The sequence below is a fragment of the Nelumbo lutea genome, chromosome 5 (genome assembly GCF_056320005.1).
Source record: "Nelumbo lutea isolate HS-2025 chromosome 5, American lotus-T2T, whole genome shotgun sequence".
Taxonomy (NCBI): Eukaryota; Viridiplantae; Streptophyta; class Magnoliopsida; order Proteales; family Nelumbonaceae; genus Nelumbo; species Nelumbo lutea.
Genome location: NC_142688.1, coordinates 12,897,963 through 13,026,464, shown reverse-complemented (window position 1 = coordinate 13,026,464; position 128,502 = coordinate 12,897,963). Strand labels below are relative to the sequence as shown.

The 128,502-nt window shown below is 37.2% G+C and overlaps 2 protein-coding genes and 1 long non-coding RNA gene across 5 annotated transcripts; 2 read left to right on the top strand and 1 right to left on the bottom strand.

Annotated features, from left to right (window-relative positions):
* The first annotated feature begins 21,860 nt into the window (after nt 1–21,860).
* LOC148850422 (uncharacterized) lies at nt 21,861–105,505 on the top strand. Of its 2 annotated transcripts, none has more exons than XM_088946177.1 (24): nt 21,861–22,270; nt 25,707–25,816; nt 30,782–30,947; nt 31,043–31,143; nt 31,255–31,327; nt 35,276–35,411; nt 43,986–44,146; nt 72,597–72,721; nt 72,807–72,906; nt 84,921–85,017; nt 92,343–92,394; nt 94,483–94,584; nt 94,675–94,821; nt 94,983–95,145; nt 95,256–95,486; nt 95,572–95,726; nt 96,916–97,044; nt 97,162–97,279; nt 97,479–97,674; nt 97,902–98,013; nt 98,103–98,257; nt 100,988–102,449; nt 103,829–104,023; nt 104,590–105,505. In XM_088946177.1, exons 1-24 carry the CDS (start codon nt 22,138–22,140, stop codon nt 105,058–105,060), a joined length of 4,890 nt encoding a protein of 1,629 aa, XP_088802303.1. In that variant the 5' UTR covers nt 21,861–22,137; the 3' UTR covers nt 105,061–105,505. The 2 variants fall into 2 exon arrangements, with proteins under 2 accessions (XP_088802303.1, XP_088802301.1); XM_088946175.1 differs by having other exon boundaries at nt 21,894–22,270; nt 96,916–97,058; nt 97,167–97,279.
* A 6,086-nt stretch (nt 105,506–111,591) lies between these two features.
* LOC148850421 (uncharacterized) lies at nt 111,592–116,527 on the bottom strand. Of its 2 annotated transcripts, none has more exons than XM_088946229.1 (10): nt 116,097–116,527; nt 115,656–115,760; nt 115,423–115,539; nt 114,618–115,157; nt 114,158–114,528; nt 113,965–114,064; nt 113,735–113,794; nt 112,558–112,641; nt 112,263–112,379; nt 111,592–112,135 (listed from the first exon to the last, which is right to left on the bottom strand). In XM_088946229.1, exons 1-10 carry the CDS (start codon nt 116,139–116,141, stop codon nt 111,833–111,835), a joined length of 1,842 nt encoding a protein of 613 aa, XP_088802355.1. In that variant the 5' UTR covers nt 116,142–116,527; the 3' UTR covers nt 111,592–111,832. The 2 variants fall into 2 exon arrangements, with proteins under 2 accessions (XP_088802355.1, XP_088802356.1); XM_088946230.1 differs by having other exon boundaries at nt 115,656–115,739; nt 116,097–116,286.
* A 6,256-nt stretch (nt 116,528–122,783) lies between these two features.
* LOC148850420 (uncharacterized) lies at nt 122,784–123,399 on the top strand. Its single transcript, XR_016098844.1, has 2 exons — nt 122,784–122,815; nt 123,080–123,399. It is a non-coding gene; the product is annotated as an uncharacterized LOC148850420 (long non-coding RNA).
* The last annotated feature ends 5,103 nt before the right edge of the window (nt 123,400–128,502 follow it).

The following is a 128,502-nucleotide window of genomic DNA, read 5'->3' as shown; positions in this document are numbered from 1 at the left end:
TTTCACTAATAAAGTGCCGGCCAACATTTAAAAGCTTCAAGGATACGAATGTTTATTACTTTTGAAACAATTACAAATGCATGTTTCACCATGCATGCATCTGGAACAGTCAAGATATTTTTTGGGGGGTAAGGCAGTCAAGATCGCTCCCTAGGAAAACATTCCAAATTGAAGGTCTAAGATGCATCTGTATTCCTAACACGTTACAGAAAAGAAAAATGCAAACTGCCACGAAACCCATATTTATAAAGCCCGTGCCCGTGTTTTAGAATGAAACCCACCATGAGGTCATTAGCTTACAAAATTGTAATTTTGCTGTATTTATTTGAATGGATAAGGTATGATACCGGAAGAGTCTACAGCTTCGACTCAGGACTCAGGACTCCCTACTCCCTACTTAAAAGTTAAAACTCTAGGGAAACCTCAGATACAAAAAATTCAAATCCACGTGTTCTATTTAAGAAGATTTTCTATCGGGTCGAAGGTTTAGGTTAGCCACATTCTCCACGCATCAGCAAAGGGATAGGTAATAAAAAATAACCCTACTTGGTGAGACCAAGAAATTTATGTAGAAAAAACACCCAATATTAATCGAATTATCAGCCATATCATTTGCAGGAGTCCGGATCTCCTGCCCACGAAAACTCTGCCCACATTTATTTATTGTAGACATGTATGAAGAACATTTCATCTTCTGTATAGTATGTAGAGTGTAAAATCATGAATTTTATATTATTTTTAGGGTCATTTATTAGAACACCCCCTATAATTTTACAAATTTATTTAAATTTATCTTATAATTTGTATTTTACTAAAACACCTCTTATAATTTGCAACCTATTTGCTTAATCAATCTTTCATTAAGAGCTATTTGTTTTGCCATATGAAAATAGCAACATGGTCACCTAAACTAAGTGGAAAATGTTTTAATGGCATGGTCCCATGGTTGTTTATTCCAAAAGTATCCCTAACACTTCTTTTGTATATAAAACAAAATTGACCAAATAGAGAAAAATATAGTGGTAGCCTATGTTTTATTAGGGGAAAAAATGGCATTTTTGTTTTTAGTTTGTTTTGATTAAATTTATTTGAGTGGATGTTAGTGTTAACACTGTCATTTTCAACTTTCATCTAATGGAAAGTTGATTAAGTAAATTAGGGCTGTTCATAAGAATGTCCAACCCGAACCGACCCAACCCGAATCGATCGGGTTTTCATCAGTATCGGTCGGTTTTGGGTTGGGAAAATATATAAACCGATATATCGGGTCGGTTTCGATTTTCTTGTGTGAAAATCAAAACTAACCTGACCCGAACCGAATTAGTCTTCTACTAGTTCGGTGTAGTTCATAGTTTGAGTAGTTTCCTACTTAACTATAACTAAGTCTTCTACTAGAACTAGAAGGCCCATTAGGCAATTACAATTATAATAGGCAGTCTATCATAGTTTTTGACTTTTTATAATCTTTTACACCAAATAGGCAACCCATTAGGCAATTACAATTAGGTGTCCTTTTGTACAGGAGCAAAACCGAAACCGACCCAAATCGACCCAACCCGACTCAAACCGAACAGGTCGGTTTGGCCTATCAGTAGGTCGGTTTTGGTTTCCACCTCAGGTAACCCAACCAAGTCGGGTCAGTTGGGAAAACCCCAATAAACCGACCCACCCCGACCCGTGAACACCCCTAAAGTAAATTGATTACAAATTATAGGGATGTTTTAGAAAAACACAAACTATAAGGTAGGGTTTAGTAAATTCATGAAACTTTAGGGGGTGTTTTAGTAAATGACCCTAAACTTTGAGCCTCATATAAATCAAATTTTCTATTAAATAACAATCTACATTATATTCATAAGACAGAATTGACATTACCTTCCTTATAAAACACTCTTATATGAGCATGCCACTTAGGCCGGAAGGATTGTTTCATAAAATGGTTGTAAAGCCAACAATGTTGTAAGGAATAAGGTATACTATTATAGAAAGTACGAATGTGGGTGTGTAACTTTCACATTCGTCATTCAGTCCATCCCTAATTATGAAGGTTGAAAACATAATTTCAATTAATGCTTTTCACCTCATTTAATCACCTCTCGTTTACTCTTGCATTTAAGGTATTAACTCCCATGCTCTCTTATTAAATCCAATATTTAAGTTAGTTTTCACTAATAAATGCTACTAATTAAACTTATATCCAATACTTTTAACAATATAAACCCATATATTTTAAAACTTAGTGAAAAAACAAAATCATTCTTTATCCAAGTGATGACTAAGAAATTCAACTATCCGAATCAAATTAGCCAATCCATGAAGTCATAGTTAAATAATAAAATGTTTAAATAGAAAATAAATATAGAAAATTACAAAAATGTAAAAAAAAAGACACATTTATGATTTTTTTATTAATCAAATTAAAAAAATAAGTGTAATAAACAAGAATTATTTTTAGTGATGATGAAAATGAAATACATAATCTAAAACTAATCAAAAATTAAATTATTTTCCTATTTGGTAGAGATCAATAGTTCAACTTTTGGTTCAAATATGTCAACCTTTAATGTCATAATTAAATAATAAAAATTAATAAAATATAAAAAAACACAAAAATAAAAAATACATGAATTAAAAAAAATTGGGCACATGTATAATATCATATATTTATCTTATTAAATGAAAAATAAGTGTACATAACAATATTACTTCTACATACATAGAAATAAAAAATATATAGAGAAAAAATGAATACATCTATAACTCCATATTTACACTACTATTAAAAATATGAATAACATTGTAAAATTTTCTTTTGACCAAAATACCCATTTTTTGAATTTAATCCCATCTAATTGTGAGATTTAAAATGTAGCTTAAACTACAATTTTCACATTATTCAATTCCTTCTCTTTAAATATACATTATTTTGATAAATGAACAAATATATATATATAATAAGAAGATAAAACATTACAAAAAGAAGAGTTTAGCCAAGTAGGTAGGCCTATCAATGATACCCAAGACTTTGCAGCCTAATATGGGGTGCTTACGTAATCAGATTCAAATTTTGTAATCTACATCCAATTAATAGTGAAAAATAAATATATAAAAAATAACAAAATACATGAATTTTGGCTCAGGCCGGGCTTTCACTCTGCATTAACAAATTTTTTTAAGGCCCGAACCCATGCCCGAAGTATATAACTCATGCCACTGCTAAAGCGGCTGAATAGAGAGAGAGAAATTATAAAGAAAAAAAATAAAATTTTTTTAAAAAATCCCAAGCCTAGCCCGACACACAATCGAACTTGGTGTTTTGGGCCCAAAATCAGGCCTGCGCCTAATTACATGTCCAAGCCCTCAAGGTACCCGGCCCATTAATAAGTCGTGTGTGTATTTTAAAAACTAAAATGGATAGGATCATTAATGAACTTACCCAAAATAACTTAAGAATGACTCTTATCTCATTGGGGAAAGCAGAGTAAATGGTTTTATCACAACGTAAGAAGAGAAATCATCTGTTACGGTCAAAAGGTCTAAAGAGCTAAATGCAAACCCAAAAGATCATTAACATGCTTTTACCAAAAGATAATGAGAAATGACTTAAGGGCCCCCAACAATGGATTTGGCCCTTGACAAAGCATAATTAATGATGGATAGGATTTATGCAGCCGACACTATATAGTTGGGAGTTGGGACAAGCTTTGAGTTGAATTGAGTTTCGGAGAAATAAGGACAGGTTTTTTGAATTTCACTGTAATTTATAAATATTCAAAATGTAAAAACCCCTACTTTATATGCTAATATCTCAGCCTAATTTTTTTTTTTTTACTTCTTACTTATTACATAACGAAACAAAAGAGATTTTATCTTAGTATGTTTTGCAATCATAAGATTTTCACAATCACACCGCCCCTTCACCACGAATGTTTATTGTCTGAAAGAAAGAAAAGAAAACAGTGATGGTTGATCTATCTTAAATTTGATCACCTGAATTCCTTGTCTAGGAAACAGCCATTAAATAGTAGTACATATAATAGCCACACATGCATTATTGATAACTCTTTATTCAGTACTTGGGCGGTGCTATAGTGAAATCTTGAAGCTGTCAAGCGTGAGAAGTAGGTCGTCAGAATCCAATATAGATACCACTTCATCTTTCTAATTATATAAAACTCATACTTGCCTTGGCCTCACGTCCAAACCACCATTATTCTTCTATTTATTTTTCACTCCACTATATCTTTCACTTCTCTTGCACATGCTCTCCACAGACTCCACTCTATCCTTACTTTTCTTAGACGTGTAAATACAGGCATCACTCAAATTCATGTATTAAAGAAAATGCCAAAGGAATGGTGCGTACCTAAGGTATTTAATTAGTGAGGTTAATTGATGTCACTTTAGGCTTTGTTGGTTTACATTGTAATTTTCTTTGTAGTAGTACAAAGAAAAGAAAATTGTAAATTTTGATGGACTTTTGTGCTAAATTTTACTTTGTCACCAAAATTGTGCTAAAACTTGGATTCAACTCGTTTGCATTTCTATATTCTTAAGTTCACTGTAAAACAAATGAGGCCTTAATTAATAATAATCATATATTTCATCATTATAAAAAAAAATATATATGGATTGGAATATTCGTTTTGAAGTATACGCGTAGGAGATAATAGATCGAGTTTATAGAAGCAGATTCCATATTGGAAACGTGATTGGGGGCCCATAGAGTTCTATTTCCTTAGAAAATTAAATCCTTTTTAACATGGAGGTCACTTGGCCTTGCTTGCCACTTGAGAAGTGAGCAAGAGATGAATGAGTGCTTTGATAAGTATGGTTTTCAATGGCCCATGGTTAATCCAACGGACCAAACTGATCCTACCTTATTAAATAGGGTCACGAGGTCTATATTTTTCGAGTCCCCATCATGACGAAATTATTGTGGAATTAAAATTGTCTCTTTTGAAAATATGAGGTCTATATTTTGGAGCACACAAAAGTTGGAGGCTCTTTTGAAATTTTGTCTCTTTTATTCAATTAAAATTTCTAATAAAACAACCAAATTAAATGCATTTACTTAGAAATGTGCTTGTGTCATCCAGATTAATAACTTACCAACAAAAGATTGATGACATGAAAGGCCTTTCAATTGTAAGGTGCCATTTTATTAATAATAATGTGGACATTTTAGAGTTCAGTCTATCTCAGGATTCATTTATTAATTCCCCAAATATATTTATCTCCACCCGTTATTAATATCATCTCCTCGAATTGAAAAATCTCCCCAACTGTGTGATTGCATTATCAATTCTAGGCTAAAATTATCCTTAATTGATCAATATCAGGTGTGGCTGCAGGCATGAATAGTTCGAACTACAGTTGAGATCGATTAAATCGTTTAAAAATGGGATTTCTTCAATTTGAGGTAAAACTGGAAAGACGGAAATATGAGATCATCATGCAATGTTGGCTCCAGGTATCTTGGGGTCTTTGGAGGGACGATGGACTGGACGTGAAGCCAACATTGGGCATCTTTTCGTAGACCCCCTTTTGATTTGATATGAGCTCCAGCTTTGTAAGCATCAAACGAACTTTTTGTTTTGAGTAGATACATTGAATGAAAGTAATTCGGCATGGAGACAAAGTCAGGACCTATCAAAGAAGGCTTCATGTGTAGCTTTTTCCACAAAGAAAATACTTATTCCACCTTTCTCTAATACATCTATCTATTTATCTATTTACTTATATATAACAAGATACTCCACGTCATCTTTATTTTCTTTTTTCCATTATTCCAATCCTATATTCTTCTTCACTCTCCTTCTTCACCATTTCCAATTTTCCATTTCACTACCCTTTTTCTTCATTCCTCTCCCCCTTCTCTCTCTCTCCCTCTCTCGTTATTTTCCCTCTTTCTTTTTCTTCTCGCCATCCCTTATTTCCTCCAACGATGTTACAACTGCTACAACTCCAACGACATATCCCATCGTCCACAGTCATGCCCTCCACTATCGACCATAGGAGCCCCTGTTCTTCATACCGATTCTTCTTTTCCTATAAATTGAGCTCTTATAATAATAATTATTTTTTCCTTTGCTTTTGAATGATTCCAGAACCGGAGGTACCCTACCTCCTTCCTCTTTGAAACAACCGAAGCTTCAAATCAGAAGGAACCTCGACTCTGAAACGACCAAAGCTTCGAATCAGCACCATTATTCCCCTAATCAAGTTGAGAAAAGCAGATACTGAATGAAACCAGCTCTTGTAGTAGACTGTCTGATTTTCCGTTCTCGCTGGCTACTGGACACAAAAGTTTACCAAATGAATGTTGTTGCCGCTAGCCGCCTGTTATCTGGTCTTCTTAGAGGATTTTCGTGGGTTTCTTTTTTTTTTTCTTTGTTGTCCTTTAGTGCTTAGTCTAACCAATGGAACGACCATTAATAGGGGATAACTCCATTTCCCGTTAGTTTGCCTGTTAAGACATTACTAGTGTCGTGTTAAACATGTATTGATGGGTTCCTGTAAATCCATGGGATTGAGATCGACTTCTATCAGGGCATATCTATGCCCACACCATTCTAATAGTCTTTTGCAACCTTGTATTGGGAATAACTTCCCATAAAATAAAGTATATAAGTACAGTGATATTCTCGATGCAAGGCAATAAAAGCTACCCGGATTGGCTTTGCCCTGACTGAAACAGAACTGCATAGGATCACAGGATGTGATCATAAGAGAATAAGGGGAATTCGGTGTTTCTTATATATTCATGGCATCTTCCATTATTGTTAAATAATCCCTTAGTTATAAAAATTATTAAAATTTTCTGGAAAATATTCTACCAAAATTTATGAAATTATTATTTTAGAAAGAATCCATTATTTAATAAATATTAAATAATTTAATAATCCACCAAAATTATTAAACAATCCATTATTAAATAATTTTTGGTTATTAATAAATGTTTAAAAATTCAATGTTTAGCATAATTTACATTAATCATTATAAATTAATAAATTTTTACAATAATAATTTATTGATAAAAATATATTACTAATAATTATTAAGAAATTTAGGAAAATTAAATTACGAAATTAATCTATCAAAAATTGTTTTATTCATTTAAGTAACAATCCATTATTATTATTTAAATAAATAATTATTAAGTAATTTAGAAAAAAGTTATTAAGTCTATCCATACCAATCTAGGCTACTTGGTTGACTTCGATCGTACTTGGTTTTACATTAATTAATAACAAATGATTTACTTTTAATTAAAAATTATGCGTTTTACCATAATTACATTTACTTTGATTAATAGTAAATAATTTAGGCTTAAAAAGTAAATAATTTACATTGATTTATTGCTATTGTAAATAATAATTTACTATACATTACTACTAATCAATAGCAATTTCAATAATTTTTTGGAAACTATCATAAAATATTGCAATTTATTGTTAGTTAATTAGTTATAGAAAATCATTAGAATTGTAGATTGCCCCACCCCCGAACAGGGCAAGTTTTCTCAAATCTTAAACGGGGACGGGGCAGAGACAGAGTGGGGACAGGGAAAATATTTTTGCCCCAAATTAAGGATGGGGCTTGCATATAATTCCACAAACTCGATGGTAAATTAGTAAAATATCCATAAATTTAATAATGATTTGTAAAATACCTCTAAGTTTTCCTTATATTCTTGTAATTCTAAGATCTCATAGTTTCATTTATAAAATACCCCAAATTGTTATAATCCAATTCCAAAAATACCCCCAAATTCCTAAAATAATTTATATTTTTTAGGTGATTGTCTTAGTGTGGGGAAAATTTGGGGATTCCCATTCCTTTACAGGAAATGGGTGCCTCACCCTGAACCCGCCCTGCCACTTAGATCGGGGTAGGAATGGAATAAAATGTCTTGACTTATGGAGGCGAGGGACAAAAAGGGGTGCCCCATCCTTTACATCATATGGGCCCCCACTAATTAATGTATACATTTCTACATTTTTCTAATATGAATGACCAATTCATGATTTGATTTTGTTTATGATAAGCAATCACTCCTATCCTACATTTAACAAAATAGGGCATAACCATAGGAATATTCATGGATTCACGCAACTAGCGAAATGGATTGGATTTAGGGTTTTAAAGAAATACTAGTGGGGACCTGTGCGATGTACGGGATTTGTTAAGTGAAAACTAAGCAATAGAAACACATAAATATTATACAATTATCTTATATTTTCAATTTTTAATTAATTAATAATTACTTATACTTTGGGTTCACTATGATATGGGAATTATATGATATCTGATTTTTTTTTACCAATCAATTGGCATCATAAATGTTGTAGCCAATCATGTGTTATTTATCAAAATTCATGGGTGGATTTTGATTATCAAAACTCTTTCGATATCATATATTTCTCGCATCATAAATTTTCTCTTATATTTTATATACTACTTTTAATAATTTTTTACAATACAAAAATAGCAATAATTAATTTCAACTAGGGTTGTTTAGTAAAATAATGAAACCCACCAACCCGACCAACTCGGGCCAGTTCTAAAATTTTTTATCGGCTTTGCTTAAACAATTTTCAAACCCGACTAGGTTGGATAAGTTTCACTTTGACTATTTGTATATCAACCAAAATCAAATAGCCCGACCAAAATATATATATATATATATATATGTATAATATTTTTTTAATGCAGGAAAGTGGAAAAGCTCCCATTTTTCTTAGTCTAAAATGTTTTATATCATAAATTTAATTTTAAAATTTATTAGATTAGATAATAGGATCTGATAAAAAATTGGATTAAATTAGATCACCCAACCCCTATATGATTTGATAAGATTTGATATGATATATATGTTATTTATTTATATAAATATATATAATAGATATACATGTTACTTTTTTATTCATTTATAAATATATTAATTATATTGCTTTTTTGTAAATTTTTGTATTATTTATTTTTTTTATAAAACATGTATATATATGACGAAAATAGTTGAAAAGATACTTGTAATTTTTTTCTTTCCTTAAATTGTTATGTTTTATTTTCATTTTAATAATTTATTGTTTTTTAAATCAAATCAGATCATATCCAAAAATCTAACTTCCTCATCATATTCAAATTTAGGATCCATGTGTATCATATCCGGGATCTTCAATTAACAATATTGGATCGAATTCGGATATACCCTGATTCAATTCTGATATGATCTATTTGCATCCCTAGTTTCAAGTGACTAACTCCCCAACCTAACCAAATCAATTTGGTTGGTCAAATAGCCTAAACTGAACCATACCAACCCGTGAACACTCCTAATTTTAGCTAAATTGTAGTTTAATATCTAATAAATAAAAATAGTTTAATCTCCAATAATTATTAAAAATTTATAGCAAAAATACACAATTATTGAAAATATATTGGTAATAAAATAAAATAATTAACAATAAAATACTAAAAATATATATTAAATTAGTTATTAAATAATGTAATCTCAAACAATAGCTTAATCTCTTAAAAATGTAAATCAATAAGTTTTAACAAAAATACAATAAATAAAGTAACTCAGTAAGTACAATAAATTAAACTTAAAAAGTTAAATAATAGTAGTTTAATCTCTACTAATTATTGGAAATTTTCTGTTAAACAACATAACAAAAATATATTTATACATAACTATTTAATGAATATAAATTAAATTTTTAAAATTACTATTAACAAACTTTATTTTTTATGAAAGTTATTTTCTAGAATTATTAATTAATATAAGTGAAAATAGTTATTTACAATATTATTTAGTTAATTAAATAATATCATTATTTAAATTTTAAAATTTAACTATTTATTGAATTTAATAATCCACAACTGAACCAAACCAACTCATTAATACACATAATTTCAACTAAATTTATAGTCTCATCTCTAATAAATAATAATAGTTTAATCTCCAGTAATTATTGAAAATATATTGGTAATGAAAAAATACAATAAGTACTATGAATATATTAACTTAGTCAATAAATAGTATAATCTCAAATAATAATTTAGTCTCTAATAAATGTTAATCAATATGTTATAAAAAATACAATAAATTAAATTTAAAATTTTCAATAATAGTAGTTTAATCTCCAATAATTATTGAAAGTTTTCTGTTAAATAACAAAACAAAATAAATATATACATAATCATTGAAAGTACATTTATCACAAAAAACAATAAATAATTATTGAAATACAATAAATATTAATTTTAGTATATATATATAATTATATAATAAACACAGATTAATATTTTAAAATTATTATTATTAAATATTAATTTTCTTAAAGTTATTTTCTTGAATTATTACTTAATATAAGTGAAATTAGTTACTGACAATATTATGTAAAAATATTAAATTATTATTAATTTCAATATTATGTTATAATTATTTTTTTACTTTTCAGATTTTTTTTAATTTATTACATAATTTCTTTATTTTAAGTTTTTAACTATTTAAAATCTAGTTATGTTAAATATTCTGTTATTTAAATACTTAAGTAATATGTAAAATATTTAAATTTTAAAATATTAATTATTTATTGAATTTAACTATCCATAAAATCATATTTATACTATTATTACATAATTTAATTATTAATTTTTTAATATATTAAATTATTAATATTTTCTACTTTGAAGAAAGTTTTTTTTATTTATTACATAATTTCGTTATTTCAACTATTTAAAATCTAGTTATGATAAATATTTAGTTATTTAAATATTTAAATAATCTCTGAAATATTTAAATTTTTTTGTTATTTGGATTTTATTTATTTAAATCTATTACATATTATTAAATATTTGAATTGATAATTTGGAAAAAAATAATTTAAATTGTTAGTACATAATTTCGTGATATATTTTGTAAAAATATAAAATTATTTTTTGTCTTTTTAATAAATATTTTAAAGTTATATAATTTTGTTAGAAATTTAAATAATTCTTAAATTTTCTAACCCATACTTTCTTTAGATAAATATAGATAAAAAGTATGAGAGAGGATAAATAGTAATTAGAGATAATTTAGGAGAGAAACTCTCTACTAAATTAAAGATAATTTTGGATGTAGATAGGAATTAGAGATAATTTAGAAGATGTATAGGAATTACATATAATTTGGGAGAAAGTAGGGGATAGTGGGGGAGGTAGTTTAGGAGAAATTTTAGGAGAAAAGATTATTTAGGTTATTGGAAAAGTGCATCTCATTGGTTATTTCAAAAGAAACTAAGGGTGCAAGTTGGGTTAACCCAATCCAAGCCCAGCCTTACTCAATCAAAACTTTTGCATAAGTTTGGCTTTATTTTTTGAACTTCATGCTAGGCTGGGCCAAAAAGCTTAGGCCTAACTAAACTTGGAGTAGGCTTAGGTTGAGGCTTTGGTAGTGATTTGGTGCAATCTAAGCCTGCCCAACATTTTATGTTATACATATCTATATATTATCAATCTATTTTACATGGAAGTTGAGTTATAAATATCAAAATGCTCAAGCCCAAGCCTAGCCCAAATAGGGATGGCAATGGAGTGGGTTCAAGAAGTGTTTTGTAAATTCTATACTCTACCTACCTCCCTAAAGCTCCCTAACCATACCCACCCCAAAACCCACAATGGGTTGGATTTTGAGAATCTAAATCCTCCTCAACCCCACATTCAAGTGTAGGGGTGAATTGGGTTAGAACCCCCATTTAGTATACAAATAAGCAACAAAGTTTCCAAATATTTGATTAAGACATAAAAAACACATAAACCATCAATTATCGTTCACATCAAAATCAAAATATTATTAAATTCAACACCTAGTATACAAAGTTTCCTCCTCAAAACCTGTCCTTCAAGCAAAAACGCGCCCCGTTGAGGTGGGTACCTGTCGGGTAGGGTAGAAATTGTTATCCATAAGCTTCAGATGTTGAGCTAAGTTTGAGTTTGGGCTAGGTTGGTAAACTTGAGCTTAACCTTGAGTTGGACCAAGCCTAAGCTCGAGGTTTGAGACTTAGGATTGGGTTGACCCTCAATCCGACCCAACCCACCCAAGTTGCACCCCAAAAAGGAGGAAAGTGACAATCCTAATTGTATTAGTTTATATTTTTTATTACATTGTTTTGACTTTTACTAAATTTTTATTTAGTATTAGTTTTTATTGTTTTAAATGGATTAAAGGATTTTAAATTAATAATAGTTGAATGTAAAACTAATAATTTTATTACTTTTTACTAAAACTTTCTTACTTTTTGTTTTATTAATAATGCTGTATTAGTTAGTTTTAACTAATTAACTTAATTCAATTAAGCTAATGAAGTAAATTAGTTAAGGTACTCAAGTTAATTTAATTTAACTAATATCTCTTTGATCCTAGCATGACCTACCTAAAAAAACAGAAGATCATGAACACACACACACAAAATAAATAAATAAATAAACTGACCTTCTAATGGCACCAAGAAAAATTAACCCCAAGAACTCCTAAATCTTATGTAAAACCTTTTAAAAGAATAAAATGAAACATGTCCTAACTTGTGCTCCAAAGAACATAAGAATAAGATGACAGAATGCAAGAACAAAATGCATATGTAGCATCAGCTATGGCATGTCTTCCCTCCATTGGATTCTGTTAATCAACTGGTGAAAGAGAGCAGGAAAGAGAAAGAGAATGAAAGAGTACAGCAGAGTGAAAAGATGTAATGGGAACCGGAGTATGGAATTGGAGATTAGATAGAGCTGTAAGTCAATTGTAGAAAGCTTTCCTACTGCATTGAATAGGAGATAAATAGAGAGAATAGACTAGAGAGTTTCAAATGTGGAAAGATTTCCTAATATTGGGATAGAGAGGAGAGTGTCTCAAAGGTGGGAAGACTTCCTACTATATAGGGATTGGTTTCCTATTATATTGGGTTTGATTCCTAAAATCATGATATATATTATACGTCTAATCACTTGGGGCCAAAGAGAAGATTGTTAATTAATTAAATAAATAACAATAATTAATTAATTACTATTAATTAAATGAATAAATATGGTATTTATTTTAAATTTCCAGTAATTATTCTATAATTATTTCAAAATAAATATTTTAAAATTTAATAATTATTTGTAGTATTTATTTAAAAATGATTACAAAATAAAATTTAAGTAATTATTTTAAATTTTAGAAATTTGTAGTGATTTTCAGATTTTTTTTGTAAAATTTTATAATTTTTAGCAATTTTCAGAAAATATATTCAACATTCTCTATTAATAAATATGATATTTATTTTAAAATTTATTAAAAGTTTAAAACTACTGAAAATATTAGTGAATGGAAAACATAATTACTTTCAACATAGTAAAAATTTTAATTAAATAAAATAAAATTTTAATTAAATAGTTTATTGTAATTATGGTAAACAAACCTAGCTTAAGAAGTTTGTTTGGGACTAAAGTAATTAAACAAAATTTATATAACAAAAAATAACATAGTAACACAGTAAACAACAGAAAATGGGTCGGATTTGAGACGGATAGAGCAAAGATCCGATCCATTTGAATAATATCTATTACTCATTTTGCATCTACAGACTACAGTAGATGCGTCCAAACTAACACAGGTATGCTAAATGTAATAGCATGCCTATGTAGTAGCAAAATGCCAAAACTGGTGCAACGAGCACAACTCTTCTTCCACTGCTATTGTGATCACCCAACCAAATCAACTAAATGTAACAATAACGTGGAGGTATGTTGGAGAAGAACTAAGTGATTTACAATAGCGGTGAAATGTAACAATAACTGAATGATTAACAAACTGACTCACTTATGGGGGAGGTTTTAACTGGTAGAGGTATGTTGGCAGTGATTTCCAACTAAACTTCATGAGAATCAAAGGGCGATTAAACTTCAAGAGGAGAAGACGGTGGTTTAGAAACACGATGGGGCGGAGCCCCTGTTTCGCTGCCTAGAAGAGAAAAGACGATTCCCCTGTTTTGGCAATAAGGTTTGCTTATTTGTAGAGCACAATGGGATGGACTTTGTAGTGCCACTGGTATAGCTTTTAATCCAATTATGGTTGAACTGCAATAGGAGAAGACTATAGGTTAGAAACACAATGGGAGGGAGCCCATGTTTCATGGCTTAGGAGAAAAACGAAGAAACAACTCTTGCCTTACCTGCAGGATGAGTTCTCTTGATTGAATAGTTGGCTGAACTGGAGAAAAGAGAAGATGACGGTGTTTCACTTGGAAGAGAAAGATTGTGAGATGCATTAGGAGTTCGATTTTGGGTTGAATGAAAATCACAACTTAGAATCGTGATTGATTCTAAATCTATTAACTCAGGAAGCCTTAATTAATATTTCCCTTTATTGATTTGCCACATGGCCCTGTTTTTCTACCCTATCATGTCTCCTCCTCTCACGATTTGGAGTTAGGAAATGTGAAGTTGTGGGTCAAGCATGATGATGTGACTAAAATTAGAGGGATTGGGAGTTCTCTATTGAAATAATAGAGAAAACTCAACCCATGACATCGCACCATTCTACTTCATAAACTAAATTCCATCGGATTAGTTATTTTTAATTCTTATGCAATATAATGCAAAAGCATCATGCGGATAACTTTAACCAAACCATCTATCCAACGCCACCATTGACCAGTGCATCTAGTAGAAAGAATAATGAACCCAAACTTCAAATCTAACACGATTAAATACATTAAAATATAAGCGAAAAAAAATTTCAGCTTGTGGTTGTGTATAAAAATAAATTAGGACTTGATCTTCTCTTCTAGATACACGATCCCGTGCCAGAGCCGCAAAGCGTAGTTATTGCCCAACAACCTGCGCTCCTTCATTTTGAAGAACAAAAACTCAGGTCCACGGGCCACGGCCCAGCATTCAAGGACCGAAATTAGACCCAGTATATATATATCGGGTGTCACCCTTGAAGACTCAGCGGCTTAAGTTCTCAAATATTTGGATTTTGGATGATACTAACGCAAAAGTCTAGAGTTCTATGTGTGGACTCAATCTTGCCACCTGCCCTTTCTTAGACATCAAATCATGGTGATCTTGTGATCCCCTGCCATCAGTCAGAGATGGATTTGCTCTTCAGAGAGCGCATTTCACACTAAAAATACGATACATAAGACTTGAGAGGGGAACCTCATAATCAGAAAGACGATGTCACAAGGCAACTATTGAATGCTAATTTGAACTTTGAACCAGAAAGGGCGGGGCTGAGGTGGGCTAACACTTAACAGGAATAACAACAGTAACTGTCAAGGTATTTATTTCAATCTAGTCCGCCTTTGTAGTCTCTATCCCAATTCCCCCCTTGGTCGACTGGTAGTGGTCAATCAAAAAGCAAAACTGGTTTGCTCAATTGCTCTGCCCGAACCTGACCACCATTCTAGATTTTAATGCGACCCGCTTCCCCCATACCCCAGGGCCCCAGCTACGTCCCTGGTCACAATCAATTGCTTCTTATCTCCTCCTGTGAATAAATATGTTATTATTGTTGGTTTTCTATATATTATTAGGGAATTTTCATATTGGCAAGTTCTAAATCTGGTTGACTTTGTATATTATAATTATACAGGTTGAAGTAAATATATCTGAGATTTCTAAAAGCCATCGGGCTGGACATTTTAAGTCTTGTCTAGACTTATACATGACAAATATACACCTTTTTAATGAAAAACAAAAGCTCTATTTTATTTTTTGATGCATACCAGGATGCTGACGTGGCAAAATGAAATTAATGCAAACATTTGTTTAGTCACTTTCTAAGGTGGAGACGTGGAGTAAGTCCAAAAGCTATTAGTGCTCGACCCAAGAGTTAAAAATATGAAAGCGATACATCCACATGGTATATCAGTTTGTATGGTTTGATGCATAATCTTAAATTATCCTATTTAAAGTTAAAGAGACAACTCCTAAAAAAAGAAGCCTATTTGAAATTTTGAACTCCCAACTCCCTCTATTTTTTGAGTAGGGAGAGGGAGGGTGTGGGTGCACCGTACACATGAGGTACATTGGTCTTATCACGGAATGCCTATAGTTTGGTGGATTTGATCTCATGATCCATATATTTGCTTTTGCTTCTTCAAATATTTGAATGTAATGCTGTTATTTGATATCTGAATGTTGTAACATCTTAACAGTGCCAATTTTACAGTTTTACCTATTTGAACAGTTAAAGACATTTTTAATATATTGTTTTTATAAATAATGATAATTTTATATAGTATAATATAATAATGATATCATCCACCGTATTCATATTTAGATTAATTTGAATTAAATCTGGATATTAAATGCCATCAATAAATTCAACTAAACATTATCAAGACATATGCATTATTAATAAAATCAACTATAAATGACTTTGATATTGTGTTCCATGAATATAATGAATTGAAAATTAACTTCTATTACAGCCAATGATCTTTATGTTGTGTTTGGCTGAAATGCAAATAATTTTGCACTGATGCAAAACTATGGCAGTGCAAATGGTTTGATTGTAAATTCTAATCTATTTTTGTTTTGAATTTTAGTTTATTTTGTTCGATTGTAGTAAAAATTAAGTAAACTAAGACATGAAATAGAATAAAGTAAAATCCAAAACAAAATTAAACAGGAATTTGCATTTTCATGCATTTGTACTAGTGCAAATAAATTCACACTGCAATCAAACACAGCCTTAGTAAAATACAACATTTTAAACCAACTTTACTAAGGCATACAAATGAATTTATGCATATATAAGCATTTAATTTTAAATATAATCGGAATATCAGATTGAGTTTTATTAGATCGGATGGAGTGGATCCATATTCCATCCAACAATAAATGGGTTGAATTTCTGCTAACCCTTAACCACACCAAGTTCGAATTTGGATAAAACGGGTATTGTTTGCTTTAAGATGATATTAGTTTTAACCTTTATCAGGCCACCTTTTATAAGCTTTCTCTTATTAGTACTATAACAACCATAAAATTAAAAAGAAAAAGTAACTAATTGAGCATTAAAATTACATTTTAAATATTCATGAGATTTATAAAAATTAAAGAGAATATAACTAATTAACCATTAAATTAGTATTTTAAGTAGTCATTATATCTTGGTTTCCTTTAAGCATACAATCATATTTCAAATATTCTATCATTCTCTAATGTTCTCAATCCACATATCACATACTATTTAGGCATTGTTTGTTATGTATTAATACCTTGGTTATAGAAATCTGAGTTAGGTCATATTTGGGAGTGCTTAAAAATGAGTGCTTATTTGGGTCATTAAGCATACATTAGTATTTGAAAAATAAATCTGAAATAAAATAAGCACTTAAAAAGGTTGGATGCCAAATATAAATAAGTATTTATTCGAATAAGCACTTATTTTTAACATAAGCACTCCTAAACATGGCCTTATTCATGTATGTCCTCATCTATACTATTATAAAGTGGGTACTTGACTTTGTTTTGGTGTAGGTAATATAAAGTTAAATTCAATTATATAATATCAATTTATATCTTTACCCTTACTTATACAAATACATAACACATGCCCTTATACTAGTCATTTTAACATGTTTATCTGTGTATTTAAGACATATTATATGCTCTTTTGGAGGTATTTGGTTTTCTAATCAATTTTATTTTCTAGGGGCTTTTTGAGGACATTTTCGGAGCCTGGGTGCCCATAAAGGTCTTGAATTTTCTGTTCAAAACAACTGACATGGAATTCTCATTTGTTTGGAGTCTTTGGACTCTACGATTCTGAATGCTTTGCAATCAAATGCTCCCCTGTCTTGGCAATGCCTTCATCTTCTTCTTGCAACCCGAAATCTTCTTCAACGAGATCAGCCCAAAGTTAATACCTTAATTCACCGGTCAGCTCAATCAACTAAAACTTTTGAACAGAATCTGGTCTGGTTTGTTGGAATGCAAACTTGCTTACCAGATATAATAGACTATGCATATGCTGATTTCTACTAATTTGACACAAATGCATTGTGACTACTCCAGGAGAGCCCATAGTCCCAACCCAACATTTTAAAGGGGACTTCACATATAAAGTCATTCCTATGCCTCAATGGAACTCAAGACTTGCTGAATTAGTGATGTGGGTGCAACAACCATTTGGGTAGAGGTGGATATTGGCATTCAAGAAAATCAGCAAAGGTTCTCCATGGTGAGAGAGTGTGACAAACATGTGGATATGGGGCCTAATATGGATAGACTAATAGAAACCTTTGTACTATATACTTGAATTTTCTAGACTTTCACTTTGGGATGGGCCTGGAACTATTTCAGGTTGTGCTTTGGATGAAGTCTTGGCTGTCTGGAGTAACAGTATGGGCTGTTTTTATTTCTGGGAGCTTGTATATCAATCTTCAAAAGAGGCCCAGGCCTGCAATCCTTATCAATGATGTCAGTGAGGCCGGTGACATTACAAGGGGGCAAAGGAACAAAGCAGTCTGCAACCGAACTAGCTTTGGCAATACTGTTGGCTGCTGAGTTGACTACACGGCCACAAAATAGAAGGTTGCTTCTGAAAAGGTCTGAGATAAAGAAATGATGCCCTGAATAATGGGAAAGTGGTGGGCAAGGTCCTTTGGCACAGCCAGGCCCAATTTGATCGCTTCAAAAGATGAGGACAGACACAGCGTAGACGAAGGGAGCTGTATTGATGATGATAGCCAGGCCGAATTTGCATGGGCGCTCCACACAGAACGTGCCCCACAGCCCATCTCAGACGTGTACTGGAAACATCTCCCCATGACGAATATAAGAGATGTTCTCGACGCACACTGATATGTGCATGTAGAGTACCTGTATGGTGCGCTCTATGGGGCACCAATCTGAACTCAGTAAGGCCAGTTATTTTGGAAGAGGGGTCAAACACTCCAATTAGCTATTGACGTTTAAATTAAAGGAGTAGTAATTGTAATTACTCTACCCCACACCCATGCTAACGTGTCATGTACAAGAAGCTTTAAAACAGCACAATAAAAACGAAACCGGATTTTCTGCCCGCAAGAAGAACTCTGCCCACATCTACCCATATAATATCGTAGTCATATATCGATAACATCTCATCCTCCTACATAGTATTATATATGGAAAGATGTTCCCAATGCACAGCAATAATTTGTTGTGGGTAGACATGGGGAGAGTTCTAATGGACAGGAGATCTGGAGTCAATAAAAACAGCCAATCCTTTCTTGATTTATCAAATATCGTAATTTTTAGATAAATTACATATTATCATCCTATATTTTGGGGTTAGTGGTACTTAGCCTTCAAAACTTTCATTAGCAGCAAAGACACCTCTGGCATGAATATGAAAGTTAAGGGGGTTTTTGTTGCAAATGAAAATTGGGGGGTCAACGTGACCCAACACAAAGGGATATCCATATATGTAAAGGGATTGTACTAGAATCTCTGCTATTCTTATATAGGAGTCGTTTTTCGTTATTGATAAGAAAGAAATAATTGTTTTAGACAAGAAACCAAGTTCCATTCGACCTGTTTGCAGTCCATAAAGGTAAGTTGCGTAAAAATAAAACAAGTGTATATATGTATATATATATTTATATATATATATATAATTAAAAGCTGTTATTAGCAAAACGCTCTAACCAGCTGAACTAATGAGCCAACCAAATGGTTAAATGCTGAACACTTAGAACGTGGGATTCATATATGAGACCGGATCTGCTCCTCAGAGAGGGCGCTTCACACGTGCCTCACGTGCACATACTACTATGCATAAGGAACATCTCCTGTACTTTTAAATTATTATTCACTGGAAATATTCCCAACGCACGGTGGATGTGCATGTGAGGCACCCAGTCTCCTCATATAGTGGTGGCATTAAGTCTTGCCCTTAGGACCCATTTAAAAGGGCTACAGTTTTGATTTAGCTGCTTCCATTAAATCATTTGAATAATTAACTTTACAGAAATTCAATTTCTTGTATGCCACCAGGGGTGATCATGGGTCAGGCCTCAACTTTGATCAATTGTCGATTCACCCTTATTCTATCAAATAAAACTATTATTTGGTTAAATTTAATTATATTATATATACAAATTTTAGGTTTTTTTACTGTTCAGCCCATCCCAGAAATCCTAGCTCCATTGTACAGTTGGGGTAGGTACCAGCTTGGAATTGATGCCAATTTACGGGCGGATATGAGTGTTATAGGTGGAGCTGTTTATAATTTTGAATTATTGTAGGTCTTTAGTTCAAATTAGAATTCTGAAGTGGAGTACATCTAAAAATCCCAAAATTTCATTGTATCTATTGTAAACATCACCGTTGTCGTCGTCAAATGCCTTGTCCCAATTACATGGAGTCGGTTATATGAATTTTATTTCGCCACTCTATTCCATTAAAACCATATCAACTATTAAATTTTAGAGCTTAAAATCATTTCTTACTACTTCTACCCATGTCCTTTTGGGTCTATCCCTAGTTCTTCTATATCATTCCTTATAACAAATAGCTTCTTATAATTAGAGTTATTGGTAGTATTTTACACATATGAACAAATCATTATAGCCTTTTCTTCCCCTCATTTTATCTCTTGATCTCCAATCCTAAGGCTTAGTTGGGAAGGAGTATGAATACAAATTTGTAGAGTGCAAATCCTTATGTTTTATATTATTTTGTATGTATTTGCATTGTACATATTTGTATTTGTATTATTTCCAAATTAAGCATAAGTGTATATTGATTTATACTCATTTTTGTTACTAGATTTACATGTCATATACTCTATTTTGGTCTTGTTTATTTTAAACCTCTTGTTTGTAGAGCATTTGTCGATAAGCTTATATTTGTGTTTAGGCCCAATTTTGCTTTTTAGTAACTCATTTGCTTGGGTAAATGCAATTGTCCTTGTAAGTCTAAAATGGACCATTAATTATTTGTTAGTTTCATTAATTAAAATAAGGGAAATTCCTGATTAACACCCTGTACTTTGGGTCTAATGCCACTTTGGTTCCCGAATTTTAAAATGCAATAATTCATTACCTGAACTTTCAAAACGTGACAATCCAGTACCATTAAAGTGACATTTTAAAAATACACAAAATGCCCTTTGAGTGCCATTTAGTTTTCTTTTATCAACCATCTAAGCATTGACAAAAACATAAAAATCCCAAATCCTTGCTTCTTCCATTCAAGAAAGTTGGGGTTACATTTGAGTGGGCATTATGGTAACCCTGACTTTATTGAATAGAATAAGCAAGGATTTGGGACTATTAATTTGTATGGTCAATATTTGCATAGTTGATAACAAAAATTAGATGACACTTTAAGGGCATTTGTATCTCTTTAAAATGTCATTTAACGGCTGATTAAGAACCAGTTAATGACAGTTAATGAATTGTCACATTTTAAAAATTTGTATATTGAATTATTACATTTTAAAATTTGAGAACCAAAGTGACACTATCCAAATTATATGATACTAATGGGGAATTTTCCCTTAAAACAATATCATCCTGAACAAAATGCAACATAAAACTTTTTTTCGAATATGTTTAATTCATTTTATTACTAATATATAATAAATAGTATTTTGATCATTTTGAGTTTAATTTATTAACGCTATTTGATACCTGATTGCAATTCGATAATCCGATATAAATGTGACGAATATGATCCGATTCCAATTTGGATATAAAAATAGTTGGATTTGCCTAATATCTGATTCAATTCGTTCCGTCTGGGCTCGGGTCATGTGTGGACACAGAACCAGAACGTAGGCTCCAGTCCGGATATTTGCGGGCCGGGTTAGAAATGATCACCCCTTTGTTCTTTCTACTTCCTTACCGCCCAGGCCCAGCGTCTCTCTCTTTAGGGATCTGGTTGGACACGCTTTGTTCTGAAGGCACCCGTATTTCACTCCTCAGATCTGATGTTCTACTTGAGCTAAAGCCTCAAACAGTTCAGCCCCTGCGCTGGACGCAAGAAACGCGAGAATTTTCTGCAAATGATAACAATTACTTCGGATCTCGTCTGTTTCGATCCGTATTAAGTTGAGGTTTAGCGGAAAGATCTCTTCGGTTGAGATAAACTGAGGAGAAAACGATGGAGTGGACAACGGTCCAACATTTGGATCTTCGCCACGTTGATCGAGGCGTCAAACCCTTGCAACCTCATGCAGCAGCATTTCATCCAAATCAGGCGCTTGTAGCTGTCGCCATCGGAAACTATATAATTGGTAAACCGCTCATTCTGTTTCCCCTGCATTTTCTCTTATTTTGTTTTGAATGACGGTTCCAGAATTGGATCCTTGATTTAGTTATCTGTTTGATTTGTATCTTAAAACCGTAGTGTCGAGGCTAAATTGTTTATTGTCATTTGGTGAGATGGTGATTGAAACGTCGAACTTCAATTTGTGAGGACGAACTTCATATTTTAATCTCCAAACCACTGATGGAATTTGGTTATCATTTTTTTTTTTGCGGGAATTATTATATCTTCCAGAACCGTGATTGCTACTGCTTCTTTTTATCAGTGGCGGCTGCCCTGGTGGCAGTGTTAGGGCAACTAAAGCGCAGGGGGTTCCTAACAAGTTAGGCCCTAATTTTGAAAAGAGTGAAGGAAAATACTTGATATATAAGGATCTGTAAATCTAAATTTCGAAAGAAAGAAAGTGTTTTAAAACACCTGGTAGCTCAATTGGTTAGAACACGAAGGTTGTAGCACTGTACGTTCAAAATTCTGTGCAGGCTAAACGTCATGGGTACACCTTACAATATATTAATTTATTTATTTATATAAACTTCAAGGTTAATTCATCTAAAAATGATATGCATGTAAAGTACACCCCCAAAACGAGCCTTTTCTTTGAGTCTAGGTGTGCCTTATAAACATACGAGAAGTTTAGGATTGTAGGTTGCCCTAATGGCTAGAATTCATAACAAAAAATGGCGTTTGATTTAATTGAGCAGAGGGGGAGATCTAAAGAAAAAAAAAAAGAATACAGGTTTTAGAGAGCTATCTAAAATTGAAGAAGAACAACATAGTAGGGTTTTTTCTCTCTTTTTTTTGTATCTCAGTTGATAAGAGAGGGAGATTTAAAGAAAAAAATGAATAGAGGTTTTAGAGAGCTATCTAAAATTGAAGAAAGAAGAATGTAGTAGGATTTTTTTTCTCTCTTTTTTCTATCAGTTAGGGCAGTAAATGTATACCATATCTATGACCCAGAATCAGATAGGATGTATTTTTCTTTTTTTGTGTTTCATTTTTTAATGTCTAAAATATTTGTTAATCAGCAATGCTGTGGTTATTAGCCTTACCGTAGAGTTTGCCTTCTGTCTTCAGGCATACACCTTGTATGTGCAAGTAGGGCTGTAGGTTGGATCCAGATCCGATTCAGCTACATCCACATCCGATCTGAGTCTGATATTTTGCATTTTGGGTTGGGTTCAGATTTAATCTGACTCCTCTCTATTGTCATTACAAATAAAGAAAAAAATTAAGAAAATTAATATATATATGTATATATATATTATATGCATTTTTAGATTACATATAATCAGACTCGGATTTTTATTGGATTGGGTGGGGTCAAATTGGATTGGATGCCAGATTGGGCATTTCAGAATCTGTTGACAGCCCTAGGTGCAAGGCTATATCCTCATGCTGCAGATCCAAGGCTGTGACACTTTTTGGCTGCCTAAGGCATTTCCTGTGCCTCAAGGTGCAAACCTTTTAAAGTTCTGATTCAATGGGTCATGTCTTCTTTTGGAAGATACTTCGGTTTCTCGCCCCCCCTCCCCCTCAAAAGGCGCATGCCTGATGCGCCTTGCGCCTTAATCCAGGTGTGTGCCTTTCCGAGAACCCCCTATTTGGTAATGTTGTTCATTCATTCATCTAATAAAATATCTTCTTAAAAAAGCAATTAAAACTATGAAATCATTATTTTTTGTGTGAGAACTAAGAATTTAAGACCTGACATGGACTTGCTTGGGCTTGCTTCGAGGGGCGTGGCACAAAGGTGGCTCGTAGAATCAGGAATGTAATATGTTTTACATCACATTATCTACTTAAAGTAATGCAATTGAGAAAAAAAGAGATTGTGGGTTTTATGTGTTTGATTTTATTTTTAAATTCTCATTTGAATATGCTTTACATGCTATATTTATGTATTTTAATTTTAGATAATAAGTTTTTGAAAACATTTATTTTAAAATTTAAGTTGATATTTTTATTAGTATTATGTTTAATATATTTTTTTTGATTTTTATTTTATTTTTAAAATTTTTGTGCCTTGCTTAAAAAGGCATGCACCTCGCCTTGTGCCTTGTGTCTCAGGCGTAAATTGACCCCTGCGCCTTTTTTGCGCTTTGCGCTTTTAAAACACTGTCTTTAATGCCTCACCTCACTTGCTTTGTTTTCTAAGATGCCATGATTGTAGACTGTCTTTGATTTATCGAGGGGAAAGCTACTTAATGTGAAATTATCTAGGAATTGAGCCCATAAAATGATGCTGAATTTACAACGGATGAACAAATGGTTGTCCATTGACTATTCTCCACCTCTTGGCATGGGATAAATTTCTGATTGGGTATGCCCATTTCCCTAGCAAGGAGCTTATCTATAGTTAGGCAGCTTCTTATGCCTGTAATCAGACCTTAGCCACCTTTGAATGGGCCTCAGTTTCCCATATATTTCCACTTGGAAATGCTTCCCTCAGCCAGGTCACAAGGGTACATACTTTAGTTTCTAAATTTCACTGCAGTCGATGGTGGTAACATTGATAGTAAACTTGTCATGGCAGCGTCTTTGGTGGTTGTGCTACAGTTGTTGTAGTTAGTAACTTATTGGATCCATATAGGTCAATTTCCTCTTGCTATTGTTTCAGTAGTAGTGAAATTGATGTGGAATGAACAAACTTGTTGGATTTTTCATATCTCATCCATGATTTGCAAAATATCTATGAACTAATTGAAAACATAAAATGATGATAAAATCTAAAATCTGAACACCATAATAAGAGTATTCACACTTCAAGAACGCTTCATGATTTGCAGAAAAATCAAGTGCATATCAAATGAAGTGTTCATAAAAAAGACATCTCCAATCCTTATCAATTTCAATGAAAATTTACATGGATTATAAGAATAAGAAATATAACATCTTAATAAAATTGTATAAGGGAATAGAAAATGGGAATGAGTCTGGGTAAAAAAAATGTCTTTAGATCTTTATTACAAGATAGTCATGGATTCACGTGTCATTGTGTGGTTCTCAATATGTGATGCTTCATATTTGATTTGTGTAATGCCAGCCAATGGTTTCTGGGAGAAATTTTCTTTTTCCTATGTACTTTTATTCTTGTAATATTTTGTCCTACACCTGTTATCTGTTGAGAATGCAGATAATTTATTGGTTCACTGGGGTTAGTCAACAGAGTGAACTGGATTAACATTCAGTCGATATTTTCTCCTTGTAGTTATGTCACCATTTTCTAACGAGCCATGGATTTGTCACAAGATGCTTCATATAGGCGTTACCCGTCTAGAAGTCTTTTTTCTAATTACGGAAAACATCTAGTTTTGCTCATATAGTTATTAGTTCATTTCTTGCTTTTTGTCCATTTTATGGTATCTTATTTGCTATCTAATGTAGCCTGATCTTTGCATATTCAGAATTTGATGCGCTTACTGGTTGCAAGATCTCTTCAATTGACATTGGTGCTCCCATTGTACGCATGTTATATAGCCCTACCAGTGGACATGCTGTAATTGCTATTCTTGAGGTTGGTCTTCTATACCTTCTTGTGTTCCTTAAAGAACTTAATAGAGCAGAAAAATTCTCATTTGAAAACTTTGGTGTGCATACTTATTTGATCAAATGTTTTGGTTGAAATATCAAACATTTGACTAATAATAGCTAGTTTTTGTTACAACTTAAACATGTGACAACTACATTTTTTTTTGCTTGCTTGTTTCTCTGGACCTTTTAAATGAAACCAATAGACTAATTGGTGTTTGACTTTGAAGTTTGATCTTAGTTGAAATTACTATGATATACAATTGTTTGTTGTTTGAATCTCATGAGAAGTTCAGAATTCAGATGCTTGCCATTTGACAGTGTCTTATGGAAGATTCCTGGGACTATTTTTTTGGGGGTCTCATGTAGGAGATATGCTCAAGTAAGGGTGCAACTTGGGCTCGGTTGGGTTGGGAAATTCTTAATTTTTTAATGGGCACTGTAGAGTTCTAGGGCAATAATGTCTTTATTTATGTTGCTGTTAGCATGCTAGTAGTGTCAGCAAGTTAGTTATTTCAGTTTTTTTTTTCTTTAGGTGCTGATAAGTTATGTTAGTAAGGGCAATATTGTAAGTTAGCTATTTTTTAAATCTTTAATATAAGTAGCTGAGTGGGGCGGCAATGTGTAAGCCAACCCACACTCTTTTCTGAATTCTTTTCTCTTTGACTTCTTTCTTCTTTCTTCTTCTCTTTTTCTCTCTTTTCTTCCTCTTCTGTTCTCTGTTTTCCTTGTCGAATTCTCATCTAAAGTAGGACTGGTCACAGTCTCTACTAGACAAGTTGGTATCAGAGCCAACCTAGGGTTTCTCACGTGAGTCTAATCTGGCCGACTGCATGAGAACTTCCTAGGGTTGGAAGTTTTAACAAGATTTGTCTATCGGTTGGTTCTTGGAGACCATTGGTGGAGTGCAACAGCTTTTCAAGAGATTATAGAGCCTTGGAAAGAGTCCAGTGATAAGGAAGAATCAGAATGAGGATTGGAAGTGGCACCAGTCTTTTCTGGGTAAGTTTCAGTCATTTTTTGAGATTAACACCAATCAGAGACTGATCAGAGTGATCTGGAAGGAGTGGGCTTTTTTTTTCTGATTTCTCCTGACCTTTTTTAGGGTTTTCCCAAACCCACAATCAGTCCTCTGTTTTTAAACCCTATTAATCTGACTGTTATCAGTTTCGGGGTAACAGTTTTTCTCCAGATTGGTTGGTAATGATTTTTTGAGGATTACTAGGTCTGTTTCTGAATTTTTGGGTGTTTGCAAGACCTGTTTTCAGCATTCCAAGTTGGCTGTTAGCAGTTTTAGGGTGTTAATTACCTTTGTTTCAGCATAAAAAAACAGTTCTTTGTGATAAATTCTTGGTTGAGATGGTAGGAACTGAGTTAAAAAAAGGTCAAGGGGAAGGTGTTTTTGGGGCTGAAAACATGACTGAAAATTCATTTATCAAAAAAAAAAAACATGACTGAAAATACCTTTCAGATTACCACAGTGGAATTTGATGGATCAAATTACTTGGAGTGGGCCCAATCATCTATGGTGGCTATTGGAGGTAGAGGGAAATTAGGCTATATGATGGGAGATGTAAAGAAACCAGCCAAGGAAGACCCATTATATGCCCAATGGGTTCGGGATAACTATTTGGTCATGACTTGGCTGTGCAATTCCATGCAGCCTCATATCAGCCGAAATTACTTGTGGGCCAAAACTGCCGAGGAAATTTGGGACATCATGAGAGAAACATATTCTCAGCCACTTAATGTTGCTAGGGCCTATGAACCGAAATGTGAAGTTAATAATTTTAAGCAGGGAAAGAAACCAGTCTCAGTTTACTTCTCTACTTCGAAGTCATTGTGGCAAGAAATTGATCACCTAAAGACAATTGAGTGGAAAAGTCAGAAGGATGCATAGGCATACAGAAAACAGGTTTGAAACCAATAGAGTTTTTGAATTCCTAGCTGGTCTGAATCCAGAATATGACATTGTGAGAACAACTTCTCATCATGGAGAATGTGACCTTGTGGCCTATTCCTTAGTGCACAGTGAAGAAAGTAGGAGAAAGGTTATGCTACAGTATCAGCCCATGAAATCAGCCCTTGAAACAGTGAAACTGAAGTTTGGGGGTGACAAGGAAAGGGATATGTTGGAAGAAAGAGGACAAAAGGGAGTTAGTTTGTGATCATTGCAAGAAACCAGCATACCAAGGACACATGTTGGAAGCTGTATCCTCATTTAATTCCAGCAAAGCTCAGAAACAGAAAGGGGAATGCTTATCTGCATTGCTTTATTTGGCTTGCATATGCCTGACTACAAGGTACTGATTAATCATGTGGTACACCATTCAAAAGGTAGTTGCAGGGAACAAAAAGAAAAAAAAAAAAATTGAAGGAAAGGAAAAACAGAAGCTGCTTATTACATATTACAAGATTATGTCAAGTCATTCCGGTCACATTTATTTTCATGGTGTTTGGTTCGGTGGCCATTTATTTGAAAAACGGTGCCAGCTCATTGCCATGTAGGCATTTATTGCAAAATGCTATTTGGTGAGAATAAACGTTTTCTTGGTTTGTGTGAGAGTCAGCCGTTGGGGGAAACACCATTTTTAATGTTTCCCCAACACCCATCCATTTATTTACTGTTCAGCTTATGTGGCACCTAATGGTGCCTAGTTGTCAATCAACACCTAATAAACTTTTATCAGCCATTTTCTCATTTTTTTTCAAGATAAATACAGTACAAAACCTTTATTAAATAAATGTCCACAGTACTAAACAGAACCCTTGTTTTCTACTGCCCCTCCAAGGGTGTTGTTTTTCATTGGGAATTGGCCTGCAAAAAGATTAAATTCCTACGGTGTATTCCATAAAAGAAGGCTTCAATACAAGTAGTTATCTCCAATCACATGACTTTGTGTGTTTTAACAGGTTGAAAGCCCATATCCTGTCTACCCCTCTTAAGACCCCGAATAGCTGGGACCATTATTGGGTAATGGCCCTTTTTTAGATGGGGAGTCCGTTGACCATTTTTATCTCCAATTTTTGTATTCTCAGCACCTATGGAAAATTTCCTTGATTTAATCGACTTAAATTAATCCTCAAGATGATGAAGTTGTTATATAAAACCAACTTCTAAGAAAAGCGACACCAAACTTGTTGAGGTAGAGTGTTAATGGCATGTAAAAAGGGCAATCATGTCTTCATCAAGTAGTTACTGGAGGGTACTATGGTCATTTCATTTATTTTTAAGTTGTTTTCCATGCTATGTTACCCAGATGCAGTATCAGATATGAAATTTACACTAGAAATTCTAGTATCTGGCACAGTACATATGACACCCTTGTACAGGTATCTAGGTATCATAGATTCCATGTAACCAGAAGATAGTGGGAGTTGAGTGGGATTGAATGAATTTTATTCCCACATTCTCATCTATATTCTATATTCTTTAATGAAATTTGAAGTTATTGATAAAAAAAAACTCATCTATATTCCTTCTACTTCTCTTTTTCTTCCATTTTCTCTTCTTTTCTATCCTTATTCTTTGCTGCGGGTCAGATCCCTGGAGTACATGATATCAGAGCAACACATCTGTTCTAACTGGTCCTACTCTATCTTTCTGCATGCTCTGTCAAGGCTTGGTTGGATTGGATTGGATTCTATAGGGGTTGATAAAGTTAAGGTCTGGTTCTGATCAAACCCTATATCCAGTTGTTTTCTGTTTTTTTTTTTTCTTGTGATTATGGTGTACTGCTGCCATGGTGTAGGCCCTATAGTTGAATGCATTCAATGGGGATTTGATTTGTGTGGTGAGAAGACTGTATGGGCAGATTCTTTAGTCTACAACAAAGAGATAAGGGTATTGAAAAGTATTTCTCAGAGTTGAAGGCATTATGTGAAGAATTGAATATGTACCAGTACCAGCCCATTTTATCTGATGTGAGGATAATGACAAAGGAGCATGGTGATTTTTATCTGGAAAAATTCCTATTTGGTCTGCTGATAAAAAAAGAAAAAAAATCCTATTTGGTCTCAAGGTTGAATGTGAACTTGTTAGAGCAAATATTTTGGGAAGTCTAGAGCTGCCTTACCTTCCAGATGTCTTCTCCAGACTTCAGAGAGCTTCTTTGTCTGGACCTGGTAGTACCATTATGCCTTCTGTTCATCATTTTCAGTGATAAAAGGAGATGGATGCTGGTTGTGGGGTTGTTCATGGAGGCAAAGGAAATTTCTGTGGTGGACATAGTGGTGAAATGTCTAGAGGACGTAGTTGTGGGAGGAATGCTCAATATTACACATTGTGGGAGAGAGGTCAAACAATTAGCTGTTGTGATTTACATGTTTGAATATGTTCTTATTTGTGGCAAGGAAGGGCACACTTGGAGCTTTGTTGTATTACCCAATGGCAAATCAGGTGGTGGATTTGCTAAATCATGCTATCTATTGTTCCTCTTAATAAAAGTTTCTGTTATCGATAAAAAAATCATGCTATCTATTGGGCGATAATGCTGTTGGTCTGATATCCCAATAACAATCTGCTTAAGCAAAACCATACTTTTCTCTTGTTCTATATGGGCCTTTAGGTGTCTATCATCATCATCATCATCATCCATGCCTTATCCCAACTATATGGGGTTGGCTACATGTATCCTATTTCACCAATTCGTTCTATGCATGCACCCAAACCATTTTAGTCTACTTTCTCTGATTTGATCACCTATTGGAGCTACTCCTAGGTTCCTATTGGATAACTTCATTCCTAACCCTATCCTTTCTAGTTTTCCCACTCATCCATCTTAGCCTTCGTATTTCTGCCACATTCATTTTCTGGACATGTTGTTGTTTCTTGACTTCCCAACATTCTCTGCTATAGATGTAGAATTGAATTGAGTATGTATATATTATTTGAACTTGTGATTGTTTGTTTTTGTCTGTTACTACTTACTAAATTCTCTTTATGTTATAGGATTGTACAATCAGATCTTGTGACTTCGACACTGAGCAAACTTGTGTGTTACATTCACCTGAAAAGAGGATGGAACAAATTTCTTCTGACACGGAGGTCCATCTTGCATTGACACCTCTCCAACCAGTTGTATTTTTTGGTTTCCACAAACGGATGAGTGTAACAGGTTCTTATCTGGTTATTTCATTAGTTTCCATTTTTTTGTGATTGATTACCCCTAGCAGTCGCTTCTAAATCTTGAACTGGTTGGACTGCATGAAGTTGTTGGAACTGTTGAAGGTGGAAGGGTACCAACAAAAATAAAGACAGATCTGAAAAAGCCTGTTGTCAATCTCGCTTGTCATCCTCGCTTACCTGTCCTGGTAAAAACCCATTATTTTCATCCACTGAGAATTGAATGAGGACATCTATTGTTTAAAATGTTTTATGTTTTCCTGAGGGAGGCTCAATAAGATTTTTTTTGTCGGTTTCAGTATGTAGCATATGCTGAGGGTTTGATTCGAGCTTACAACATTCATACTTATGCTGTTCTTCATACACTACAACGTAAGATGGGGCCAATAAATTTCTGTAGATTAATTTATTGTCATTTTTGATTGGTAATGGATCATATTTTTTTGAAAAGGTGTATGATTTGTATTATAGGAGGAAGTGGATCCCTCGAATCAAAAGCTTTATAAAACAGCAGGGATAATCACTTAAACGTGGCCACTGTATATAATCATTTATGTAAAAGTGGATATCTATTATATCACAAATTCCATCACCAATGAACTTCTGCCAATGATTACAAAAGCTCTGATAAGCGAACCCTACAAAGTCCTTATAGGATTTAGCCCAAAAAGTTATCAACTGTTCCATATTACCAATGAGCACTTCTCTAGGGGATTTTTTTCCCTTTACAGATTCTGCTATTTGATTCCTGCCATATCACCCAACAGATGGCATAAGGGATCAACTTCCGTAAAATGACTCACCTTCTACTGAAGTCACTGGAGGTTCATGGTGTAATGAGTGTACTAATATCTTTTGGTAGTGCACAATGTTTGCCAAAAATCTGTAGAAAATGTACCCAACTACTGTAGCTGATACTACAGTGAATCAGTGCGTGTGAAACTGATTCTTCTTCCTGTCCTCAGAGATTGCATAGGTTGTCCACCGCCATTCCTTTTGACAGCAAGTGGTTAGTGGTAAGAATTCCATCCATAATCACAGTCCATGGAAAGAACACCACTTTAGGTGGTACCTTAGTTTTCCATATCCAGCACCATGCTACTTTCTTTCTTTTTTTTTGATAAATGAGTGATATTTTATTCAAAGGAAACAATGTGATGTTACAATACAGACTGCCCGAGGAGAGGCACAGGCTGGTACCTCTCCTCAACAACAACAATGTACTACATCAGACTCAGAAGTGAAAGTTTACAGAGCTGCCCAGAATAAATGTTCCCTTGATACCCCTTGCTTAGCTAACCCATCCGCTATGGTATTAGCTGTTCTACCCACCCATTGAGAATTAACAGTCATGTTCCTTGAAAACCAATTAACTTTCCTCATAATGTCCCTGTAGCACCAAATAACTGAATCTGGATTTTTTAACCAACCCACAACAACTTGGAGTCTCCTTCAATAAGCAAATTCTGAACTCCCAACTGATCTGCAATCTGAATACCTTGTACCGCCGCTAGAAGCTCAGCTCTAATAGAGTCTTCTATACCCTTGGAGCCTGAGAGTAAAGCTAAGATATTGCTGTCTTTATCTCTCAGCACCCTTCCTATCTCTGAAGGACCTGGATTTCCTTGGCTGCTACCAGCACCATGCTACTTTCATGCCTCTTGGCTCTATTAATTTGTTAAAGAACAGAAAATTCCCCTGACTGTTCTGCATTCCACCATAATTGATTTTCAGAAATTGGATGAAGATGAAACCTGTTAACTGTTTATCTATAAAAAAAAACTGTTAACTGTTTCCAGCAACGATATCGGTTCTTGAATCTTCCAGTCCTGCAGGTTTCTTCTCAGTTTTGGGGTCCAAACTACTTGATCCGTGTGAATCTGATGGCAGTCGTTATTAGGCTGTTTTCATGCATTGCCATGCTAAACATCTACTTGTGAGATTCACTCAAAGTCAAAGGTTCTTAAAAATTCATCCTTGACACTGTTACACCAACATCCCTACACACCTCCAATGGAGGAAAGGAGGAAATAAAAATCTCACCACCCAAATTTTGTACCAGATCCTGCAGCATACCCAGGAAGGGCAGACCTTCAATAGAACTTGACCTGATTAGATCCTTCCACTAGGGGCCATTGCTTGATGAAATGATAAAATATTGGGCTGAGTTGGTGGGCAAGCATGAAAATTTGTGATCTAGTCTGAGTGACCACTTTGTGCAAAAATGCAGGAGGTTAGGTCCATATCCAGTCCACTCCTCCTGAAATCCTGGATAGCTGGGACAAACATTGGGTAATGCCCTTTTTAGCTCCTTCCTATGATTCCTCCTATGATGCCACATGTCTGTATACCCGAATTGGACACAGAATATAATTGATATGACAGTAAAGCACACATCATCATCAAAGCCTTGTCCAATCTATATGGGGTCGGCTACACGAATCCTGTTTCACCAGTCTGTTCTGTTTAGTACCATATCCATTGTTAAATTGTGGGCACTAAAATCATTTCTTATTGCTTCCATCCAAGTCCTTTTTGGTTTGCTCCTATCTATTATAGCCCCTTCAACTTGTAACAAATCACTCTTTCTAGCAGATGCTGCAGATGATCTTCTATGCACGTGGCCAAACCCTCTCAATCTACTTATCTCATATTATCACCTATTGGAGATACTCCTAGGTTCCTTCATATTAGTGCTATAATCGAGTTGAGTTGAGTTGAGTATTGGGCTACTTGAGCTTGACTCAAAAACTCAGCTTGAAACTTGACTTGAGCTTGACTGAGTTTCAAGTTTCCCTACTCGAACTCCACTTGAGTTGATTATGAATAAAATAAATTAATAATATTTGAAATGAAATATATTATGAAACTCGATTATAAATTTGTTTATTTGCATTATAAATATATTAATATAAAAGATTAATATTTATTTATATTATAAATGAAAATATATTAAAGATCATTAATAAAAAAAAATATTAAAAGTCAATATTTTATTATAAGCTTGATTAGGCTTGTAAGCCACTCGAGGTAGGTATTGCGAAGCTAAGACTCAACTTGAACTTGATTTTCTTCAAGTCATGTTTGAGTGTTTAGTGAGTTGAGCTTGACTAGCTCATAAGTACCTTGGCTCACATACATCCCTACTTCATATGATTTCATTTCTAACCTCATTCTTCCTTACCACTCATCTATCTAAGCATTTGCACATGCATGTTTCTGCCACTCTTTTTTTTGGATCAATTTTCCACACTCATTTTTTGGACATGCTTTTTCTTAATTGCCCAACACTACATAGCTGGCCTTACACAACTGTATTATAGAATTTTCCTTGTAGCCAAAGTGGTATTCGCCTATCACATAAGACTCCTGATGTACCCCTCCATTTTGTACATCTTGCTCTAATTTTATGGGCAACATCCTCCTCAATCTCTCATTTGTTATGAATTATTGAGTCAAGGTAAAGGAAGAGGTTTTATTGAGTTATACCTTGGTCTACAATCCTAAGTGTACCCTGGTTTGCACTCCTATTACTATTAAACTCACATTGCATTTCCTTTTCTTTTTTTGATCAGTAAAAAGAATAAGCTTTCATTGATTGAGAAAACAGAATCACATTGCATTTCCATTTTAGTGCTACTTATTTTAAAACCTCGTATTTCTAATGCAGATATGATAGCATAATACAAAGTTAGGTTTGATGCAGATATGACAATATAGCACCGACACTTCTAAATATGTAAAATGGTATCGTCATCACGATCATCATCATCATCTAAGCCTTGTTCCAACCATATGGGGTTGTCTACATGAATCCTGTTTAAATATGTAAAATCGTATGTTTTGACAAATAATATTAAAGTGGTGCTTATTCTCATGCTCTAACCATGCAATCACCACTTGAAAACATCTTTCAACATCTATACTAGAGTGGCTTAACAAAAAGCTCAAATGTTGCTGGGAATTACATACAGGTGGAAACCATGATCAGCCAATGGTTTGGCTGATACACTTGCAAGACAAGGACGGGTAAGGAGCAACTATATTGGGGAATGATAAAGGAAAGGAAGGGTGGGGAGCAGGTGCTGGCCAATGATAGGAGAGCATTGGCCTATCTTACTTGTACAGTGCTTTTTTATATCATAATTAACAAATGTGACTCTTAATATAAAAAGAGAAGTGATAGAAGATTGGATTGAATGAAGTCTCCTTTTCCTACTGATTCTGAATAGACCATTATTTTGTTATTGTTTAAAGATTGGCCAGTTTTATGTAGTTTTTTCTAATACAAGATATTCATTTTTATTTCCTTTAATGCAGTTGATAATACAATTAAGCTTATTGGTGCTGGTGCTTTTGCTTTTCATCCAACCTTGGAGTGGATATTTGTTGGTGATAGGCGGGGTACACTTCTGGCATGGGATGTATCGACTGAGAGACCAAGCATGATTGGAATGTGAGTCGCCTATGATTAGCTTAAATGACTGTATTTTAGACTTCTTTTTGTGGCTGATATGAGTAAAGAAAAAAAATTATCTTTGGTTGTCCTTGTTATCATTCTTTGCTTGTTAGATATAGTACTCTTGTGTGTGCAAAGGTGGTGCCGTGGCTTCTTTTGAGGTGCCACTGTATAACCCTTGCAAACATTTTGGGAGCCATATCCCCACTACTACCCCCAACTTTTACAAAGGTGCTTCAAAGTTCTATGAAGGGCCATATCCCCATTGGCTCCACTGGCTCTGCTTGTCTGTGCGTGTCTGTACTCTGTGGATGCGTCATCAGTTTTGGTCTAGAGGGAATGTGGAAGCTTCTAGGGAAAAAACTGTCATATGTCAAACAAAAGTTCATTCAGAGCAAAGCTTCAAAAATGGTATGAAAATTGTTAGTGCTGTCTAGTCATGCTGAGTTGGCATATGGAATGCCCTAGATTGGTCCAACAAATGGTTAAAACAAACTTCTGAACATGTGACTTACGTTGACCATTGGGAACCATAGTGTCATCTAGAGGCTGTATGGCCCTAGAAGTCTAGAACAAGGAGATATTACTTTGAGATAATGTACCTTTTGTCTACTTCTGATTCCTCAAGTCCAACAAGATGTGTCGTGACCAGGATCTTAAGATTGTGTGTTTGGGTTAGATGGCTGGTGCTGTTCACGGTCAGCCAGTATTCTGGTGCAGTTTCAGCAAGAAAACCAAGAAAAAATAAAGAGAAAACCAGAAGAAAGAAGAGAGGAAGGGAAGATAAGAGAAGAAGAATGAGAAGAAAAAGGGAGCCAATTTAATCTGTTACTGCTGCCCAGATTTATTATTTTATATGTATCTATCATAAAAGAGCTACACTGATATCTACGCCCCTGCTGCTCAAACCACTACTTAACAAACAATAACAGCAGCTGAAAAAGGCCTAGAAAGACTAATAACAAGTAAATACAAAAAATAGTAACTAATATAACAGCAGCTGAATTATTGCTCCACACTCTCCCTCAAGTTGGGAATGGATATTGGTCATTCTCAACTTGCATAAATCTGTCTTGTAATTGCTTTGGTGAAGAGATTAGCAAGTTGCATATTGAAAGCAACATAAGGAAGGCAAATTTCTTGGGGTGCAACTCTTTCTCTAATAAAGCGTCGATCCACCTCAATATATTTGGTTCTATCATGCTGTATTGCATTATGAGCAATATTAATAGTGGCCTGGTTATTACAATACAACATTAGTGGCCTTTTATATTCAACCTCTAACTCCTCAAGTAGTGATCTTAGTCATAACACTTCAGCCACCCTATTAGCCATAGATCTGTACTCTGCTTCAGCACTGGAGTGGGCAACAACATTTTGTTTCTTACTTCTCCAAGAAATAAGATTGCCCCCAACAAGACACAGTACCCTGAGGTAGATCTCCTATCATCCACACATCCAACCCAATTTGCATAAGTGTACACTTCTATCTTCATATGACCATTATTCTTGAAGAGTATACCTCTTCCTGGACACCTCTTTACTTCTCCAAGAAACAAGATTGCATATATTGATTGACAACACTAACAACATAACAAGTATGTGGGTGCGTAGGTAGAGAAGCTTTCTAACCAGCTGTTGAGGCATTGGTACATGGCTTTATCTTCAAGTGGTTCACCTCCTTCTATATTTATCTTATGGTTTGGCTCAATTGGTGTGTCTGCTAGTTTAACTCCCAATTTTCTAGTTTCTTCTAGAGATCAAGGGCATATTTCCTTTGGGATATGAAGATACCATGCTTTTTTTTTTTTTGATCAATAACTCAGGAAATCAATTTCATTAGAATTAGAAAAATAGTACAACTAGAAGTTGTGAAGGAAACAAAGAGGACACCAGATGTCCAAACCTCCCAAAATTACATATATGCCCAAAACATTGATTGTTTAGGCTCCTTAGCCTTCTCAAGCCCAAAAGCAACAACTAAGAATTCTGTAGAAGCCACATCACTATACCTAGCTGGACCCGAGAATAGGGCACAAGTATTGCTTTCATCATCCCTGATAGCTCCTCCAATGCCTACAAGGACTGGATTGCCCACATTGCTCCCATCAAAGTTCAATTCGAACCAACCACGGGTTGGAGACCTGATCACTGATACTACTTGTCTTCTAGAAGATGAATAAGCCCCCAAGCTTTGAAAAAGTCATCAATCTGAAAATCTGAGAACAAGCTCAAGGTCTTAAACCCAATGAGTCACTTGAAGGGTTATGGTATTCAATTAGTGCTTCCTAGTTCTTTCCTTTTCCCTCGAAAATTCTAGAGTTTCTTTCCTCCTAGACTGTCCATACAATTGCTGCCCTTGTACATTTCCACATCAATCTACCTCTTTTAGTAGTGCACCTGCAAACAGAGGGGGAAAACAACCTTTCCAAGCTAACAGGAGAAAGCCACCTACAACGAAAAAGTGAGGCAAACCACTCCCATATAAAGCCAACAAAAGGACAGGAGATTAAAGGGTGAAAAACAGTCTCACCATTAACCTTGCACAAGCTGCACCAGTTGGGGGACAAGCTCCAGTTTGGCCTTTTTCTTTGAAGCCTATTATAAGTATTAATACAACCATGAAACCACCTCCCAACAGAAGGCACTCACTCTAGGGGGAATGGGAGGACACCAAATTTCCTTCACAGGGAAAGATGGGGAAGGGGAGGGAGAAGAAGCAACAAGGGAGTTGAAAAAGGATTTGCAAGTGAATCCCCCGGTCGAGTTAAGGTTCTAAACCCTACTGTCCACACTCCATCCCCAAGAACCACGAAGTTCAACAAGGAGAGTAGACCAAAAGCAAGGGGAACTTCAGACTCTCTTAGATTTCTAAAAAAACCCAAGTTCCAGATTAGATCAGAAGGAGATGGAGGGGAACAAAAGAAGTCAGCCACCGGCTTGCCTTTAAGATGGAAATATCATAAAGAGAAGACTTCCAATAAAGGGGTTTCCCCAACCCAGACATCCTCCCAAAACCTAATCTTTTGACCCGAGACCAAGTCATACCTGATGTGATTGAGGAAGGCAAGAAGATAATTATGGATGGCTTTCCATGGAGAAGCCAAGGAAGCTCTATGAAGACAATCAGCATCCTGTCCGTTGTTTGACAGCCCATGAATGCTTGCTATCACTTTGTGCCAAAGTCTATCACTCTCCCTCAGAAGCCTCTAGAGCCATTTGATCAATAAGACCCAATTTTCTAATCTAATATTCCCAACCCCCAACCCCCAACCCTCTGCCTCTGACTTTGACTCCTTTTCCCACCTAATTAAGTGATCTTTCTTTCCTTCCCCGGGTTCCCACAAAAAATCCCTCATGATCTTTTCCAACTTTCTTACAATAACCCGTGGTATCCTAAAACCAACATAAAATAGATAGGAAGGTTCGCTAAGGTAGACTTGATCAGAGTTATCCTCTCTGCTAACGATATATAATTTCTCTTCCAGCTAGCAAGCTTCTTTTCAAATCTTTCCACCAATGGGTTCCAAAAACTAAGATTTGGGGATTGTCACCAAGAGGGAGCCCTAAGTACTTGATTGGTCAATTGCCTTTCTTACAGCCTAAAAAACTTTCCATCTCCCCCAACAAATCTTCATGGACATTAACTGCAACTAAAACAGTTTTATTCCAATTAATCCTCAGATTGGAGACCCTCTCAAAGAGATTCACTACCAGCTCCAAGTTTACAACTCCAGTTCTGTTGTCCCCCTCACAGAAGGCTAGAATATCATCTGCAAATTGTAGGTGAGTTACCTGAATCCTACCCCTTCCAATTGATCAGCCCTTAAAGAGCTGCATGTTATTAGCTCTTATGATCAACTTGCTAATCACCTCGACTACCAGGGTGAAAAGGAAGGGAGACAATGGATCACCTTGTCTGAGGCCTCTACATCCTTTAAAGAAATCCACTACTGACCCATTGACAAGAATTGAATAATGAGTAGACTGCAAACACCTTTTGATCCATTTGCACCAACGCTCTCCAAACCCACCACTTCTCATGATCTTGATTAAAGACTCCCAGTCCTCGAGATCATAAGCTTTTTCCACATCTAATTTCACTGCCACTCCTTTCTTCCTTATTCTTTTATGGGCTTTAACACACTCATTGGCAATTAGGATCTGATCTACGATTTGCCTATCTTGAACAAGAGCCCCTTGAAACTGAAAATGAGTGAGGGAAGAACCTTCTTGACTCTAAGGGACAAAACCTTAGCAATTATCTTATATATGCTTATGACCAGGTTGATTGGACGAAAATACTTGGGATGGGCAACACCAACTTTCTTGGGAATCAAAGCCATAAAAGTTGAGTTCATTCCCAGGCTAATGTTGCCCCTCCTATGGAATTCCTTGAAGACTTTGATAAAATCATCTTTGATTATCTCCCAACAATCTTGGTAGAAAGCCATTGTAAAGCCATCGAGCCTTGGAGCTTTAGATCTGTCCATTGAAAAAATTGCTTCCTTGATTTCTTCCTCTTCAAACGTTTTCTCTAGGATCTCTACTTGACCATTCCTTAGAATCTCCCAATCAAGACCTTCAATTGACCAACTCTCATTAAGTGGTCTACGAAAGATTGACCTAACATGATTTGCAAAGGTCCCGACTATCTCAGTGTGATCAGTAATCTTAGTCTCCCCCAAGCTTAAGGAAGCAATTAGGCTTTTCCTCCTGCCATTTTAATGGCATGAAAAAATCTTGTATTATCATCACCTTCTATGATCCATTTCTCCCTGGACTTCTGTTTCCAACAAATTTCCCCTCTGAGAAGAGTAACGTCTAGTTCCTTCTTCATAGACCACCGCAAATCTCTGTCACTATCTGATAGGGGTCCCTCAATCTCCTTTTTATCATTCCCCTCAATTTGAGAAAACAAACTAGCTTTCTTTTCCTATAGTCTCCCGAAGGTCAATTTGTTCCACTCTTTTATTCTTTCCTTGAGCAGCTGCAATTTTTTAAGAACTTTTGGCCATCCCAAATAGGTGGCTGAATTGGAATATCCCACCACTCCTTAACTTTGGCTTTGAACTCTAGATGGGTAAGCCACATTTTTTCAACCTAAAGGGGGATGAGCCTCCACCAAATCTCTTCTGAAACAATCAAACCGGCCAATGATCTGAGGTAACTCTAGGCAATGTTCTTCCCTACAAATTTGTCCATGCTTAGCTTTGGCCACTTCAATTCCTAGAAAATATCTCAAATCCCCATATCATTTACCTTAAACTCCTTACGTAGCCAAATTTGTCAACACAATATCATCAACATAGGAGAGTTAAATCTGAACCTGTTCTCTTGAAAAAGAGAGTGTGATCAGATTGGGCTTGTACGTAGCCAAATTTCTCCAAGGTATGTCTAAACCTATAAAACCATGCCCTTGGAGACTGTTTCAAACCATACAAGGCCTTCAATTGGCAAACCTTTCCACTATCTTCATTATAGAAGCCTAGGGGCAACTCTATATATACTTCTTCTTGTAGATTACCATTTAGGAAAGCATTTTTAACATCCATCTAGAACAACGACCATGAAAAGTTTGCAGCAAGAGACAACAACACTTTGATTGTATTCATTTTGGAAACTAGTGCAAAGGCTTCTACATAATCCATAAGTCTGTGTGTATCCCTTAGCAACCATTCGGACTTTGTATCTTTTAATTTGAGCTATCTACATTGTACTTCATTGTAAATATCCACCTGCGTCCAATCGATTTCTTCCCTCTTGGTTGATCTACTAGCTCCCAAGTATCATTTTTGATCAGTGCATCCATCTCAACTTTCATTGCTTCCTGCCACTCAATTAATATTAGGTCTTCCTGTACAGTTTTGGGAATGGGTACAACAACAATGGACACCAAAAAGGATTTATATGATGGTGAGAGATAGTCATAAGAAAGAAACTGAGAGATGGAATGGGTAGCAGACGAGGTGCAACAAGACTTTCCTTTGTGTATTGCAATAGGAAGGTCAAGATCATCTATGGGAGGCTGAAATTCAATGGCGGTGGTAGGCATATCATCTGCAGTTGCTGTGGGTATAGAGGGTGAAATACCTGAATCTGGTGCTGTAGAGGAGACTATAAGTGGCCTGGACTACTCATTACCGGAACCAACCTGCCTCCACCATCATTTGTGAAATACTCTCAACTCCCTACACTTTTGACAACCCCCCTCACTACACTCCCCTTCATTGACAGGAAAAGGCTATGGAACTTCCTGAGCAAAAACACCCTGCTCACCTCTCTCCCCGAGATGAAATACTGGGGTAATAAGTGACATCGTCAAAGAAGTCTCCAACTTCACACTCTAATTGAGTTAAGGCAGCTCTGACTAGAGCTAATGCATCTAAGGATGTGGATTTTGTAGTAGAGGAAGATGCACAATCGGTAGTAACTGCTTCATTGGCATTCCCCTTCTTATTCTTGAATCTTGCTGGAATAAGACGAGGATACAACTTCCAACAAGTGTCTTTAGTGTGCTTTGGCTTCCTACAAAAATCGCACATCATCTCCCTCTTGTCTTCCGGCTTCCCTTTCATTACCCTCTCCTTATCACCAACAGGCTTTGATTTCACTGCTGCCAAGTCTTATTCCATGGGTGGGATCTCTTACATGACTTTCCTTCTACTCTCTTCATTGTATATTAGTGAATAGGCCTGAGACAAAGTGGCACTGTCCCTAGTGAGTAATTGTTGCCTTAGAATATCATAATCTGAATTCAGTCTAGCAAGAAATTCAAACACCCTGTTTGTTTCAACCAACTTCCTATATGTTGTTGCATCCTTTTGGCTTTCCCATTTAATGGTCTCCAAGTGATCAATCTCATGCCTCAGAGATTTCAAGGTAGATAAGTAAACCGACACAGATTTCTCCCCTTGTTTAAGGTTATTCACTTCACTTTTCAGCTCATATGCCCTAGCAACATTCAAGGGTTGTGAGTATGCTTCCTTCATATTCTCCTAGATTTCCTTAGCAATCTTCACCCATAAGTAATTTTTACTAATGTGTGGCTGCATAGACTTGCACAACAAAGTCATAACTAGATAGTTTTCCTAAACCCATTTAATATAAGTTGGGTCTTCCTTTGCTGGTTGATTACTGTCTCCAGTTACATATCCAAGCTTCCCCCTTCCCCCAACAGCCATCATAGCCGATTGGGCCCATTCCAGGTAATTTGTGCCTTCAAATTTACAGTAGTAATTTGAAAGGTGTTATCTGACATGCTCATTGATCCTTCTCCAAAGGATTTTGGTTCCTTGCCAACTGTCGCCATACTAATCACTCCACGAAGATCTCACAGATACTTAAGAAGGTGACTGAAACAGAGCTTGTGCGGCAATCCAGTACAAACTACAGGTCTGAAATATTCCCTTAATAGTCCAGTAGAAACACTAAAAACAGTAGAAGTAATTGGGATAAGCAAAAGCCCTAGAACTGACCTGTTCTCAGTAGAAAACCTAGAAAGAAAAAAAAGACTCAGCTGCTCCTTCCAGAAGAGCCCAATCATTTCCTAAAAGCTGTCAATCTCAGAAAAGAACTATTTCTACTCAGAAACCACCGAGTGCCAGTACCAATTGGAGGTTTAGCCCCTAAACCTTAATCTGATCCAAAGACCTCTGACTCTTCCTGGTTATTGGTGATCTCCAAGATTGCAGATCTTGAGCAGCAAAAAATTCTCCAACAAGCCTCCAAGAATCAGGCAAAACAGACTGAAATATCCATCCCTAGTATATCCTCATGTAGCCTGCTGGAACAAGCCTACATGGGAACCCTAGCAGGCCCTAAACCTTGCTCTGATACCAAGATGTGAGAAGAGAAAGGGAGCAGATCTAATCTGTTTCTGCCACCCAGATTTCTTATTTATATGTTTCTATCATAAAAGAACTACAATGACATCAATGCCACTGCCACCCAAATCACTACTTAACAGACAATAACAGCAGCTAAAAAAGGCCCAGAAAAACTAACAACAAGGCCCAATGCAGGGACCACACTAATTTATTGAACTGTTTCTCCACAGAAATTTTAAATGCTGTTGATTTTGAACTTTTAATTATATTGGGAAATGCTTGAGATGCTTTAGTAGTGGATTTTGTCTGGAGCTGGATTGTTGTCTGAGAAATGGTCTCTGTAGGAACCTCTCCCTCCCTTTTAATACAAATACCATTTATGTAAAAACGGAGATTTGATCAACCTTGAGGCTTCCATATATCATGTGCCCTTGGAATTTGTGGTATTTTGTGTAACTGTATGCTTATTATATGTGATGAATATGGGGTATAAATATGGACATTATGATGGTCTAGGTGAGTGTATGAAGTAATCCTGTTTTGAGGAATTATTGGTTTTGGTTTCTTAAAGGGTTCAGAGCGTATGTGTACTCTTTTCCTAGTTCTTAATCTTCTGAAATTTACATTATGGCCAAGGGACAATCTTCTAATCCCTTCTTTAATCATTTTATGTGTTTCCTTTGCTTTGTTACGCTTTTCTCTGTTTGTGTTCTTATAGTTGACATTTTTACTGTATATTCAGTACACAGGTGGGCTCCCAGCCAATCACTTCAGTTGCATGGCTTCCTATGCTCCAGTTGCTTGTCACTCTTTCCAAGGATGGAGTTCTTCAAGTGTGGAAAACACGAGTTATAGTTAATCCAAATAGGCCTCCTATGCAAGCAAATTTTTTTGAGCCTGCTGGTTAGCTTCTTCTTCCTGCCAAATATAGTCAGCCTCTTCTGTTTTTATTCTTCAGAAGGAAATGATGATTTTGACATGGTGGTTGTGCTGATTGTTTTCTGACTGTTAGTGGCTTTATTTTTTTACTTGCTTCTTGTTATTAGTAGATTTGATCTGGCCTTATTTGTATTCTAGGCTCGTTTTCCGTCTTTTGCTTTCTTTCATTTTTTGTATATTGATTTCTTCTTTTCATGTTTGTTCTGTCTTTTCCCTTTTTTGGTGTTTTTCAATTTTGATTTGAAGATGTCCTAGTTATGGTCAGCAACATGTTTGGTCCAAGATACTGAATCTCACTTAGATCAGTTGTTTTGATGGAATGTAGATTAATGCTATCCAACCTTTTTGATGCCCTCAGAGGCATTTACATACTCTCAGTTCAGATGTGAGTGATCCTAGGTTAGAATGATATAAGCGTTTCTTTTTTCCATCCTGGTGTCATGGTCAACTGTTTCCCAAAGTCTTGTCACGTGTGGGTTGTTCTAACTCTCTTTCTAGCCTGAGCCCTGATGATGCCTCCTTTTTGGCACTTCCCTAAAGCCCTTCAAGTGTACAAGTGAAAGAGAAAGCAATCAGGTTAGAGAGAAGCTAAAACCACAATGTGCTACAGCTATCAAATCCAACAAAATGAAGCCTATCATCAGAAAACAAGTCCAATATAAACCAGAAAGCAGGAGCAAAAACCAATTGATGGGCAGACACAAGGTAAAATCCTCCCATTATCTTGATGCTTCCCCTCAAATATCATTTTAATGCAGAAAAAGGGATGCAAAGGGGAAGGACAATGTGGAGAGGACTAAGGGTTGTAGTATGTTGGACTCTTTGGGAAGAAAGAAACTCCAGGATTTTCTCAGAAGCTCAGAGAGGAGTAGCAGATCTGAGGGCTATCATACATATTAAGGCGGTACAGTGGCTGAAATCTTTGGAGCTTTTCACAGATTACACTGTGGATGACATGTTGAGGAAGTGGGGAGAAATTGCAATTTCCACACAGACCAAATCAGTAATGAGTGTGGCTTGGACCCCTCCACCTGGTGGATTCCTGAAATTAAACTTTGATGGGTGTAGTAGGGGAAATCCGGGACAGTCGGGGATTGATGATGTTTTTAGGGATGAAAATGGGGTAATTTCTGCTATGTTCTCAGGCCCAATTGGAGTGGGTGACTCTCTTAGAGCTGAGATCTTTGCAGTTATGGAAGGAGTCCAGAAAGCTAAGGAGTTGAACATCAGGAAACTCATAATTGAAGGGGATTCAGAGGTGGTGATAGGGTGGTTGATTAAAGATCACAATGGCTTATGGAAGTACAATAATGAGAGGAGGAAATTCAAGTGGCTGGTGCGGGAGATGGAAGTTAAGACATGTTGGGTTAAAAGATCGGCTAATTCCCTAGCTGACAGTTTAGCTAAACAAGGGGCAGAAAGGGATTCACTGTTTTGGGTTAAGCTGTAACTTTAGTGTTTTTTTCTTTTCTTGAGGTTCTTTGCTGCTCTTGGAAGATAAGTGTGTTTGTCTTCCTCTTGTAAATCTTCTATTGATGATTTAATGAAATGAAAGTGTTGTTGATAAAAAAAAAAACCACAATCATTGCCTTCTTGCTCCCTGATGCCAAGGCATTTGGTGGGCTGAAAGTTTACAGCTGCAAGAAGGAAAGAAACTCAAACCATACCAAAGTCCAAACTCATCACCAAGACCAAACCCGTAATTTGACCCATACCTATATCCAAACCCATGTTTTTTATCCGTTTCCATTATGGATCCATATCCACATTCCTATTTCTAGCCCATATTACCCAAAATTCAAGTCCATGGCCAGCCAAACCATTAATTTGGAGCATGGACTGGGAATTAGTGCAAGTTTAATGAACCTTGGTGTTGAAGTTTCTTGGAATTAAAGGCAGCATAGTCAACAGTCATCTTGAAGATTGGGAATAAAGAAAGCATATGGAAGATCAACAATCATCTTGAAGTCTTGGTCACCAAGAAATGCATGAGGAGTTAAAGTTGCAGATTTTTTTAGTAGAATTAATTAGAGGATAGCAGTTAGGATTTAATGCTAGTTTCCTTCCCTAGTAAGGAAGCTTGCCTCTATAAAGGGATGTACTAAATACTAGTCTGTTTCAGTAGTGAATGAATTTAGTATTTTCTTGAGCATTTTGTGCCTTGGTGGCGTGATTACATCATTTTCTTAGAGTTGTGACTCTTAACTGATTGGTGTGACTCCAATCTGGAATTAGCGTTCTAAGGTGAGACTCCAAAGGCTCTAAGTCAAGGCTGTGTGATTCAGCCCACTACTCTCTCTCAGCATCCTTTCACACATAGTTTTCAAGGTGCCATGACGCTGGGTGACAAGGGGGGCACCTTGTCGCCTAGTTGTCTAGGCGATGAATTTTTTAAGTAAAAATTATATATCTTAGGGTATTCCCTAGGTTCCATAGCAACTAGCAACCATATTTTCTTAATAATTATCCATAATTTTCATAAGAAAAGTATAAATTTCATGTTAAAATATTGAAAATCAACATATTCATGAGAAGAAAAAGAAGAAAAGAAAATTCAAAACATATGGGGCTGAACCCCTATTTTTGTTATATTTAAAAGAAACTAGTATATAAACACACAAAATAAAAGGACTGTGGGGTAACCCAGTACCCCCAAGGGTAGAAGCTTTTGCATGACTGGTGGTGCATGACAGTATTCTAACTTCTGACCACCTGAAATCCAGAGGTTTACAGCTAGCAAACTGCTGTTATATGTGCAACCAGGAGGAACAAACAGTCTTTCATATGTTCTTCTCATAGTGGCAAACTTAATTTGGAAGTTTTTCTCCTTCCTGTTCAGAGTGAATGCCTTTCATCCTTCGGTTCCAGCAGAGATATTCTCCAAATGGCCAAAAATCAGAGGAAGCAGGAAAGTTAAAATCTTGTGGAGCTGTATTCCTTTCGCAGCATGCTGGTCCATCTGGAAAGAGAGAAATAGAAGGGTTTTTGAGGGCAAGTCAAAAAGTATTGAATACCTGGTATCAGGAGTGGGCAATTTGACTGCAACTTGGGCTCTTAGTCTTCCGGATTTTGATCAAGTGAATAAGACTGATCTGTTAGAGAATTTCTGGAGCACTCTTGATTTGCATCCTTGTAACAGTGATTCCTTTTCAGTTTGATATCTGATACGTATTTGGTTTGTCAACTTGACAACCATCATTTTGAGATGTATTGCCTTTTTTCAGTATAATGAAACTTCCTTTTTATCCTTAACACACACACACACACACAAAATGAACATTTTAGTTTAAAAATAAAAAGAAACTAGTATATAAACACACAAAATGAATATTTTAGTTTAATAATATGTATTTTATAGTTATAGTCTCAAAAATTAAGAATATAAAAGTATTTTACAACACCATGTATAAATCTGCTTGGTGATTAGGCAAGGCAACCCTCTAAGGGCACCTTGCCACCCAGGCATCACCTAGACAACATGGTTTCACATATCCACCATTCTCAAGTTGCATAGTTGGGTTTTGAGCCATTCTGCATTGTGCCTGGAGCAAGCCATAAAATGAAAATCTCATAAAGACTATTAGCCATTAGGCCTTGATCTAGGTCATCTAAACAGCTTACAGAAATAGGACCAACAGGAAATCTTCCACTTTATACTTAATAAATGGATGAAAAGCATCCTCTTCAGACTTGTGGTACAAGAGTATAGGCTAGCCAATCAGAGAACTTATGATTTCAGGAAATTAATAGTAATAATACTATTGATGTAGGATTGCTTGCTTTGATACCGGCTGATTTAGGATGCAAATGAGCAAGGGATGAGTTTAGGAGGGTTAGAAAGTGATTCTGGGACTAAAGACAGGTTTGGTTAGGTTAGAAAAGGTCTTGCGGCTTCATTGTAAGAATTATAGGTTTGTCCCAAAATTGTGAAAAGTTTCAATCGGAAAGTGGATCTAGGGTTAGAATTTTTCATTGAAATTTTGTGTTGATTTGTCCTAGATAAATGAAAGTAGCAACCAAGTTTGGCTTGTTCATAGTACATGTTGCACAATAGGGCGGAAGTTCTTGGATGTGGAGAAAACTCAAAAAATCATGGAATCTAGCATTCTAGGTGGAATTTTGGGATGATATTTTGAGGGATGAAAGGATGTAAGTATATATGGGGGGCATCCAAATATTGGATGGATCAGAAGTTGTTTGACACAAATAGATGAAAATGCTAGAAAGGGAAACATTTTAGTTTTTGATGAAAATAAAAGGAAAACTCACCTAAATCTATTCCAGTACTCTGAGGATATTTAATTCTTTTTTGATAAATGAGTTAAATTTTATTAAGTTTGAAAGTATAAGCATTACAAGTGTCCCTTAGAGAGGCATGCACTGCTACCTCTCTGTAAATAAAACAGAAAAAATTACAAGTGAGCCCAAAACAAAGACTGTCTATTCACCCCTTGCTTAGCAAAAGCATCCGCTAACCCATTAGCTGATCTCCTCCCCCATTGAATTCTCAAGATCATATTGTTAGTGATCCATAAGAATTTTTTTCTCACCCCTGTAGCACCATATTACAGATTCTGGATCCTTTAACCAACCCACCACCAATTTTGAATCTTCTTCAACCAGCAAATTGGTTATATTCAATTCATTAGCAATTTGTGCTCCTTGTAGGGCTGCAGACAATTCTTCTTTGATAGAGTCCCCAATCCTCACTGGGCCAGAAAACAAGGCTATCAGTTTGCCTTCCAAGTCTCTCACAACCCCTCCTATACCAGTAGGTCCCTGGATTCCCTCTACTACTCCCATCAAAATTCAATTTCACATAGTCTTCAGGTGGATTATTCTTTCCTTCTTGAAGAACTTCTGGCAACTACTCCACAATTTCTCCATATATATATTTTGATCAATAACAACAGCTTTACTAAGAAACAAAGCCAAGATGGGAACAGGGAGAGATAAGCTCTTTTAGCTCTCTCATAAAAGGTACAAACAAACCTAAAGACAAGGAAATTAGCAACTACAATTGAGCCCAAAACATTGCATCCCTATTCACCCCTTGCTTTTTTTTTTTGAAGAATAAAAGATAAATTTATAAAAGAAAAGAAAAACTACAGCAGAAAAACTACAACAGGCCTAAGAAATCACCTTACAAGCAAATGAAAAAACCAACAAACTCCAAGTAAAGATCACCCTACACAATCCCCATTAAAACAAGAGCAACCACCCAACTCTAACCAAAAGCAAAACCTTTCTAGCTGCCCTCATTAATCTTCATCTGTAAGCTCATCCTCTTGATTTGAAAATTCCTCGTCCCAGTCCTTGCTCCCTTTCAATTGCACTTTTTTTCTTCATTTTCTCTTCCTTTTTTTTTCTTTCAAATTCTTCAAAATCCCTCCTAGCAAATTCCTCCCCACCCCAGAAGAACAAACCCAAGTTTTTCTCAATTGTGACCTCCCTATCAACTAATTTTTGCCTTGTCACCTTGCCTGAATCTTCATCAGCGACTTCATTCTCCTGTATTAACGTGTCACACCAGTTTCAGATTCGGCATCAATCACCTTATTTACCTGTTGTTCCTTCAATGAAAGGAGGGCCTGTGATTGAGCTTGCGCTGATATCCCTCTGCGTTTTTTATTTCTGTTATTGTACTCACTTACAGCAGGGGCACAAGGGTCTTTTCCCTTTTTATTTCTGCCGCTCTATATAATATAATAAAAGCCGGCGCCGTCAGTACTGTTCCTTTCTTCCTTCTCCTTTCTCTCTTCTTTCCTTCTCTTCTCTACTTCCTCATATTTCAATCGGATTTATTGTCAAGATGGTATCAGAGCAAGGCTGTTGAATCTGGGCGACCAAGTTTTTTTTCTTCAAGTTGCTGAATCTGGGTGGAACAGAGGACTGAATCTGGGCTGATCAAATTAGATCTGCAACTGGTACAACCCTAAAGTTTTCTTTCTTCTTTTATTTCTTTGCTTGGTCGTGTACCAAGTGGAGAACAAATGAATCCAAACCACTGAATGTCTGCAGATTTTTGTGAGGGTTATATCTTTTATTTGTTGGATCGTGTGATCCTGTAAATGTCGATAGAATTTTGTGAGGGTTATATCTTTTATTTGTTGGATTGTGTGATCCTGTACTTATGAAAAGGTGACTGTATGTCGTAGATGACCTGTTTTCTTTGCTTGTTAGTCTGATTTCATGTGTGTCAGGATCTCTCTTATTGATTAATGCTGGGGTGGAACTTACACGTTATTGATTAATGCTGTGGTGAAAATCAGTCTCGTCATAGTTTTTCTTTGGAAGTTGGTGCTGTTTGTTTTTGTGCTCAGATTAAGTCCAGAACAGAATTGTTGTGTGTGGAGCTTTTGTCGATACAAGGAGGGATCCTTAATTGAGAGTTTAGATAAAAAAAAACTTGTGCTTACCATGTCGTCTGAGAATTCTGATACTTCAAAGATTCCAGGGAGCCACAATGGAGTGAGTGGGGGAATGGATATGAGTTTTCCCATGGCTGTTATTCCCTTTGATGGTCTGAACTACCTTGAGTGGTCTAGGGGAATAAAACTCTACATCACTACTAGGGGGAAAATAGGATGCATCAATGGGAGAGTGAAGGAACCGAAGCACGAAAGTGCTGAATATGATAGGTGGAACCAAGAGAATAGTATGGTGATGTCATGGCTCTTGGTTTCCATGCTGCCACAGGTAAGGAAGACTTTTATGTGGGCTGAAACTGCTTGTGAGATATGGGAACAAGCAAAGTCCACCTATTCAGAGCAGAGACACTAGGGCTGAATCCTTCATATGTATCTTAGCAACGGGTCTTTGCCTTCCTCCTAGGGCTGAATCCTTCATATGAGTCCATCGGGGTGCAGATCTTGGGTAGTAATGACTTGCCATCAATTCAAGAGGTGTATGCCTTAGTGCAGTCAGAAGAGAGTAGAAGTGTGATGAATTGTGTAGAGGGGGAGTTAGTTGCCCTAGCTATCCGGGGAAATTCAGATAAACGTCAGAGGTGTTTTTAAGAAAGGTGATTCTCAGAAGAGAACAGATGATAAGAGTAAACCTTGGTGCACTCACTGCCAGAAGACACGACACACGAGAGATACATGTTGGGATCTCCATGGAAAACCTAAATGGGCACATGATTTGTGTAAGAAGTCAACACCTGATCAGGGCAAGAAACCAAGCCAGCAGAATCAGAAAAATTATAACTCAGCTAATATGGCGTCGACAGAGACTAGTCCATTGGTAACTCAGGAGAGGCATCCCAGTTCAGACCCTAAGGAAGAAATTATCAACTCCTTTCGTGACCATTTGGAATTGTATGGTAGGACTCTCCGCTAGATGGATTCTGGTCCTATTTCCTCTACCTCTTTCGCATCTACATCAGGTAACGCTACCACTGCCTTCCATGTGTCATCTCATACCACTGATTCTCCTTGGGTTATTGACTCCGGAGCCTCAAATCACATGACCGGTAAGTCAAATTTATTTCAGACATATAACCTTCTCTTTGGGAGAGATAAGGTGAGACTAGCTGATGGTTCTTTCTCTACCATAGCTGGCCAAGGTACCATTCCTCTCCCACTCGGCCTTACCCTTTCTAATGTACTGCATGTTCCAAAATTACTTATAAATTTGCTGTCCATTAGTAGTATAACTCCTTGAACTGTTCAGTCACTTTTTTTCCGTCTTAATGTGTTTTTCAGGATTTGGCCTCGGGGAAGACAATTGGTACAGGAAGCACGGTGGATGGTCTCTATGTGTTGGAGAATAAAGCTAGTCTTGTGGCTACTGAGTCCATGAGTTTGTCAAGTGAGAGTCAAGCCTATTTATGACATAGTCGTCTAGGTCATCTTTCTTTTGAGTCATTAAAAGTTATGTTCCCAAAGCTGTTTGAGTCATTGTCAGTGAGTCAATTATAGTGTCAGACATGTCAATTGAGTAAACATTGTAGAAGTTCTTTACCTTTGAGAAATAAAAGATCTGAATTTTCATTTCATATTGTTTATTCTGATGTTTGGGGCCCTGTTACTCTATCCACTGAGGCTGGATATAAGTACTTCATTACCTTAATTGATGATTACTCTAGATACACTTGGGTTTACCCTGTGCGATCTTGAGATGAAGTGCCAAAAATTGTGAAGACTTTCAATGCATGGTGTTCACTCAGTTCCAAACTGAAATCCATATCTTCCAGTCGGACAATGCGAAGGAATACTTCCATAGTGATCTCACGGAGTTTTTTGCTTCGAGTGGGTCACTTCAGCGAAGCTCTTGTGCTAGGACACCCCAACAAAATGGTGTTGTTGGACGAAAGAACCATCACCTTCTCGAAGTAGCTCGTGGCTTATTAATTCATATGAATGTGCCAAAACATTTTTGGATGGATGCAGTTTTGTGTGCTACATACATCATCAACCATATGCCATCTCGGTTACTAGAGTATAAGGCCCCCCATCAGCTTCTGTTTCCTATAGCTCTGTTGTCCACTATTCCAATGCGTGTTTTTGGGTGTTGTTGCTTTGTCCATAACTTGTCCCCTACTTGAGGTAAGCTTGATCCTCAGGCTATTCCTTGTGTTTTCCTTGGTTACCCGTTATCTCAAAAGGGTATCGCTACTATGATCCTACCTCTCGCAAGTACTATGTCTCCATTGATGTATCATTCTTTGAGAATCAACCTTTCTTCTCGGTTTCTCCTCAGGGGGAGAGTAGGGTTGAGGAGAAACAAGCGGCTCAAACTCAACTACCTCCTTTACCCGATCCTCCTCCGTTCCGGGTTTTTCATCGTCACCATAAAAGCCAGTAGAGTTCAAGAGCCGTGGAACCTAACACCATGCAACCAACATCATCGGATTCACTAGAGGTAGATCAGTCTCATCAGTCAGGGTACACTTGCTCCTATTGATATGCCTGTTCCTCTCAATGTTGATTCACCTGTCATCAATGATCTTGATATTCCTATTGCTAAGAGAAAGGGTGTTAGATCTTGTACCACTAATCATCTCTCTAATTTTGTGTCCTATGATCACATTTCACCTTCATTCCGTGCATTCCTCTCTTTTGTGGACAGTGCTCCCGTTCCTAAGAATGTGGCAGAAACTTTATCTAAACCTGAACGGACAGATGCAATGCAGGAAGAAATTGATGCATTACACGAAAATGGCACTTGGGAGTTGGTGGACCTTCTTGAAGGGAAGGAACCAGTGGGTTGCAAGTGGGTGTTCACAGTGAAACACAAGGCTGATGGAACTGTTGAAAGGTACAATGCTAGACTGGTAGCAAGAGGTTTTACATAGGTATATGGAGTGGTATTGCTTATGCAGTGGGTGTCCTTAGTCAGTTCATGCACAAGCCTAGGACAACTCACTTTGAAGTTGTAGAGAGGATCCTTAGATACCTCAAGAAGTTTCCCGGAGCTGGTTTGTTGTTCCAGAAACATAGTCACTTAAAGGTGGAAGTATATACTGATGCTGATTGGGCAGGAGCAGTCGATGACCGAAAGTCTACCAGTGGGTATTGGGCCTTTGTAGGAGGAAACCTGGTCACATGGAGAAGTAAAAACCTGGTCTCATGGGGTTGCTGAAATCACGTGGGTAAGAAATCTATTAGGTGAACTGGGTTTTTGCAGTGAGCAATCCTATGTCACTCCACTGTGACAATAAAGCTGCCATCAATATTGCTGCTAATCCAGTCCTGCATGATAGGACAAAACACATTGAAGTGGACAAGCATTTTATTAGAAAGAAACTTGTAAATGGAGAAGTGTGTACTCCATATGTCAGCTCAGAAGAACTTGCAGATTTCTTCACCAAAGGTCTTCATCATGTGCGGCACAATGATTTGTGTGACAAGTTGGGCATTTGACATCTATGCTCCAACTTGAGGGGGAGTGTTGAAATAATTTAGTTATTTGTGTTAGGGCCTATTTGGCTAGTTAAAGCGTTTTTTATTTCTGATATTTCTGTTATTGTACTCACTTACAACAGGGGTACAATGGTCTTTTCCCTTCTTATTTCTGCTGCCCTATATAATATAATAAAAGCTGGCGCCGCCAGTACTGTTCTATTGCTCCAAACTTTTTCTTCTTCCTTTTTTCCATCTCTTTTCTCTCTTCTTTCCTTCTCTTCTCTACTTCCTCATATTTCAATCGGATTTATTGTCAAGAATATTGAATCTCTTCACAACCGCCCTTACGATATTCTCCCAGTCTTGGACTCTTTTTGCTGAAATCAGAATCAAATTCTTCTCCCAATCTCCTTCCACTACATCTAACAACAATCTTCAGCTTCTAGTGTCACTGCATACTATTGCTTGAGGTCCTTTGAATCTTTGTTCTTCATCCTTTGATTTATCTCTATAGCTTTGCTTATCATGGAATTCTAAACCATCGCAGAGAATTGATTGCCTTCTATCTACATTCAACAAGCACTCTTGCAAGGCCTCTGTAAACATTCTCCATCCTGCTCTCTCTACCCTCTGGAACACACAACATATGTTTTCTGTTATCACCAGCACTTTCCATAATCGCCACAAACCAACCTTTCATGTTTCTTCTCAACTCTACTTCATAGCTCTTCTCAGTTGCTGTTACTTCGCTCTTCTGTCCCATTTTTTTAACGGAGAAAATTGTCCCATCCATGAAACCCTTCAGCCATACAAGCACTTCCTCAATCATGAAAATGGTGGCTCTTTTTCTTTCTCTAATCATTAGCCTTTCTTTACCCTCATATCTGCCTTTTTTGAAGCAGAAACTTTTGGCCTCAATCTTCACTTCCCTTCTCCAAATCACCATTTTTTCTCTTCAAATGCCTAAAATCTATTGCTGGGTGTACCTTTTACGGGGCATACAATGCCTGCTTTCATTTCTGCAGCTCTATAAAGAACTATTCCTTTGATGGTATTACTAGAAATTGGAAGGTAGTTGCAGATTCTTCTTCCCCAAAGGCATTGGTTCATGAGGCAATTAGATGCTGACCCCATGCAATCTAGCATCCTCCATACCTGGTACCAGCCACACTATCTCTGGCTAGCCTCTCAACTAATAAGCTGGTAGACCTCTATTCACCCCTTGCTTTCCATCATGGGATTGGCATCTGGAGAAAATTGAGAAAACAGGTCCAAAGATTTGTTCCAATGAATCACCCTACACATCCGACAATCCTTTATCTCTTCCTTCTTTCCTTCTTTCCTTAGAGAAAATTCTTGCATTCCTCTCTTCCCAAATTGTCCAAGACAAGGCTGCTCTAACACACCTCCACATTATCCTCCCCCTCTTTTTTGGTCAAGTAAACGTAAGGATCAATTAGTAGACTAGCCTCTGCTGGTAAAGACCACCTGCACCCAAACATGGAAAAGAACCAATTCTAGATATCTGCAACAAAGGAGCAGGAAATCAGTAAGTGAGAGCAACTCTTGTTATTAGATTTGCATAAAACATACCAGTTTGGAGAGGGGCATAAATTGGGTCTCCTCTTTTGCAGTGATTTAAAAGGCATGCCTCAAGCACACTTAGGTGCACAGGCGAGGCACATTTTAGGGTATGCACCTCGCCCAAGTCCTAGGTGTAGTCCTTTCAAAAGGCGCATGCCTAGTACGCCTAGGCGTGTGCTTGATGCGCCTTGTGCCTTAGCCTAGGCGTGCGCCTTTTCTAATTTTTGTGCTCTTTTGCTTTTTTTAAACCTAGTGGATGGGCCGAGGGATCCGCTCTGGTTCGCTCACTTTGCTCGCTCACCAAAGCTCTGAGAACCCCCCTGTTTGCTAATGTTGTTCATTCATTCGTTCCAATAAAATATCTTCTTATAAGGCAATTAAAGATATAAAATCATTATTTTTATGTGAGAAATAAGAATTTAAGACCCTAACATGGACCTATTCGGGCTTGCCTCAAGGGGCGTGGTACAAAGGTGACTCATAGAATCAAGAATGCAATACGTTTTACATCACATTAGCTACTTGAGGCAATTCAATTGAGGAAAAAAAGAGATTGTGGGTTTTACATGCTTGAAAATGCTTTATATGTTTGCTTTTATTTTTGAATTTTCATTTGAATATGCTTTACATGTTATGTTTATCTATTTTAATTTTAGATAATAGGTTTTTTAAAACATTTATTTTAAAATTTAATTTATATTTTTTATTAACATTATGTTTAATATTTTTTTTGATTTTTTTTGGCATTTTTTGAATTTTCTAACTTTTTTTTTTGTTTTTTAGTCTTTTTTTTGTAAATTTGCGCCTTTCTTTTAAAAGTCGTACACCTCTCCTTATGCCTTAGGCGCAAATTGGCCCTTGTGAACGGGGGGAACAATGAATTTTGAAATACATTCATTTTTGTACAAAGAGATTGAGTATAAGGATGTGAAGAGATCCTTTAGAGGGTATGAACCAACCCAGACATCCCTTAACCCTCTACGAAGAATTCTCTGAGGATATTTAATCAACATCTTTTTATAAGAAACTATTGTTGTTGATGGCTGTAATGGCTTTTTGAAAGGTAAAGAAAGAAAATAGAATTACTCTAGGGCATTGAAATTACTTGCCACAAGTAGAATGATCTGTAAGAACTGAAATAAGCTTCATTCATTCATCATCATATCCACATTTTTGCACTTTATAATCTATATTATATAGATGCTATAGGGGTGGCCAGTCCTAAAACTAGGAAAATTAAAGAACTGCCATTATCATAAGAAAAGTAAAATAACTCCTAAACTACTTAACCACTGACTGAAATTTTAAATACAAATATGCTATGGATAAAGAAAACAAACTTCTAGGTTGGACCCTAGATAACGTATAAAATGATCGAAGTATTCAAAATGTTTATAGTTTTGGCTTCTTTTCTCCTGCATCAACTATTGAGTTACAACTACTACAAAAATTCTCCACCCTTAGAGGAACCATATTGCCCCATACTCCTTTGTTATGAAATGTTCATTTTATTAAGCCCCAAATTTTACTCTTGGGGGAAAGGATACCCACTTTTTATTTTATTATTTTGGGAACAAAGCACCTGAGGGGGCATAGGAGCATTACCCCTCTAGAAAATCTATACAAGGAGGTCATCACTTGTTCACTTAATAGTTTAAGTACAAGATAAACCCGAGTGACGCTCTCTAATCCATGATAAAAACTGGCCTTTTACAATAACTAGTTGAGGGGCACATATGAGTGGAGATAATACAGTGGAGAGGAAAATAAATGACCTAAGTATTGGTGGTTTGGACATGAGGCCAAAGCAAGTATCACCAAGCCTGTCTTTGCATAGAATGGTCTTTATTTCTAGCTGAAGTGTGTCGATTGCATCATATGTGGGAGATGGATAAGGAGGTTAATTATTTTCAGAAGGAGACTGTATGTCATTCTGTTAGTGATCTTAGCTCATCAGTTGTGGAAGCTAGGAGGAATGAACGGTATGGGGACAAATGAGTTGAGACATCAATGGATCTTGAAAATCCTTGTGGTGATTAGACCTGTTCATGGGCCGGATGGCCCGACGGCCCGGCCCGGCCCCCGGACGGGCTTGAATAGGCTCTTTGGCTCGCGGGCTTAACCTCGGGTCAAAAAGCCCGGCCCGCATAAAATTTGAGTCGAGCTCAGGCTTTGCCAAAATAGCCCGGCCTGAGCTTGACCCGGCCTGACCTATAGTTAAACCTAAGTAAAAACCCTTTTGATGTCCATTTGAATAATTTTTTTGATTTAAGAAGGTTGTTGATTCACTTGTAGGCCCATTGTTCATTTAAATAGGAGAAAAAACATCTGAATTAAAATATATAATGTTCATTTGAATAGGGAAAAATTCGAATTTCTTTGATTAGGTCGGACTTCGGGCTTGGGCTCGGGCTTCGGGCTTTTTATCAGGGTCGGGCTCTGGCCCAAGTTGTAGGCCTGTTGATCGGGCCGGGCTTGGGCTTCGAGCTTTTTATCAGGGTCGGGCTCTGGCTTGGGCTCGGGCCTAACAATTTTCTATTAATAAAGAGTAAAAGCCCGACCCGACCCATGAACAAGTCTAGTGGTGATGTGGAGAAGGTGGATAATGTATCATCTTCCCATGTGTTTATTGGAAAGCTAGGGGTGGATATAGGGAGGAAAAAAGATGCCAGTATGAAGAAATAAAAAAAAAAGGTGTTGATTCTTTGATAAACTTGAAAAAAACCCAAAGGATCAAATATTGGTCAATTAGTTCTTGTTACAAAACTCTTTCATTGTAAAGGAAGGGCTCTTTGGAGTTGGTCCTTGTAGTAAGTACAAGAGGTATTACAAGAGGAAGGGTTGAAGGATAAAACTAAACCCAGAGCAGTAACAACAACGGTTTTGGCTTGGGTTCTTTGAAGAAAAGGTGGAGAAGAAGAATTCAGGATCATTTTCAGATGCTCAAGAAGAAGATGTAATATTAAATGAGGAGGAGGTTCAGGAAGCTGAAGGAAGAGAATGAAGGAGAGGAGGTGGTTATTCATCAAGTGAGAAAAATAGAAAGAAATATGGATTTGGAGAAGATAGTGGAAACTGAAGTCCAAGCAAGATATTGGGGTTATCTTTTATAGGAGGGGAAGAACTTGTGAGAAAAACTTTATGGGAATTGGATAAGAAATATGTGTTGAGTGTGGAGAGCTAAAAAGGGGATATTTGAGTGGTGAAGGTTGTTTGGGGTTGGATTTGGTATGGAGGTTTGGGGGTAGTTTTCTGGGTTCTGAAGCTTTTGGGGTCTTGGTAGTGAGTTTTGTTTTGTTTGCAATGTCCAAGGAATAAAAAATCTATTCAAAGGGGGTTAGGGGATATTTGTTAGTTTGAGCTTTGGATTCGAGTTTTTTCGTGGGTGATATCTTGTCATCTTCATAGTTTTCAAGGCACCTAGGCATTTTTGGGCAACATTGGGGTTGCACCTAGGCGATGAGAATTTCATATAATAAAGAACTAACACTTGGCTAGTTCCCTACTTTTATATACCATTCAGAATGCATATTAATTGAAAAAATAGCAATTTTCTTTAGTAAGAACATTAAATTTCTTCTCAAAATGTGAAAAAGCATCATACGTAAGAGATAATAATATTTTAAATATGTTAGTTCCAATATTTTCAAAAATAATACTAATACAATAAGTATTAAACAGAGCAATTTCATATCGATTAACAACTAAAGAAGGCTATAGCTTTATGTTGAAGATTAATTAGTATTATGATGTTTTTCTGAGTAGATGTTTTATGTTAGTTGTTAGATAGGGGGTGGAGGCCACAGTAGTTATGTGAGTCCAAATTTTATTATGTTTTTGAGTGTTGTATATGCTGTTTTATGTTTTGCCACCCTATAAGGGCATAGTTGTCTTTGTACTGTTCTATTATTTTAGTATAAATAATAAGTGAAGGGGGCGGCCCGATCACAACTCTCTTTTCTTTCCAACTTCTCTTCTTCTCCTTCTCTCTTCCTTCTCTCTTCAAGAAACTACTTTTCTTTTATATTTTTTAATTCAGCAGATTTCTACTTGGTATCAGAGCATCGACTAGGGTTTCTTGAAGCATTCTCATGCAGCCCTAGATCAGTCAACTGCATGAAGTAGTAAAGGGCTGATCGATCTGCTATAGATTGCCCAGTTCTTGGAGTTTTTGGTGGGATTTAGTCATTAGGAAGGTGATCTACTGTTCGACATCAAAATCAGGAAGAACTGGAGTATGGGGAAGAGTCCTAAAAAAGTTGGATTTTTTGTTTTTGATCTGATCTTGGGTGCCCAGGTATTGTTAGTCTTCTTTTGATTTTCTGAAGAGGGCGGTTTGGTTTCTAGAATTTTCTAGGCCTCCCGGAGTGATCGATTCACTTTTCTCTCTGTTGGGAGGCGTGGGGAGGAGAGAAATTTCCCTCCACCTAGGGTTTTCTTCTTCCGGAAGGGTTGGTTTCTGTGTGTGTGATATTAAATTATTTTTTGGAGGTCTCCAATCTATTTTTTCCTTACTGTTGAACTATTTGAAGTAAGATGGAGAGTTGGAATACCGAGATGAATCTACCGGTACTGTGGGACTGGGTGTTGGAGGTAGTAGTGATATTTTTGGGTCTGGGATCATTACTACAGTAAAACTTGATGGTACAAATTATTTGGAGTGGGCACAATCAGCTAAGATGGCTATTGGTGCCCGTGGAAAATTAGGGGGCTAATTTAGGAAGATGGAGGGCGAAGAGGTTTCAGAGCAGTAGGAAGATGGAGGTCTGAAGTGTCGATCGAAGCTAAGACGTTCAAATTTGAAGAGGAAAGGACCAAAGGCAAGGTTGTACTGAAAATCAGATAGAATAACAGGGCGACAGTGTTGGTGTCAAAGGAGGTTATAGCATGGATGAAGGTTTCATAGATGGGGCTATCAACTCTGGTAAGGTGAATGGTTGGAAAAACTCCATGTCAGTTCCAGGCAAGAGATATGTAACAGAACTGAATAGAAACAAGTAGGGGTGGTTCGTCTCTGTGGTGGTGTTTTTTGGAACAAATGTGAAACAAATGCTTTGTGTGCCGGAAGGGAGATTGCAGAAAGGGTGGATGGCTTTTGTGCAGGTGCTGCAGTCTTACCTTGTAGCTTCGGAAGAGAAGGGAGTGGATGGAGGGAAGGCAACTGGGCAAAATCTTGAAGACCAGAGTCAAAAAACTCAGGAGGAGGCAGCATCGATTGGTACCTCTGGGAGTGTAGAAGTGCAAGGCCATTTGAGTCCTGAAATGATGGTTGCTTACTCTCCTATTCATCGAAGAATATTGGTAGGAGTGGGGAAGGAGGAATGGAAGAAAAGAATGGTGTTAGTGGCTGATAAAGGGGTGACAGATTGGAAGAAGGTTCTGAGTACAGTTGCAGGAGGGATAGGTGCTGGGAATGAAGCAATGCTGTTCCCTTTTGCGGAGACGAAGGCCGTGCTTGATGTAGGCAACTAGGAACTAAGCTTCAAAGCAGTTGTGGTGGATGGAGGTCTGATACAGGTTCAGAACTGGAGCCCAATCTGCAATGAAGTCGAAGTTCAAGATGGGTTTGTTTGGCTGAAGCTAATAGGCCTTCCATTTCACCTATAGCGGGACCCTGTTCTTGAGTATATAGTGCAGAGCCTGGGAGGTGTTTTAGTGAAGGCTGATAGACGTAACTTGAGTGCAATGGAGTTATAGGTTGCTGGTGTTAGACACGAGAACTTGCCGTGTTTCATTGATATCTGTTCGGATGAAGCCTGGTACAAGGTGTGGGTGGCTTCAGAAGTCGAACGGTTGTGGTGGGAAGGAGGTCCTAAGGTTGAAGATGATGAGATGGCAGGGTGGTGGACACGTGGAGGGAAGAGGGAGGGTGGTGAAAAGGTGGAGCAGATGAAGGTTAAATCTGGGGTTACTGTGTCGGTTGGGGAAAACCAAACAATAGGCAACCTATTTAAGGAAATTATTTCAAATGGGTTTGAATTAAACAAAATTAGGGTGGGCTCTTCATCTTATGCTAATGTGACAAAGAAGGTGGTGGGTGGGTTGGGCGGGTTGAAGTTTAAACCGGGACAATTTTGGAAGGAACCACGTGACAACTTAAAAGTCACGTAGGTGGGTTGGGCGGGTTGGAAAGTGAACTGGGCCACTCATTTAAGGGCCCACGTGACATCTTAAGTGGTCACGTGGGCGGGTCGGGTGGGCCTAATACCGAACACAAGTCTTTTTTGAATGACCCACGTGATAACTTAAGTTGTCACGTGAGTCGGGGTAAGAAGACACAATATAAACCATTACTAGACAGTGAAGTTGGTCTATCTTCGTCCCAAATGGCGAGAATGGATGGGGGACGTTCGCTACAGCGGAAGTTGGAGAAGGGGAACTTTCAGTGGGTCCCCTACTGGAACTGTGAGGAGGTTAGCTCCTTGCGACGCTGATGGTACCAGCGTGGGCAGTGTAAACGATGAAGGTGGCTATGCCAGAGGTGACATGGATGGGTGGAATATTGCAAGCTTATTTTGGGGTGAAGGTTGTAACCAGACTAATTCATCTCCAAGACTCCAGAGTGTGCAAGGTACAACAAAAGAGTCAAATCGGGAGAACTTGAAGCAGAGCAGGAACACACCTCCTAGGGGTGATTCAGGGGTAGAGAGGAGAGATCACCAGAGTGACCAAAGGACAGAAGTTCTTTCCAACCAACTCAGGGTGACAGACGTTTACCAACCTCTGGAACAAGAGAGGGAGGCCGGGAATAGTCCTTTTCCAACCTTTCTATCAATCCCATGTAACAAAGTGAATTCGGTTTGTGCTACTAATGTGCCTCCTGTGTCTTTGGTTCCAGATTCCGTCCCGATGCCATGTACTGTAGCCCATGAATATGCAACCAAGCTAGATGGTGGGTTGTTCGAGGTAGTGGAGAAGGAAGTGAAGGACTGTGGGGAGGAGTGGGAAGGGAGGTATAGGAATGAAAAAGTGTGGGAAATCATTGAAAGAGTGTTTAGTGAAGTTGAAGGAATTCTGACTTGGAGGAGGGGCGGGGAGGAAGGAAGAGGGGAGGGGTCAGCGGAGAGGAAGGAAAGGAAGGAGGGTAGAGTGGGAGAGGAATGTGGGGAGAGAACATGGCTTGAGGTAGGTAACAGGAGAGGGGGGATGGTTGGAGAGGAGAGAATAGGGATGGGACCAGAGGCGAGGAGGGAAGGGTAGGGAGCAGAGTTGGAGGGGAAAGTGCAGGAAGGATAGGGGTGGAGGATTCGGTGAAAGAGGACATGATAGCAGAATTTGTGGGGAAGATGGGGTGTAGGCTGGAAGGTCTGAATGTGCTGAAAGAGGATCTACAGAAGAGGAAGGAGATAAAAACAAAGAAGAGGAAGCTGAGTGAAGTAGAGAGACTGAAAAGAGATGTAGAAGGGGATAAGAAGTTTGGGGCAACAGGAGATAGAAGAAAAGGGGGTAAGTAGTGGGTAGGTAGAGAGGGAGTTAAGAAAGAAGTGGAAATGAAGATACTTAGTTGTAATGTGAGGGGAATAGGGAGTGCAAGAAAAAGAGCAGCAATAAAAGAGGTGATAAGGAGGTATGACCCAAATATTGTTATGTTACAGGAGTCCAAGAGAATGGAGTTTAATAATAGTTGGGTGATGAGTGTATGGAAAGCCAGGGGGATTAGCTAGGTGGTTGCTCCTTTATGGGGTGGTTCGGGGGGGATTGCAACAATGTGGAAGAGGGATGCAGTTGAAGGCCTAGAGGAGTTGATTGGGAAGTATTCGGTTTCCATGAAGTTTAAGTAGCAAGAGGATGGTTATGTATGGGTGCTCACAAATGTATATGGACCAAATGACTATATAGAGAGAAAAGAGTTGTGGGAGGAATTGGTTGATGTTAGAGGACTGTGGGTGGGCCATGGTGTGTGGGTGGGGACTTTAATGTGATTAGATACTCGGAGGAAACCGATAAGATTAATCCGAGGGTGGCAAAAAGCATGCGAAAGTTTAACAAGTTTATGGATGCCTTTGAGCTTAAAGAGATTCCTTTAGCCCACAAAACATTTACATGGTCAAATATCCAATCTAGCCTCATCTGCTCTAAGTTGGATAGATTCCTATTCTCTTTGGATTGGGAAGAACATTGGGGAAATTTGGCTTCGAGAGCTCTCCCAAGGGTGACCTCAGACCATTGGCCCATAGTGATTTATAAGGAGGAAAGGAGTGGAGGACCCACCCCTTTTAAATTTGAAAACATGTGGTTACTCCACCCTGGGTTTACCAATAAAGTAAGGGAGTGTTGGTATGACTGTAACGCAATGGTGGATTGGGATGGGATAAGATTCCATAAGAAACTACAATTTGTGAAAGAAAGGTCAAGGAGTGGAATCTTTTGGAGTTTGGCAGGTTAGAAGAAAGAAAGAAAGCGTTGATGGATCAACTTGAAAACATTGACTCTAAAGAAGAAATGGTAGAATTTGGAGAGGAAGATAAGGAACTTAGGAGAGGCTTGAGAAGATAGTTAGAGGTTTGCCTGCATAAGGAGGAAATAAGTTGGAGGCAAAAATCTCGGTGTAAATGGTTGTAGGAGGGAGACAGAAACACTAGGTATTTTCACTCTTTGGCGGATGGAAGGAGAAGGAGGAACTTTATCTCCAAATTGGTAGTAGGCGGAATTGAGTTAACACAACAAGAGGAGATAGCCGGGGCTTGTGTGGAGCACTTTAAATCCATTCTAAGAAGGCCGGTAAGTAGGAGGGTGTGGGTAGGAGGTTTTGATTGGCTAGATGTAGGGGTGGAGAACAGGAGAAGGTTGGAAAGAAGATTTGATTTGGAAGAGATTAAGGAGGCTGTGTTTTTTATGGATAGAACCAAAGCTCCAGGGCCGGATGGGTTCACAATGGCTTTTTATCAAGACTGTTGGGATATATTGAAAAATGATCTTTTGCTGGTGTTTGAGGAGTTTTTCAGGAGAGGAATTATCAATCCAGGTGTGAACTCTACATTTATAGCTCTGATTCCAAAAAAGAAAGATGCCTCCCACCCGAAGGACTTTAGGCCAATTAGCTTGGTTAATAGCTTGTACAAGATCATTGCTAAGGTGTTGTTATTGAGATTGAAGGAGGTTTTGCCAAACATCATCGCACAAAATCAAGGAGCTTTTGTGAGTGGAAGACAAATCATTGATCAAATCTTAATTGCTAATGAGAGTGTGGAGAACTTTAAGAAGGCTAAAAAGAACGGAGTGGTCTGTAAGTTGGACTTGGAAAAGGCTTATGACTTGGTGGACTGGGAATTCTTGAGGAAAGTTTTGATCAAATTTGGGCTTGGTGGTAGATGGTGCAATTGGATCATGGGCTATGTCCGCAATTGTCATTATTCAGTGCTAGTGAATGGGACAGTGGTAGAGTTCTTTCTAGCCAGTAGGGGTATAAGACAAGGAGACCCTCTCTCTCCTTTCTTGTTCATACTAATTGCGGAGGTCCTGAGGAAATTGATTCACAGAGCAAACTCAAGGGGTCTCATTAGAGGTTGGAGAGCCGGGAGGATGGAAACCCCCCTCACTCACTTACAGTTTGCTGATGGCACGATTCTATTTTGTGAAGGTGGCAATTTGAGCTTTATCAGGAACTTGAAATTGGTGATACAACTGCTTGAGCAAATGTCTAGCTTGAAGGTGAACTTTGGGAAAAGTTGTGTAGCAGGGGTGAATATGGAGGAGGGAGAGATCAGGGAGAGTGCAGAAGTGTTGGGGTGTGAAGTGTCAGGGTGGCCATTGAATTACTTAGGGTTACCATTAGGTGACAACCCTACGAGGGAGAGCTTTTGGAACCCGGTGGTGGAAAGGTTTCAAAAAAGATTGGTCTCTTGGAAAAAGAATTACCTCTCTCTTGGCGGAAGAGTTACACTGATTAACGCCACGCTTGCTAATTTACCCATTTACTTCCTGCCTGTGTTCAAAATCCCAGTGAAGGTATCTAACAGTTTGGAGAAGTTGATTAGAGACTTCTTGTGGGAGCCGGGAGAGGAGAAGAGGGATCATAGAGTCAGCTGGGAGGTAGTGTCTAGGAGTAAAATTTGTGGTGGTTTGGGGCTCGGGAATGTTAGGAGAAGGAATATGGCTCTTCTAGGGAAGTGGTTGTGGAGGTTCCCCTTGGAGAAGGAGAAACTATGGGCTAGAATAGTGGCAAGTATACATGGGCTGGAGCACAATGGTTGGGATGCTGGAATCAAAGCTAGGACCACAAGCTTTTCTCCCTGGAAAGCCATTCACGATCTGCTTCCAGTATTCTCTCCCAATATCAGGTATGATCTGAATTCCGGTAACTCCATAAAACTCTGGGAACAAACTTGGGTGGGGAACTCTAAAGGATCAGTTTCCTTCTTTGTATGCTCTATTTGATCTAAAAAATGAGCCAGTTTCATCCTTCATTACCCCATCGTCTTCCAATTCTGGGCTTGGGTGGAATTTGGGTCTCAGAAGGGCCTTGAGGGATTCAGACTTTGCTAATATTTCGAGCCTTCTTGAGCTTCTTGATAATGTTGTCTTAGACCCCACAAGGGTGGACTCTAGAATTTGGACCCCTACCCCACTGGCTTCTTTTCTTGTGCTTCCTTTTTCAAAGTCCTAAGTCAGTCCACCAGTCCTGTAACACCCCTCTCCCCCCCCTTTCCCTGTTGATGAGGTTTGGTGCAGAACAATCCCTCCTAGGGTTGGTAGTTTTTGTTGGGAAGCCTATTTGGAAAGATTCAACACTGGTGATCTACTCCAAAAGAAGCGACCCAATACTTGCTTGTCACCCCATTGGTGTGTTCTATGTAAAGCGGATGGGGAGATTGGTTTTCACCTATTGGTGTCTTGCCATTTTGCGAGGTCAATTTGGGAATGGGCTTTTTCCCTCTTTGGGTGTAGATGGAACCCTCCATCAGATTTGCAGGGCCTTTTTTCCCCTTCTATCTTTAGGTGGCGTAGGAAAAGGGGAAGGACTATGTGGAGTGGTTTGAGGGCTGCAGTATGTTGGACAATATGGGAAGAAAGAAACTTCAGAATATTCTCAACGGCTGAGAGAGGGGTGGAAGAACTAAAGGCTATCATTCATTTCAGGGCTGTACAGTGGCTGAAATCTTTGGAACTATTCACAGGTTACATAGTGGATGGCATGTTGAAGAAGTGGGGTGAAATAGCAAAGTGGACACAGACCATGTCAGTAATGAGTGTGTCTTGGACACCTCCACCTGCTGGGTTCATGAAATTAAATTTTGATGGGAGTAGTATGGGGAACCCTGGACAATCAGGGATTGGGGGTGTCTTTAGGGATGAGAATGGGGTCTATTTTGCCTTCTTCTCAGGCCCAATTGGAGTGGGTGACTCCCTTAGAGCTGAGATCTTTGCAGTTATGGAAGGAGTCCAGAAAGCCAAGGACATGAACATCATAAAACTCTTAATTCAAGAGGATTCGGAGATGGAGAAAGGGTGGTTGAATGCATACATCAATGGTTTATGGAGGTACAGTAATCAGAGGAGGAAATTTGAGTGGTTGGTGTGGGAGATGGAAGTTAAAATGTGTTGGGTCAAAAGATCAGCCAATTCTCTAGCTGATGGTTTAGCTAAACAAGGGGCAGAAAGGGATTCAATGTTTTGGGCTAAGTTGTAATTTTTTGTCTCTACCTATTCTTTTGTTTTCTTGATTGTACTTGGAAGATAAGTGTGTTTGTCTTCCTTATGTAACCTCTTTGGTGAATTAATGAAATTGTTATTGATAAAAAAAAATTAGGGTATCTCACTGGGGAGGAGAAGAAACCTGATATAGACTCTTCCCGATGGGTGCAGGAGAATTACATGCTGTGTAATTCTATGTTACCTCATATTGCAAAAAATTTCCTATGGGCTAATAATGCTAAGGAGATTTGGGATGGAGTGACTGAAACCTACCCTCAGAAGCAAAATGAAGCCAGAGCCTATCAGTTAAGAAATCAGGTGATAAGTATGAATCTGGGAGAAAAACCTCTTGCTGTGTATTTCTCCATGCCGAAAACCCTATGACAGGAAATAGATTACTTAGAAACTGTGGTATGGGAAAGTGTAAATGATGCAACAACTTATCACAGACTGGTAGAGAGCAATAGGGTTTTTGAGTTCTTGGCAGGGCTTAACCCTGAATTTGACATTGCTAGCAGAATATTCTTTCTAGGGAGGGTGTGACACTCTCTCAGGCCTATGCCTTTGTCTTTGGAGAGGAGAGTAGGAGGAATGTAATGCTGAGACAGCCTGGGATTGACCAGTCGGCTATGGTTGGTACATTAAAACCTAAGCCGAATGGAGACAAGGGGAGTAGTGAGACTAGAAGGGCAGATAAGAAGGACTTGGTGTGTGATTATTGCAAGAAGCCTAACCATACCAGGGACACTTGTTGGAAGCTTCATCCAAATCTTATGCCTGCTCGGATAAGAAACAAGGAATCTTATGGTGTCTGCTTCAGTTCCTGTGCAGTTCTTATAGCCGTGCATTTGATTAACCGTGTTCCTTAATGGACTTTGGGGGTTTAAGGTGCCATTTAGCATTCTTTTTCCAGATGGAGAGATATTTCATATACCTCTGAGGGTTTTTGGTTGTGTTTCTTTTGTTTACATTCTTGGCCCCCATCACAAGAAATTGGATCCTAAGGCCAAGAAATGTGTTTTTCTTGGGTATGCTCAGAACCAAAAGGGGTATTGTTGTTATGACCCAATGTCAAGGAGCACATTTGTCACTATGGATGTTACCTTCTTTGAATCCACATTCTTCTTCTCGAGTGGTTCTCCTCAGGGGGAGAGTTTTGGGGAGGAGAACTCACAATCTGTTCCTCTTTCTGTTTCTGTGGTGCCTCCATCAGTTCAGCCAGCACCTGTACCTCTAGTTTCATTACCTGAGCCACTACGGGCAACCTCATAGAAATATCAACGCCGACAGATGATGGTTGACTCAACACATCCTCAACTCACACCACTCTCTATCAGTCCTTCTGAAATTCCAAATTCGGCAGATACAGTTCCAGGTATTCCTCTTGAGCCTGAGCCTGTTATGTTTTCTGATGATAATGTTTCTGTCCCTAACACCATTGTTGTAGCTGATCCCACTGACCTTGATCTTCCCATTGCACTTTGTAAGGGGAAGAGAAAGTGTATAGCCCACTGCATTTCACACCATCTTTCCTACAGTGCCTTGTCACCCTCCTACCGTGCTTTTCTTTCTTCCCTGGATTCTGTGTCTATACCCAAGAATGTTACTGAGGCTCTCTCCAAACCTGAGTGGAAAACAACCATGCAAGATGAGATGGATGCTTTGGTCAAAAGCCAAACTTGGGAAATAGTTGATCTCCCCCCAGACAAGGAGACAGTCGGATGTAGATGGGTATTCACAGTGAAGTATAAGGCCGACGACAAGATAGAGAGGTATAAGGCAAGGTTGGTAGCAAAAGGGTATGCTTAGACCTATGGTGTTGATTATCTAGAAACCTTTGCACCAGTAGCTAAGATGAGTTTAGTTTGTATCCTTTTATCTCTAGTAGCCACCTATTCATGGCCCTTGTTCCAGCTTGATGTAAAAAATGCTTTCCTCAATGGTGATTTACAGGAGGTATATATGGACATTCCAGCAGGCTTTTATGAAAATGTTGGTAAAGGAAAGGTGTGCAGACTCAGAAAATCTTTGTATGGACTGAAACAGTCACCTACGACTTGGTTTGATAGGTTCAGAAGGGCACTCATCCGTTTTGGATACACACAGACACAGTCTGGTCACACCTCTTTGTGAGGAGGAGAGATGCTCTGGTGTCAATTCTGATTGTGTATGTGGATGATATAGTGGTGATAGGAAATGATCTAGAGGAGATTGATGATCTCAAAATATCTTTGCAACAAGAATTTGAGATCAAAGATCTCGGTGAGCTCAAATACTTCTTAGGGATTGGAGTTGCAAGATCCAAGCATGGGATCTTCATTTCACAGAGAAAGTATGTACTTGACCTACTGTGGGAGACTGGGAAGCTGGGGACCAAACCAACAGACACTCCTATTGATCCAAATCACAGAATTAATGGTGTGGATGGCGAGTTGGTAAAGGATGTGGGGGGATATCAAAGAATGGTGGGCCAACTGCTGTATTTGTGTATGACACGACCAGATATTTCTTATGATGTTAGTGTTGTGAGTCAGTACATGCATGCACCTCGGGTTCAACACTGGGAAGCTATTGAGAGAATACTTGCATATCTAAAAAAGCACCCTGGTAGAGGCATTCTTTTCTCAAATCATGAGAATCTGAAGGTAGAATCCTATACAGATGCAGACTGGGCAGGATGCTTAGATGACATGAGGTCTACATTAGGAGTGTATACCTTTGTAGGTGGAAACTTGATCTCTTGGAAGAGTAAGAAGCAAGTGATTGTGGCAAGGTCAAGTGCATAGGCTGAGTATAGATCCATGGCTCATGGATCTTTTTTGAGTGATTGGGGTGAAAGCAGAGGAACCTATGATGTTATACTGTGACAATCAGGTTGCAATCAATATTGCCCACAATCCAATTCAGCATGATAGGACAAAACACATTGAAGTTGATAGACACTTTATAAGAGAAAGGGTAACAACCGGAGAAGTTTGTTTGCCTTTTGTCTCTTCAGAGTTGTAGCTGGACGATGTTCTCACTAAAGGGGTGGCAAAGAACAAGCTTGAACATGATCCACGCAAGTTGGGAATGTGTGACATTTACTCCCAACTTTAGGGGGAGTGTTGAAGATTAATTAGTTTTATGATGTTTTTCTGAGTAGATGTTTTATGTTAGTTGTTAGATGGGGGGTGGGGACCACAGTAGTAGTGTGAGTCCAAATTTTACTATGTTTTTGAGTGTTATATATGCTGTTTTATGTTTTGCCGCCCTATAAGGGCTTAGTTGTCTTTGTACTGTTCTATTATTTTAGTATAAATAATAAGTGAAGGGGGCGGCCAGATCACAACTCTCTTTTCTTTCCAACTTCTCTTCTCCTTCTCTCTTCAAGAAACTACTTTTCTTTTATATTTTTTAATTCAGCAGATTTCTACTCTTTATATGATAAGTTCAAGATGGAAAGTGGAAAAGAAAATTAACAAAGATGGAGCTGTTTTATTTATGTAAGAAAGATTGAATAGAAATAAAAAAGAGAAAAAGAAACCATTTTGTACTTCTTTTCTTTCTTTTTCTCAAAACCCTTAAATGTTTTAAATTTCAATAGTAACATTTCAAAACAATGCTTAAATGGTATGCATATGGTTAATAATAGAATATATTAACACATACTAGTAAGCCATAGAAATATGGATGATATTATAATAAAGCTCTTGCCTTGTCATTTTTGTTGCCTAGGTGGGCACCTTGTTGCTATAAGTTAAGGTGTTTAGGCGAGGCACCCAGCCAAGGGTGCCTAGTCGCCTAGGCGACACCTTGACAACTATGGTCACCTTGTTGTACTTTCTTTTTCTTTAATAGAATCTTTTCTTTTTATTTATTACCAAAAAAAAGACTCGTGATATCCTACTATACTATTTTTTTGCAAGATGCTCTGCCACACAGTTACCCACGTATCCTCCTCTTAAACTATGGTTCCTTTCAGAATCTGTTCCACCTGATTCCTAGTAATTGCTTTATTAAATGACTTCACTCTGTTTCCTGTCAAAAAAACATTCTTTCCACTATTCGTTTACTTTGACGTCTGACATCTGAAAGTGCATTAATTACATTAAGAGGTTATTGGTATTGATGAACTTTTCTTTCCTCTGAACTCTGAATGCAGAGAATTTTGTTCTGAATTCTGAAGATTGTCAAATATCCATTTTAACCTCATATATGAGAATTTTTGTTTGAACTTTGGGGGTATCATTGGAAAACAAAAAGTTGTAAGATTCCTCTTTAAGAGATAAGAGGAAATGAACACCCATTTTCCTCTTAAAGTTGTAAGATTCCTCTTAAGAGATAAGAGTTAAGAGGAAATTAACAGGCCCTAAGTTATTGATTAGGCAAGATTTTGCATCTTCCAACATTCTAAGTAAATTCATGCACTCGTATAGTTCTCTGTCCAATATCTTCAGAAAACTTGGCTCCATACAATCTGGTCTCCTCTAATTTCAAAGCACTCATTCACCATGATGTCCTTACTACTGAATCTGTAGAGTATTTGATAGTGTTCACAAAGTTTGCCAATCCCACACCAGTCATACTCCCAATAGTATTGGACCATTGGGGAAAAGAATTAAACTCTATATTATTTTGAAGATGACTGAATTAATATTCATAAAGGTGTAAGCATGTAAAAATATGCCCCATATACATGACAAACCTTTAGGAAGAGGTTCTCTATTTATAGTGAGAGCTTTGTGCCTAGTTAGATTTTTATCATGGGCTGAGGATGCTCTTCGTACTAAATTTATACATCACTTTATATCCTTTCATGTACACCTTTTTTTTTTATACAGACATGTACAATTTGGTTACCTTCAACATGAAACATAAAATGAAATCAACTTCATTCTGCACTGTAGTTTTTGATTAGTTGATTGCCGATACATTTTCATTTGTTACACCTTATTTTTGCTCATTTAGGTGTTAGCACAAGCATCCTTCATGGTTCTTTATCATTTACATGCTTTTTGTGAAGGCTTTCCATGCATATCTTTTTCTTTTTTTTTTTTTTTTCTGTTACATTCAACTGTTTAATGTGTTGATGACAAGTGTCTTATAATTGTAACCAATACCAATATTTTAATTTTGGATGGGCTCAAGGATATGATGAGGATCAATATATTTTTCTTTATTTGTGCATTTGCTTTGTTAGGACACTGATGCTTGTAAATTGGATGTAGTGTACAGGCTTTATTACCTTTTTTCTTGTTAATAAGTTACTTAATCGCCTATTGGTGCATGCTTCCATATTTGTGCTAATTCCTGAGGGGCATTATATAAACATTTGAGTAATAGATATCTTTTTTATTGTTCCACAGGAATTGAATCAATTGATGTCACACGAATACTGTCTCAGCAGGGTGGGGAGGCAGTTTATCCCTTGCCACGAATCAAATCTTTAGTAGTTCACTCAAAACTAAATTTAGCAGCATTGCTGTTTTCAGTTAAGTTTGCAGTTATATGCATTATTTGTTCAGATATGATTAGACAATGATTTCTAAAGAATAATAATGGTTGTATTTTAACAGAATGTGACAGGTGGAGACCACTTGAAAAATAGGGCTGCTTACACTAGGGAAGGAAGGAAACAGCTCTTTGCTGTTCTGCAAAGTGCAAGGGGATCGTCAGGTGACTGTTCATTGACATCTAGATGAATTTAGATATTGTTTGTACAGTGACTTGTAAAAGTAACATGTATTTTTTGGACCAGGGACTATTTTTTTATATCCTTTTTTTATATATTGGTGTGGTGTTATGTATAAAAATCCTACCTTGTACTGTTACATGCTTGTTCAATGTCTATGCATTTATTTTTTACATGTCGTGTTATGTATAAAAATCCTACCTTTGCTATTTTGGTTAATTTGGGAAAGTGTATTGAAAAAAAGTGTTGAGTTGGGCCTAGTTGTTTTTTATTCTTATTTTAAGCTATTTAGTTAGGAAGTTGTTGGGCTTTAGGCCCATTAGTTTATGTTTTTAAGTTGTGACTGTTCAGCTACATTAGTGGCTGCCCTACTAAGGGCATCCTTGTAATATCTCATTCTTTAAGTTAAGTATAAATATAATGAGGGGTTGGCGGCTAGGGTTAATTCAAGAATCCTGGTTGACTTCCTACTCTTTTCTCCCTCTCTTTTTTTCTCTACTACCGAAATCTTTATCTTCCTCCCCTTTTCCTTTCACAAGAAATTCAACTAAATCTACAATCAGTGATTTCTACTAAAAGGAAAGAAAAAGATAGAGGTAGGATTGTTTTCCAGAGAGCCTATTGTCACTGTTTTCATGCTGGACATGAGGCCTGTCTAGGAAAAGAAAAATGGTCTGGAATTGCATTCCAGCTGCAGTGATCTGGAACATTTGGAAGTGAAGGAACTCCTGGATTTTCCAAAAACAGTTCTGCAATGAAGTGGAATTACTATCAAGAATAGTAGGAACTATAATATTCTGGAGTCTGTCTCATAAGGAATATTATGGAACATCCCATTCCTTGGTTTTAGATTCTGAAAACTTGTATACAGGTCAATACAGATAGGATCAGAGGAATACCTGTTCATTTCATTATACTCAATCTTTTATACATGTTTTTGTTAATAGTCAATGAACATACTTTACCTTTTTCAAAAAAAAAAAAAAAAGAGATAGGACTAGGATTTGGGGTTAGATCTTGTGTGTGTTTGTCCAAACAAGCACATACCATTCTATGTGCTCTATCTCTTTCTTGGTTATTAATGTTAGTAATTTCTTATTGATAAAAAATAATGTTGGTAATTACTTAATATGAAAAAAGAACATGTGCAATAGGATTGTTATAACTCTTGATGGCCTAACCATAGCCATCCAACACTGAATTTGCTATTTGTACATTGTTGTGGCATGTTCGCCTGTAATAGCTGTGCCTGTTCACTCATTGTTTGGTCATTAGAGTCTACCAAACTATTGGCTGATCTTTGCATCCAATTAACTGTTGCATCCAACTTTCCACTCAGGTACTTAATTTCCTTAATGATATGTCAGTATTGCTAAGAGGCATGGTAGCCATTCCTCAACCAGCCTACTATGACCTTAGAATCTCCTTTAACCACTAGATTTCTGAAATCAAATAGTTTGCTCAACCTCAACCTTTGCAATATAGCTAGTGGTTTGGCTCTTGTGGAATCCTCAACACCAATTAGAAGATATCTATTATCATTTCATAGCTATTCTAAAAGATTCCTATACCTGAATTGTCCATATTTCCCATGCTGCAACCATAAAAAATTTAGTTTATCTGATTGGGAGCTAGGAGTTGCCAATCCATGGGGATAGGGGTGAGCATTCGGTTTATTTGGTCCGAACTAAAAAAATTTAAACTGAACCGAAACTGAATTATAGAAAAACCAAAATAAACAAAATCAAAATTTTTTTATTATTTTGGTTAAAACCGAATTTTAATAATAGATACTTTATTATATATATTATAACACGTTATATATTATGAAATCAAATTTTATTATCTCATATATTAATATATGAATATATAATATTAATATATTATATATTATATGTTACATATTATAAATTATATACTACATATAATAATAGAAAGTTCGGTTAACCGAATTTCTAATTCTAAAAACCGAAACCGAATTAACCTAACTGATTTAACCAAAAACCGAAAAGACCGAACCGAAAAAACTGAAACTGAAATTTTCGGTTTTAACCAAATAGTGCTCACCCCTACATGGGGAAGATGTTCTTCTTGATGAGGAAAATGCCACATGTTGCTATGCTTTAGTAAATGTTATCTGTATAAATGGGGGCGAATATACATAGAGTTTTGATACAATGCATCACTCTTGCGAAGACGAGTTCAATTAGAGCCTCTTTAGCTTGTGACTTTTCATTGAAAATTCTTGCATTTCTTTCTTCATATACTGATCGCAAAATTGCTAAGCTAGTGCATCCTCACATTATCTTCCCTTGTTTTTTGGGCAAGGTGAAAAACAAAGTAGATGAAGAGAGCTGCTGATCCTTGTAATCTGGGGCAAATTTGTATTCTGATGCATTCTGGACTACAGAGTAGCTAAAACACTTGTAATCTGTTTTCAGTTTAACAAATGAAGTTACTTTGCTGATTAAAAAAAGCAGATGAAGAGGCTTTTCATACCTCCTGAAGGGGGTCCACCTACAACCAAAGAGAGAAGGGAACTAATCCCAAATACTATAGACAAAGAGCAAGAGATTAGTAGATGGAAGGTGGATTAGACACTTGTGGGGTGATAAACACCATTTGGGTCTTTTTCTTTGAGAGGTCTTGCAAGTTTGATTGGGTGGTATAGCTCTCAACAGAATACCCTTATTTTTTGTATGACTGTCCTGTTCCAAATAGATTACCAGGAAAGTTTGCAAAGGTAAGAGATGGATTTGAAGAAAGATGTAAAAGAAAACAATCTTGAGGTGTTGAAGATCCAAATGTTGGTGTGAGGTTTGGAGTTATAAAGGAACACACTTTCCATGGAATTGAGCAACTCCACAGCTTGAGTGGTTTCAAAATCCCTTAAGACTCACCCAAGTTCCAGAAAATCCCCAAATTAGGATGATAAGTGAAAAGAAAGACAGGTTCATGTTAATATGTAGAAATGGAGTAGATAAGAGGGAAAAAAAATCTTTCAAAGGTTTGTCTCCTGACTCTCCCTACCAAATATCTTCCCAAAACTTAGTTTTCTTTCCTAGATAACTGTCATACTGGACTTGTTGCAAAGAGAGTGGGCAAAGATGTTAAATGGCTTTCCAAAGAGAGGTCAAAATTGCTCTAGTAGCCACCTCTATATTCCATCTGTTAGAATCTAAGCTATGTATACTAACAATTACATTATGTCAAAGCCTTTTGGTATCCAGGAAGAATCTCCAATGCCACTTAATAATGCAGAATTTCCTCTCAAACAATCTTCCTGGCCCAAGCCCACTCTCCTTTTTGCTTTTACTGACTATGGCCCAACTCCCTCCCCTGGCTTGCACAAAAAAATCTCATAATCTCTCTCTCTCTCTCTCTCTCTCTCTCTCTCTCTCTCTCCCTCCCTCCCTCTTTGTTGGGATAAGTAGACTTAGCTGAAAATTAGGGTATAGACCATGGCTATTTTCTGGTTTTGTCAGGCAAAGGATTTTCGTAATCATCTGTCTCTAGGTAATAGGTGATAAAAATTCCTAATTTTAACCAGATGAAAGCTTTGCATAATATGTGTGTTGCAATGGATTATTAAACAAGAAGAAACCCCTGCATGAAGGCATAGGTCTTTGTCCTGCTTTTTGTCAAGACATGCTTTCACCAGTTTGGGGCGAAGGTCTTCAAGATGATTCTCTCAACCCCCAATGACACAATTGATCCTATATCCAAACAAATTCCTTCTGGTTATTTTCAGTAAATGCTTTATGACCTCATAAGGTTGGATGCTCAATACTACAAGGAAAGGCTGTGGGAGGCATTGGGGAAAAACCTTCCTATGAATAAGCAGTATGTGGCTTTTCCTGGGGAGGTAGGTGATGTATGGGTGCTTGGGTTTGTAGGTGAGTTCTTTTTGCATGTAAATTCAAAGGTTATGTGATGATGCTATCTGCCTATCTCTTCTGGTCCTGTGGGTTGCTTGTTTTGGGTTCTTTGGGGGTGGTGTTCTGGTTATTCTCTAGACTGCTTGCTTTGTTTTTCTCCACCTCATCCATCATTTATACCTCTTGTATATACTTATCCACTTTCCGCATCCTGGTAGCAAGACAACTAAAGAAATTTACGTGGGACTTTCTATGGGAACTAGGAGAGGTAAAAAAGGGATCGTTTAGTTAAATAGGAATAGGTTTTTAAGCCCAAAGAGAAAGGGCCCCTAGGTTTAGAAAACATTGTTCTTAGGTACACTGCTTTGTTAGGAAAATGGTTGTGGATATTTCCCTTTGAAAGAGATAGGCTGTGGCACAAGGTAATTGAAATCATTCATGGTCTAGACTCTAGAGGGTAATGGCTGGGATGCTAAAATTGCTCCCAACTCATCCCCAACTTCTTGGAAAAAAATTCATGAGGTATACCCTCTGTTTCTTATTTTTATCTGTTATGATGTTGGAAGGGGGTGATAAAATCCGATTCTGGAAGGACCTTTGGATAGGGAAGTACCATTAAGAGATCAATTCTCTAAGCTTTATGCCCTTTCCAACCTTAAAGGTGAAGTTGTGTCAACAACGGGTACACGCTCTCATTCTGGTTTTAATTGGGACTTTGACCTACTTGACATTCTGGAGGCAGTTTTTTTGGACCCAAACCTTGATGATTCTAGAATCCGGACAATCTCCCCAGATGGACTGTTTTACTTGCTCCTCCCTCAAGCATCTGCCCTTACCTAGTTCTCAAGGGGTGGACTTTCCGGTGAAAGAAATTTTGGACTTTTGGAGTAATCCAATCCCACAAAAAGTTCAAGCTTTCCTTTGGGAAATCTTCCTTGGAAAAGTTAATACTTGTTATTTGCTGCAGAGAAGAAGGGCCTTTTCTTGCCTTACTCCTCATATGTGCTTCTCATGTAGGGATAGTGGAGTTACCCTCTCCCATCTATTAATCTCCTATTCCTTTGTACTTCGTAATTGGGAGTACTTTTGTGCTCTTTTTGGCTGTAGGTGGGAGCCCCCTCAAGAGGTGGTGGACATCTTCAACCCAAATTTTTTGAAGCAACCAAAGAAAAGAGGGAGAATAATGTGGAGAGCTACTCAGACAGCAATTACTTGGGTGGTATGGGAACAGAGGAACAACAGAATCCTTAGTGTTAAGTGTAGGACTTTGAAGGATGTAATAGGAAACATAAAAGTAGGGTGAAGACTTTGGATTGCTTTCAGAATTTCTCAGTCACTAACATTCTAAGGGCTTGGAGTGAGGTAGCACAACCTTCTAGGGGAAAACAAAGAATAAGGATGGAGTGGAAACCCCAGAAGGAAGCAAAGTAAAATTGAACTTTGATAGGAGCTCATTGGGGAACCTGGATTTGGCAGGAATAGGTGGTGCAATAAGAAATTTGGAGGGTAGAATTTTGGCTTTGTATTCAGGACCAATTGGTACTGCAAAGTGCAAACTCTACGAAGGCTTCATTGTTGGCACTGTTTCAAGGTCTATGGTTGGCAAAGCAATTTGACTTTAGACAGGTGGTGGTGGAAGGAGACTCAAAAGTAATTATCTCATGGGAAAGTAGTAATAGAAATATCCCTTGGGCTCTCAAACACGTCTTCACGGTAAAGTGGGTAAGAAGTGCAAATGGGCTACAAGACAACAATTGTTTTGGGCTACTTTGTAAATTGGCTTTTGATATTTGAGATGACATTTTTTTCATTAAGTTGTACTTTTCTCACTTGAGCTATTTTAATAAAGTAAATTTTCTGTTGATAAAAAAAGGATTCTACAAGACTGATCATGGCAATATACATTGCGTGAATAAAAGAGACTAACTTCTAAACCCAACCAACTCACCACTTAAAAAAAATCAAAAGACTCACATGTACATCAGGGCCCACTTCAATGGGAAATCTAAACAGGTATGGATATTCAAACCCCAAACATGGCCAACATCTAGAGATACCTACCCAGCCTTCCCCAACGAATCTCTGCTGCATTTAGAGGAACCATTTACCAAAAGCAACTAAAATCTCATTCTTGAAAGGAAAGAGGAACCAACTCCTACAAAAGTACCCACTTCCAGCAAAGCATGAAGGACCAAGTGATTCGAGTATTTGGGAAGATGGTGGAGGTGGATATTCCCTCTTTCACACATTCTCCTTAATTTCCTAGCAATAACTCTAGCTAAAGCAATTTCTTTGTCAATCAACATTTTTCTCTTAGCTGTCCAGTCATTACTTATCACCTTCATCCTTCTTCCTTTATGGAGAATCATAATTGTTGAAATCTTGGGTGCTATATATAGAATTATATGCCACAGTACCATACATTGTATAAATGTTCTGGGATTTTTTTTTTTTACAACTTTGCTTTCTTTTTTGCTCTTATGGGCTAACTAAAACATTAGTTTGTACATTTTTCAAAATTATCGTCAATATCTTATTCATCTGCCATTCTATAATTATTTGCGTCACTTGTCTAGTAAGACTGCAATCAGTCCTAGTTGTAATGTAAAATAAACAAGAAAGAAAGTAGAGAGTAAGAGAAGAAAAAGAGATGGAGAAGACGAAGAGAAGAAAATAAAAGAGTGTGGGTCATGACTAAGATTATCGCCCCACTCAGCTATTTATATTAATAGTTTAAACAGGGTAAAAAACCAGAATTACCCCTATTGCTTACATTAGCTAAAATAATAGAAACAGAAAATAACTACCAACTACCGCTAAGTAACATAAATAGACAAACAATAGTGGGGACCACATTATTGTTCTACATCTCTACACTCCTCAAGTTGGAAATAGATATTAGTCATTCAACTCATTCCCAACTTGCACAAGTCAACTTCCAACTTTGTCTTTGAAACTGCCTTAGTGAAGAGATCTACAAGTTGCATGTTGGAGGTGATATATGGAAAACACACTTATTGGGAAGCAACTCTCTCCGTGATAAAGTGTCGATCCACTTCAATATGCTTAGTTCTGTCATGTTGTACCGGATTATGGGCAATGTTAATAGCAGCCTAACTATCACAATACAACATCAGGGGCTTCTCATAAGCAATACCCAACTCCTCAAATAGGGATTTCAACCATAACACTTCAGCCGCACCATTCGCCATAGACCTATATTCAAATTCAGCATTGGAGCGAGCAACAACATTTTGTTTCTTACTTCTCCAAGAAACAAGATTTCCTCCTACAAAAGCATAATACTCAGAGGTAGACCTCCTATCATCAACACATCCAGCCCAATCAGCATTTGTGCAAACTTCTATTTTCATGTGACCATTTTCTTTGAAGAGTAAGTATACCTTTTCCTAGACATCTCTTCAAATGCACTATTATCCTCTCAACTGCAAGTAGGTGAGTGGTTCTAGGGGAATGCATATACTGGCTAATAACACTGACTGCATTAGAGATGTCTGGTCGTGTGAGACAAAGATAGAGAAGTTTTCCAACCAATTGTTGAAACATAACTTTATCTTCAAGGGGCTCTCCACCTTTTGACTGATCTTGTGATTTTGTTCAATAGGTGTGTCAGTAGTCTTAACACCTAGCTTCCTAGTTTCTTCCAAAAGATCAAGAACATACTTCCTTTGGGAAGCAAAAATCCCATGTTTAGACCATGCTACTCAATACCCAGGAAATAACGTAGCTCTCCTAAGTCTTTGACATCAAATTCTTGATGGAGTTGCTTAAGAGAGTCAATCTCACAGGTATCACTCTCTGTCACCACAATATCATCCACATATATAGCAAGTAGGGTTAAGGAGGAATCCACTTTCTTAATAAAAAGGGTGTGATCTGATTGGTCTTGCACACAACCAAAATTTTCAAGAGCTTGTCTAAATCTATCAAACCAGGCTCTAGAAGACTGTTCCAGTCCATATAAGGCCTTATTAAGCCGGCAAACCTTCTTTCCTGCTTATGTAATACCAAATCAGGTATGTACACCTCTTCTTGCAAGTTGCCATTGAGGAAGGCATTTTTAACATCCATCTGAAATAATGGGCCATGAGAAATTGGCTACAAGAGATAGTAAAACTCTAATAGTGTTCATCTTTGTTACTGGTGCAAAAGTCTCGAAGTAGTCTATGCCATATGTCTACACCCAATCGGTTTCTTCCCCTTAGGCTGATTAACTAACTCCCATGTATTGTTCTTTAGAAGAGCATCCATTTCTACCTTCATTGCATCTTTCCACTCAGGTACTGACAAGGCTTCATGCACTGTTCTGGGAATGGGAATAGCAGCAATGGATGCCAAGAAAGACTTGTAGGATGGAGACAAATGATCATAAGACAAAAACTGGGAAATACAATGAGTTGTAGATGAGGTACAATGGCGTTTCCCTTTACGGACTGCAATGGGAAGGTCAAGATCATCTAATGGAGGAGAAGGCTCAACGTGGAAGATAAAGGAACTGTGGTACCTGGATTTGGTCCATAGAGGGAATTGGAGTTGGATTGGATTGTTGATGATCGAAATCAGCATGCCTCCACTGCTTGTGACATACCCTCAAATCCTGGCACCTTTGACAACCCTCTTCATTACACTCCTCTCTAGTGATTGGGACAGGTAATGGAATTTCTGATGAATGAGTCCCCACCTCACTACTCTCCCCCTAAGAAGAAACCCTAGGACAATAAGGTACATCCTCAAAGAAAGTGACATCCATAGAAACAAATCGTTTCCCAGAAGTAGGTTCATTGCAGCAATATCCCTTTTGAGTTTTTGCATACCCAAGGAAAATGCATTTTGAGGCTTAAGAATCAAATTTGGAATGATGAGGCCCAAGAATTTGAATGAAGCAAGTACATCCAAAGGTCTTAAGGGGAATAGTAAATTCTTTATCAAGATATAATAGTGTGAATGGAACTTTCATGTCTAGAACCCGTGAAGGAACTCAGTTGATGAGATAGACAACTGTATCTCCCTAGAAATGTATAGGTACATTGGATTTAAGCATAATGCTTCTAGCCACCTCCAATATATGCCTATTCTTCCTCATAGCAACCCCATTTTGTTGAGGTGTATGGAGACAAGTGGTCTGGTGGATAATTCTATAGTCAAGGAAATATGAGGCCAATGGTTTTGCAAAATACTCTTAACATTATCGGATCTGAAAATTTTGATTTTGACCCCAAACTGGGTTGAAACCATCTGATGGAAGACCTGGGTTAAGGTAGGAACCTCATCTCGAGAATGCATAAGGTAAACCCATGAAAAACAAGTATAGTCATCAACAAATAATAAATGACAAGAAATATCTGCATCCCCCCATGGTAGTGATGTTATATGGTCCCCAAACATCAGTATGCACAATTTCAAAAGGAATACTACTTTTATTACTCAAATGATAGGTTGTTCTACAATGCTTTGCAAGCTCACAACTTTCACATTTCAAATTAAACATCTGGACTGACTCAAACAAATTGGGAAACAAATTCTTCAAAGACCTAAAGGATAAATGACCTAACTGATTATGCCAAAGCATAACCTGACTCACAGACTGAGAAATAAAGGACCTCCCAACTTCACTATCTTCCCCATGTGAGCTCCCTCCAAACAGGTAGATTCCATTCATTTCACGACCTATCCCAATCACCTTCCTTGTCTCTAGATCCTGAAAAACACATCGAACAGGAAAAAAGGTCATTGAACAATTTTGGTTTTTAGTGATGCTACTAACTGAAAGCAAGTTAGTACTAAGTTTTGGAACATGTAAAACTAAGGACAAAGAGATAGTATTAGACAATTTAATGTCTCCCTTGCTAGAAATGGGAACAAGGGAGCCATCAGCAATAGACACTTTATCTCTGCCAGAGGATAAGCAATAAGTAGTAAACAGTGAGAACAAGCTAGTCATGTTGTTGGATGCACCTGAATCTATCACCCAACAAGGTTCAGTGTTATCTGGGGCTGAGACATGATATGCTGAAGCCTATGTACCTGAATGAGCAAATGCTGAAGTGGGAGTAACAGATGTTATAACTTGTGGCTGAGATAAGGATGCTGAATTGCCAACTTCACTCTCCAACTGAGTTAGAGCAGCCTGGACAACAGCTAAGGTGTCTAGGGATGTGGCTTTTGTGCTAGATGAGGGTGCACCATTAGTAGTAACAGCCACATTGGCATTTCCCCCTTTTGTTTTTGAGCTTTGCTGGAACTAAATGTGGATGTAACTTCCAACAGGTGTGTTTAGTATGCTTTGGTTTCTTGAAGTGTTCACACACTAGCTCCCTCTTATCTTCCTTCTGCATATCCCTCTCCTTGTCACCCCCAAACTTTGGTTTCACTGTTACTAAGGCTGATTCCAATGGCTGATGCTACAACATAACCTTTCTCCTACTTTCTTCACTGTGCACTAAAGAGTATTCTTGCGACAAGGTCACACTTTCTCTGGTGAGGAGTTGTTGTCTCACAATATCATTTTTAGAATTCAGACAAGCTAGGAATTCAAAAACCCTATTAGTTTCAACTTGTTTTCTGTAAGTTTGTGTATCCCTCTGACTTTCCCACTCAATTGTCTCTAGGTGATCAATTTCATGCCACAAGGATTTCAAAGTGGAGAAGTAAACCGAGACTGGTTTCTCTCCTTGCTTAAGGTTGTTTACTTCACATTTCAGCTCATAGGCCCTAGCAACATTAAGTGGTTGGGAGTAGGTTTCTTTCATGATGTCCCAAATCTCTTTAGCAGTTTTTTGCCCACAAGTAATTTCGGCTAATATGAGGCTGCATGGAGTTGCACAGCCAAGTCATAATCAAATAGTTCTGAACCCATCCGGCATAGGTTGGGTCCTCCTTGGTTGGTTCCTTCACATCCCCCAACAAATAGCTCAGTTTTCCTCTATCCCAATAGCCATCATAGCTGACTGAGCCCATTCCAAGTAATTTGATCCGTCAAATTTGACAGTGGTAATCTGAAATGTGTTCTCAGTCATATTACCAGAACCACCAGCCCCCAAAACACTTTCCCCTTGATTTTTAAACTCCATTCCTGCCATCTCTTTCAAGAGATTGATAAAAAAGAAACCCTTTTAGTGCTGAAACAGGTGTAATTGCACCCAGAACTTGCTAACAGCCGGCCTAGAAGGATGAAATAGGTTCAGCAAATCATCTAGAAATATTGGAACAGGTCTAATAGTTTCCCAGAAACCAATATTACTCGGTCTGAAATACTGTAAGAGGTCTAACTATTACCCAGGAATTGACGACAGTGATAAATTTAGGGTTTAAAACTGAGAACTGGACGTAGGTCAAGAGAAAACCCTAAAAAATCAGGAGAAAAAAAAAGAAAACTCCCAGCCACACCTTCTAGATTATTCAAAACAGACTTTGGTTGAAGTTGATCTCAAAAACAAACACAAACTCACTCGGAAAAGCCTGGCCGCCACCTCCAAACCACAGTCTGAACATAATCTTGAACTTTCTTCCTTTTCTCTGATTCTTCCTGATCACTGGACACCCTCCAAGGCTCTACGATCCCTTGGGCATCTGCTGCACTCTGCCAGCAATCTCCAAGAATCAGCTGATTGGCTTATCTCTGCTAAAACTCCCAACCCTAGGAAGTTCTCATGTAGTTGGCCTGATTAGACTCACATGAGAAGCCCAAGGTTGGCTCTGATACCAACTTGTCTAGTAAGACTGCAATCAGTCCTAGTTGTAATGTAAAATAAACAAGATAGAAAGTTGAGAATAAGAGAAGAAGAAGAGAAGATGAAGATAAGACGAAGAGAAGAAAGTCAAAAAGAGTTTGGGTCATGGCTAAGCTTGTCGCCCCACTCAGCTATATATATTAATAGTTTAAACAGGGTAAAAAACCAGAATTACCCCTACTGCTTACATAAGCTAAGAAATAATAGAAACAGATAATAACTACCAACTACCACTAAGTAACATAAATATACAAACAGTAGTGGGGACCACATTATTGTTCTACATCTCTACAGTGTCAATATGCTTTTGATTCTAGCATGTCATTTATTCTTTGTTGAAATAAGCTAATTGCTATATTTGCTTTGCAGCCTCTGTTTTGAAGGAAAAACTTTCATCTTTAGGTTCATCTGGAATTTTAGCTGATCATCAGCTTCAAATGCAATTGCAGGAGCATCACTTAAAGGGGTAAGTTGGGAATGATCTTTTGAATTACTATTAGTGAATTTGTTGTACTAATGCAAATGTCTGTGATATGAACAAGTGCAAAGACTCATGGCTGCATGGAAAGATAACCAAGGTTGCTTAATGACCTATCATGTTCCTTATACAAGGTTTACCAAAAATGCCCTCAACTTGCTATGGGCATTTCCCTATAAAGTTTAATTCTTGAAACCCTTCCTCTTGAAAGACTATCATCTATACACTTGGATGATTTAGGATCCTAATAGAAAAATGGATTCACTGTTGATGCTAGAGATCATGCCACTCCTATCTGGTAGCATAGTCTCTATGGCCCATTGAAGAAAATGTATTAGATAGAGGAAGAGGGTTAGAGCAGTATGCAAAAGAAATTAAGGATCTTGTATTTCATGCAAACATGCAATTTATAAAAATCCTATCAATTGATCTCACTGAAGTGACTAAACTCCTTATCAATGTGAGAACTAAAAGTAAGATAATCTTTATACATATTGTTAGAATTCAGGTCTGCCTTAGAGTTTGGCCTGACTGAGTTCAGTTATGTAGAAGAAGAGAGAATGATAGAGAAAGAGAGAAAGGGAGAAAGAGAGAAGAGAGAATTCTGGTTTGAACCGAAAGAGTCAACATGTACTCTCCCATTCGGCCAGTAAGAATTTATATTAATATTAAAACATAACTGAAAAGACCTATGTGCCCTTACTTAAGTTAAGAGCACATATTTCAACACAACATTACAGATCAGCAACATCAATCAAGGTATAAAGACAGAAATACCCTTATGCTAACACTCCCCCTCAAGCTGGTGAGTATATATCATATACTCCCAGCTTGTTACATATGTAGTCCACTCTTCCCCGACTCAAACCTTTTGTAAATAAGTCAGCCCATTGATTTCCTGTATTAACATGTGGTCACAACTGGAACAAACTGAGGATTGACAACGGGAAGTGGAAGGGGAGGAGGTGATGAGAAGGAAGAAGCATCACCAGACCCCAAAAAGAACGAAGTAGACTCAAAGAAATTGACATCAACACACACAAAGGACCGTCGAGAACCAGGATGGTAACACCTATACCCTTTCTAGGTCTGAGAATAGCCAAGGAAGATGCACTTGAGAGAACGGGCATCAAACTTGTCGTTCCCAGGACCCAGATGATGGACAAAACAGACACACCCAAAAACTCTCGGCGTAAGAGGGAACGGAGACAAAGAGGGAAACAAGACCTGAAACGGAGACTGACCATCAAGGATGAACGTGGGCATCCGATTAATCAGAAAACAAGAGGTAAGCACTACATCACTCCAAAAAGGTTTGGGAACATGCATGTGATGCATTAGGGATCTTGCTGTTTCAAGGAGATGGCGATTCTTTCTCTCAGCCACCCCGTTTTGTTGTGGGGTGTAGGTACACGAGGTCTGATGTATAATGCCGTGTTGGTCCAGGTATTCCTGAAATGATGAGGATAAATGTTCGCGGCCATTATCAGAACGAAAAACTTTGATATGGGTACCAAATTGGTTACGAATTTCAACATAAACTTTTTGGAAAATGGTAAACAATTCACTTCTTTCTTTCATTAAATAGAGCCACGTCATCCTTGAAAAATCATCCACAAAAATGACAAAATATCTGTATCCATTATATGACATTACTTTATAAGGACTCCAAACATCTGAATGAACTAAAGAAAAAGGACTCGACACACGGTTATCAACCCTAGAACTAAAGGGAACACGATGGTGTTTCCCAAACTGACACGACTCACAATCCAAAACAGAAAGCTGACTCAAGGACGGAACCAAGGACTTCAAGATTTTGAGCGACGGATGACCAAATCGGCAGTGCCACTGGAGAGGAGAAAGAGATGACTGGAGAGTTGTTGAAGTTCTACCACCACCACCGTCAAGATAATACAATCCACCTGCTTCATGCCCTCCACCAATCTTCATCCCCGTCTTGAGATCCTAAAAGACACACATAGAAGGATAAAAGGTAATGGAGCCGTTAAGTGATTTAGTCAGCTTACTAACAGACATAAGGTTAAAAGGCAATTTAGGAACATATAGAACTGATGAGAGGGATACAGGATCTAGGTCAACATTACCAACACCACAAATTGAGGATGTGGAACCATTAGCAAGGGTGACAGATTGTGATGTTGAGCAATGAGACAAGGAGGAAAACACACCTGGAGTTCCAGTCATGTGATCGGAGGCTCCAGAGTCAATGATCCAGGGATTGGGTGTAGATGCCAGACAAGCCATACCTGAGTGAGCAAAAGTTGCCGTGTTCTGTTGTGATTGGATAAACCTCTCATATTCATCATGAGGAACACTCACCATCTCCTTCATGGGACTATCTGTGGATGTAGGAGGCAACTGGTCAGATGAATGATTCTCCTGTTTAAAGCTGGAACTTGAGTCACCGGTTGCGGCATGATTGGCCCAGGTTGAGGGAGGACCATGTAAATCATAACAATAGTTGATGGTATGTCCATCCATACCACAATGAGTGCACTTTCTCGGGCCTGAGCTACGTCCTCTACCACGGGCTCCCCCTGAATCTCTGCTCCCAGTACGACCACCACCACGATTATAAGTAGACCCACCATTGCCACTTCGGCCATATGCAGAACCACTACCAACACCACGGCTAGACTGAGCTCCCCGAGCTCCACCTCTACCACCACGGCCTCTCGATGCAGCAAAGGGCGATCTATCTGAGATATTAGAGTTCTCAGTAGATCCGATAGAAATCCTCCGAAGTCAAGCAAATACCTCTTCCAGGGACGGAAGAGCTGATCCCCCTAATATCTGAGCCCGTACTGGTTCATATTCATACTTTAGTCCCACCAAAAATCTAGTCACATCAAGCTGCTCTCTCTGTTGTTGCTGAATCTTGACATCAGAAGTGAGAGGATGATAGACATTCAACTCATTACGTATGTTCCTCATGTTGGCATAGTACTCCTCAAGACTCTGATTGCCCTGTTGCAGATTAAAGTACTCTTGATAAAGCTGATAAACTCTGGTTGTATTGTCCTGCCTCGAATACAATTTTTTCGCATGGTCCCACACGTCTTTGGCAGTATCAAGGAACATGAAGTTCACACTAATCCTGGGTTCCATACTGTTCCACAACCATGTGATGATCTGAGCGTCCTCTTGCTCCCAATCTTCATACTCGTGAGAGTCAGAGGAAGGTTTCTCCTCTCTGATATGTTTTACCTTCTTTTTTGCCTTTAGAAAGACTTCAACGGATTTATCCCAAGGCACATAATTCTCTCCATTTAACTTAATGGAGGTCATCTGAACATTCAGGTAGTCTGTAGGCACCATCACACTAGGTTTATAATCATTACTGTCTCCCATTATGCTATTACCAATACTGCACACTTGCTGAATTCTATTATCACTAAGATCTGCACACTACACACCACTAGGTCACACCTGTCACACTGATTGCAGCACTAATTGTTGCTGGAATGTGTGCTCTTTACACCACAAACCCTGCTCCTACAACTACCTGAAATCTCACCACTATATGATCATATCTCTTCCTTCAACATGCACAAAGAAACTAGCATAAACCCTAGCACTGACTGGCCGAAACACTAGCAAATGATCTGAAACACACCTCCTATTTAATCCATAAACCAGAACTGAAATCTCTTACCTTATCGCTGAAGTAACACCCATGCGAGCAGGAGAGCAGTCCACACACAACAGCCGCTTCACACACAACAGCCACACACAGTTCGGCCCTCTATTCCTCCTCTACTAGGAGAGGGCGATCTCAGAAATCACAGCAACTGACCACATACGACCTGATTGGAGGCATAGAGACCCCTAAGGGAAGAGGGCGATCACTCCTTTTCAGCCCTTTCCCTTATCTCCAATCGAACACGGAAAAAAAAAGGAAAACCCTAGATAGGGTGCGTAGGGAATGAACCCTAGGCAAGCAGAAATCTAGGCAGATTTAACTTGCTCTGATACCATGTTAGAATTCAGGTCTGCCTTAGAGTTTGGCCTGACTGAGTTCAGTTATGTAGAAGAAGAGAGAATGATAGAGAAAGAGAGAAAGGGAGAAAGAGAGGAGAGAATTCTGGTTCGAACTGAAAGAGTCAACATGTACTCTCCCATTCGGCCAGTAAGAATTTATATTAATATTAAAACATAACTGAAAAGACCTATGTGCCCTTACTTAAGTTAAGAGCACATATTTCAACACAACATTACAGATCAACAACATCAATCAAGGTATAAAAACAGAAATACCCCTATGCTAACACATATAAATACCATGGGATGGATTGATCTCCTAAAATCCTTGGAACTTTTTTTCCTGCATACCATCCAAATACCCTTATAAGTGACGGATGGAAGAAATATCTGGAATGGATATGTTCTGTTTGAGAGGAGAGAGGATTGTTGTGGAACTATATGCAAAAAAGAATTCTAGAGCTTGAGAAATTTGTGGATATTGGTTGGATTGTATATGCCTTTTTTTGGAGAAGTAAAATATACTTTTTAAAGGGAGGGAGAGATTTCCAAAAAGCTGTACAAAAGCCAAAAGGGGCAGATGATCTCAAGTATAAGATAGTGTATATCTAACAATGTTTTAAAAACTGGCCCGGAGGCCAAACTGTTTTTGCCTCCAGGTTGCAAGTCACTGGTTTGACCGGTTGGGTTGAATGGTTCAGACCATGCCATGTCAGCGTATATGTATTAAGTATATATATTTTTATATACATATTATATATATATATATATTATATAGTGTGTGTGTGTGTGTGTGTGTGTGTGTGTGTGTGTGTGTAAATATATATTTTAGCAATAAATAATGTATAAATATGTTTTAGATATGTTATATGTATAATTCTATATTTAGTATATGTTTTTTAATTCAGTTTTTTATTTTTTTATTTATCAAAAATATTAAAAATTACAATTTGTGGCAAAAAGGGTTTTTTTTTTCCGTGAAAAATAGCGGGGCAAGGCGTCATGCCTTGGGACTCATAAATCTCAAAAAGTTATCCAAAATAATAAAAAAATCACCCCAATTGGACATTGGAGTGCAAAGTTATGGCCTCCAAAAGTTTGCATGTATTCAGTGTGCAACCCATGGCCCGGTCACTGGGTCGAATGGGTCAATGGTCGAACCGTCTGGGTTGAAACGTTCCTGAACAAGTCAACACTTTTTTACCATCTGATTCCAGTGGTTTGAGAAATGAGAGAAACTAAAGCTTAGGAATTCCTTGTGAGCCTTTGAAGAAAATCACTTTTGGTGGAACTTCAGATCTCTTGAAATCCATCTCCATGCCACTTTTGACTCATTCTGCCCCTCAGCTGATTGAAAGAAGACTTAACAGAGAATCGGCCCAAACTATCACCTATACCGGGCTTGAATTTAATAAGTTTGGAGAACTCCTGATAAGTTCTCAATACGCCCTTCTAGATGCTAGAGCCATAGGCCTGTTGGGGGACTGGGAGAACAAGTCCAGCTCAGTACCTCCATAATTGGCTTTGATTAACTTCACATCATATCTTTTCAAGGCTATCTGTCCATACCCACTTCCCCAATAAGGCTATGTTTAAGGTTTTGAGAGGTCAGATACCGATGCCTCCATTATCTTTGGGTGTGCAATTCTGACTCTATGCCACGAGATGGAACTTCTTTATGTCACATGTATCTTCCCACAGAAAGTCTCTTCAATTTTTGCAATTGGTTTATCATCGAGGCTGGGGCAGTAAATAAAGAGAAATAGTAGATTGGCAAGTTTGATAAAGCACTTTGAATTAGAATTAACTTCCCTCCATTTGAAAGGTAATCTCTTTTCCATCTTGCTAATTTATTTTGGAAACATTTAATGAGTGGATTCCAAATCCCCTTGGATTTTGTAGTTTGCCCCTAAAGGAAGTCCAAGGAATTTGGGAGGAAGAGAGCAAACTTTGCAGTTTGCACCCCAAAGTTTCAGCTAGATCATTTATATGGGGCATCTCACCAATTGGGATCAGTTACTCTTTCTGTAGCATTTAGCACTGAGTAATATTCTGAGTTTGTTAATTTTAAAATGATTCATTCTTTATTTCTTATTTCAATGAATCATTATCTTATGTTGAGGTTCATAAGAAAATTTGCCTCTTTCTTTTTTGAGAAGAGGTAAAGTATTGATTCATTAAAAAAGAAAAAAGGAAACCCATGTACAACCAGAAGCTATACAATGGGGAATACAACATAAACATTAGGCCACTATCCCATTTGTCATTACAACAAGGTTTTCAAAAAGAAAGAGAGAACTAAGGGGGGCATTGTTTCTTGATAGATGTGCAGATGACCAGGATAGCAGTTTCCCAACTATTTTTTGCCACACTTCTTCTTCTTGACAGCCTTTACTTCGAAAAATTTGCCTCTTTCTTTTCTGATAAATTGTTATTTGCTCATTTCAATGATCAGCCACTTCTTTTATTTTTCAAGTTCTCTCTCTCTCTCTCTCTCTCTCTTGTCTTGCAAAGAGAATCTAAGAATATATGGATAAAAGGAATAGTTTCAATGTATAGTAGTTGTGTAAATATTTTAGCTTATCAGGGGCATTTATTAATACTCAAAATATATTACCCATGATCAACAATTGGGAGCAAAATCAGCCTTGCTGATTTTTCCATGCAATCTGGTCTTGCCCTGTATATGTGATAGATATTCCAACAACAAAAGGATAAAGGCCTTTTCAGCCAAGGGAAATCACTTGATGCATCCTTCCCCTTCAATTATGGGTGATGTGGTTGGAGAGAGCATTGATTTTTGATAAGAAGCTCTATTTTGAAGAGGAAATCCCAGAGAATGTAGTAGCCATATCGTGCTCCCGGTTTTTGTTTCACACCAGTTACAGTGACATTCATCAGAACCTGTTCTTTCCTTTATGGCCAGAAGTATTTTCTTTTGTGTCTTTTTGAGGTTTTTAATGTCCTCTGTACATCTGTCAATATACATAAGTCATGCTGTACATTTGGCTGCTTTGTTGTAGTGTCCAGTATAAATAGTTTACAAAATTTGACTCCATATTTTGAAAGTTTGAATTGTGTTCAGATGTAATTCTATACCCTGAAAGTTCGCATTATGTCATGATTCTTATGATTCAGTTATTAAACATGTGACATTTTGTTTCTTGTTGTTTGTGTGGCATTGTTTACAATAACATGTTTTTCTTATGATCTTCTATTGGAATGACATTTGTTTTTTGTTTCAACCATTTTTTATTTGGAGATTCTTATTATTTTACCATGGTGATAATGTATTCTCCTTATGACAGCCAAAGTCAGCTTACTATATCAGATATTGCACGGAAGGCATTTCTCCACAGTGTATGTTCCTCTTGTTCCAAATGCTATTCTTCTGAACTGAAATATGGATATGAAAGTGAAGCTTATATGTAGTAATGCTGTAACAGCATAAGCATGGTTGTAGAATCTCCTAGTCAAGCTCTGGCACAGACCTGGCCAGATATGTGGAGAGTTGCTTGTTGGTTATGGTTACATCTGTTGACTAGTTGATTCACTAGTCAGTTGAATGCCATTCCAATTGCATGATTGCATCACTAATTGGTCAAGTAGGATTACTGTTCAACCAATAGTTGTTTAAAGCTTTTTTTTTTTTTTATTTGTGTTTGTCTCTGATTATTTAAAACAATATATGTTATGATTTTATTTTGCTTTAAGTATTTGTGATTGGACATGATTGATTGATGGCATATAAAACAACATAGAATAAAAGATGAAAGTGGAGCAAATACAAAGGCTTAAATCCCTATCCTAGTCTATCCACCCTAACTTTACAATGTTTGCAAAAGAAAGACCATAAACTAAATGGTCAATATCATTCTTTTAGTGCATATTTCTAGTCTGTATTATTTTATTTATGGGATAGCATCACTATCTTAAATTTAGAAGAAATCTTTTTTTTTTCCTTTTATTTTTGGTAATCAGTCAGCACCTATGCATTGACTAGTCAGTTTTCATTCTCTAACATGCATTGTTTCCTTGCAATGCCCCAATTGGTGAGAAGATGAAGGAAAGTTGATTGAGATGGTTTAATCATGTGCTGAATGACCAATGAGTGCACCAGTGAAGTTCCTTGGTGCAAATAAAACTCTCTAAAGAAAAGGGGAAAGTCAAAGAAAGTGTGGCTGAAGTGGTAAGAAATGATTTAAGGACTTCCAATTTAACTGAAAAAATGGCTCTCGACAGAGCAAAATGGTGGGACAGGGTTTGTGTAACTGACCAGAAATAGTTGGGATTTAGGTTGCATTAAGGCCTTGTTCGTTTACAATTTTGTAACTTACCCAGGTAAATGTTTCCTGGGTAACATCCGGGTAAGTTCACTTACCCATGTTCTTTTGATTCCTAGGTAAGTAATATAATTACCTTTTTACCCATAAAAAGATAATGTCAAAATGGGCAAACTTGTCCCATTATGTTTTATAATTTTTTCCCCCAGGTGGGAAAATTACTTAGCCACCTGGAGATGGGTACCCAGGTAAGTGAGGCTCTCTTTACCCATTGACCAACTCCACCCCACCCCACCCCATTTACCGGTAAACAAACAGGGCCTAAAGGCCAAAAGTCATTATCCTATGGTAGTCCTGGTTATATGGGATCTTGGTAGGAGTAAACTGGATACTGACCTACTCTTTGACATTTGTTTGGCGCTAAAGTGGCTTCTGTCAGATTTCAACCCATATTCCCATGCTTAAGTAGTTATTATTGGCATAATCTTCTGGTAGGGTATATCATCCCTTCAAATAGTCCTCTGTTCTGTTGTTTCCAAATTTCCTAACAAATTGCAAAAGTAATTGCTCACCAATGAATTGGGATCCACAGCTGGGATGACAGATGAACTAGCAAAGCAAGGTGTTTCAAGGGGTCATTTGTATTGGGGCCAAGTTTAATAGGGATTGTTCTTTACTTGGAGGTTAGCTGAGGCTAGCCTCCTGCTTTGATGTACTTACATTTTACTCCTAATTAATAAAATTCAGTGGTGTTACTCATCAGAAGAAAAAGGCTCACAAATGAATCCTTGCTTAGTCATCGACTAATGTTTTTGGCCAAGCTTCAATTATATCATTAGCAGTGCTCAGGTTGAGCTGCACCACAAAAGAAAATAAAAATTTTAATTGTTGTATCATGTTGTAATAGCTGAGTTATTACTTATTACAATCCAACAAAAGCTAGAAACTTACAATTCTGTTCTATGCTAAATTTGATTCATGAAATCTATGTGGCTCAAGTGCTATGTAACTTAATGTGATGTGATACTTCTAAATACTCCCTATTATTTTTTTAGAACCCATAGACCATAACTTAATTTTTACTGCTCATTAATTTTGTTTAAGTTCAGTGTTCTTCTCAGTTTGATAGCTATTGACCCATTTAGTACATGTGTTCTCTTTATAGCATTTCATGGAAGGTCATGCCAATATTGCTCCAATATCTCGGCTGCCTCTCATATCTATTTCAGATGCTAGCTATCTTCTGAAGGACATGCCTGTTTGCCAGGTATTCTGGAGGATTACAAATCTTGGTTCTGATACATCTGTTCTTTTGTCCTAATTTTCTCTAAAATGGTGTTACTAATTGCACTTGCAGCCATTCCATTTGGAGCTGAATTTCTTCAATAAAGAGAACCGAGTTCTTCATTATCCCGTGAGGGTATTTTATGTGGATGGCATTAACCTTATGGCATATAATCTTTCTACTGGATCAGATAATATGTACAAGAAGCTTTATTCCTCGGTACTGGAAAGAAGTGCTATTTTTCTTGCCAATTATATTTGATGTAGTAATGAAAATAAATGACAATGAGATACTTTTCTTGGTGAGAGTGGTATACTATTAGAACCCGTGAGTGGATTACTTGTATATCTTAGTAGGATGATGTATTTTCTGTTTTTCAGATTCCTGGACATGTAGAATACCATCCAAAAAAACTGCTATATAGTACAAAGCAGCATTTATTTCTTGTTGTTTTCAAGTTCAGTGGTGCTACAAGTGAGGTTGTTCTTTATTGGGAAAAAACTGATTTTCAGTTGGCTAACAGCAAAGGAAGCACAATAAAAGGTCTGTTTTTTTTTTTTCAAATTTTATACTCTCTCTCTGTGAGTGTCTGTGGCTGTGCATATTTGTGTTTTCACTAAGTACCCTTAACTCTTGTTGTTTGTGTTCTATAGGTCAAGATGCAGCATTCATTGGCCCTAATGAGAATCAGTTCGTGATTCTTGATGATGATAAGACCGATCTGGCTCTGTACATTCTTCCAGGGACAACTTCACAAGAAAGTGTTGAAAATAATGGAACACACGAACCAGACTCATCTTCTGATACAACTGTTGGTTCAATTCGTGGTCCATTGCAGTTCACTTTTGAAACTGAAGTTGATCACATCTTTTCTACACCACTAGGTAGTGTAAGAAAAAGCTTCTCCATGTTTTATAGCTTTGCAGTTGATATTCAATGCATGCTGATGATTGTTTTCCTTTATTGTAGAATCAACTGTCATGTATGCCTGTGGTAGCAGCCATATTGGGTTAGCAAAGTTGATTCAAGGATACCGCCTTTCAACTGATGGTGGCCAACATATATCAACAAAAACTGAAGGGAAAAAGTCAATCAAATTGAAAGCAAATGAGATTGCACTCCAGGTAAATGGTTCTGCTCTAATTTCAAGTATTCACTGGGTTTATTTTTGAAGGTGTAATGACCAGTACAAATTGAAGGGGGGGGGGGGGGGAAGGAAAGGGTATCTGCTCTTGGATGGTTTTTCTCCTCAGAGCTGATAAAGTCATGCATTTGTCAGTGTACAACGCACTTATTTCAAAGTGTAGCATTTATTAGGATAATAACGCCATCATAATCTCTAAGGAGAGGTGATGCAAAATAAAAGGTTTATTTTTCTCTTCTCATTGCTGTAGTTCCAGAGCCTAACCTTGTCTTCCTTTAACCATCCCACTACTATCTCAGAATCCCCTTCTATGACCAGCTTATTTATATTCAGGTCCCTAACTCTCATTAAACTGCTGCTCTTAAACACAACATAATTTTTCCCCTTTAGTTGGGAGAAAGTGAGAGTAAAATAGACTTGTAATTTTCAGTCACCAGTGTTTCTTTAGTACCCAATAAAGTGACCCAAATCCTAGAGATGTAGGGAGAGAAAAATAAATATTGTATTAGGCTCACCTCAAACCTGCATAAGAAACAAATATGGAGTGAAAAGAACCAAGTTGATATTCAGCTTTAGTCAAGATTCAAAATATCAATACACCCGATACGCTGGTAGAGGCGTATCGGTGGTTTTTTTAGTTTTTTTTCAAATCCGGTTCAGAGGGGCCGGTTTAAGGTCTGTCCACCCCTGAACTGGTCAAAACTCCGATACACCCTCTGTAGGGGCATATTGGGAAGCTCCCGATACAATATGTATCAGCCGATGCGGGCCAATACGTATCGGTACTTTGAACCTTGTCTTTAGTGCATGTGACATGTTAATTTTGTGGGTGGATCATCTCCCAACAAAAGGCCCTAATTTTAGTAGTAGACAATGCTAGATTGCCTTGACTGGAAATACCAAGAGGGATGAGGTACTAGTATCAAGAGTTTAAAAGGTATGAGAGAAGAGGAGCAGGAGAAGCAGCTATTGGACTCAAAGGGCCACATTATTCCATCTCAAAGTAAAAAGAGGAAGATGTTCCATGGTTTGAACCTAGGTTGTACAGAGCAATTTGTCTCTTATTGTAGCTTGAAGTTCATATTCCTAATATTGCATTAAAAATTGCATGGAAGAATATCAGAGCTTTTCTGATTAATACTATTGTACTTTTAAATTGGGTTTTACAGGTCCACTGGCAAGAAACCCTTAGAGGCCAGGTTGTGGGAATACTGACTAGCCACAGGGTGCTAATTGCTTCTGCAGATCTTGATATATTGGCAAGCAGTTCTATGAAGTTTGATAGTGGACTTCCTTCAATATCCTTAAAAAAGTGAAACTTTTTTTCTGAAGAGCTTTTTTCTTATCTATTTAATCACTTTTTGTCCACATGAAAAGGTTTCATGTCATTGTCTAAATGCTTAACTTATGTCTACTTTAGATCCCTTTTATGGGTTGGGCCTGCACTTGTTTTTTCAACTGCAACTGCAATTAGTGTTCTTGGATGGGATGGCAAAGTCAGGACCATTCTCTCAATTAGTATGCCTTATTCAGGTGATTTTTTTTCCTCGTCTTCCCTTCCCTTCTTTTCCCTTTTCCAATGGTTGCTCAGATCCTTCACAATTTTTTGTGGTTTCACAGTATCCCAGTAGTGTTTGGGAAGATATATATGCCATAAATTGTGATGCTCAAATTTGTCTTTTTTCAAAATATTTTTTTGAGTCATGAGGATGAACTGGTTCTATGGATGCAGTTTTGGTTGGTGCTTTGAATGATCGATTATTGCTTGCAAATCCAACGGACATTAATCCTAAACAAAAGAAAGGGATTGAGATAAGGAGCTGTCTTGTTGGCCTTCTTGAACCTCTTCTTATTGGTTTTGCTACAATGCAGAAACATTTTGAACAGAAGCTTGACTTATCAGAAATTCTTTACCAAATAACATCAAGGTTTTCTCCTGTTCCTACTTAAATAGGCAATGTATTTATATTCATAAAAAAAGGCAATGTATCTATCTTTCCATTTGTAACAGTTCTTCTGAACTTTCACAATTTTGAGTTGCTGCATTAAGTTTAGATTTCTGTCTCTACTTCATTCTGTTTTGGATGAATTCATGCTTTACAGTTGGGATATTTCTGCATGTGAATTCTTACATTTGTTCATTGTGTAAATGTAGATTTGATAGCTTGCGCATTTCTCCAAGGTCTCTTGATATTCTTGCTAGTGGTTCTCCTGTCTGTGGAGATCTTGCTGTATCACTGTCCCAAGCAGGTCCACAGTTTACTCAGGCGAGTTACTGTTATCAGTTGTTCTATTCATTCTTGCATTCCTATTTCTCCTAACTCACCGTCTTTCCTGAATGTTACTTCAATTGTAGGTGTTGCGGTGCATCTATGCAATCAAAGCCCTCCGTTTCTCTACAGCTTTGTCAGTTTTAAAAGATGAGTTCTTGCGTTCAAGAGATTATCCACAATGTCCTCCTACTTCTCATTTGTTTCACCGGTTTCGACAATTGGGATATGCTTGTATCAAGTAAGTGTGAAAAACCAAATTTAAAAGGAAAAAAGATTTTTTTTTTTGAGAATGTACGACAAACCTGATGATGAAATTAGATCAATTCTCTTTTGTACTGCTTATATGAAGCTGATGTTGATATTACAAACCTGATGATGGAATTAGATCAAAACTCTTTTGTTCACTGCTTAGAATTCGTCTCAGATTTGAACATTTACCTAATTATGAAGTTAGATCAAATGCCTTGTCTTCCCCTCGTACAAGTCCTTATTCTTGCACCTCTTTGTATTGAGTTATGTTGATTACCAATTATTTGGACTTACACGCTTTCTTGCAGATCGGTTAAATCTGGCATGTATTTGGATCTGTGATGCACTATTATTAGGGGTGCAAGTTGGATACCTGACTTGAGGAATTTACACAGCATCAAGCTCAGACCCTTGGGCTGGGCCCATCCAAATTTTAACAAATGCTCAACCTGAGCCCACCCAAGTTGCAGCCCTAACCATTAATGAGTGGGGTGCAATGAAAATTTGATCAAGGTTCTCCACGTTCATACACAGTAAACTTATGAATCCTCCTTAGGGAATTATATCAAGTTAAACTTTATAGATGTTTCTTAGGTAACCAACCTTGGGCCTTAAGGGATCAGGTAGGTATTTAAATCTAACAATTGTGTGTTTTTCCAGTTTTACTTGAGATTGTCGAGTTCAGGGGATTCAGCAAGAGCCCAACAAATTTATATCAGTTTAGATTTATTTGATCATGTAACAACACCAGCAAGTTTAAAGGAAAGTAGAAAAGAGGAAAATACAACAAAGAAGAGGCAAAGAATTACAAGAAACTACTTTTTTTATCGATAACAGAAAATTTTATTATGATATAAATAGATTATACTGGAGAGATACAAGCTATTAATATACAAGAGATATCCAATGAGTACACAGCAGTGTTTTAAAAACCAACCCAGAGACCAAACCGTTTTTTCCCCTGGTTGACCATCCAAGTCGGACAGGTCAGACCATGCCACGTCAGCCATATGGAAATTCAAATATATATATATATATATATATATATATATATATATATATATATAGTGTGTGTGTGTGTGTGTGTGAACATGTATTGTATTAATAAATAACATATAATTATGTTTTATATGTAATATATGAAATATTTTATATTTAATTTATGTTTTTAAATTCAGTTTTAAATTTTTTTATTTGTAAAAAATATTAAAAATTACAATTTGAGGCCGAAAAAGGGGTTTTTTTTGGAAAAAATAACGGGGCAAAGTTATGGCCTCTTGAACTTTGCATACACAGTTAGTATGCAACCCGCAACCTGGTCATCGGGTCAAATGGGTCAACAGTCCAACCGCCCGGTCAGACGGGTTTTGACCAAGTCAACGTTTTTTTTTTACCTTCTCCGGGTTTTACTCAAACCAGACCTAGAATCTTGACTGGGTGACAATTCGAGCGGTTCAACCGGCCACGTCAAGCGGGGCGGGTTGAAAACACTGGCGCACAGACCCTACTGCGTACTGCCTCTCCTTAAACAAGCTATTATTTACAATTGAACCCAAAAAACATTAGCCAGACCATTAGCAGGCCTTTGTACCCACTGAATTCATAGTTGGATACTTCTTGAAAACCATTTGAATTGTTTCATTAGATTCCTATAAATCCAAAATACCTTTTCCTCCTACTTAAGGAAAGCGAAAGAAGGGTCAAAATAGGGGTGGAGGGAACTGAATAATATTGTAGCATTGTTGCACTACTGGAATAGAAAATTGATGTACTTGATTGATTATTCTTTAGTGTTGGGCCTTTACGGAATGTTGGGGTTGAATCATAGTACCTTGTTTTTCTTTTCTTTTCTTTTACTTCTGTTTTTTCTTCAGAAGTGCTTGTTTTTGACCCATTATCAGAAGTTTCTCTTGTCGAGGCTGGGCGTCAGGGGGCTCCTTGTCTCCTAGTCACCTAGGCGGGCGCCTAGGCGATGGATTTTTTTATGTAGAAAACATAGATCCTAGACCATAGCCATATTTCCTTAATAATTATTCATAGTTTTCATAAGAAAAGTATAGAGTTCATGCTAAAATATAGAAAATCAACATATTCATGAGAAGAAAAAAAAAAAAGAAGGAAAAGAAAATTCAAAAAATATAGGGGCTGAACCTTATTTTTGTTATAGGAAAAGAAGAAAAGAAAAAGTAGTAGTAGTAGTAGTAGTAGTAACACACAAAATGAATATTATAGTTTAATAATGCCTATTTTATAGTAGTAGTAGTAACACACAAAATGAATATTTTAGTTTAATAGTGCCTATTTTATAATTATAATGTCAAAAAATAAAGAATAAAAAAGTATTTTACAATACATAGTACAGTTCCTTTTTAATCTTTGGCACTAAATGTGCATGTATGATATATAATATACACATTTTTTCCCTAGAAATTTATTTCTCTGACATATTTCAGATGTGAGCAATGTAATACTCAATATTGTTGAATACGATTTAAGAACTTGTGGATGCTGTGACCCCAAAATTTTACATTCTTGCAATAGCAACATCAAGGTAAATGCTATTTGGTATGTGAACCTGTATGTAAACATTACTATGCTTCTAGAAGTGCAGTCAGTTGAACTTGTAAATTATCTCTGGGTGGTAAGGAACAGTTGCAAATTCTTTTTTTTCTTTATGATCAGTGCCTTTTTAATTATAGTTCACTCAATGGAATTGCAGGTATGGTCAGTTTGACAGTGCAAAAGAAACTTTTGAGGTTATTGCAGATTATGAAAGCATGCTTGATCTATTTATATGCCACCTTAATCCCAGTGCCATGCGGCGTCTTGCTCAAAAATTAGAAGATGCTGATGCTGACTCAGAATTGAGGCGCTATTTTGAAAGGATTTTACGGGTCCGTTCAACTGGATGGACACAGGGTATTTTTGCCAATTTTGCTGCTGAAAGTATGGTTCCTAAAGGGCCAGAATGGGGTGGTGGAAACTGGGAAATCAAGACTCCCACTACCATGAAGGATATACCTCAGTGGGAGTTGGCAGGAGAAGTAATGCCATACATGAAGACAAACGATGGTACCATTCCATCTATCATCCCAGAACATATTGGTGTCTATCTGGGTGTAATTAGAGGAAGGGGCAATGTGATAGAAGTAAGGGAAGATAGTTTGGTTAATGGATTCCGAGCACCTGCAGCTAAACCTGTATCCAGTAAGCTCAATGGTATGGCTGATGGAGATGCTAAGTTGGGTTCCTTGGCTGGTTTGGAAACCCTTAACAAGCAATTGGCAGGCAACACTGCTGCAGATGAGCAAGCAAAAGCTGAAGAAGAATTTAAGAAATCACTATATGGTGCTGCTGCTGATGGTAGCAGCAGTGATGAGGAGGGAGTATCAAAGGCCAGAAGGATCCGCATACAGATACGAGACAAGCCAATTGCATCTACCCCAGTGGATGTCAATAAGATCAAAGAAGCCACCAAGCAGTTGAAACTTGGTGAAGGGTTGGGTCCACCCATTAGTAGGACCAAATCTTCAGATTTTGCAATGGTTTTGTCCCAACCAGGTCCTGCAACCACTGCAACTGTGACACCTCCTGTTTCTTCTCCTGCTGATCTATTTGGAACTGATTCGTTGGTACAACCTGCAAAAGTGGGACAAGTAACCCCAACAGTTATGGGTGTGGGAGTTACTGCTGGACCTATCCCTGAGGACTTTTTCCATAATACAATATCATCCCTTCAGGTTGCAGCCTCTTTACCTCCTCCTGGGGCATATACGACAAGGTCGGATCAAAATTCTCAAGGGCTTGACATGAACAAGGTACCCAACCAAGTTAATGCAGCTGCTGATATAGGCCTTGCAGATGGAGGAGTGCCCCCCCAGGCAACTCAACAGCCTGCTATCCCACTTGAGTCCATTGGCCTGCCAGATGGTGGTGTGCCACCACGGGCAACTCAACAGCCTGTTATCCCACTTGAGTCCATTGCGCTGCCAGATGGTGGTGTGCCACCACAGTCCATGGGCCAGGCTGGTCTCCCTCCACAATCCCCGGCTCCAGCTGTGCAGACTCCAATCTCTTCACAGGCGCTTGATCTGAGTGTTCTTGGTGTACCGGGATCTGTCATTGCCGGAAAACCTCCTGCCCGCCCCACTTCTCCTCCTGCTGTTGTGCGCCCTGGACAAGTAAGTTATTTTTTGATCGGAACCCTGGAGAAGTAAGTTATACTAGAGAAAAAGATGAAATCAACAACTAAAGAGAAAGTAGAGAGAGGGAAATCTTAAATATTTCACATCCACAATAAACTACAGTTTTAGGCCACACTTTTCTGCTATGGAAACTTTATTACAGTTAAAATCATCTTGAAACAAGTGACAATGGGATAATTGTTGTTAACTGTAACCAATAATGAATAAGATACTCTCATTGTATCCTCTCTAGAGGCTTAACCAAGTGCATTGCTAGGTCTCCCTCTTATAATTTTTCTAAAATTAATTTTCTTTAATTCCATAAAGGAGATATTTCATAGTTTTTTTACTAGACCCATGCTTTTCCTAAGGTTAGACTTCAAAAGTGAAACATATATCTACATAAAGTCCATGAATGTTTCTTGTTTTCATAATTGTTTGAATTGGTATCACAATGTCACAGGAATGTTTCTTGTTTTCATACATAAAGTCCATGAAAGAAAGTTTCTCTTTTCTATGGGAATATAAATTATGTTGAACTTTAAAATGCTTTTTTAAGAAAAGTAGGAAAATTTATGGAATACCTGAGCGGATATATAATATGTTTAAGAATGGTATTGGAATATCTTCCTGAACATCTATGTGAATATTGTTTAAATTTCAAATTCCTTGTAAATACTATGAGATATTTTGTTTTGATCCAGTAATCATTTAAAATGGATTTTACTTTCAAATCAAAATTTATCTACCATACTTAAAACTTCAGACAGAAAATTACAGGAAACATCACAAACCTATCTTGGTACACATGCTATAGCTTTCTTTTTAAAATATAAAATAATATCAAAACCATAAATTTGCATAATTGATAATAACCTTTTTTGTCTTTGAAGGGCTTTTTCATGGTTTGAATTATGAAAATATTTTAAACTCGTTTAGCATTTTCTATGATTTGCTAGGGCGAGGTTTAGAATTCCAATTTAGTTCAAGTAGAGGAGAGAAGAATATCCCATGTTTCCAGAAGACTTAATGTGTTGCTGATGAAACAAAAACATAGTTTGCCTTTGACATTTTCAACCTTAACAGTTCCTAAACACACTTGATTGATTCTCCCCCTCTTTGGAAATACTCCTATAATAGACATTTTGCTGAGTTAGCACCATCAAGGTTTAGCTTGATATCATTCATCATGAGAAAAAACACAAACAAGTTTTGCTAGGTAGCAATAACCTAGAGTAATAAGGGAAGTAACGCATAGGGAGTTGAACCTATCTGAGCCCATCTTGAACAACTGGAACCATCTTGTTATTGGGCTGAAACTCTTCTGTTATCTGTTCTGTTTTGTTGGTTTCAATCTTGCTTCTTTTCTTTCACAGGTTCCTCGTGGGGCTGCTGCTTCAGTATGCTTTAAAACTGGACTTGCACACCTTGAGCAGAATCAACTTCCAGATGCACTTTCTTGTTTTGATGAAGCTTTTCTTGCACTGGCCAAGGACCAGTCTCGTGGAGCTGACATTAAAGCTCAAGCCACCATCTGTGCTCAATACAAGATTGCAGTTGCTCTACTTCAGGTATTGTCATGAAAGCCCAGGTTGGGTGGGGGGGGGGGGAATAAAAAGAAAAAGTGCACTAAATGACCTGATGATGCTACTTAAAGGCATTTGTAACTTGTCTAAAGGGAACCCCAGTGCATGAAGCTCCCACCAATGCGGGGTCTGAGGAGGGACAGGTGTATGCAGCCTTATATACAGAGGCTGTTTCCAAGATCTGAACCCTGGTCACCCAGGCTGCAATGGACTCTTTTGTAAAATTACATTGAAAAATCCAGGAGAAAAGTAGACCAGATGGATTGGTCATCTAGTTAATCTGTTTTCTGGGCTTAGTAGGACTCAGTTTGTATTTAAATAAAGTCTAGATCCATATTCTTCTTTATTTGTGCCACGCACAAAGCCTGGGTAGTAATCAAATAGAAATCAGACAAGAGTAGCCGATTTTTAGAGATTCCTGCCACATAATCTTGTATTGGTTGACATCCACAGATCGCTACTTAGGAGATCATGTCCGATGCCTTAAACTTGATATTTTTCATGCATAATTTATTATGATAAGAAAGCTAACCACCTGTTCTCCATCGTAGGAAATTGGACGGCTGCAGAAGGTACAAGGACCTAGTGCAATTAGTGCAAAAGATGAAATGGCAAGACTCTCCCGCCACCTGGCTTCCTTACCACTTCAAACAAAGCATCGAATAAACTGCATAAGGACTGCCATAAAACGGAACATGGAAGTGCAGAACTATGCTTATGCAAAGCAGATGCTCGATCTCCTCCTGTCAAAAGCACCACCTAGTAAGCAAGATGAGTTGAGGAGCTTGATTGACATGTGCATTCAGAGGGGATTGTCCAACAAGTCCATTGATCCATTAGAAGATCCTTCCCAATTCTGTGCTGCCACGCTCAGCCGCCTGCCAACCATTGGACATGATGTTTGTGATCTCTGTGGGGCTAAATTTTCTGCCCTTTCAACTCCTGGCTGCATCATTTGTGGTATGGGGAGCATTAAAAGATCGGACGCTTTGACAGGGCCTGTTCCTTCACCTTTTGGTTGATATCAAACTTCAAACTATACCATTTAGGACCAAATTCCCCATTGGTCGACAGGTATTTGAGCCAAAAAGAATTTTCCAGCACGAAGCCACCATACGAATCGAATTAATCTTTTGGGGATCCCGAATGGTTACAATTTGTTTTTTTTTTTCCTTGCATTTTATTTTTCTGGCGTGGGGGTGGATGTGGTTGAGAGACTTAGGCTTATTAGTTCTGTAATATATCGCGGTTTTGAGTTGTGGTTTTATTTTTGTTTATCCTTTTTCTCTTGTATATTTTAATATTTTAATTGCTTAACTAGGCCTTCGGAAAGACTAAAGAACGGGTATGTCATTTGCTGCCTTGTTTGTAAGTTGTAAGTTGTAACCTATGCACGAGTGGATAAAATGGTCTTCCATAGGTGCAATAAAATGGTTTTACATCCTGTGAGATCGGCGATTGCCATTCCATTTTCTCCAAATTAAGAGGCTGTTTGGTACTGAGGTCATTTATTTAATAAATTTATCTTGAAAAACCAAAAAAAAAGGTTGATAAACTTTTTTTTATGTTACAGTTAGGTGTCATTAAGCTCCACATGAGCTGAACTTAAATAAACACCTTAGTGCAAGATTCAAAGTATCAATATGTATTGGCCCATATCAGCCAATATGTATCGTATTGGGAGATCGGTTTGGGGGTGGACGGACCTTAAATTGTCCCCTCTGAACTGGATTTGAAAAAAAAAAACTAAAAAAACTACTGATACGCTGGGCATATTGATATTTTGAACCTTAATGTTGGAGGAAATTTCAAAATTGGAGTGGCCATTTCTATTCCGATTCCAACTGTAGTGGAATCAAAATCTCACTCACATTCCTGTTAGAATGGCATTCTCCCATTTGAGGGAATGACCATTCCCTGCCCCTCCCTTGGGAATAAAATCTCACTCGTATTGATTCCAACTCCTGTCTGAATCAAGACCGGATTTAGTAGGTATAACATAGGAAGCACGTTGAAAGTTGTCATTAATCTTTTCCAATGATAGGTTGGGGGTATTTTAACGGATAGGTGTCAATTTAATGTGCTTACAATGTCATGCCTATTTGATGTAGACTCGTCTGAACTAAACAAACAGACTATGGCAATAGATCATTCTGATTCCAATTTTGACAGTTGGCTGTTTCTATAAAATGGGGTAGGCTGGATAGATGGCAAGGGATGATTCTGGGCTTGCCTCATAAATTGGAGATTCTTAGATGAACACATGGGACCATATTTTAGGTCCTCAATCCTCAGGAGTCTGGACCCTTCTGCCATGCATAAGATTCCTAGACCGTTTAGGGGTTCTCGAAAAGCTCTTGCATGCAGCTTACCCTGCATATATGCAATAGAAAGTTGAGTGGTTAATGCACATGATTTTGAGGATCCAGTGCGTGTCATGCTGAGGCCATTCCCCACGCAAGGGCAAGGACACCATGAGCAGCAGAAAACAATAATGATAGTAACAGCAACATTCAATATTCATGTCAGCAGGCATCAGTATAAAAGCCATCAAACAGATACTTTTCCCTCCACCAATCTCACTCTGTTATCTCTAGACCGGAGAGCACTTTGTTCTTTGCTTCAGCAAAGCTTCTGCCTCTGCCGGTAGTGTGTCAGAAAGACAACTCACCTTTCTTTACCCCACATTTTCTTGAGCATGGGACAAAGTCAGATTCTAAAATGTTTATGATTTGCTTGAATTTGTATAGGGGTTCGAGGGGGCCTTTGCAAAGCTGTCTTCCTTTTCATACCAATAACTCATTTAGTTTGGCCTTGTCGGACTCGTACTTTTCGTTTCAAATATTTCATATTAAGCCACACCCTTGGCTGCTTCTCTTTCTCACTAGTATTAGTACTTTTGCCGTTGTAAAGAAAGTATGTCCCGTTTGAATTTCATTTGTTTTCAAGTCTTAGAATAGAGGATGAGTTTGATGCAGTAAAGCTTCTCTCAAATGGGAATGGGTCCAAATATGGACCTCGAAGAAACACTCCATGTACCTGTAGCATGGGTTGAGTAAATTCATGACAGCTGCATCCACTTTTTATGTCACCCGGCAAGACCACATGCATACATACATACATGCCACATATGCACATATGTAGACGTGTATGAATGCATTTTCCTAATCCTTGAGATATTATGACAATTATTTGAGGCCAGTTAAAAGAATCCACCCCACTTTCTGGACTTTATCTAGAGCCTTTTTTCGTGCTAAAACTTAAAAGTATTAGGTTTCGGATCTTTTCTTTCTCTCTCTCTCTTTGAAGAAGAAGAAGAAGAAGGCTTTCTTAGAATAAGGATTGGTATCTTGTGTCACTATCTCTACTCGTATTCTTTTAGGGCTTCCTTTGAAAGCCTTTAATGGATTCAGATCATTCTAGCTGGTGTCATTTGTTTGTCTTTCTTACGCATGAGTCATGACCAAAACCATCCTTGGCTTTGATTTGTTTGTTCAATTTGATTTCTAATCTTAGAGGGATCTAAAATGGTGTTTGTACTTTATCCAGTCAGCCTAATTTATAACCAACATTCTACTTATTCTCTCATTCCTTGTGAACAATAAACCGAAATCTGAAATATATGGGTCATTATAATCTCTCTCAATCTTGATTAATTTTTGTTGGTTTGAGTCAATTTTGGACAAGGGTAGTATTCAAATCAATTAGATAGATTCAAATCCAATTTATTTACATATTTGGATATTTGGTTCAAAACTTCAAATACAGTTTGATTAAAAATTCAATAAATCTGTACAAGACTAGCATAGATCTACAAAATTAAACATGGAACAAGAAGCTATATATCATAAGGAAAATGTATGCTGTTTGAAAGACATTATACTGAAAGAGCTTTGACTAATCAACCCCCCCCCCCTCACCCTCCGAATTTTTGATAAATAGCACCTAATTGATTATCACTTTTATGATATCCGTTATAAGTTTTTTCTAATATCATGCCTTTCTATTACATAATCAAACCCCATATCATAAATAGACAAAAATAGGTTTAACTAAATCCCATATCTTGGTATAAAACTGCAAAGTAATTTGTAAGAAGGGTCAACAATTAATGCATGCATGCCATAAACACACAAATACATATATACATATTATATAATCGTATTAGTCCAAGGTTGATTTGATGAACACATCTAACTTGATTGAATCGAATCTGAATTCTAATTGAACTAAATCTGGTATATTTACAGTGCTGGTTATCATCTCATCTAGGGATGCCAATGGAGTGAGTTCAGGGAGGGCTTTGTAAATTTTAGGCCCTACCCCCATCCCTACCTCCCAACCCATATCTACCCTAAAAACGGGTTGGATTTTGAGAATCTAAACCCTCCCGTACATTAAAGTGCAAAACTCTCTCTAACCCTACCTACATTCTATGGTAGGGGCAGGTTGGGTTTAGAACCTGCATCTAATTTCCTATTATTTATTGTCATATATAAGCAATAAATAAGTAAAATAGCACAAATAAACAACAAAAATTTCAATTATTTGATTGAGACATAGAAAATGCATACACTATCAATTATCCTTCACATAAAATTCAAAATATTATTAAATTCAACACATAGTACATAAACTTTATATGCTTTCCAACAATATGCAGGTCGGGGAGGGTCGGGTTTAGCATAATACACTACCCTACTTATACCCATACAGGTTGTAGAATCCCAAAATCTGTCCCCACCCCAAAACCCATCTTTCAAGCAAAAAAAAACCTACCTTGTTGGGGAGGGTAGGGGTGAGTACCCATTAGTAGGGCAGAAATTACCATCCCTAAATTCTCATCACATATTGAACTGTTCTCCCCATGTTTTCACTGACTTGACATTGAATGCTTGAAGCACAAAGAAAGAATTGCTTCATTTTAACCTTCTAAATTAAAAAGTAAATTATTAAAGCTGCATTTGGTTGCAGTGCAAATCTTGACGATAGCAAAATTTGTATTCAGTTCAGTTTTGCTTTTGTTTGTTTGTAATTATGATTTGCATTCCTACCTAATACAAAATTTGTCTTGTTGTCTCTTTTGCATTCAATGCTAGTAGAAATTTTGCACCCCAAAATCTGATACAAAATTTGCACTACCTACCTCCCACACTCAATTCTTTCTCATATAAATTATAAAATGGAGACCATATCATCTTGCATCCTACCTTATTCCTAATCAGATAACCCTCTTCCTATCTCCATTCTCTTTCATTTAAAGTGAAAGTCACTTCATTTTACTTTCTATTTTCCTTCTCACAAACATACAAGACAAAATTAAATATGAAGCAAAAGTAAATCAGAATTTATACTCAGGCCTTTTGCACACTACCATACATTTACACTAGTACAAATGAAATTTGTACTGCATCCAAACGCAGCCTTGAGCAAACCTTGCCACAAAGTAAAGGTGAGAAGGAAAACTTGAAAATAAATTCAGAATAAAGTAAAATGGAATAAAATAAAATAAAAATTAGAAATGATAAAACTGTATCTAATGTTCATAAATGAGGGTATTTTGGTAAAATAACATGTCTCTTCTATTAACAAACCTCTTGTAGTACCATGATCAATGGAGATGCATATAATTAAGTAAACTCAAAGGATGGTAGAACCGTATAAGTATTTGCCTGTAGAATTATCTTGGAGAGCGATTTTCAGAATCAAGTATCGTAATGGAATCCAGATTTCATTTTCATCAATTTGGTCCTCGATTCCTTGCAACACTTTCAACCATGCCTTAGGAATATCTTTCATGAATGAAAAACATACTACGTACAGAAATGTTACCAATGCAGAACTGCATGTATTATAAGTAGGGGTGGCAATGAGCCTAGCTTTTCACGAGTTGTTCGAGCTCGGCTTGTGAAAAGTTTGGTTTGATTCGGTTTCAGTCGAGCTTAAGCTCAAGCTCGAGTTTAATTTAGTGGCTCGATTATTAAACAAGCCGAGCTCGAGCCTATTAGAGCTCAGCTTGTGAAAAGCTCAACTCGACTCAGTTTCAGCCAAGCTTGAGCTCAAACTCGAGTCCAATTCAGTGGCTCGATTATTAAACGAGCCGAGCTCGAGCCTTCTAGAACTCGGCTCATGAGGCTTGCGAGCCGACTCGAATATATATAAAATAAAAATATTATAATTCTTAATTTTTAAATATAAAAATAAAAATTTTTATATATAATTTTTATTTTTATAAAATATAAAATGAGGCGAGCTCAAACTCAAACTCGAACCTGATACTATTCGGCTCGGCTCGATTTGAATCCACCCGTAATTGTAAGGACCGCTTGGAGAGGTTTTTTTTTTGTGTGTGTATGTGTGAGATCTGTTTTGGTTTTGTCAACAGAATGACAAACTTGGCAGCTCATACTGCTGCTCGTGGGGGGTTTATTAATGGACTCGGGTGCTGTTTATTGCAGTCCCCCTAAGAATGGCCATCAGAGTGTCCTTTTCTTTTGCAGCAGATAGGACTGTGGTTGAATGTTGATGGCTGTCTGTATGTGCCTGGTGTCCTGTTGTTAGTTTGTGTCTGTTGTTGTTGATTGTGTATTGTTCACGCAATTAGGCTTTGAACTTTGATTGTAGGGGCTCTTCTTGTCTTGTAAGTAATTATTTCATGTGTTCATTTAGAGAGACATTGGCTTAAAAATGAAGGCACCTTTTTTATCCCACAACTGAAGATCTCTCCAAGGGATCATCTGATGATGACTGAAGAGGCTGAACTGAATGTCTTAATACCTTGTTCATTAGTGAACAAGTCATTAAACACTCCTCTAAGACGGCATTAATCATTTCAGAATTTCTTTTTTCTTTTTCACTCACTCCCCCCCGTCAACACTCCTCTGAAATTCTCAAGTCTCAAAAACAAACTTACTTCACAATTTTTGTCGGCACAAATTAAATATATTAAAGGGAAATGCTATGCAAGATATTACTGTTCTTCCAGTACTGTCATTTTGATTTACACAGAAACCAAGTGGGCTATGAGTGTCTATTGTTTGTCATTGTCATCCTAGTCGGTGGCATTCTTGTTTTTTCTTGGCCGTGAGCCAGAGGCCCAGAGCATGAGCATCCATTGTCAAACGTTCAGAATTTCCAACAAAGACTCTTGTTGTGGGCCCCCTTTTAATGCCATTTTTACAAACGTCCATCACTCAAACAACTAGAACCTGGGATCTGAGATCATGTTCAATGTGCAATCTGATGAAATCAATGCAAACCCAGTGCATATAGAAGTCTAATAAGCAACCTTCATCAACCCCACCCAATAATCAGGAAAGAAATTGAACTGTATTGACAGACAATATTTTGGTTTCAGGACTCTGGAAACATTAATATGTGATTTTTTCTTATCAGCTTCCTCTTCCATCATTTAAAGGCGCATCTTCCAGTAGTCCATTGTAGGACCTCAGCCACCATTTTCTGTTTTCTTCAATCAATCAATCAATCAATCCTGTTAACATAACTAACAGCATAGGTATTTGAAAAGGACATAAGCATTGCACAGAAGGAAATAATGAAATTGCCTTTTTCATGTAAAGCTCTTCCTAGAAACAGATACAATAAAGGAATCGCCACACCCAAAACCCCTCGTGGAAGAAAAAAGGAAAAACATTTCTGTGACAATTACATACAAATGGATAAAATTATATTTACTTTTATTCTATGCTTGCTATGATTGACTGTGTACAGACCCTTCATCCCAAAGCCCTTTGAATGTTTAAGACTGAAGATTACATTAGGATGACAGAGCAACTATCTGTGTAAAAGGTACCTGAAACTGAATTCATATGGAATTACTTGTACCACCTGAGAAAGAGGCACCATTCTCCCTCTTTCAAGGCACTTCACTGCTTCCTTCCTGAGTTCATTGGGCAGCTGCAGGCAAATCCAATCCAGTAATGACTCCAAGTCCTTTGCAAAGTCAAGAAGATACCAGTCTAACAGCTTAGGGATTGCCAACTTGTTTGATGTTGATATACCAACTGCTGCCTGTAGGTAGTCCCTCTTAGCTGCTTCCAGCTGATTCTCAACCTGCGATGCTGTATATACCCTCACCTTCATTTGACAACATTTATTTCCGAGTTAGTAATAGCACAGGTATCATTTTAATCGAAAACAAAAATTCTTCAGTGAAGCATTTCAAATCATGGCAAGGAGAATAATCTAACTTGGATGAACTTACTGCAGGGGATGACCAGCTTCCACAAGAAAGTGCAAATGTAACCAAGGGTTCAGACCACTCCAATCCAAAGATGCTGCGCGCTGTCATCTCATCATTTTTTGGACCTTTTGCATAGGTCTGATTAGAACTCACAAGAAAAAAGGGTACTTTATCAGCACTAGGAATTCCATATTCTGGGAAAATCCAAGAGGAAAAAAAAAAAAGGTAGAAAGAAATTATCACTTATCCCCTTGCTTACCAACCCTACCCACACATCTATAGAACAGACAGAATTTGTTAAATGAACAGCACTTACATATTTTGAGTGATAAGGTAGCCTTAGGATGAAATGCTCAATTGTCATTGCATTCAACAAGTGACCACCTACATTTATTGTTGCCTGGTAGACACAAAAAGGACAATGCATCATTGATGCCTTTACTGAGATTTACATCACAAAGGAACAATTTGAGCAAATTGAATAAGGAGAAATCTATATCAAGTTGTGTATACTTCACACATCCATGGATGAGGAAACCATATGATTTATCCAAATGATAACAGTTGGCTTTTCTCTTTATTTGTCATTTTATTGTTACTCATGATTTATCTATTTTGAATAGCCAACAGTTCAAATATTTTAAATAACCAAATGAAAGGGAAGTAAACAACTAGAAACTTCTAGGCACTCGTATCTTTGTATTCCGCTAGAGTGTGAATGAAAATATATGACTAGAGGTCCTGATAATAATTGAAAGGTTGGATAATAATGATCATTCTACTAGGAATCTAGGATGAGTGTTTTAGTAGGCCTCCTATGAAGAAATCATGGAGACCACATCCATGCATGCATGCCACACATAACATGTATAGTTACTTTGGAGCTGTGCTCCGGAGTTTTATGTGATAGGCGAATACCACTTAGATTAAAAGGAAAAAATTATAAAACAGTTGTGATACAAATGTGTATGCTGAGATGGATGAGTGGAAAAACTAGAAAGAATAGGATCAGAAATGAAGTCATTCGAAGTATCTAGGAGTAGCTCCAATAGGTGATAAAATGAGAGAAAATAAACTGAAAAAGGACATTGGTATAAGACCAACAGCACCCATAAGAAGTGATGTGTTGCGAGTTGAAGGGGGTAGAAGGGCTAGGGCTAGACCTAAAAGGACCATGGGTACAAGTACTAAGAAATCATTTAAGCACCAATAACCTAACAATGTATATTGCATTAAACAGAACAGAATGGCGAAATAAGATTCGTGTAGCCAATCCCACATAGCTGGGAAAAGGATTTGATGATGATGATGCATACATCCATTAACTTCAACAACGTAAAACATACAAGAATTTCACATTGTGATCAAAATTCAATTTAACCCAGTAATAAGAGAACTTAGATAAAAACAAGTAAAAGATTGAGGATTTCTGATGTATTGTATGTGTAATGAAACAATATTTCATGATAAAAAGAATGCTCAATAGCTGTTACCTTCCGCATCATTGCAACGATCATATCGGGACTCTCCGGTATCCCATCCTCTAGGAACGCCTGGACCAATATAAGAGTAAATAGCCTTTTCTCATTTCACTTAATACAGTTTAAAGTAAAGTACGCGTTGCAGAACAATACAACATGCAGAAAAGAACATGAAAAAGTATATATATTAATTGGCTTCATATGAGTAAACTATTCTGATTAATGGTCATTGTCATTCATACATTCATCATGCATGAATTATAGATGTTGATCCAGAATGCAAGCTTCTGCTGATGAGTAAGAACATCTAGGTTGACAGATGCAAGCTTCCCAAGAAGCAGCCTGAAAATTAAGAAAAAAATTCACAAGTATGACTAGCTGCATTTTATGGCATAACTGAAATAAACCAATCCAATTTTAATTCCAATAGCTTACTTCAGTCTCCGGATCAGAAACAAAGAGTTTGTTCTTCGATTTGGATCAATTGAACTAGCTTCGATTACAAACAGGTGTTTGTATGGACCAATATCCCTCTTTCCAAATTCTGAACAAATACCATAAGGATCTCTGAACTCTGGTTCTTCATAGGTTTCATTAGATGTTAATTCTGACAAGGAAGACAACATATCGGGTTCCGTTCCCCTGTTCTTCATCCTGCTCATCCTCAGGAAAATGCTTGACAGGCACTTCAAAATATCTTCTGAGATTTTGTTAGGACCGTTACTCTCTCCTTCTGGTGCTGTTTCTTCAGGAACAACTGATGCGCTTTGCTCTTCTGTGTCTTGTTCTATGGCTCCACATTCTAGCTGGATATTTAGAAACTCATGCTCAAATTTACTGTGGCACTAGAAGGCATCTGGGAAGTGTTTCTGCACTGGAAATGGCAAATACATACCTGTAGCTTCAGAGGATCCAAACGCTTCTCTACTGATCTATTCTCAATGGGGGGCCTCTTCACTGGGGTTCTGATTTTTGTGTCTCCATCTTTTGGGGATTGCTTGTTGTTCTTTGACGAATTAGTGCAGGACTGATTCTCTTTTCCCCGCGCATCTTCTGAAAAAGCCGATGAAGGATGAGCTTTCTTCGAGGGCTGTTTCCCATTTGAGGGCCGAATAGAACAATGCACTGTTCGATCGGAAATAGGCTCAGAGGCCAACTGGGTCGAAGCCGAAGAATTGCCTGGAATAGAAGGTAGAATCCTTGCGATGGATGCCGCCAAATTGGTATCAGCTTGTGATGAAGCCTTGACTTGTTCTATTTTCGGGTTTCTGCATGAGTATGGCTCGTATAAATCTTTCGGACTCTCTGTGTTCCTCTTCGAGGATGAGATGTAGACAGCTTCCTGATAGAGACCTTGTCTGAAATTCACAACCTGTTCTTCAAGCCGAACAACCTCCTCTTCTAAAACAGCTACTTCTGCAAGAAGCTCCAATGTCTGAAAGAAAAAACGAAGAATGTACCTTGAGACTCCTGTGAATAAGAACATGATGTTTGGTTGTTTTAAGATTGATTTAAAGTGTTTCCAGCACAATTTGAGTTTTATCTTGTTTCGTTGTCCCAATTAATGTCATTCGTCCTTCCTCATTCAGTTCTGTGATAACCATCATTTCTTATTCTAATAGTTTCCTTTCTGGTGTAAAATTGAGGGGAAAAACCAAAGGATAAAAGGAAAAGACAGAATTTAATGAATGAGTACTAACATATGGAGGGAGATAAGGAGGAAGACGAGGTAGAGCTCCTAAAGGTCTTGTGAAAGCCCTCTCCAAGGCTCTGTGAACATTCTCTTCATGTCTGAGCTTCTTTTTTAGCTTATCGACCTGCAAATTTTAAATTAAAACAGAGCGATAAGAAAAGCAAGGGAAGAAAAATAATAATAACAAAGGACGAAGTGAAATCCAAATAGTCTTGGTTTCAAGAGAAAGAATATATATACATCTTGTAGTAATGCCATCTTCCTTTCTCTGCTTGAGCGGCGTCGATTTACTGTTGGTTTCTCGGAATCCATTAATCTGCTTGCCTGCAATTCCATCTTCTCCTTCTTCAGAAAGGAAAATCCAGAAAAAAGAAACCACTAATCACTCTCTCGATCACTCCAGAAAAAAAAAGAAGCTAGAAATTGTAAAAAGAAAAACCGAGAGCTATTCTGATTTCGGTTATGGGTGCCTACTTTATTGAGCTGGAAGGAGAGCTTACAAATATGCAAGAACAAGAAAAAGGAAAAGAAAAAAAAATCAGCTTTTACTTTTTATAGAAAATAGATAAGAGAAATCACAGGCATATCTCATCGATAAAGACAGAGACGATGGCTAAGAAAGGAAGCCAAATTTTCAATAATTATAACAACCAATCCGAGGCTCTCTTCAGAGATGCATACTTTGCCATACTTTCTCTGAGCTTTAACCTTCTGAGACGTCTCCATTAAAACGAAACTATATTTTCAAGCAAAGCCGGAAACCCATATCGGAATTTCACCAGAGCTGGCAACTCAATCGAGTCATAGAAGAGCTATCACAGTGTGGAGCTTCTCCAGTATAAAGGCAACCATTTATTTCAATGAATAACAGAAGCCCAGTTCGGATTTTCATGCTTCATTGGAGCTTTCATGGTCTGCAACGTCGTCCGGACTCTGGTATTCATCTTTTCTTTCTGGAAAACGAGATAGCACTGGAAGCCATCCAGAAAAGAAGAAGGAGAAATTAAAGCAATAATAACGACCACAATTGTTGAAGAAAAAGAGATTATAGAGGTGGTGGTGCTGAGATAACGGGAAAAGAAATAAAAATGAAGGCCGGCGTTAAAGAGAGATCAGAGACCTTGAGAAAATTTTCATTCCTTTTCAGAGCGGGAAACTTGAATGCAACACCCTAACACTAATCCCTGCGTTCCTCGATGGGCGTGAAATAAAACAACAAAACCCACGGTAGAAGACGACGAGATTTCGAGCTGAACGGTCATCGAATAAAGCGAAACTGAAGAAGAACAAGAAGGTTTTGAGGTTAAAATTACAAGTCTAGAAAATTTTGGATAACTCGAAGATGCGAACGAGAGAGAGAGAGAGAGAGAGAGAGAGAGTTCAGTATTCACAGTTTCTTCATCTCCTTCGTAAATCGTAAACCGTAAGCGTTTAAAAAAGCGTTTTCAGAGAGAGAGAGAGAGAGAGAGAGAGAGAGAGGAGGGAGGTGGTGTGACACCGTGACAGATGTTATTCGAGAAATCAAAATGCAAGGAAAATAAAATAAAAGAAAAGAAGGAAGTAATTATAAAAAGCATGCGCATCTTGGCGCACTTTAGTTTATCGGTCGACCCCCCTAAGGCCCCAAATCCGGGCCGGCGGGGCTCTCATCATGAATTAACTGTGAAATAACATGCGCTTCTCTCTTTTTAAATATATATATATATATATATATATATATAATATAATTTAATTTAATTATTTGTATATTTTTCTTTTATTTTGCTAATGAAATAACGAAAAATACCCCGAACAATGCAGGAAATATGGAGAGGATGCAACTTGAAGAAAGAGGTTTCTGGTTCTGGAGAAGGCAAGACCCAATTTGGGAAAGGAAAGGGAGCATTATGAGCTGGAACTTGGCAATTGATCGTGTTGTCCCAACTGCTTACTCGGCTCTGGGCCGAGTTGTGGTTTGGACCCAACCCAGTAAATGTAATTGGGAAAAATGGCAAATCGTCATCAACTACTCTTTTCACATATAAATTAAAAAAAAAAAAAAAAAAGGCTGTCCCAGTCACATGGTTTCCAACTAAGCTTTTTTGAATGGAGAAGCACTGGAGAGAGATGCTGATACGTTGGCCGAGGAGGGTGTTTTTGTCAATTCATGTAGGCACGTGGGGTTTCGCATCAACAACTGAAGCGTATGTGTATGTCGTCTCTTCCTTCTTGTTTGGGCTTACGGAGTCGCCGAGTCGGCCAGTCGGGGCTCCGGTGGACGGTGGACGGTGGACCCAAAACAAATAGAATAAATTAAAGAATTCTCTTCAGTTTTCACTCTTTCTCTGCAACTCTCTCGAGGTCGAGGAGGATTAGTTGGGAGATTCCGGCCTCGTTCTATTGGCCGGTTCAGCACGAACCAACCGTAAAGAGGACCGAAGGCAGGTTTGGATTTTTTATCATTTACAGAACAGAAGTGGGACTGCAGATGAGGGGATGGGAAAAGAAAAGATGATGATCTGCTCATTGTTGGTGTCAATACTTAATGGCAGGCGGCAGGCGCAGCGAGTAATGAGTACTGTAGTCTGTAGCTGGTGGACCAATGTATGATTTTAATTCGTGAAATCAAACCGTCTGATCCACTCGATGTAAATGCCAACCCACTTCCCAACGTGGCCCACTATCTGTGGGCCCATATCCATTGTCCAGACGGTTGTAATTAGATTTTGTGTCCACCTCAAAGCAAACAAGCTATGAATATATTAATGATAATTTCATGTAATCAAGGGCGTTGCGTAAGCGTGAAGGAGGAAAAGGTGTGTCCCAGCCGTAGATGCATAGATTAGATTAAATAAGCATAATAGAGATGATATGATATAGATTGATTGACGCTTGTGAATATGGGCCACTGCCTGTGCTGTGAAGTCAATGCCTCCTAGTCCTAGGTCCTAATCAGCGCTCACCCATCAGGTGTACAGATTCTGAAACGAAAAACTGTAAAATTAAAGCAAAAAAGAGAGACTGAAGAAGAGCCAGTGGCGACTGGCGAGGAAAGCAAGGTAATCTTCCATAGGCCAATACCGTTGGATCAGAACCTTTCTACGTCGGAAATTGATAGGGTACACTACAGCAGGCACGGTCGTCGACGTACAGAGCTGCTAAGAGTCCCACCATTAATAGATACGCTGTGGCCCACCTGGATTATTGTGTGGTCCACGTGCACCGATTTCTTTACTCCGTTTCCGCTTGATTTATGAAAATGCTAATAATCCCCAATCTCATCATCTGCTCATGGATTACGATCACGATTTACGACTCACTTTCACCTACCGGATGGTCAAGATCGATTCCAGAGTTTGTGTAGCTTCACTTGGCGATAAAAGTAAAAAGTTAAAACAAAACAACAAAAGGTCATTGTTATATGATGAAATGAATTCTAGCCATGTGATATGCTACGGTCTTTAATCCTTTTACTTACAAGTGGGACCCATTGAATGGTGGTGGTGGTCCTTGATCCTTTCTCTATCTAAAGCCTCCTCCACATTACAACCAACCCTAATCTCTGAGAGGGAGAGAGTCTCTCTCTCTGTGTTTATTTGTCACACGCACGCTGAGCGGCTGAGAGCCTGAAACTTGAGAGAGGGGGGCTTTACAAAAAGAGAATGGAAAGTTGAATTACAGGAGTAGTGAAAAACAAAGAAGAAGGACGAGAAATGGATGAAGGAGAATGGTGAGAGAGGGATGGTCCCACCATTCATTCAACTTTATCTTCTTTTCTAATTTGTTTTATCTTTAACTTTATATTCAGTTCAGATGCTTCAGATGATTCAGATCATATGAACATCTAGAGAGAGATGATGATGGAGGGATGGACGAGATGAGAATGTGAGATGAATGAGTAGTGAATGAAGAGGAATGGACACGGTTCAGGCCCAGACATTAACACATCGCTTTCTGCGCATTAGACTCCACGTGACTCCACAAACACAACACATCTTTGCACGTTGTCGTTTATTGCTTAAGAACTGATTATTAGCATCTTAAAAATTGCTTTGCTTTTACATAATCCACTTAAATTATTATCTGCTCTTTTTTAAGTTATAATGATAAGATAGTCTCTCTCTCTCTCTCTCACTCTCCCTCTCTCTCATTGCACGGTTTCACGGAAAAGCATTACTTTGCTTAGGGAGAGAACTCAGCGAGGATAGAATTAATTACGCTCTTATGTGATAGAACCACATCAACATTCAACTATCCTATTAATGATGTGATTATCATTTTTATTTTTTAATTTAATGCCTAAATACAAATTATAATATATCCATTCTGTTCCATCAGAGCAGAGGATTCAGAGAAAATAAGTAATAAATTTCATAAGCAGCATTTAATTGCTTGAATAGATTATTCCATAATTAAACTAAGATTTCATCTCCAAATTGTTTCCGTCCTCTTCTTTCCAAAATGTGGGACATCCGACAGTGGGAGGAGGGATTGATTATGAGGTGTTTGGCTCGCCAACCTGTTCACACCCTTTGACTAACCTCTAACTTTTTTTTAGGGTTTTTTTTTTCGGGGAGAGGGGGATATTATGGCCCTACAACTAACAAAAAGAAAAATTAAAACAATAATACAAACTATACCAATTCCTCAAGCAATATATTCTAAGGCTGCATTTATCTCAAGGTACAAAATGGAGGATAGAATTTCTTTTTTTTTTTTCTTCTTTTTCATTTCAAAATATTTCAGCCATGTATATATCTTTGTAGCATTCCCATCCTCCGATGGAGACCAGATTTCCTCAACTCAATAGGGTTGGGGATGGGGATTGTTTTTGGTGGGGCGGGGACGAGAACGAAGATTAATTGGAATCCCCAATTTTCCTATCCTGACTCCGATTATATATATTAAATATATATTATTTATATATATATATATATATATCAAAACATATTTAAAATTTATTTATTTTTCAAAAAAAATACCCTTATCTAAAAAAAATCAAGGATTTTCATCGGTAATTAGAGATGAAGGACAAATTGTATCCCTGACGAAGGTCAAAAAACAGGATAGAACTAATTTCAGAATCGAAAGCGCGGGGATGAAGAATATAATCCCGACCCCAAACTAACCCTATTGTCATTTCTACCTTGTAAGGCTTAAAAGGTTAATTGGGTTGGGTTGGGACAATGTAATCCTACCCTTTTAAATGCGTCCTTACAGGATTGAAAAATCAGAAATTGTGTACCGCTGCCGGCTGCCGCAGGCCCATGAATGAATGGACGTAGACGTAGTGGGAGTGTCCTTCCCTCCTTCCCTTCGCCAGAGACGAAGAATAGATTTGTTACTTGTTTATGTTGAGAAGAGAGCGAGTCGGAGACATAGACGATACCAATCATGTGATGGGGTTGACTTGCAGAGATGGATAATTTGGTTGAGATCTTTAGATGAGACACAATGCACACTGTTTTAACGGGCCCCATTCCCCCCATTTTAATCCAGCCCCGTGCTTCTTAGTCCTTACAAACACTATATGTAGAAGCGTGAAGAAGGGTCACGATTTTGGACGTTTTCGCTTCATAACTCTCTCTCCACTCTCTACTAATTATTCAGATTCATTATAATATTGAAAACAATAATCTCTTTGATTCTTTCGGACTTAGTCCCATCCAACAATATAATGTCATTGCAACGACAAGTTTTGGACCATTTATTCCAACCTAATCTAATCATTAACACTTAAGAGGGTGTTTGTGAAAATGTTCGAACGAAAAAAAGGCGTTTCGACTTTCAACAAACACGTTTTACCTGATTTCAAGAGCCTCTGTTTTTTACACTTTCAACAATTTTGTCAAAATCTTTCTATTTGTGATATTATTCACGATTTGAATCATGAATCTCAAGAGTTTTGATTCCAATTTTATGTCTGAATTCTGAGCTTTTTTTTTTTTTGTCTGAATTCGATTTGGTTTGGGTTTATCTTTGCATTTTTTTGTCTACTATTATTGATTGTACTCTCATAGATTATATTTGAGATTCTGAGCATTTTTAATGAAATTAGCTATTGCCTTAAAAAAAGTGGTAAATTTTATTGTTTTAAGTACATAAAAAATAGGGTAAACTAACTTTTCCTATATATATATTTAGCTTTTTAAGATATCTATATTTAATTTTTTGATAATTTGTAAAAAAAAAATTGGAACAATTTTACCATTTACAATACAATTCGATTCGATTCTATTTTTTACCAATCAATCGGATCTGATGTTTCTTTGGGCCTCAGGCTCATGGAACTGAATAAGCCTTTTCTTTCTCATTGCTTAATTTGGCTGATTTGATCTCCCTCTCGGGGCAATAAACTTGTATAAAATTAGAAATTAAAATTTTTCATGCAACATGAGTTAATTAATTATCGAACTCAAATTGCATACCTGTCTTGACTCTTGAGATTCCAGGATTTGATGGAGCGGGTAAAGTTTGATATTCCATTTTATTCTTATCAAGTCAGGTTGGAGCAGCTTCAAGTTCAAGGTCGCTTCGGGTTTGACAAACCCATATCCAACCCGTTGACAGCTTCACCCCAACAGGCGACCACATACAGTGTCTGAAACCAAGGAAAAAAGAACAAGAACCTAAAATCTCCAGTCGACGTACGCAATACAAACTGTTTTTTATTTGATTTCGTAATCGGAGGGCATTGTATTTGTATGTGTGTAGAAAATAGTTTAATATCAATTAGATTATAGGACTCGGACAGCTAAATGGGGAACTGGGGATCACCATATCTATATTCTATCTTCACTGTAGCCTGTGATTCATGAATTAATAAGAGTGAATGTGAAGAGTGAATTGTGAATGAATACATCAAAATGACAATCTTTCTATTTGTCTGAGGGCCTATTTGTTTCCTCTTAATTTTAATCTTTAAATTTTTAAATTTAAGACTGCGTTTGGTTTGAAAGAAAAAGCAAGAAAATGAATGGAAAGGTAAAAAAAAAAATTATACAAGATTCGTAAAGGTTTATTTACATTTTTCTTTGTTTTCTTGTTTTTTCCTTTAAACCAAATACAACATAAGAGAAGAATGGTCGTTGACTTTCCTTTATCCCTTAAAGTGCAATCATATGACTTTTTGTTTTCCAATGATATTCCAAAAAAACAAAACAAACAAAAATTTTCATATATGAAACCAAAATAGATATTTGATAATTTTCGAAATTCAAAACAACATTTTCTACATTCAAAAGTTTAAAGGAAAAAAAAATTCACCCAATACCAAAACTAATCTATCCTGTCTCCCCTAATAAGAGAAAAACTGTAGATTTAAGAAATATCTAAGAATTAGGTCTATATAAAACCTAAAGCCAGACTCATAGGAGCCAAAGCCAAACACAGGAGGCACTCCTCCACAATCATGAAGCCAGGTGTTTGTTATGTTTCCTATCATCCTATCTCCCTATAATCCTTTACCATCTCAACCATCAATTATGTTTATTATTTTTTTGACCCTTTTAAAAGAAACCAAATATACATTGCGTTGGCCATAATTTACTTGGCGTGGTATGAAATATGAATACAAGGCAGGAGAAGGGGGAGGAATGCCTCATGCCTGCCGCCTGTTCGAACAGTGACCTCATCCAGATCATGAAATTGTCTTGTTCTTATATATGTTTTTTCTCCTTGGACAGGTAGCTCTCCAGGGTCCCTCCACATGACGGATTGAAAGGATTCCTAAATGGGAGCTGGCCTATGCTATCGTCACTTGCCACCGTCCCGATTTTCTGCCGCCGGTCGATCTGCATAAAATCTGTTTCATGCAAAATACCAAGTGAACAACGCAAGAGGATGGATGACAAACACCAAACAGAGAAATGGTCCAGATGCCAGCTCGCTTATGATTAATTGTTAATGGGAACTAACCATGTACTCCTCTGGATTCCTTCAAGTTCAATGACCCCACTAGTCTCCTTGCTAAATAAGTCATATTTTTTGTGTTATCATTGTACAATATTTGTTGACTCTCCCAATACAAACAAATCAATATACTATTTTAGGAGGGTTTGGAGGGGAAGAATATCTATTTGGTACAAATTTTTTAGATAGGGCCACTGCAACAAGTGCTCTTATGGGTTGATCTTTACCATCAATTTGATTGTAAAAGGCGACGAGCAGGGCTATTGTCCGGGCCCGAGATGGGTCAGGCTTTGGACTTATGTCATTATACATTTTATATTTAATATATAAAATATCGTGTGTCATTTTTTATATATATAATATTATGTATATATCATCGTGTCAGGTAGAACTAGAAATGATCACCCCTTATGAGGCCCATCATCTGTGGTTGGTGCATCTCTACTATTATTGCAATACAACAGCAAATTAATCAATTTTGGTTTTGGTTTTTTTTTTTATAGAAATACACTCCCTCCCATAATAGTTATAAACAGTTATATAGGGGGTATTTATGTATTTTGGTTTTGAGAGAAAGAATGAATGATATGAATGCCCCCCGATAGTTATATAACATCTAGTTTGGGGGATATTTTGGGTAAAGTAATAAATAACTTTACAATGACTAAAATACCCCTCCCACAACTAAAAATAACTAGTTTTTAGGGCATTTTAGGCAATTAAATTATTTTCAATTTCTATAAATAGCCCTATTCTCCACCATTCTCATCGCACCAATTCAACAATTCTTTTAATATCTTCTCTAGTTCTCATACTCTCTCAAATTTCAATCTCTCAATCTCTCATGCATTCTTCGATTCTCCAATTCTCAACTTTATTGAAGTTTCAATAAGAAAAAAGCTTGCTCAATAGTTCAAGTATCTCAAGTTAGCAATTTTGGAGGCTTGGACTCTTAGAGTTGAAAGCTTTAACCATTGCAATCAAGTTGGGATTCCAAACCGATAATCCGGGTAAGAGCAATTAGATTATTTTTTATTTTTTTAGAATTTAAAAAATGGTTGGCTCCCCCCAAAACCAATTCCCCAACATGTTCAATGTCAACAATATTCAGTCACATCATGGTAGTATTAGCATCGATATGGATGCTATTGGTATTGATGGAACTTCTACCCCTAGTATTGATACTAGGAGAAAGAAAAAGAAGGCCACTAAGTTGATTAACCCGGTTTGGAAAATACTTAAAATAGAGGAGGTTCAAGGGAAAGGAAAAAGAACTATTTGCCAAAAATGTAGGAAAGACTTTAACTATTGTGGCAAGGGTGGTACTGACCATTTGGGCATACATTTGTTCACCCATAAGAAAGAATAAGAAGAAGAAGGGAGAGAAACAACACAAATACAAATTGGGTGGGGGTTTTTGGTACTTTTAAATATTCTCAAGAAAAAATGAGGCAAGAATTAGTAAAATACATTATACATACTAAACAACCATTTTTGTTAGTTGAAGATACTAAACTTGAAAAATGGTTACGTAATTCTATAAATTCATAATTTAAATTTTTTTTAGGAATAAGGTTCAAAATATCGATACAGGTCGGCATGTATCAGTATTGTTTATATGTGTTTTCTTTATTATTTTTTTCGAAACTAGTTCAAAGGAACTGGTCTACCCTCTAAACCACTTGCTGACCCGAAACACCCCTTATAGGGGCATATTGGGAAGGTTTCGATGCGATACATATCGGCTGATACAGGTCGGTACCTGACAAAATTTTGATCCTTGTCTATAAATACTATTAGATTAGATGCTTTAAAATTTTTTTATTCATATAAACAAAATTTAATTTATATGTTATGAAATCTTAATTCTAAAGTTGCAATTAATTATGATATTTGGACTTCTAAATTTAACATAAACTATATTTGTATTACCAATCATTTTATTAATGAAAATTGGCTTTTAAATAAAAAAAAAATTTAAGTTTTACTAGGCTTGAATGGTCTCATACTGGCCCAGCTATTGCTGCAAGTATTTTAAATACTTTACATGCTTATTGAATTAACAATAAATTATTTTCTATTAGTTTTGATGATGGTAGCAATAATGATTCATCAATAAATATTTTAAAATCTCAATTAAAACAATGTTTAAATGGTAAATTATTTCATATCAGATGCACATGTCGCATCTTAAATTTATGTATTCATGATGCTTTAAATATTATTTCTACTCATATTTCTAAAATTATAAATTGTATTATATATTAAAAGTTCTGGAGCAAGAAAACAAGAATTTAAATATTTATGTCAAAATTATGGTTTAAAATATAAACATTTTATATTAGATGTTAAACATAGATGGAATTCTACCTATGTTATGTTAGAAATCTGTATTTTTCACGAACAAATTCTTAGTAATTTTTATAATGCAAAAATGCCTACTCATATTATATTTGAGGAAGACTAGGAAATACAATTTGTATAAGAGATTTTTTAAAACATTTTTATGATACAACTAATGAATTAATGGGTATTTATTATTCAATTAGTTGTAATTTAGCTTATCAATTAATGATGATTAGTGATTGTTTTGCAAAATATAGAAAGAATCCACAATTTAAAAGTATTGTTGAAATAACGAAAAATAATTTTTAAAAAATATTGGGAGAACATTTCTCCTCTTTATTGCTTAGCTACAATATTAAATCCTAGGAATAGGAAAGATGGTTTAGATATTTCACTTGAAACATATTGTGAAAATATGAATATTGAAATTTGAAATAAAAAAGAAGAAATTAATTGTTTATTAATTGAAATGTATAGTTTATATGAATTTGAAATAATAAGGAATAATAAAAATTCTACAACTTGTATAATTGCATCTTCCACTTCTGAACTTGAGTCCAACAGTGTAAGAGAAAAACTTTGTTTATTTAATAAGTAAGAGGCAGAAATCCACTACCTTGACAACAAGTTCATTTATTGAACTTAATCTTTATTTATAAGCAAATTTTTCTACTTTAGAGTGATTCTTCCTTCACCTTGAAGGGAACAATTAATTTTGATATTTTAGCTTGGTGGAGTGAACATGCAAAAAACTATATAGTTCTTGTCGCCATGACACGTGATCTACTAACCCCTCACGTGTCTAAAATTCCATCAGTCTTGTTTTAATGCATGTACTAGGGTGTTGAATGACAAAAGAAGTTGTATGAATGATGAAATTTTAGAGATGTGCATCTGCTTTAAAGATTGGTTGGAATGTGAAAATAGATTACAAGACAAAAGAGGGCATGACACTACACATAATATTTCACCTGAAGCAAATGATCAAAGTCGAGAACAATAAGAGAAAATGATGAAGTCAATATTTTTTGTATATTCAACAGTTGTATATCATTTTTCAAATTATTGTAAATTTTGTTATAATTTTATTTAATTTATTTGATATTTTTTAATAATGTGATTTTTTATTTTCAATTTGTAACTATATTATATTTTTTATATTTGAATTCATACAACAAATGGATACAGTTTGTGGCTTAGTGGACCAAGGAATTAGCTAATAAGAAGCAATAGGAAAATCTATAATAATAAATTGATCAGCACTTTCATCTCTTTTTAATCACAAAACACAAAGATTTATGGGTATCTATTCAAACTGAAAGAAACTTTTAGCAAATATATAATTCACATAAAAAGCAAATTGAAGGCAATAAAAGTTAAAAGAAAAAACAAGCAAATATATCTAAACAATTTGATTAGATAGATAAGACCCTTTGGTTTGGCCATATATTTAGTCCTTAGTGCACAATCAACATCAACTTTCTATAAATGCCACCCTTGTCTTAGGCTTATCTACCCAAACGATAAGCTGGATCATACAAGAGGATTCAAATACATACAGCTAGTATAAGCATCAAAGTACAATGAATCAACAATACCATATTAGGGTATTTCATGCATAGATTCTTTCCTTTGCCTTGAATTGAATTAATCGGTGACTGAGTAGAGACAGTCACTTCACAGAGTCTGAATCTATTTCTCACAAAGCATTATTCATCACAACGCATCCCACCGCACATTGGGAATATTGTTTATAGTTTTTATTATTATTTATTGAAAAATATTTTCAATATACGATGAAATGGGGCTGTAAGATCGGTGTGAGGTCTTGATTCCTCTTTGCATCCCTCCGGAGGCACATACCTACAGATCCTAGGTGATTAGATCAGTGGGACTCTAAAATATACACCCTACTCGGTCACCACTCTTTAATCCCATATTCCCATATAATGTGTAATATATAATAAAAAAAGAATTGAATTGAAGTAGAGATATATCGCATTGGAGTGAGTGCCACAACCAGTCAACCACAACAAAGGTTTAAAAAACCGAAGTGGTAAGGTTTGGAATTTATTTTGCTCCTTCCATTGATGAATATATAATCAACACTGTATTTAGTACTTGAATTCTTTTCCCAAGTTGATTATCATCTTAATTATCCATTTGTCAGTGAAGTGGCAAAGTGCTGCGTCCTTCATTAAATGAGAGAAATTGATTAGAAAAACGGTGCTCATTGGCATCTAAGGGGCTGTTTGTCAATAAATGAGTATTTTTTTAATAAAAATAATTGTTATATCAGCAAAAAAAAAAATACAAGGATATTTTGTTAAACGACTCCTCTAACATTTAAAAGTGGAACATGGAAGGATGCAGCATTATTAAAATTGTAAAAAAAGAAATAAATTAATAGCTCTATTTCTTAAAAGCTCCACCATTTAAGATCAATTGAGTCAAATATTAAGCTATTAACTAACATAAGATTGAATGTTGAATGGTCCAGGACAATTGGAGGAGGACTGAAACATGTAGCCAACCCAAAGTTCATCCACAGTTCAGAAATTGGATGAGTCATTTCTAAATTATGGAAATTAGAGAAGAACCCACCCTAATGGACCTGATCAAGAAACCTTATATAACTATAGGCCATGCTTGGTTTGATAAAAAAATATATATCAAACCAAACACAGCCATAATAAAAGCAGAGTCCTACATGAATTGTAAAATCTGTAAAATAGCCGAGTTTAATTAATTGAACCAAATAAATAAATAAAGATTGGAAGCATTAGTCCAACTCTACCCCTTTCGTCCATCTCAAGAAAAGGTTCCCCATTTCCAAAACAAGCGGATTCCA

Excerpts from the sequence above, each read along its gene's own strand:
- LOC148850422 (XM_088946175.1), top strand. The coding sequence starts at position 22,138 with ATGGAGTGGACAACGGTCCAACATTTGGATCTTCGCCACGTTGATCGA. Across the intron at positions 30,948-31,042 it reads CAAACGGATGAGTGTAACAG|TTGTTGGAACTGTTGAAGGT; the intron begins GTTCTTATCTGG and ends GACTGCATGAAG. Across the intron at positions 102,450-103,828 it reads CTGTTGTGCGCCCTGGACAA|GTTCCTCGTGGGGCTGCTGC; the intron begins GTAAGTTATTTT and ends TTTCTTTCACAG.
- LOC148850421 (XM_088946229.1), bottom strand. The coding sequence starts at position 116,141 with ATGGAGACGTCTCAGAAGGTTAAAGCTCAGAGAAAGTATGGCAAA. Across the intron at positions 115,761-116,096 it reads CTCAGAGAAAGTATGGCAAA|AAGGAGAAGATGGAATTGCA; the intron begins GTATGCATCTCT and ends TCCTTTCTGAAG. Across the intron at positions 112,380-112,557 it reads TACCTTATCACTCAAAATAT|ACCTATGCAAAAGGTCCAAA; the intron begins GTAAGTGCTGTT and ends AGTTCTAATCAG.